A 144,179-nucleotide genomic window follows, 5' to 3' on the forward strand; every position below is an offset into this window, starting at 1 on the left:
GATGTTAGAGAGTGTGACATCTTCTGCCTGCACTAAAGGTACGGCTTGACTGTGGTTAGTTTCTTCAGCCTGCATTTAAAAACACTCCCTTCCCTGCCCTCATGCTCTCAAGAATCATGTGACCTTATTGCTGGAACACCCCCCAACACCCCACCCCCACCCCCCACCCCCCCCCCCCCACCCCCCCACCCCCCGTCTATTGTCCCTGCACACACAGGAGCTTTGTCCAAATCCACTTCCCAGCCCCCATCCAGGGGTCAGGAGTGGAGGGGGGTGCATTCTGAAATACAAGGATATTCTTGCCAAGCTGCCCTGGGGAGAGTCCCTGAAAGGGAGTCCTGAGGCCAGGCAAAGGGGTCAGGTTACTAGAGAGATAATCTGATTATATCCTGTCAGTGGTGGGAGAAGGAAAGGAACCAGAGCCTTGAGCCTGGAAAAATGGAGAAATAAACCAACCAGGATGCTGAAGCCCAAAGTGGAGACAGAAGACAGAAGAGGCCAAAAAAGTCCTGGGTCCCCCTTCCCTCTCCACCACTTACCAGAACCTCCAAGCTAGGGGGCGGGGCCCTACAGAGACTACCATACCTCTCAGAAGGCCAGTGTCTGTTCTAAGCCAGAACATCCCCTGTCCTCAATCCTCCAGTCCTCCAAGGGATCCTATGCGCAGCTCAAGGGGAGGTGCTCCCTGAGCTCCGTGATCCCTCTAAATGTGCCTTCTCTTCATCCCCTCTCCATGCATCAAGCATGGCAAAGTGGCCCCACTGCTCTCTGGGGGGCTGGTGAGCACCCCCCAGCCAGGCAACCAGCAGCTGGCCTGTCAACCTGAGAGGCAATCTGCCCCCAGGGAGGCTCCTAATTTAATCAGCTTCACAAATCAGCTCGATGGGCTTAATTGATCTTTTTCACTCCTAATATTGTCGATGTCACCGGCTGACTTGTGTCTTCCCCAGCCACCCTTGAGCATCATGCTCAGCTCAGCCAGCTGGAGGGGGACAGAGGGGGCGGAGGGTGAGGGGAGATGCCCTCCAGGAGCCTGTGGTCCAGACACTCCTTCAAGGGAAGGATAGGAATGGGAAACTGAGAAGGGCAAACAAAGCCAGACCCCACCCGCCATGAGTCACCTGCCTGGACACTAAAGGGCCCCTTGGAGCCTCGGTTTTCTTATCTATGAAGACTACAGTACTCTGCCCTTCAGGATTTGCGTTTTCCATGTGTTCGTTCAGTGCCTAGTGTGTTCTAGGCATGGTGGTAGGTAGACATAAGGAGTGATAGCAAGTCCTGACACTCATGGGACTCTCTAAGTAGATGTTGTCCCTCTATGGAGCGTATGGTCCACTCAGGACCTCTGTGTGCTGTGTCCTGGTGCTGGGGGTGCAGTCGGGGCAGGAGGAGAGGTAGAGCTTCCTGCAGGAGTGGTGCTCGACTGGAGATGGGAAAGAGAAAGTGAAAGCACTTCCTAGGGAAAAGCCAGGTGCCTCTCACTGAAGGCTGGCAGGCTCCAAGCTGACCAGGATAGATAGAGGCTGATAAGAGTCCAGCATACTGGCCAGACAAGGTCAGACCATGAACTCCTAAGCTCTGGACTCCTCCATTGTCAAAGATAGCCTACAGTAAGAGTGGTGTTGCTTTTTCCCATGAAACACACAGACTTTTTTTTACCTACATGTAACTAATTTAAAAGATTGATGAGACAAAGTCTACTTCCTAAGTCAAATATGACCACACACACACACACAAACACACACACACACATACACACACACACACACAGAGAGACAGAGAGAGAGAGAGAGAGAGAGAGAGAGAGAGGGAGTTCAACCTGTTCTCTTTCTTTGATTTAAGAAAATGCAGGTCATGAGCCACGGCATTGATTTCCAGTCCCTAATGAGTTAGCGTGGTGGATTAAGGGATGGTATGGTCTTCTGGTTTTGCAGATGGCATTTGGGAGGCCAGATTGAACCCCAGGAGCCATTGGAAGCCCTAGGTTCTGTTTTCTTGGGTGATCTAATGACATTTTCAGTAGGCAGTGACACCTGACTGCTGTATGGAAGTCATTTGGAGACCAGGAGTAGAGGTAAAGGGCCAATGAGAAGGCTCCATGCACAAGGCTGGAGACAAGGTTGTTTGAATTGACAGTTCTATAGAGTAAATAGGCTACAAGCTGAGATCCCATATCCTAAAATCTGAAGTCTAAAATGGCCCACAACCAAAATCTTTGGAGCACCCATATGATGCCAAATGGAAAATCAACACCTGACCTCTCCACAGGCTTCAGTACAAACATAGGCAGACTAACAGACCCATGAAACTGCCCTCGTGCTACGTATAGAGGCAATGCAAAACAGTGACTTTTATGTTTACATTTGATTCCAACCCCCAAGATTCTCATTATATGTATGCAAATATTCCAGAATCTGGCCAGAATGAGGGGCAGGGCAGGATCTGAATTCCAAAACATTTCTGGTCCTAAGCATTTTAGATAAAGGATACTGAGCCTGGAAGGTGAATAGAAAATATCATGCCAATTAAAAACATGTTTCAGCCAGGTGTAGTGGCTCATAACTATAATCCTAGAACAGGGAAGGCTGAAATAGGAGAATTACTGTGAGCTCAAGGCCAGTTTGGGTTACAAAGTAAGTTTCAGATCAGCTGATGTCAGCCTGCAGCCACAAAACAGTAGCAGCAGCCACAAAAACCAGCTCCCTTTCTAAATCTTCATGGGGGCAGCCTGAGTTTAGGTGCCAACCAACTGTGTAGCCATCCAGTTGTAATCTTGAGATCTTTCTGCTCGATTTCCCAACTGCAAAATGGATCCTAGGAGTCCCTCCCACCTAGACTCCTAGAGTCATAGAAACAACAGCCCATATGTTCACCCAAGTGTTCGGCCCACAGCAAGTACTCAACACGTCAAAGTTATCAACACAAAGAGACACATCAGGACTCATCCACTCCTGGATGTATTCAGTGTTTGTCCCCTGTGAGGTCCTGGGGAACTGATAGCCCATGACTCCTGGCCCAGTAGGAGTTTCTAGGATCAGACTGGATTTCTTTCCATTTAAACCGATTTTGAACTTGGCGAAGCTCCCAGGCTCAGCTTACCATACTCTCTCATTGACAGATGATCAAGCTGAGACCCAGACTAGTGGAGGTCACATGCAAAGAGGTGACAGCTACATATAAGTGTCCACCTATACCTGTCACTTGAGCTGAGTTCATTTCTGGATGGTGGCATGTGGCTGCTGATTTATCTGGTATTCTGTGGTTCTGTGTTGTCCTTTTAAATACAGACAGGTCTAGACTTGTGCAGTATACTCCTAAACAGACATCACTCTCTTCTTCCTCACCTTGTCCCCAGAAGCCTCTGTGCGAGAGGAACAGCAGACTATACAGGAAATGGTACCACAGAGCAGGCTGTGTTTTCACTAGAAGCCTAGTTCTAGAAGGCAGGAGAAGATAGGGCCAGCCCCTGCTACCTCCCAACAGCAAGGATATATACCTTGAGACTCAGTGAGGTACAGAGAAGCCGCAGGGAGATGCAGAGTCTGCACTGCCCATTCTAGGTCATCAAGCATGGGTGCAGAGAGCAGGTGTGGCCCTCACTCCAGCACCCTCCAACTGTTACAGCCTCACTGGCAGTAGAGCCATGGATGTTCTCAGGCATCTTCTGGGCCAAAGGCTTCATTGAGGCCAAAGACAGACATGCCCTGGGCTCTGGTTGTGACAGGAAGCTATATAACATGGTCTCATTTAGGCATGTATTCCCTGAGGTATCATCTAATGATGTGGGTTCTGAGATAAGCCAGTCAACAGACAGGAGGTTTAGGCGCAACAGAAATCTGGAGGCACTCAAGGCAGAGCCTACCAGTCTCCTCCCAAGTCTAGGTTCAGAACTTTTGTGTGATATTCAGAGTGTAAGTGTGCAAGCAATTTCCTCTGTACCTGCTCACTAGCAAAACTTCTCAGATACCAAGAGAGCTACCCCATCCTCATCGCCAGTCTTCAATTCTCCTAATTGTGGTTTTAAAATATGTCAGTTAGGCTGGGGACATAGCTCTGTAAGTAAAGTATTTGGCACACACATGTAAAAAACCTGAGTTTGAGCTCCAAATTCCACATAAAAAGCCAGGCATGGTGACATATGCTGTAATTCCAGGGGGTGGGGATGGAGGTTGGGGTGGGGGAGGCAAGGGAGGGAGCTAAGGCTTGCTGGCCAACCAGCCTTTCTGAGCCAGCAAGTTCTAGGACAGTGAGAGACTCTGTCTCGAAAACAAGGTGGACAGTTCCTCAGGAACCACATCTGAGGTTGACCTGTGGTGCCCACATACATGCACCCACATATACACAAGCATATACACAACAAAAGCATATGTCAATGATGATGTAAGCCAGTTCTTCATTGCCAATCCCCATTTATAAATGTTTTAATGCCGGGCAGTGATGGCGCACACCTTTAATCCCAGCACCCGGGAGGCAGAGGCAGGCAGATCTCTGTGGGTCTGAGGCCAGTCTGGGCTACAGAGTGAGTTCCAGGAAGGTTCAGTGATACACAGAGGAACCCTGTCTCAAAAAAAAAAAAAAAAGAAAAAGAAAAGAAAAAAAGAAAAAAAAAGTTTTAATGGCAAATCAAGGTCACAGTGGATAGATAGTTCCCAATTGCTTACATTTCACAAAGTGTGTGCTTTTGGTCCTAGAAATACCTTGCAATAAACCTCACTTTCTTTACAAAATGGCTGTGAATTCATAGGACCTAGAATAACACCACCAAAGGAGAGAGGAAATCATCGGCTGTTGCTCACTCCTCTTTGCTCCTATTCTGAAGCTGTAAGTCTACCCTCTTTAGGGGATGAAGACTAGATATATCAAAAATCTCCTCTGGGAGGACTCAGTCCAGTGTTGTGGCTTTTGATGACCAAAGAAGGTAACCATAGGCTGGACTTGGAATCTTCAGGTTTGTACAATGGTAGCCAGAAAACTGTCTAACCTAGCAACCCTGGGGAGCCTCCAGATTTTGTGAAGCCCTCTTGTCATAGTTTTGTTAATGTGACACAAACCTAGACACACCTGGGAAGATGGAATCTCAACTGAGGAACTGCCTCCACCAGATTGGCCTCTGGTGGGGGGTGGAGGGGGGAAGGGGCATATATTTGGCTAGTGATTGGCTAAGAGAGCCCAGTTCTCTGTGGGCAGAACCATTCCTGGACAGTCGGTCCCAAGTTGCTTAAAAAAGACCTCCGAGCAAGCTGGGAGGCAGAGGCAGATGGATCTCTGTGAGTTTGAGGTCAGCCTGGTCTACAGAGCAAGATCCAGGACAGGCACCAAAACTACACAGAGAAACCCTGTCTCAAAACAAAACAAACAAAAAAGACCTTTGAGCCATGGGAGAAGGCAATAAGCAGCATTTCTCCCTGATTTACTGCTCCAAGATTCTGTCTCCTAGCTTCCCTCAATGAGGGATTGTAAGCTAAATAACTCCCTAATTTGCTTATCACAGAGACACCCCCTGCCCCCCCCCACCGTGCCCCATTTCACCTTGCCAGAAGACACCATGCACTTACAAAGAGCAGAGTTGTTCCAGAGGAAGGTGTGTTCAATTCTTTCCAGAGTAGGGTTTGGAACTCAACCAAGGATGGCTTCACCGAGGTGATGACCACTCCACTGGGGTTCTGTAGGGTCTATTAGGAGTTCATCAGACAGATAAACAAAAAGAAAACTGCAGATGAAGAAGCTTGTTCGGAATTCATATGATAGTCTACGTACCAACAAGACCGGAGAGCCGTGGAAACAGAGGTGAAAAGAAAGGGTAGGGAGAGCGCAGATCACCCAGGGCCACAGGAAAAAGACAGAAAAGAGAAGGTGGAAAGACCTAGAGTTCACCTCATTTGTGGGAGTTTGTAGTACCCTGAAAATACTCAGCTTGAAGGTGGACGGCTTCGGGGAAGACAAGAGCACAGTGATATCCACAAAATGCCTTTCCTATGCTGTGAAGTATTTTTTACCTCCACTCCAGTGTTCAGGGCTTGGAGCATGTGGAGAGCTAGTGAGTGCAGTGCAGAGGTGAGGACAGAAGATCACCGAGGCCTAAGAGTGGAACAGACCATCTGGAGAGGGCTTGAGCTCCCTACCCTCAGAAGTATGTTTAGCAGAGTGGCTGCCAGAGATTCCAACAGCAGGTGAATTTCTTCCAGCCCTGGAAGTCTCCCTTGCTATTTTGTCTTGCATTAGAATGGATTTGAGAAGTTGCCTCTGGGGTGGGGGGTGGGGGGATAGTAATCAAAATGTAAATACCATGGGAATAATAGGTTTGGCCTAATTATCAGCGATTACTCAGTTTGTCATTATTTCTGTACAATATATCCCAAAGTTCCGGAAAACAAATCAAAGAAACTACCACTGCCGATGCCATTAATAGAAGCAAAACACTTCAAGACGAGAATTTAATTTACTGGGTGAGTTCTTGAGGCACGTTTTTGTTGATGAATATTTATAAAAGTGGGTTAGGCTGGACCTGTAATGATTGCGAAATATTTTAATGCTGTCCCCCTCATTAATTTACCTTTAATGAATGACTTGATAAAGCGTCATTGTTTGTACGTAATGATTTCATTAATAGCTATGGCATATGCAAGCATTTTGCACATGTTTGAATGGCACCTGAATAAAATGATACCTTAAATTATATAGTGGAATAAGGTATATCTGTTGAAATGTGCCAAGCCCCTGCCTCTTTGTAGCCAGGCTCTGGGAATTTGCTGCATCCCGAACAGAAATGATAGCAAGAGGCTTGAGTGACCAGGTTCTTCCGTTTCTTAGTTTCCCCTCAAAACTGGCCTCTGTCAAAAGCCTGTACACAAAACTTGTAGGCAGGGAATTGCAAGGAGATAGTGCCCCCCTCCCCCCCCTCCCCCCCCCCAGTGGATGTACCCACCCCACTCTTTTCCATCTTTAAGAACTGCTTCGACCTTCCCTGGGGAGCAGAGGCCCAGCCAGAGTGTGTCCTATAATGAAGGCAAGTGTGTGCAGGACTAGGCCAAGGGAAGGGGAGGGGAGGAAAGGGTGGCTATGTTGGGGGAGGAGTCAGAGAGGGGAGGGGCCCTTACTAGTGAGGAACAGGTGCCAGTGAAGATTCCTCCCTCTGATTACGTTCTGCTGGCCCCACTCCTTGACCCTCACTTGCTTCATATAAGGGCCAGACTTGACTGTCTTTAGGATGTCGTGCCAACTTAAGCTTTGTTTAAACTGGTTTGAAAGAACAAGGTTGCTTCCTTCTACTTAAAATGGGTTCCCTTTGGCTGGTTTTGGGCCCTTGAGATGACCCGGAAGCATAAAGCCATTTGCCATGCAAGTCTGGTGACCTGAGTTCAATCCCCAGAACCCACATAAAGGTGGAAGGAAAGAACTGACTCCACAAAGCTGTCCCTTGACCTGTACATGTGCAAACCCCACACAGAAAATATTAAAAGATTTTTAAAAATTTAAAAGGATCCCTTTGACTCTCCCTCAGCTGCATCAGCTTCCCCCTGGATGCCTCTGTGTGTGTGTCTGTCTCATGAGTTTGCTTGTTAATTGTTGAGTGCAAGAACCATGCTGCTTATATTCAAGGCAACTGGCAGAGAGACAGGAGGGAGAGGGGGAGGGAGGGAAGGGGAGGGGAGGCGGAGGAAGACTGATTAAATGAGAATTGAAGCATAGAGCCAAGCAGGCCACTTGTTGGGAACAATGTCATGGGTCCTGTGAGTAGCTATGTTACCTGCCGTCACCCTGTTCAGGCCCTCATGTCTCCTCTGACTCAGGTCTCCTCTCTGCCTCCCCTTGTTATTCATTCCCACCTGTCGCCACGTGGGCGGGCCTGGAGTAAGCAAGGTGCTTCTGTAACAATGCTACAGTGTCCCTCAGTGGTTGCGCTATGACACATGGCCTCCTATGATCTTTGGGATCCTCCTCCCCATCTTGTCTACCTCAAAGGACTGTTTCATTAGATGCATTTGTCTAAGCATAGAAACAGACTCCATAGAACCGAAGGCTAACTGCAATTTTCAGAGCTAGGAAACAGCTGAGCTAAGTCTTCAGCACAAGGGCTCTTGGGTACAGCTGAGTGACTCAGCCACTCAACAGGCTACCTCTCGCAGAGATATTTCCACTGTAATGCATAATCAAAAAGAATGAATTATGCATGGTAAAATGTTTGACTCAAGGGCATGTAAACAGGTGATGAATCACCTGGCTCCAAGATTCAACACAGAGGGCCAAGTAGATCTGGGTTCAAACTCCTCCTATTCCACTTAGGAACCAGGTAGCCTTGAGCTAGCCCTTTCCATGTCTTGGCGCTCTTTCCTAATGTGTGAAATAGGCATGACCATCCCACCCAACAAGGTTGAGAGGGGGACCAGCATGTGTAGGATGATGTCACTGAAAGGAACACCTGAACAGCAGGACCCAGCCACAATTGGCCTCAGCAAGACAGGGTGCAAGGAGAGGCCTGGTCCTGGGCTCAGCCAGGCAGAGGAGGAGGAGGTAGAATAGAGATGGTGATAGCACCCCCAGGCCTGCTGCTCCAACCCCACCTCTGTGCCCAGCAGTGCCTGGATGGGAAGGGCTGGGTACCTGTGTTTACCCTGCCATCCTCCTCTCTCAATTGTCCCCCACCTCCGCGGGAAGATTTATGGAAAGATTAAGGGTCCTTTTTTTCAATATCTATTAATATTCATGGCGGTCTTCACAGCCATCTGCTTTTAACGATTTTGTTTGCAAAGACCTGAGATTAAAATATGGCCTGCTAGTACTCTGAAGCGTCTGAACTGAGGGCTATAAAACAAAGGCCCTTTCAAGAGCTGCGAGCCATGCTGTCACTCCACCTGCAGGCTGGAGACTAATGACTACAGGAAAGGAGGGGCAGCCCGGAAGGCTCCCGACCTGGCTGAGATCAGCCCAGAGCCAGCTCCCATGCTCCCCTCAGGCTCAACAGGGTTAATTGAGGAGGGAGAGAAGCAGCCCCTGCTCCCTCCCTGACACCTTGCCCAGGGTCTCTGGAGTAAGCGGGGCTCAGCCAGGGCTGGGAGAAGATGCTTGTGGCCGCCCTGGGAACACAAGCTTCATGGGCTCTGAAATTCTGGAATCAGCACCCTGGAGAGAGGCCTGTCGACAAAGCAGTTGCCCAGAGAGAGGCTCAGAAAAGGTTGGGGTGCTTGGATCCACACCCCTTCAGCATAGTAAGCCCTTCTCCGTCTAAGAGGCCTGTAAGATGCCGCCTGAAACTGGGCTTCCTTGTCTTGACTTCTGCAAGCAGTTACTTCTATTCTGCTCTGCCTGGGACAGAAGCTCTACTTGTCACCAATATCCTGAGGGTGCCTTGGATCACAATCGCACCCCATTGATGAACTTCCTTTGAGTGGGTACAAGGGAGGGGCAAGCTAGGAGATCATATCAGCCTATGGCTGTGGCTGTGTTGACCATTCCTTCCACAACCACAGGGGTCAGCACTCCTGGGCTCTGTGGTGGTTTCAGAAGAACTTGGGTTTTTCTGTTTCTGTGTAGAGGGTCCTAAGAGGTTCTGAGCAGCATTGCTGAAGATGCCTGCTCTGGGAATGGTGATAAACTTCTAAGGGGACCCCCTGTGTTGGGGTTGGGGATTTAGCTCAGTGGTAGAGCGCTTGCCTAGCAAGCACAAGGCCCTGGGTTCCATCCTCAGCTCAAAAAAAAAAAAAAAAAAAAAAAAAAAAAGCCAACATCTCACACCTTCAATACTAATCATTTGCCACCTCTGACATATCACACTAGAGCCTGCTACTCTTGGGAATATACCCCCCTGTCCACCTCCCATGCCTCCAAGCTTTTGCAAGTATTATCCTCTCTTCCTACTGCCTTATTTACCCATTAAGGACCCCAAATCAAGGACCTCCATGAAGTCTTCCAGAGAGTGCCAGGCCAATACCACCAGCAGAATTTGCCACTATGGATGCTTCTCAGTAACAGCAGCACCAGAGGGATGCTTAGACACATGCAGCACACAGAGTGAGTGGTTTCAAGACTGCACAGTTGCCGTGTGATAGCACCACATCCTAACCTGACAAGTCTGACCCCCAAGTCTCCTGAATGCCTTCTCTGTTCCGCCTCGCTCCCTTCCCCACCTGTGCTACCCATGGGCACACACCATACACATCACTGCCGTGTCACAGTTGATAATGCAAAACAGACTACTGTCTAACTGCATTTCTTCCTCAATGTCCTGGAAGGAGCCCACTGTGTGTCTGTGTCCCCAGCACACAGCTAGCATCAAAAGGACCTGGGAGGGGTTCCTAAGGATGCAGAGAAGGAAGGAAGAATGTGTGATCGTGTGAGCGGCTTATGTAAGTGTCTGTGACTACAGTCTGTGAGGAGTATGTGTAAGTGGGGAGTGTGTGTGTGTGTGTGTGTGTGTGTGTGTGTGTGTGTGTGTGTTCATGGATGCATGTATGTGTGCATGTGTGTACACACATCCTCCTTCTCCTGAACTTGAGCCAGCTTTCAGCTGCATGAATAGTTAAAGCCCTTAAACTGGCGCCGCTTCGTCACCGATATTTTTACAAAGTTGTCACAGAGAAATATCATTTTTCTTCCTCCTTTATTTCATTTTCTTTGGGATATAGTAATTAACAAAAGCCGTTGGATGCCAGCAAAACTGTTTCTTTTGAAGTTTCTACATGGCTGTCATCTGGGAGATAAAGGCAGATTATTCAATCTTGACATTCTAATTGTGGATGCCAGATAAAAGCCTGGATTAGACACTTCACAGCCCTCTTCGGGGAGGGGGAGATGGGCAGGAGAGAGCCACACTGAGCCATGTGGGCTGGGACAGGAGGGGCTCCACCCAGAGGGTTACGGACCCTGGCCACACAGCTTGGCTTCTCTTATTTGGAGCCAGACATCTCCAAATTACGCAGTATTAGAGGGGAAGGAGGCGTGTTTCTACTGGAGGGGGACATTCTGGGCTCCAAGCCTGGGTTCACTCCTCTAAGCAGCCTCCCCTACTGCAGCTCATTGGTAGATGCTCCCTCCCTGTGGCCTGGGCTTGGAAAAGGAAGGACCAGCGGAAAGGATGGATCCTTGCCTGCTAAGAGTCTGCCAGAGCCATCCAGCAGTAGTGTTGCCTTGCAGGCAGCAGGAGCTGCCTGCCAGAGAGGGTGGGGACTGAGGAAGATCCAGCCAGGCCAAGAATGAAGGCAGCCTCTCAGGAGAGGCTGAGAGGCCAGCATTCAGACACCCAGAAGAATACATTCACTCCTAAGACTAGACACTTCTACAGTGCAGAGGTAGTGTTGCTGATTTCCCAGACCAATCCTGGATAAGAATATCTATGACCTTGAAATTCAGCTTGTCCTGTGAGCAGCTATGAACCAACACATGTTCTCTGTCCTTCATGAAACCCACTTACAGACCAGTATTTGTCCTTCACTGAACCAAACGATAGCACTGTTATTACATGGGGGACTGTAACAGTCAGGTTTCAATCAGGACCCCTAATCCACTCTGGGTATTTTAAGCAGGGAATTTAACACAAGGATTGATGGAGCAGGGACTGGAAGACCACAAAGGCAAGCCCCGGCTCAGCACCAGCCCAGGCCCCAGGGGAGGCAGGAAGGAGCATTAACAGGGTCCAGAACCAAGAGATGCAGCCCCACATGTTTCAGTGTGTCTCAGGAGCTGTAAACACTGCCAGAGGTAGGAAAAGACAGAGACAGGGTGATGCCCTGAGTCGTCCTGATTCCTAGGTCCTCTCTTTTCCATTTTGCTTCAGGGGATCTCACAAGCTTAACTGAACCATACCTTGGAAGCAGAGCCCTCGGGCCATTCCCTGAGCCACAAAGCAGAGTTGGGATGGGGTGAGGAGAGGTTCTGAGGTCTGGGGATGAACTGACCAAGCACCTTTGCCAGCCTTGCAACCTCGTCAGCTGAGCTGCAAGGTTCTGCAGATGACTCCCTTAGGCCTGCCTTCCCTCCCTGCAGCAGTCTACTTCTTGCAGACCCAGCACACTCGGCTCCCTCAGTTCCCATCACATCCATCCTGGATACAGAAGATACTGGATTTGCACCCCATGCTCTAAACCAGTGTGCCTGGTTTACGGAGAGAGGAACTGAGCCCAAGTCAAGAAGAAAGTGTAAGCCCCAAGTTACAGAGGAAGCCAGAGCCCAAATGCTGGACTGATTAATGAAGAGGAAGCAAGATTGTTCATTGGACCATTGAGAAAATACTCCTGTGTCCATCTCCATGGAGCCTTGTCAGGGGAAGACAGTGGCAATAATGACAGAGACAAGAAAAACAAGCCCTGAGCTGCTCGGGGGCTGGCACTGCCACTCCATTATTGTGTGACCATAACCAAGTCCCTCTCTATGCTCTGTGGCAGGCTGGGAGGTTCAACTGGACAACACCTGGTGCCTTCCCCATAGTACCGAGCTGAGGTTCTGTTTCCTGGGCAGAGGTAGAAGAAATCCATCCCTCCAGAAGGTGGCTGAGTGCAAGGAGGGTCCTCAGAAAGGCAAGTCAAGGGGGAGACACTGGGAGACATAAATCTGCTGGCGAGGCTCTCTCAGAAAGGGTTTTAATTAATTGTTTTTATACGACATAAGAGCGGCTCATTACCAAACAGCTTTGATTTGTGACACCTGCATTATAGATGATTTTTAAATTAACATTTCCCCAATAAAAGGTGTCAGTAGAGAGCTGAAGGCGCCCAGAGAAATATAAAAGGGTAATAGTATGAAAATACAAACAAACACCAGCCCAGCCTGACAAAGGGGCCTGCTTAATCAATTTTACAATTAATTAAGGCTGACTGGGAGAGCTGGGACCCTAGAGGCAGTTCAAGGGACCAGGTTGAGTCTCAGGCATCAAATGCTACAACCAGGAGAACGTTTGGGCTTGAGAGACAGACATGGTATGGATGCAGGGTATGCTGCCTGGCTTCCCCTTCAGGGACCCAGAAACAGATCTGCCTGAGGGAGTATGCTTTCTCTCCTTACTGTGCTGAATTCATTGTGCATTAGTTTAGTAAGTCTTTATACAGTGGCAATGTGTCCCGACAGCAAGAGGGATCTGCCCAAAGGAGAAGTCAAGGGCCGGCGTGTCTGGTCCAGGAGGAATGAAGGGCAGAATGATGGAAGAATCTAGACAACAGACAGACTTTAGAGGTATTATTAAGAGGTGTAATTACAATTGTAATTAAGTGGTTGGAGATGTTTTTTTCAAGGCCTCCAGTGAAGAGCAATAGTCAAGAAAACCACGTGATAAGGTCTGCGGCTTAGGTAGCTGTGGAGTAGGCTGCCCATCGGAGAAATGGAAGGGAGGAAGGGAAGTTGCCTAAATGAAGCAAGTATATGCCCAAAAGTTCAGAGAGATGGCCGCAGCAGAGCAGGGGGCACTGGAGAGATCTAAAAGGCAGATCTAGCCCACAGGCTTTGTCTTGCCCTCAGAAACCAGTTCATTAAGGAATTAGTGACAGGGCCTCCAGAGAGGACTGGAGAATTTCAAGCCAGGATTGAGGGTGCTGCTGCAGGTAATGTGGTTTGGGTAGAGCTACCTTTCCTAGAAGGTAGCATTGGGAAATCCAAAGTTCCTAGAGACCAACACTCAGGGGCTGGTTGCCTGGGAACCTCCTAAGCCATTGCAAGAATCAAAGGCTGGAAAGACCAAAGGAAGGGTAGAGCTGCCTGCCTCCCTGCTACTCCAATTTTGTCTTTGCTTTTCCTCTTTGTCTAGAAGGGGTCACTTCTGTCACAGAAGCCATGGAAGGTGGAACAAGTTTCCCAGAATCTATGGCAAATTTCCAGGCTCTTTCCACTCCAGGGCATATAGCCATGGCAGGGACCTTGTCTCCATTTGATCCTGACACTAACCCACCTTTATCCCTACCTAAGACCTCACTCTAAACCTCAGGTGAACTCAAGATCCACCAGACAATCAGATGTACCCCTCCCAAAGTTTGTTCTTCCCTGTTCTCAACCTCAAAGAAAGGGGTCCCCATCTACCTAACTGCTCCAAAGAGAACTGGGAATGACCCGATGCTGTCTGTCTCCCTTACTTTTTCCACCTTACAGCTCCCTGCCCACCATATCCATCCCATCTTCACATCTTTATGAAGGGACACTGGTCCTTCCTCCATCACCTTCTACCCATCCATACACCCTGGACACAGTGGCTGGAGGGATGCTTCTAAACTGACCCCTTACACACACACACACACACACACACACACACACACACACACACACACACCTTGTACAGCTGCCAGGACTAGGCTTGGAGGCTTCCTTTATCCCCAAGCCAAAGCCAAACTCTGTCACCATCCTGGAGTCCAGCCCCTGCCTCACTCTGCAGACACCTGGGCTCGATCCACTGTACCCCTCTCAACCATCTTCTTTTATATCTGTATTCCTTTGACAGGGAACATTTTTTAAGATTTATTTTTTAATTATATGAGTGTGTTTGTGTCTATGTGTGGATACACACACGTGAGTACAAGTACCCATGGAGGCCAAAGGCATTTGATCTCCCTGGAGCTGGAATATAAACCTCCCAATATAAGTGCTGGGAACTGAACTCAGGTCTTTTGCAAGAGTAGTATGTGCTCTTAATCTCTTTATTGTCTCTTCATTCCTGCTGGGAACATTCTAAATGCTCTGTCCTGCATTCCTCCCACACCCTACTGTTGTTTGAACACTTTCCAGTTCACACTTCCAGCCTCAGGTTCAGCAAACCTCACACTTTTGAGATTATTTGCTTCCCCTGAGTTTGCAAGCCCTGGTGATTTGGGAATCTTCTGTTTTGATCACCTTGTGTCTCTAGGGCCTGGTAAGCAGACCTTGTAGGCTGAATGAATAGAACATAGATGAATGAATGGATGTATCCAGTGATGTCACATAACACAGCACATCTCTCACTTTCTAGGAGTTAATGAAGCCAACAGGACATTTTAGCTCACATCACACATTTTACCACAAGTACCATGATAAAGCCACTTCCTCAGGAAAGACATTGGTACATCATTGAAACAGTAATGGGAGCATTTCTGTATCACATAGCTAGTGGGGATGAGGGAGGGGGTCTCCAAAGAATATTTGCACAGGCTTGAACTAGTTTGATAAAGTCTACCCCATGTCATCCCAGGGCCCAAGAAGACATATTGACTGAGACTTCTGGCTGGAATATCTGAACGCTTTGGATCCCTTTGCCAAACAGGTTGGTTTCACCAGCTGGATTTGCAACAGAGAATGGCAGACATACTTTGGGGATAGGGGAGAAGTAGAGGAATAGACTCTTGCATCTGGGGCAAAGTCGAACAAGTGATATGTCCTCAGGTCAGTGATGAGACCTGGGATTCAGGGAATGTCAAATGAAGCCAGTAGTGACCATTGGGCAGTGAGTGGGGGTGTGTTTGTGTCTGTATGCATATGTGTGAGGCCCCATTCACAGGGCTCAGGGTAGCATCCAGGTGAGGGTGAGCATCAAGGTTTCCAGAATAGCTACAGGAAGTCTACATTCAGCAACCAGCAAGTAAAGAGGCTAGGGCTGAGGCCAAGTATAATCATAGGTTCCCCCAAAAGGGGAGAGATGGTGTCTGCCTAGAGAAACCTCGGAAGGCACCAGAGAGGAGGTGGGCTTGTCTGGAAGGGTCAGAATGTTCAAAGAGTAGGAACTTCCCAGTAAGGCTATTGCTTCATTCCTTTTAGCCTTCCTTGAAGAAAGCACCTCAGAAGACCAGCTTCTTCTTAGAAGTTTAGAAAGTATGTTACTCAGGACCTGACACAGCATCAAATCTATTCATATCTCACATAAGGAGGCCAAAGTCAAGAGGGAAGAAGATGTCCTCCTGTGCCCCTTGAACAATGCTGCAAAGTGAGTGTCTCTCTATAAGCATGAACAGCGGGATTCTAAATTCACCATGTAACAGATGAGGGGATAGAGGCCCAGAAGAGTCAAAGGTCTTCCAGACACCCCAGAGGACCAGACAGAAGCAGAACTCAAAGTAACATGGTCCTGACTCTGAGTCTACACACGTAGGTGCATTTGCTATCTTTGGTTCTGATTATTCTGAAGCACAGATGAATAACATGCTAAAAATACATGTTGTGGGGTTGATTGACAGCACAAGCTTGGTGATGTACAAACACAGAATGATTCTATTTCTCTCAATAACTGATACTGGCTTGGCTCTGTGAGTGCTTACCCCACAGGCTGCCAGTCAGTGGGAAGAGAGCACACTTGCTAATAGTGGCATCTTCATCCACTCTGGAGATTCCCTCATCCCCTTTCTCTTTGCTGAAGTCACCTTCAAATTATTAAAAAGTGTCAACTGTTCAGTCTAAAGGTACCTCCTGTGTAGCTTCTACCAGAATCAGCATCAGGAACTGGGGCATTCTGCTCAAGTGACTAGATGCCCTACTGTGAAGGACTAGACATGACTCCGCAGGCTGCCACCAACTGTCTGCTGACATTGCTCACCAGTGTCCTAACCTGACTGGTCCCCAGTGCTGGGACCACCTGCCAGCTTCTTATGTGACTTTGTAGAAGACTTTCGAGTCCTGAGCAGACACCTTCTCCTTGACCTTCTGAAATCTGAGCCCAGCGAGGTGTGACTCCTTTCCCCTTACTGGTGGTAAGTTTGGGGACAGAGCATGGCAGTTACCACTCAGTGACTCTGCTTTTCTTGCAGAAGGATGCAGGAAGTACCCTGCTTCTATTAAAACATCTCTACAACCCCTACAGTGAGTACTAAAGAGATAAATATGGCCAGACGTATTAATACACATAGGGCACTGAACACACAGGGAGTCTTCGGAGGTCAGTGATGAATTATTATACGATTATGTATGCCTTTGCTGTGAAGCCACGGTATGTGTCCATGACGTGATTCAGGCCCACCTGAGGAAGGATGATAACGCTTCACAGATGGGCTTCCTAAGGTGTCACAGGGTACAAGGGCCACCCTCTGCTGGAAACTCCACTCAGTCCATTCAAGACACATACGTTCTACACCTGTGGGACCTCCACATTCAGTGGCCCACCAGATCTCTTTGGATATCTGTGCAATGGGAGCTCCAAGAGAGTCAGCAGGTTGCCTTGACACTCTCATTTTAGGACTAGCCTCACCAGCGTGAGGAACCTGGAGAGTCTATTGGTAAATCCTTCCCCTTTAAAGGCAGACATGCTGCAGACAGAGGCTGGGATCTCAAGGGCAAGGTGGCTTGGGCTGTCCTTGAGAGAGAGTAGATGATGCACACAAAGATGGAAGAGACTTTGAAAGGGAAATGGACAGTCCCCACCTCAGCATCGCATCCAGTGGGTAGAGGACACTGCCTCCTTGGTCAAACATGTCCTGCTGTGTTATTCATATATATGCGGCCGTCTCCATTTAGCAAGCAGAACACTGGCCCACAGCACCCGCAGGTACTCCTCCTAGTTCAGCCTCCCTACCTCTGTGACCTTGACAATGAGCCCTGCCCCAACCACAGCACCTACGTATGGTAGCCCAGAAGCCTTCAGGGCTGTCTCTCTAGTTCCACCCTTAGTCCCTTGCTTCTATTATGTTCCTGGGGGCAGACCCCCAAGTGCTAGGCACCCCGTGCCTTCTGTGCCAACCTGGGACCAAGACATTTCACTCACCAATTTATTGTATGCTTTAGAATCGTGGAAAAAAAATAAAACTATTATTCTCAAAACCCCAGTCAGTCTCTTAATGACTACCGCACTAATTAGTAGCAGCTGTTAATGAAGTGTGCAGGTACAAGCCTAGCCTCATCAATTAATCCATACATGCTTCTGGGCTGCAGTAATATTTAAAGGGGAAATCAATAGCTGGTGGCCAGGACTGGGGAGGTCAGTCTAGATGGGTGGGGAAGATGGGACGTTTTGAGGTATTTACATCTAAAATAGCCTACACATGAGTCCAGCACTTCAAGTGAGCAGAGACAAGGATAGCCCTGGACAGGCATAAGGATGCTTGCTGCATACCTACAGTGGTCCAGGAGAAGCTGGTGTCCACAGGACAGGCATCTGTGGCCCTCCCCCAGTCTCAGCCAACAGAGCCCCAGGCCAGGCCAGGGGACATCTGGAATCACCATTCATCTCCAGCTCTTTGCCAAGATATCCTAGCCCAAACTCTACCCATTCTTTCAGAGTTCCAGGGATGGGGGTTGCTTGTGCCACCTCTTGGCAGATGTGGGGGTCAAGGCTGTAAATAAAACGTGGACCTGTCAAAAGGGTGAGAGAAACAACCATTTTCCTGGCCTGTGTGGCTGTCATCCAGATACCTCTCACTGCGGCCTGGCACTAACCAATGGGGTAAGAGTGATCATCCCTAGATCACAAGAAGCTTGAAGCACTGGAGCTCCAAGAAATTACAATTGCTGGTCCTTGGCTAGACTGGTGTGCCAGGCCATGCAGGCCAAAGCCCATGCGCTCAGCACACCCAGACTCCAGAGACGCCATGAACCCCAAGACTCCATGTGACTTCCCAAGACTCTGTGTGACTTCCAGGGTCACGAGGTGCTACCCTTGTGTTCATCTCCAATTGGCGCTCTAACAAAGTACCTCAGGTTTAGAGACAGAACACAATGTAAGCTGTTATCAGTTGCAGAGATCAGAAGTCAGGCATTCACCTCACTGAGCTAAAATCAAGATACTGTGGGGCTCCCTTCCTTCTGGAAGCTCCAGGGAGAGTCTGTCCTGTGGTGCTCTGAAAGCAGTTTCTGCAGACCTCCTGCATCCCTTGGCTTCTGGGCCCTTCCCTCCATCTTTAAGCCAGTAAGTGCATCATCACTCAGACCTCTGCTTCCACTGCGGCCTCTCCCTCCCTGACTCTGCTGCTGCCTCTCTGTTTCAAAGTCTTTTGTGACTACATGGGGCCTGCAGAGATAATCTAGGACCAGCTACCATCACAAGATTCCTTACCACAACTGCAAGGTCCTATTTGTGACATGGCAGAAATTAAGTTCCAGAAATTAAAAACATAACCATCTTTGGGAGGGGGGCATATCTCTGCCTATTGTTATCTCCTTCACCTTCTATTTCTTCCCCTGAAGCCATGAGTATCCTCTTTCCTCACCACCAAGTACCTATCTCAGTCAGCCAGGAGAATGAAGAAGCCAAGCAGGAAATCAGCAGTAACAAAAGGCACCCTTTCTGACTTCCCCTTCACTCACATAAACACAGGCACTGAAGCTCAAAACTCCTCTGTTGAGCTCCAGTGACCCTGTAAATAGCTGGTGCCCTGAGCCTGCCTGACCCATGGCATGTCCCCAGCTCTTGGGCCAGAGTCCTGTACAGAACAGGTGCTTTGAAAAAGGTCACTTGATTTACGGCTCCTCCTTCCACCACAGGCAAGGTCACTGCCCTCACCCAGGGCTCCCAGCGCAGGTCATGGTGCAGGCAAGGCAGATGGAGCTGGCAGTTGCTCCTGAATGTGGGTGGCCATGTGTATGTGTGCTCGGCTGCCCCTGGGGTCTTACCTGACCAGAAGAAAAAACAGACCCAGCCCCTCACAGAAAGGTCATGTGTATGTGCTGCACGACTCAGAGGGCCTGGCAGAAATTTGAGGTACAGCAGCTGCCAGGAAAGGGACTGGGAGCTTTGAGTAGGACTGACTGATCTGGAAGAGGCACAGGGGAACACTAATTAGAACTGCAAATTCATAACCTTTCCCTGATTGGTCATTATTCCAAGATATGCACCACACACCTTCTAAGGGTGTGACAGCCTAGAATGAGCTGGTATCAGGTGTAAAGGGCCAGTCCTCCGCTCCCATTGGGTAGGAGGGAATTTTATCTCCAAAGCACAGGAAGCAGATGTCTCAGCCCAGTCCAGGCCTCAGCTCCAAGCTCTCTGTTCTTTGAGCCAGTCATGAACATTTTATGCTTCTCAATGCACACATAACCAGCTATGGAGATGTAATGTGGAACTTCCTCTGGACCCTTGGAGCTACGCTGAACTGTGAGCGCTGGCTATGGATCACAGAGAAGGTGTGGCCGTTAGACTGTTCATTTGTCAGCTAATTCGAGGACGCTCTCATCACGCCGCCTAGGACAGGGTGGTAGGAATGCTCTCTGAGCATAATCAAACCAGGGCTGCCATTTCACAAGAAATGGGGTCACAATTATGCTAATGGGAGGCATACAAATTTCTCACCTCTCTGAAGGGGAGCTTGAGGAGGAATTAATTCTCACAGTGGTGATGCGGATTTGATTGCTGATGGTTGAGAAGAAATCAGCCCAGCCGGGAGCGTGAAGCCCTGAATTCCCTCTCCCTGCCTCTGCAGAGCAGGCTCAGCCCTCTCCCTCTGCAGAAGCAGCAGAAAAAAAGTCACCAACAGTTGGCACATGACAGCAGTTTTCAAGATGCAGGACTAGGGAAAGTTCATCCCTACAGGGAAGGGGTTAGCCCTCCCCAGACAGTGTGCACCCACACAGCCCATGTGCAGGCAATTCAAAAAGACAAAGTGCCCAAGACAACCACAGGGCCTGGTTCCACACTCTGCACCCTTTCCTAACACCCTTCTACACACAACCAGCAAAACAGTCATCCTGAGCTGAAATGACAGCCCAGTGGGCAGAATGCTTGCTGTGCTAATGTGAGGACTTGAGTTGGCTCTCCAGAAGCTATCTAAGAAAGTTGAATGCTGAAACACACATTTAGCACCCCAGCATTCCTGCTGTGAGAGGAAAGACAGAGATGTGAGAATCCCCGGAAGCTCACAGGCCAACTACACAGTACCCGTTGGCAAACAAGAGACCTTGTCTTAAGGTAAAAGGATCAACTTCTGAAGTTGATGTCCTCTAAGGTCTATGACATGTGCTATGCCATACACACACACACACACACACACACACACACACACACACACACACCGGGGAGGGGGGAAGAGGGTGTTAAAAAATCAGCATGGTCCCAAGTCCTGCTTTATCAGAGATGATGACAGAAGTCAGATTTGAAACAGGAAGGTACAATGATGTGCACACGTTCTGGCCCTACCAAAACTCATGCTGGAGTTTAATGGCTAACATAATGGTGACTGTCAGATGGTGGGAACTTTAAGAGATATTTGGCCGTGAGAGCTCAAAGGATGCTGGTCACCACAAGAGGGGATTTGTTGTCACAAGAGGGGTTTTGCAGAGTATCCAGCTTTTCCTTGCATGCTCTCTAATGCCCTTCTGCTCTCTGAAATGAATTAAAGTGGCAAAGAGTCCTCACCAGATGCATCTGCTCCGCTTTGACCTCCCTGGCTTCCAACGCAGCAAGCTCACAAGTTCACCATGCTTCTTTTTGTATGAACTGCCCTGTCTCAAGTATTCTACAGGAAAGTGACTGAGCCAGCAAAGGAACTGTCCATACCCAGACCATACCCTCCTTGGTAGTTAAAACCTCTTCCCTGCGAACTGCTGGGGGTAGCAAGAAGTTCACTGCAGACAGCAGAGAAGAATGACCCACCCTCGAATCTCCACAGGAGAGGCTGGGGGAGACAAGCTATGAGAAACAGGCCAGACCTAAACAGCAGTCACAGGTGTGGCATCAGCTCCTTACAGCATTAGTGAATCAAGGTGGGATCTCTGTTTCTTACAGGGTACAAGGCAAGGCTGGAAGGGAAAAATTCTGAAAACCCCTCCAACTTCTGCAGAGGCCAAGAGTGTGCTGCGTCCCATGCCTGCAGAGAGCTCGGTGGCTGAAGAGAGAGGTAGGGAAGACATTTCATCTTGCCAAGTCGCAGATCTGTTTCTACTACCAACTCATCAGCTCTCCCAGTCCAAAGAACTCCTGAATACAATAATCTCAGCCCACCAAGTCCTCTAGTGTGGTCCATCTCCATTCCAACCATACCCCACAGCAGCCATTCCTGGCTCCAGGAGCCTCTCCCTCTCATTCCCCACTTCCTCTCACCCTTCAATCTCTCTGTTCACTAGATATTAAGACCTGCCTTCTGCTGGTCGTTATGTTGGCTGCTTCTGGCTCTCATGGAAAGTCTCAATGAGAGACCTAGCAGAGCTGCACAGCCTGAGGAAACTTTGATGGAGAGTGTGGTGTGGTATCAAGCACAACAAATGCTCAGAAGGTGGGAAAGAGGGAGGATCTGGCCAGCAGTTGGGGAAGGCATCTGCCAAACCTGGATAGACAGACATGACAAGGATGATATGCTCAATAATCATCAGCTAAGGCTCCCAGGGACAGGAAGATGCCTCATCACTTCCAGCCTCCTAAGCCCCCTTTGTAGAGTCTGGGATGGCTCCTGAGAACTTTGTCGATTGTTCGGAAACAAGTGACATCATCAGCTGGATAAAGGCAGGACTTTGCCTCTGGCCACAGAGAGAGCCATAGGCAAGGGGGCAGGAGGCCAGCTCCAAGGGTATTGTCATGGGTGATGTTGGAGGATGGGGGTGGTGAAAAGGTAGATCCTAGAACAGGGTAATGAGTGACAGGGGAATGACAGAGAAGAGGGATCTGAGCACTTCCTGTGTGCAGCACCTGGAATAGACATTCCTCTGCACTGTCTCATTAACCCTTTGGCTCTGTGTGTCAGACACTGGTGTTACAATCATGTCACACATGTGGAAGCTGAGGTTCTGATGAGGCTCCCTACTTTACTCTAGTGTCCTGGTTTGCTTTTCTGTTGCTGTGGCAAATATCATGACCAAAAACAACTTACAAAGGAAAAGGTTTCTTTGACTTACATGTTCCAATCACAATCCATTAGTCAAGCAAGACTGGGCAGGAACTTAAGCAGAAGCAGAGGCAGCAATCGTGGAAGAAAGCTGCTTATTTGCTTGCTTTTCTCTGGCTCATTTAGCAAATTTTCTTATTCAATCCAGGCCCATCTGCCTAGGGATAGTACGGCCCACAGTGGGCTCTATGTCCTGCATCAGTGACAACCAAATAGAGGACCCAAAGACATGCCCACAGGCCAATCTGATGTAGACAGTTCTTCAACTGTGGTTTCCTCTTCACAGGTAACTCCAGGTTGTGTCAAGTTGACAGCATTAACATCACACCTAGGGCAAAGCTGTCCAAGGGGTAGAATCAGGGTTTAAGGTTTCTGGGGCCATGTGAGTATGGGTCCTCTTGCCCTGAGAAGTCAAAGAAGATATGAATCCAGAAAAGCAGCAAGGTCAGTGATGGGTGTATCTCAAGACCAGGAATGCATCAAGGCAGTAATGAATAAGGAAAGACATGGAGCCAAAGTTCAAGGGTTAAAAAAAAAAAAAAAAGAACTCGGAGGCAGTCTAAATAAAGGAAACCTCAGAAATGGAAAAGAATCTTGTGTGTGGTTGTGTGTAGCTGTATCTCAGTGTGTGTGTCTGTGTCCCAGTGTCTGTGTGTGTCTATGTGTGTCTCTGTGTGCCTATGTCTATGTGTGCCTGTCTCTGTGTGTGTCTGTGTCTCAATGTGTATATCTGTGTCCATGTGCATCTGTGTCTCTGTGTAGAATAAGAAGAGAGGAAACCAAGGTCAGAGCTCGGTCTAGAAAACAGCTCTATGGAGAAAGAAGACTGAGAAGGGCAGAAAGGAAAGGGTTAATAGCCAGTCTGCAAAGCATTCTCTACCTTCACCCAAGGATACCCTAGGCAAGACAGGAAAATGACCTGGTCCAATTTCCTCATAATTCTGCTAGTGACAGAGCCCCTGGCAAACACCCTAATGATACTGGCAAGCATTGAGCTTCTTATCTGTGGAATGCTTTTAGCAAGATGTGCCCTATCTGCCCAGGACTGCCTGCAGTAAACAAATGTGGAACCTCTGCATTTATGGGGTAGTGCCCTGGGAAAGGTTATCCAAACTATAAAACAAGCAGAGAATTGGGTAAAGATTTGCGTTACCAAAATAGCTCCCTCTGGAGAGGGATGCCCCTCATGTATCATGTGGAGACCCCCTGTGACATATCTGGGCTGCGCCTCAACCTTGTGTGTATAGTGTCATGGAGAACTTCAGTAAGGTCCACACTCCACATTCCATATACCTCTCTACTTGTATTTTTGCAACTATTAATAAGGCTTTATACTCTTCACACTGGGTCTGAGCTTCAGTTTATGAATCTGATTTGACCATCGGACCCTTTGTGTTTTATCTCAAAGACACACACTTACTAAACTGCTGCATGATTTTCAGAATCTTCTGCCCAGCTCTGAGTTGAGCCAGGCTATAGGAATAGCAACTTGACTTTGCCAAGGGACAAGTCTCTGGTCTGGGAAGATCTGCAGTGGCATCATCCTAGACATCATGACACCATGAAATAATGTCATGAGTGTGAGAGAAATACGAGGTCAGCTCTGGAGAGGACCCTTAGTCACTTAACAGAAAATAGTAGCAGAGAGTAAGTGTAGGGACAGAAAGCCAGAATACAGGCTCATCCTGGAGAAAAATGGCAGGGCCCTGGGTAGGGCAGGCAGTGGGAAGGAAGAGAGGCTGGTAAATATAGATCTATATTGGATGTTCAGGACTTGATTGAATCTATGGGAGTAGGTGACAATCTGTGGGTGAGAAGTAGGATAGAATGATTTGAGGTTGCTCACCTTTAGATAACTGGGTGGGTACTAGTCCTGGTTAAAGGGAAGGGATGGGTGAGCTTGGGGAAGATAAGAGATCAACTTTGGATGTTTCAGGCTCTTGAGAGCATCCTCACTTGCAGTCATGTCTCGTGAGCGGTTGAATATCAGCTTCTGAAGCTCCAGAGAAGTCACTGGCCTGGGGAGAGAAAGCGTACTCCAGCTGCTACCTGGTGGCTTGGGACATACAAGGTGGCAAAGGAAATGAGAATCAGGAAGATGAACAGTTCAAGGCCAAGGACCATCACCAATTATGACAAGATTTCTCAAAATGTAGCCCAAAGGTAACCACGGATGTTTATAAAAGGCAGATTCTTGGCCATGCATCAAAATTACAGAATCAGAATATGAGGTGTGTGGAGCCTGAGATTCTCGTCTGCATGCTAATGAGCAGCCTGGGTGGTGTTGAAGCACTTCAGCCTTTGAGAAGCACCGAGGCAAAGAACAAGCAAATGGGAATTTGCTCCAAGGAGACAGGAGAGAAGGAGGAAAGAAATGGAAAACAAAAACAAAAACAAAAACTTTAAAAAAACCCAAAACACCACCACCAAAAAAACAGCCTAGCTCCTGCCATGAAAATAGGCATTGAAGATGTGGAGGTCAGAGCTGTTGGTTGTGGCCATCGTTTCTGCAAACTGAAGCAAGCAAGAATAGAGGGTTTCTCTTGGAGTTGGCAGCATGATGGTCACGATGCTGATTTGGTCAGAGCAACCTGAGAAGAGGGCAAGAGTGAGGTGGAAGTCCCATTGAACTGGGTTGAAGGGCAGGTGGTGAGTGGAGGAGGGGCACTTAGACTCTTCCTCTAACCAGCTTGGCTATGAATGGGGAGAGAAGTGATACAACAGAAGCAGGTTGGTATAGGGAGCATGAGGACCTGGAAAAATGTCGTTGTGGTTGTGAAGATGAATGTGTCTGATTACTGATGGGATTGAAGACAGAATAGTCAGAGCAGGATCTGAACAATGAGGTCCATAAGCAGGAGCAAGTGATGGACTGAGAAGTAATGGTGGCATTAGTCTAGGAGTGGAAGAGGTCTGTGAGACAAGCACGCTGACAATGTCTTTACAGGTCAAGTTGTGGTAGCAAACAGTTAGTGTCCCCACTGGATGTTCACTATCTTCTCTCAAAGCAAGAAGAGGGATGAACAAGTTGGAAGCGACAACAGAGACGAGCAGACCATAAAGCCCATGGAAGCAAGCTCATGTTAACGATGGCTACTATTTCAGGACTGCGGTTACTCTGACTCAGAGGTTGCCATGGGTTAGAAGCTATTATGACTAGATCATCAGAGCCTAGGCAGGAAGGTGTTCTTATTTCTACAATCTTCATGTTTGCGTCTTTCTCAGTCACATACAGGCTCTAAACCTATAGTCTACAGACCTTAGCTTTTCCATTTCTCCCTCAGAGGGGCTTGATGAGTGAAAAATATCTCCACAAGTCTCGGGAAAAAACAGAAGGAAGGGGAGCATTGCTTCTGCACTGGTGTGCCTAGAAAGCCATCTTCCAGCCTCCCAGTAGCAGAAAGCCAAGGAACTTCAATGTGTTGCTGTGACCAAAACACTGAGAGAACAACTTAATGAAGAAAGGATTTCTTCTGGGTCAGTTTCAAAGGATTAAGTCCATGATTGGTTAGTTCCATACTTTTAGGCAGAACATCATGGGGGCAAGAGCATTGTTATAGGTAACTTTGGTTGTGAACTTGACACATCTGGAAATAGGGAACCTCAGCTGAAGAACTGTCCCCTTCAGACTGGGGCCTGTCTGTAGATCATGTTCTTGACTGCTAAATGACGTAGGAGGGCTCAGCCCACTGTGGGCACTGCCATCCCTACCGAAGTGGGCTAAGTAAGAAAGGTAGCTGACTAGCATAATCATCACCAGAGAGACCAGAAAGACTTCATCCAGCAACTGATGGGAGCAGATACAGAGTCCCCCAAACATTAGGCAGAGCTCAGGGAGTTCAGAGGAACCAGTGGGGTCAGGAATGCCACAAGGACACGGCCCACAGAATCAATTGACTAATTGGGGGGCTCACAGAGATCAAGGAGCCTGTATGGGTCTGACCTAGGTCCTCTGCATCTATGTTATGGATAAATCGTGTGGTGCTCTTGTGGGATTTCTAACAGTGGGAGTGGGGCTGTATCCAACTCTTTGTTTGCTTGTGGGACCCTATTCCTGCTACTGGGTTGCCTCATCCAACCTTGATATGATGGTACGTGCTTGATCATATTGTAGTATGTTATGATATGTTTGGTTAATGTCCCCTAGAGGCCTGCTCTTGTCTGAGGGGAGGCAGAGAGGAGTGAATCGGGGGGGGGGGGGGGGGAGAGGGGAGGTGGAGGAATAGAGACCAGGGAGCGGAAACTCCAGTTGGGATATAATGTATGAGAGAAGAATAAAAGTAAAAAATAAAAAATAAAGGTAGCTGAATGTGAGCCTGGAAGCAAGCCAGTAAGTGTTTCTACTTCAGAGTCCTGTCATTGATTCCTGCCTTGGCTTCCCCTAGGACTGGAACCTAGAAGGTAAAATAAGCTCTTTTTTGCCCAGGCTGCTTTGGATCATGGTGTTTATCTATCTCAACAGCAGAAAGTAACCAGAACAAGTATGTAGAAGAAGTTATTGACCTCATGGCTATCAGGAAGCAGAGAAAGAGAGAGGGACAAGGAACCAGGCTTGTTCTTCAGAGTCATAATCCCCTATGACCTACTTTCTCCACACAGGCCAAACTCTAACGCCCTAGAGTTTCTAGAACCTCCCATAATCAAACTCTAACAGGGTATCATTCTAGGAAACTTCTTTATGACAATTACTTCTACTTGAAATCACATCAGTCCTGAGCACAGGGACTAACTACAAGACCCAGCAATGGTCTGGGTGGGAGACATGAAGACAGAATGGCAGTCGTCAGGGTTCTTCCCTCTTTGTCCACAGCTCAACAGAGGCCTCATCACTTTCCCTGGTGTCTGCTGCTGAGTGTTTAAGTTCATCAAGCCCTGCAGGGGCTCTCTGGAGAATTTCAACAAGTTCTGTGTAAATGACTCAAGTTATTTGAGAGATGTCTCAAGTCAATCAGCAGACCCAGCGTGGAGGCTCACAGGAGACTTGGCAGCCAGCGGAGGGCTGCAAGGATGTGGTCTCAAGTCCAGCGGCATGTCTGGGCTTGTTTGTACACTGGATTCCTGTGCAGAGTCAGCTAGCAGAAGGTCCATTCTTAATGCAACTTCACAAGTGAGAGTTGCGAAGGCTGCCTGGATACACTGCCAACCTTGGGAAGCCTCGGTCAAGGCTGAGAAAGCTCTGCAAACTAGACATGTAGAGTCATCAGTGTCCAGCTCTGACAGCTCCTGAATGCTTACTCAGAGCTCACAAGGAGGATCAACAAACCCGAGGCCACCTCACTCATCCGCAGGTCTTTCTGTCATGCCGTTAGAACCTTCTTTCCCTGTGACTGTCAGCAAACAGGAAATCAGCTTCAGAGTGTTACTTAGAGGAACCAAGGGCATTGGGCTCTTGTATGTCCTTCTGAAGCACACAAAAGTAGATGAGATTCTGTGCAGCCATCAAGGACTCTGGGCCACACTCTGTTCTCCTGGCTGACAATGTGCCAGTGACACATTGATGGACCTTAAGCAGCTTCTCAGTCTCTTGGTCATTGTCTCCTGAAGACAACTTTGTGCCTTTGATTTTCTTCTTCTCATGAGTTAGTGTCTTGGTGGACTATTCACAGTCTCCTCCCCGGCCCCCGACATCTAAACCCTTGAGGATATTTTTATATGTGAGAGCACACCTCACCACCATCTTACAGGCAAGGGAATCAAGAGCAGCTCAGAGCTAAGGTAAGGCTGAAATCTACACTGAGCAGGTCTGAGTGGGGCTGGAAATACAGAGTCACACTGAAGAGAGTGAGGAAGAAAGTTCCCAGCTTCAAAACTGGATAGGTGGAGTGAGACTCAACCCTAGGATGGAAGGAGAGTATTCAGGTGACCGGTAATGAGGGAGGAGGCTAAACTAAGTCTAAGATGTCCCTAGATCAACTCATAATCAGCAGGATTACTGAGGACTATGCTATGTGCTTGCTTTTTTTGTGAAACACAAATAAAAATAAAAGCCAGGGCTAGTGTTATAGCTCAGTGGCAGACTGTCTTTCTCCTACAGGCAAGGCCCTGGACTAGACATCCAGTATCACAAAAATGAAACAAAACAAATTTGCATATGATTTTGTGATAGTTTGTTTTAACTGTTAACTTGACCTAGAGTCACCTGGGAAGAACGTCTTAATAAGGCTTTATCTAGATCTGGTTGGCCCGTGGGCATACCTTGTTGGCCTATTGGGGATTGTCTTGACTGTTAACTGGCCCAGTCCACTGAGGGTGGCACCATTCAAGGCCATGAATTATGTAAGAGTGAAGAAAGATAGCTGATAGCAAGCAAGTAGACAGTATGGCTGCATTTGTTTCTCTCTGTTCTTGACCGGATGTGGTGCAGTTGCATGAGTTCCTGTCTTGACTTCTCTCCATGATGGACTGTAACCTGGAATTGTAAGACAAACAAACCTTTACTCCTATAAAGTTCCTTTTTAGTCAGGGTGTTTTCTCACAGCAACAGAAATGAGACTAGAGTGGATTTCAATGTGGTCTAAACAGCTGAGACTCAGGGTACAGTCAGCACCTGTTCTGGCCAAGCTTTATGACCCCCTCAAGCCTGGGATTCACCCTGCTGATATTTACTATGTTGTGCCGCTTCTGGGTGTGAATAAATCTAGACTGGTTGATGAAGGCTTCTGATTCATCTGCTTAAAATGCTACAGAAGAAAGACTGAGAGACAGTCCACAAGTTGATCTGGCTTCAAGTCCCTCTGAATCCCACTGGGCCTGATTTCTCTCTCTCTCTCTCTCTCTCTCTCTCTCTCTCTCTCTCTCTCTCTCTCTCTCTCTCTCTCTGTCTCTGAGTCTTACCCTCCTATTCTCTGTACTGGTGGGTTCCAGCAGGCCCAAACTGACAGCATCCCAACCCCATGTATGAAGAGTTCTGTCCTCCAAGAAATCCCAGACCAGCATTGAACTAACTTTGCCTACCCATCCCTGAATCAGTCAGTATGGTTGGAAAAGATGTGCTGATTTGCCAGGCAGGGGTCACATGTCTACCTTGAAGCTACCCTGCCTGGTCCATATGGACTCAGAGTGGGGAGGGAGTGGATTCCCATGACTAAAGGCATACTGTTGCCTTTTGGAAAGTTGAATACTGGTTAGTATAGCCTCCTAGTATATATAGCAAGTGCCTGGGCCCAAAGTGGGCAGCAGAGAGGGTCAGAGTTCTGGGCCAGAGTCACATGCTATGAGCACATTCTGTGTATGGCATCTTTGTTCATAGCAACAGGCTGTATCACTCAGGAGAAGACACCTTACAGGTTTTAGGAGTGTTTGTAAGAAAAGAAAACTCAGAAAGAGAGGAGAAATGGGAGAGAGGGATCCCAGGATCATGATCCTATTAAGAATCATCGCAAAAGGCACTAGGCTTGTCAGAGTCTAGATGTCACCAGGAAGTGAGAGGAAGGGTCTGTGATAAGCAGATCTGAAGGAGAACGGGCTTTCAGAGAGAAGGAGGGACTTGGAGGACAGTGGAGAAAAGAAACCAGGTCATAGGTATTACTCTTGCAGAATGGCAGCACAGAAAACCGTCAGAGGCCTGATTGCCTCCTACCGGAGAAGTGAGTGGCTCAGATTTCACACCTGATTTTTAATCAACTCCCCTCCTGGCTGGTTGATAGCAGGACCCAGGATAGGGAAAGAGAAGAATATCAAGGAAAATCCAGGGTGGCTGAAACAAGCAACCAGACTTCATGTCCAGAGCCACTGTGGGCTCCTCCAGGACAGCTGCCCGGCAAACACTGTTCCATCCCTAGCCCCACATGGCTCCCGAAATTACTACTCTTCATCAACTTTAACTGCATCCCATGTAATATCATTTTGTCTCCAAAGCTGATTCTTTTTATTTTCTCACTGATTTTTCTATAACATAATTCTTTATTGATTCTTTGGGAATTTCATATCATGCACCCCAATCCTGCTCTCCTCCCAGTCCCTTCATATCCTCCCCTAGCCCCTGAGCATCCTCCCAAAAGAAACCTCCCCCCAAATCAACTAAAAACAAAACAAACAAACAAAAAACACCTTGCTCCTCCATCTTTCCAACACCTCTTTGTCCATCCTAGTGACAATGGGAGCAGCAGTGTGTCACACAGTACACCCTTTTGTCCAATGAGCCCCACCCACAAAATGTTCATTGCAAAGAGTCAGTGGTCTGGTTCAAGGCCTCTGGCACACCATCACTACTCTACCATCTCAGATATCCAGCTATTGCCATGAGTCATGGGGATCCTGGGGTTTTCATTCTGTAGGACCAGTCCCTTCACATACTCCAGCAGGTCCTAGATGGGTAGATGTTAGGGTGGGCCAACCCAAGGCCCAGGATGTGAGACCGGGTGGTAGCTGAGCTGGTTGGTCCAGGCTTCTGGTACCACCCCCCTCAGGCAACTTCTCCTAGGCCCATGAGGGTCAGCTCTCCCATACCCATAGTGAGGAGCAGGGCCAGCTTTCCTGTTGTAGTGTCCAGTGAGGGACAGGGCTGGCTCAGCACAATCCTTGGATTTCAACATGCATTGTGGCAACATGGGCTATGGACATTATCACAGATCCCAGCTGCAGCAGGAAAACAGACCCAGACATGGCTCTTAGCAGTAGTTTTAGGCCGGATGACACCATGGGCCTGTGTGGCAGTACAGGCCACCCAAATCAGCATGATCCCAGAGGCAGCAAAGCCCCCAGACACCAACATGGCCACAGGTTGTGGCTTAGACACTGGGCATTTGTGTGGCCTTTGGTGTTACCATGGACCACTGACATCAACACAGACTCTGCTGTGGTAGGACCCTGGTCCTTGACATGATTCTCAGTAGCAGGCCAGATTTGGATGTCACCACGACCCAGGTGGCAGCATAAGCCACTCAAATCAACATGGCCCCAGTGGCAGCATGGCCCTTGGACAACAACATGGTTCCAGGTAGCAGCCCAGACCCCTGGCATTGACATGACCTTCAATGGTATCAGGAGCCATGGACATCAACATAGCCCCTGGCTGTGGTCGGGCCATGGACCTAGACATGACCCTCAACAGTAGTCCATGGCTGATTCTTAAAGACCACCTCATAATACTGTGTAGTTTAGAACCCAGAAGGCAATTGTTAAAAATATGTAAGCCCAAGCCTACTTGTAAACATTAACTCAAGTTCACAGTGGGTTCTGGGCATCTGTATCCTCCACTGATCCTGGGAAGAGTCTGGCACAGTTGCCAAGCAGGGCAACCACTATCTCAGGGGCCCATAGATAGATAAATTTGGAAGGGACCAGAGCTAGCACACCATGACTACAGGTCCAATCTAGCCTGCTGATCCTTTTGTTGTAAATAAAGCTTTGTTGGAATATAGCCACACCTACTCTCTTAGATTCTCTCCATGAATGCTTTCATAGTATTGTGATTAATATGGCTCACAAAGCCCCAAACATTTATGCTATAGTATTTTCCAGAAAGAGTTTGGTTTCCCCTGCAGGGAGTAGGCAACTTCAGAGGCCCATACTTATGCCTGCTGGGGAAAGATTAAGAACCCAAAGGCTTTACTTTTTCCTCTTGTCCTTTGTCTGGGGTATCACAGACTCCCATTGTCTGAAAAGTACAGAAGGCACCAAATGGTTCACCTACTAAGAAATTTATTCCTAGAAATAGCCTTACTTTGAAGAACCCCCTTCTCTCACTGGAGGCAATTGTAGTATAACTGTCAATCAAAACACTCAGCTTTCTCCTTGGGCATGTGACCCAAACTAAACACATATCTTGAGCTAGTTAAAGGAGACCCACCTCTCCCTGGGGCACTAGGAAACTGTTGATCACTGTTAAATCATTGTTGAAATCCTTTTTAAAAAGAACAATTAAGGCCTGGGAAGATGCCTCAGGTGGTAAAGTGTCTGAGGCACACAAGCCTGAGAAATAGAGGTCAGATGCCCAGCACCCATGTGAAATCCAGGCATAAGGTGTGTATGTGTAACCCCAGAACTGGGACGATGGGGACTGATTCCTGGAGCTCACTATATGAATCAGTGAGCTCTGTAGGTTCAGTGAACGACACTGTCTCAAAAAAAAAAAAAAAAAAGTGGAGAAAAAGGAAGATACCAAGATATCTGGAGTTGACTTCCTTTTTTTCTTTTATAGTTTTTTACAACATAGTATTTTTGTTGATCATTTGAGAGTTTCACATAATGCACCCTGATCACATTCACTTCCCAGTCTCCCCAAGTCCACCCCTCCACCCTTGTGACCTCGCCCAAAGAAAAATAAGAACAGAAAAACCAAAAACACACAACAACAACAGCGGAAGTCCAATTTGTGTTGCCCATATACTCACTGGAGCATGGTCAAACTCCCAGGGGCCATCCCTTAAAGTAAATAGAGTCCTTCCCCCACCCTTACCCCCAACCAGAAGCCATCAATTGTGAAGAGCTATACTTCAGGGTCCCTACCACAATTTCTCAGAGTTCTCTTCAATGGCTTCCCATCTAGACTGTTTCTTTTTGTGTGTGGTAGGGGGACAATTAAAGGGGAAAGAGGTTGTCACAGTAGCCTTCTGTGTTTCTCCTTCTCAAATCTGAGTCTGCAGTCATCCATAGCACTGCAAAAGAAGCTTCCTTGCCCTCTACAGTCAGCAGCAGCACAGATCATGGGCTTTCATATGGTTTCTGGCATTAGCACGGACCATGGATTTCAGCATGGTCTCCTGTGGCACTGCAGACCGCAGATATCAACATGGCCTCCTGCAGGAGCACAGACCACAAGCATCCACACCACCTCTGGCAACAGAAAGTACCATGGACCTCAATATGGCCTCCAATGGCAGTACAGATCACAGATATCAACATTGCTTAGATGGCCGCACAGCCCACAGACATCAGCATGGTCTTCTACAGTAACATGGACCATGGACATCCACATAGCCCAGACAGCAGCAGGACCACAGATACCAACATGGCCCTTGGCAACAACACAGACTACAGGACCTCAACATAGCCTCCGGAGGCAGCTCAGGCCACACATATCAACATGGCCCACAGTGGAGACACTGACCACTGACATCAATCAACATGACTTCCAACAGTAGCACAGACCACGGACATTCGTCCTGCCTCCAGTGGTAGTACGGGCCATGGACATTGGCATGGCCTCCAGTGGCAGCACAGAGCACAGACAGCCACATGGACCTTGAGCATCAGCACAGCCAGGGGTGGCAGCATGGACCATGAACAGACACCAGCATGTTCCCCAGCTATATCATGGATCATTGATATCAAGATGGTCTCTGGGGTGGCATGGACCCTGGAGGTCTTTTGAAGAGGCCCAATCCAGAAAATGAACCATTCTCCATCTCAGACATCCTCTCGTTGCTCAGAGCCAGGGTGATCATGCAGCTGGGTAACATGTTTGGGGACAGAGCCTGTACAAGCTTCTAGGCTGCTGCACACCACCCTGCTGGCCCTACTTAGCAACAACATTCTCCCTGTATACCCCAAAGCCTTCTCTCACACCTGTCACCATCATGGTGTCTCCAGTTCCACCTCTTCCCACTGTGCATGAGCTGCTACATTCCTCCATTTTCCCTATCTCTCCATCACATATTTTTTCATCGATGCAGCATTGCAAACCGCAGCAGTGTGTCCCACAGTATATTTTTTGCAACATAACAACTGTATGTACAAATACCTCATTGCCATGAGACATTGGTCTGGCTCAAGGTCCTTGGTTCCTGAGACATCATAAATGCTGGACCATCACCAAGACTCATCATGGATATCTGCTGTTGCCCAGAGTCAAGATGAGGGCATGCAGGGGCAGGATCTGTGAGAGCTCCATGTGGCTGTACATCTTCTGGCCCTCAGTGGCGGCTGCATCCAGGCTCACGGGGTTTGGCCATTGTGTTTGCGACTTCTAGGTAGTGATGCTACTCCAAGATCTCCTTCTCCCAGCAGGGCAAGCAGTGTGGGCTGCAGCCATTGGGGCTCTGTACTGCAGGCCAGCTTATGGGCCGAGGGCCAGCCCTATTCGATAACGTCACATTCTTTGTACCCTGCATCTGTGTTCTCCCATATTGCTCCATACCTTTCACTGCCACAGCTCCTCCATGATGGCTTCCCTGCATGTCTGCTGCAGGACGTAAATCCTCTAAGTACATCCATGCACAAATGAACACACACACACACACACACACACACACACACACACGCATGCACGCATGCACGCACGCACACATTTTTTAAAATCACAATTAGTGTTAATGGCAAGGTCTTAGTTATATTTATAAGCACTCCTGTTGTTCATTATCCTGCAAATAAGCAGACTTTGGGAGATGGGCCAGTTTGACTCTCTAGTTAGCAGCTGCTAGAGTCTCCCTTGTTGCCTTGTTCACCTGGCTGTTCTGAGAAGAAGAAGAAAATCCTGTCAGTCAAACAGCTAACTGGACCACTTCTAAGCCAGCACCAGCCAACTTAAACACTCCATGGATGCGCTGAGATAACTAAGCAAAGATTGTAATTGATTATTGCTGCTCTTGAAGGTACAGCCTCAGCCAGGACTGTTTGAGAGAGCTTGTACCAAACTTGGGCATGGCAAGCCTCCATGAACTCTGGATGATCCTGCAATCATTTCTGGAGAGGCCAGAGAGGAAGCCTGTGCCTTGGTCACCTAGCAGAGGGGCTACTATGATTGGTGGTAAGAGGCGAGGCTGTAATTGGTATAAAATATAAGCCTCAATAACTGAATGGTGCAAAAAAGACAAACAAATGGCTGTGATTAGTCTGGAACCATATAAGCATGCTGCACAGGCTCACTGGGATGGTATGGGCCAGTTTGCCTCCCTAGTTAGCAGCTGTTGGACTCTTTCCTGGGCTGCTGGTATCACAGCATTGGGCTTTTCCAGAGTGGTCTTTCCTTGCCTGTTTTCAGTAGTGAGTGCTGGCTGGTAACACAGAGAAGGCAGCAGTAGAGGGGCAGTGGCATTGATAGGTGAGCCATGGGCAACCCAGGCTGCAAAGACAGCCAGAGAGGAGAAGCAGTTGAATGGTTCTCATGAGGCCAGGGCAGGAAGAAGAAGGGCAATGGAAAGCAGGGAGATGCTGCGAGAAGGCAGAGAACTAAGGCTGAGGGATAAACAACAGTGTGGAGCAGAGGAAGAATCCCTGAGTACCAGGAGCCTTCCAGAGAGCCGTCAGGTCTTCAGAGCCCCAGGTCTCAGATTTGGGGCTGAGAGCTGTAACTTGGTTAAGGAAAGGGCTAGTGATGCCAACATCTGGGATGCACACCTGAGTACTAGCACTGGCTGAGGAATTCTGGTATCTAGGCCTGCCTAGATGTTAACCACAACAAAAGGCTGGAAAATCACAGCTTCCTCGGCCCACAGCAGAGCTGTAACAGTTGTGGGGCCATGGGGCCCAATATCAAAGGTCTGTGGTAATAAAGGACATCACCTGCTGATGCTTTCCCATCTGCTGAAGACCAGCCTTTCTCCTTGCCCACCCATGACTTCAATCTAAGTGGTGATTTTAAAAAGACTCCTGATTGGCAGCAGTCTGTCCCTGGCATGTGGATCTGGAAGTGAGAAGAGAAGGACTGACAGCCATTCTGACATCTTTCCATTTGCAGAAGGCTAAAGAGAGCCTGCTCTCAGGATGCCTAGGGCTTCCACCCTGCCCTAAGAACATCCCTCTCTGTCGCTGGCTTATCTCCTCCCCAACATCCCTCTTGAGGAGTTATATTAGAGTTTAAAGCAGTTGCTCACATCGCTCTCCCCACCAAAACCCAAGTAATATAGAATACAAGGACTTACCAGGCCACGGGTGTGGAGCTGGCCATTTTACAGATGCACACCTGGGCCAGAAGTGATAAGTGGCTGTTGGAACATGAACCCAGAACTTAGTCATACCTCCTCCTGTTGCAGTGTCACATAATTCTCTAATTCCCTCAATGACTTTCAGTCAGTAGCAGCCAGAATCAATCCAAAATATAAGAATCATTTTATAAATTAATAAATAGGTGACAAGGAGTCTCCTCATACTGCCAGGAGTAAAGACACCCCCACCATGTGTGTGTGTGTGTGTGTGTGTGTGTGTGTGTGTGTGTGTGTGTGTGTGTGTGTGTGTGTGCGCGCGCACGCGCGCGCAGAATGTCATATTAGGCATTTAAAAGCGTCAAAAGATCAAGCGGAGGGAATGTTAAATATGAATAAGATGAATGACATTTCTGTGCAAGGAATAATGACTTTAATGACTTTACTCACCCAGGTCCCCACATTATAAGGTACAAAAGCAGAGGAGGGGAATGGAGTGTATGGGGGGGGGAGACTAGCCGGTGGGTAAGGGAAGGAAAGGATAAGATGGGACTATCAGTGTGAGCCCTGGGTCCTGGCATGTGTCACTGACTCCCAGGGTGTCTCCCAGGCATAAAGCTGCAGGGTCTCTGAGTCCAAGGCAGTGGAGGGCCCAGAGTCCCTACAACAGATAGCCAGGCCATCCACAGCCTATCTGGACAGAAACTATAGGTGTCTTATAGCTGGCAGAGCACCTCTGCTGACCCTAATCACCCAAGATAACCAAACAGGGAGGCCACGGTGGCAGTGCTTGATGCAGAGTTCATGCAGTGGGTCACACATAACAACACGTATATTATGGAGGTGATGCTGACAGCCTTCTCAAAACCATGCACTGGGATTCTAATCTGCAAGCAATGCTACTGGGTGGTAGGGCCTCTGGGTAAGGGATGAATGTGCTAAAAGGGTAGAGCCATCTCAAACAGCATTAGTGTCCTATGAAAAAGATGCCAAGGAGACCCCTCGGCTCTTCATATGAGGTCATGGCAAGCCGGTACCATCTTCAAAGTAGCAAGTGGGCCTGCATCAGACACCAACTCTGTCAACATCTTGGTATTGGACTTTAAGCCTCTAGAACAGTAAGAAATAAGTACCTGTCCTACACTGGCCACCAAGCCCAGGGCAATTTGTTATAGCAGCCCAGGAAGACAAAATACAAGATCACAGTGTGAGCTGTAAAGGTGGACAGACCACACCTACCAACGGACTGTCATATTTTAGCTGGGACACTATGAGCAGGGTACTCAGTGGCTCTCAAACTAGAGAGTTAGCTTTCTCACCCATGAGATGGCCCCTGCACCTCTCCCACAGTATGATTGGAGGGTAACATGAAGTAATACAAACCAGCCTCTTAGCTTGCTGTGATGGCCATTACTGTCAAATTGACAGAATCCAGACTCATCTAGGGGGAAATCTTGTGGCCATGCCTGTGAGGGATAATCTAGATTAATTTAACTGAGCTGGGATCACTGCGGCAGCGCCGTGACCTGAGCTGGGATCCTGGATAGAATAGAGATCAAGCTCAACATCAGCATTTATTCATTACTCTCTGATTCTGGACTCTGGATGCAATGACACTGGCCATTGGCTCATACTGCTCTACCCTTCCCCACTCAGATAGACTACATTCCCTAGACCTGGGGGCCAAAGCAAACCCTTCCTCCCTTAAGTTGCCTTTCTCAGGTGTCCAGTCACGACAATCAGAGAAGTAACTAATGCACTTGTTCACACAAAGCGACTTCCCTTCCCCATACCTGTCTGCTTCCGTACACACCAATATCATTCTGAGCCCAGAATCTCACCCAGGGCTTGTTCACAGTGGCCCGGGAACCAGGGCCAAGGCCCAGTTCCCTCCACAGTGGCAGGATGGCAGGAAGGGCAGATGTCTACCTTATCCAGACCTCTCGATGAAGGTCAGGTGATGCAGGACACTGACATGCAAAGATAGCTGTGAGTCCAGGCGGCAGTAACCTGTAACAGGTGTACTTCCATCTCACAGCCTGCATCCATAGTCTTGTGCTCTTCCTTCTACCTGTGAAAACTTTCAATGTGCCATACAACACCAGTGGCTTCTTGGTGAAAAGGTTCATGTCACTTTTGGCATGGCTGAGTTCCACCGAGGCAAACAGATGGCCTGTGAGAGACAGAGAGGGGCTGAAGATTCTGCTTTGTGTGTATCTACTGGGCCAACAGGAAATGATAACAGAAATAATGACAGCATACCTTACAGGGAACTTAGTGTGAACCGAGAACTCCACATGAAACAGCACCTTCAATCGCACAAAACTGTGCAAGATAGGTAATATTATTATTAGGCCCATTTTATAGACAAAGAATTTGAAGCTCAGAAAAGTGAAGCAACTTGGCCAAGGTCACACAGTAAATACATGCTGGTTTAAATATCTGGTTTAAAAGTCTAAATCCTGAACAACTTCATGGAGATATGCTATCAGAGAAGCGGCTGGAAACAGGAATCTGGGAGATGAGGGTTGGTTAGGCCCATCTATAAAGCGATCACGTCATGATAGTGCTGTCCCAGAATCCCCCTAGAAGAGGCAAGGTGGTAGTTGGAGACTTGGAAAATGACAGAGTCCTGGTCTCCATCCCATCTCAGATGTTTTTTTGTTGTCCCAGCATACTTGCTACTGCAGTAAAGCTTACACTAAGAGAGTCTGCAGCTTATGCAGCAGGGAGGCCATGGGGGAACCACAGCAAGTCCTGCAGCCAGATTTAGATGGGTGGCTATAAAAAGCCCTCACTCTACCCGGGAAGCAGAATGAGTCACAGTGAGTGCTAGGAGAACCTCAGAACTGGGCCAGCAGGTCCAAACCAGATGACTGTCCCAGCCCTAATCATGGCCTCTAATGATATAATGGAAATACTTCATTCATCTTGTTTAGTATATGTCTCTGGACCTGGGCTTACAGGCCAATGCATAGTAATTAGACAATAAATATTTATTCAAAAGGAGTGGGCATATAAAAAGAAATGGGGCTAGGGGAAAGGATGAGCCATTGAGAGCACTTACTGCCAGGTTCGGGTCCCAGCCCAGACATCAGTGGCTCACAACCTCCTATAATTCCAGTTCCAGAGGTAAAACACCCTCTTCTGATCTCTGCAGACACTTGCATATACATGGTACATATCTATGCAACCAGGCCCACACACATACAGGTAAAATAAAATAAATCTTCTTTTTTTTTTTTAAATGAGTGAACAAAGTAGATGGGGAGGAGCCAGCATCTGTCCATCTTGGCCCTGCTGGGCTTGGGGGTGACTAATTATTAGCTGTAGGGGTGTCCTGAGTAGCAGCATCTGGGTCTCTTAGGCCTATTAGATGTGAGTGTCCTTCTTCTATGATACCAAAACAAAAATTTTCCTCATGGAAGACCCTATAACATGTAAAACACAATCCTCAGCTTATACCACTAATTGAAAGAGAGATCCCAATATTTATCTGGATATCCAATGGACAGGGTATACCCCAGCACCAGAAGCCTGGAAGGGCTGAAAGAAAGCAGAGCAACTTGAGAGTTCTGTGATATGAAGTAAGAATGGTGCTGGGTTGGTCTGGACGTGTGTGTATGTGTGTGTGTGACATTAACATCCAGCCACAGGGCAGGCAGGAATGAGAAGGGGGACTCAGACCAGACACCAGCTAGGAACAAAAAAGCCTAAGGCTCAGCAGATTGGACAACAGAAATCCCCATGCAATTCCTGGACCTTTGACAGGCCTTGCAACAGCGACCTTCCCTTGTCTCAGCTTTGAGGCTTGCTCCATGAAGTGTGGCCTCCCACGAAGGAGGGCTGTGGATCAAGGTAGTCTTGGCAGATCCACTCACAGGAATTAGCCAGTGACATTGGAGCTACAGGATGGCCTCCTTATTATTACACACACACACACACACTCGCCTGTCTGCACTTCCCAACACTGATTTGTTTATTTCTGCAAAACCCTTTCTGCCCAGACACTGAGCTGGGCTACAAGAGATAGGACTGACTCAGCCATTTGCCTGTCTTCAGCATAAAAGGGTCTAAAAAGAATAATTTAAGCTTCTCTGGAGTGAGGTCATTTAATGAATCTTCTCGATGTTAAGAGGTTTTATATTCCTTTTTAAAAACCCTCCCCCCCAAGCACAGGGCTATGATATTACCTTGGAGAGCCAAGAGATGGAGTGATACACGTATGCACAGTACACTGGGAAGAAGGAGGTGGTTTCCTTGGCAACAACATCCATGTTCTGGCTTCCCTCAGCTAAATTGGAATATATTGAAATATCTGCTTTGGGCACCTCTCTCTCGGAGTGAAATGAGTAGTTTTCCTATTCCACAAGCCTGCAGCTGGGGAGAGATGTTCTGTGAGTTTGATGCATCTGAATGGGGGAAAGGCAGCCTGCAGGCTGTCAAAAGTCCTCTGCCTGTCTTTGCAAAACCCAAGCTGTCCTTCCTTGAGCCAAGGGGAAAAGAGAGAAACAAGCAAATAATGCTCACCCACGCAGTCCAGCAGATACCAGAAGACTCCATCTTAGGCTGCCTGCATCCTCGCCTCTCCGATGTGTTTCCAAGCACTCCCAACTCCATAGATAAGCCTCCAAAATCTATGCACATTGTGTCCACAGTGGAGAGAGGCTGGGAGGAAAGAGGGGTCTTTAGATCAGATCTGCTCACACCCCAGCCAATGGGTAGGAACACAACTATGCACCCAGAGCACGGTGCCCGGCACACAGAAGATACTGGTATCGTGTCTGTGGACCTGAGTGTTTGTCTGGCTGCACCATTAACCTTCTGCATGATTCAGCATAAGTTCTGTAAACTCAGAAACCTTGGTTTCCTTTTCTGTAAGATGGATATAAGAATCCTTCCTCCAAGGCTCTGGTGAAGGTCAGATAAGGTGAGCTGTGCAATCCTTGGCACCATGGAGACATTTGGTTCTTTTTTCTTCTTCATGCCAAGAAACAAACTACCATCTCTGTCTTTCCAATAATGAAGATTTACCAGAAGGAAGAGTGTCTTGGAGAAGTTGCAGGGGGGAGTCTTACCCCCAAAACCCAGGTCTTTCCATTTGAATAGCTCTGTTCTCAGGGTGCTTTTACAGAGTTCTGATGGCCCAGCCTGGGAAGGATGTGAATAGAACAGAGGATAGATTCAGCTATAACTTGAGACCCAGCCACTAGCCTCAGAGGGAGGGGTCGAGCCAGGCCAGGGGCAAGCATGAAAATGTATGGGAACACCAGCCACCAGCAGGTCCAAGGAGGGTTAACAATGAGAAGGCAGGGTTTTGATAGGAAATCACAACATGTCCACACGGTTGGGTTTTCCCAGTGGACCGCCTAGTTATTTCTGTTTCAAAATAGCCATTTCCAGGTCAGAACATCTCGAGTGACTAGGACTCTGTGGCTTTACATGGTTGCATAAACTACGCGCATGCGTGGAGTAGCCACATGCGGTCCTGTACGCATGCGCGGCTCACTCTTTAAAAAGCCGACACCATGTTGCACAGGTCTCTCTCTCCTCTGGTCCTCCTCTCTCCTCTCCTCACTCACATGTGTGCTTCACACAGGCCTGTCACGTCTCTTCTATCCTATATTAATAAACAGCTCTTCTGTGGATTTGTCTTGTTCGGGACGTGTTCCTCGCGGGGTAAGAGCGCCATAAATAACTAACAGATTTGGCAGAGAGGGCCAGCTGTATGTCTCAGGGATATGGCCTGGAGTATGATTAGTCCCCTCCAAAACTCGGGTTGGATATTTTAAAAAGTTTTTATTATTATCCATTTTGTGTGGCATGTGGTGGTGTGGGTGTGGGTACACATGCCAGAATATGTATGTGGAGGTCAGAGGACAACACCAGGTAATTGGTTCTCTTCTTCCACCATGTGGGTCCCAGGAATTGAACTCAGGTCATCAGGCTTGGTGGCAAGCACCTTTACCCACAGAGCCATCTTGCTTGCCCCATTAGATGGGAATTTGATTGCTATCATGGCAGCAGTTAATGGTGGGGCTTTTAAGAAGTAGTTAGATTGTCAATGTGAAATGTCCCCAACAGGCTGTTGTAAAGGATGACAACATGGAACCTTTGGGAGGCGGGGCCTAGTTGGAGGAAGTGGTTTATGGTTGGTCCTTGGTTCAGATGCATTCTCTGCTTCCTGGTGAACCACAATGCGAGCTGCTGTATTCCACCACAGGCTCCTGCCACTGTCAACCAGGTTGCCTTGCTTTCCCTAGCATGATGAATTGAAAGCCCTGAATGGGCGAGTCCAGATAAGCCTTCCCCTTTCAGCCATCTCTGTGGGGCATTTAGGTGCAACAATGTGAAGGTAGCTGATGTGGGAAGATTAGTTCCTTTCACATGGAAATGCGCTCATGCTCCCAAGGACAGGCAGTGGGGAAGTGATGCTGGCCCTTGTGTCTTCTCTCTTCTGTGTGTGCCACCTTGCCCTCCCACCACATGTTTGTACCTTGTTATAATGACTGAGGCCCTCACCAGACTCTTCTGCCTGACCTTTGACTGCCAGCTTCTGGAATAGTGACCTCAATAAACTCTTTTCCTTCATAAACTTCCCAGTCTCAAGTGTTCTGTTATAGCAACTGAAAATGAACTCAGACACTAGGTTATTTAAAGACTCTCACAGGAGACTCCTTATTGGATTTTGTATAGGGATACTCCCCTACTTTTCTCTCATAGAAAAGTCTTCCTCGAGCCTCTATTAAAATTGTTTTAAACATATCAGGACCCAGGATTCCTATCTGAAATTCAGATTCCAGAGTTGGTTCTAAAGAACTATGGATACAAAATGATGTTTCAATCCTTTTCCCAATACTAGTGTGTAAAGGCTTGGAAGGAAAGCTCTCTAAGCTTTGCTTGTGGTCTGCAGAATAACCATGCTTCCCTCCTGTCAGAGGCAGCTGTGGTGGGTTGTAAAGGATGACAGCAGCAAGTGGAGTCTACCACCTGTGCCTTGGTGCCTTCTAATTCTGTCTTATGGCCATCCATTAAAGAGAAATTTGCTACTTAGCAGAAGAAAGTCCAAGCACTGGACCTTTTCCCTAGATCAGTGGTTTTCAACACATGGGTCGAAACCCCTTGGGGTCAAAGGACCCTTTCACAAGGATCAACTAAGGCCATTTGAAAACATAGATATTTACATTATGATTCATAACAGTAGCAAAATTACAGTTATGATGTAGCAACAAAAAATAACTTTATGGTTGGGAATTACCACAACATGAGGAACTGTCATTAGGGTCACATCATTAGGAAAGTTGAGAACACTGCTCTGATAAAGTTAAAAGAGAACAACACACAGTCATATCCCTCAGTTCCTCTACAAAAATAAGCTACTTGTAAATCTCCAGGAAGAGGGATGATGGCTGGAGGAATATTTGCTCTGTATATGCAAATGCACTCTAAAGCTAAAATATCAAAATAGTAAGATCCATAAAGAAAATAACAGGAAAAAGGTAAAACAAACTCAGCATATTTGAAATGTTAATATACTTTTAAGATGAGTTATCAAAAAATAAAACCCATGAAGTTGGGAGGGATATGTATTGGGGTCAGGTGTCTGTAAGTTGGTGGATGGATATAATTAAGATACATTGTATACATGTATGAAATTTTCTAAGAGGAAAATAAAAGAACTTCATGTCCTTCTGGAACAATGTGGGTACAATGGAACAACCCTTCTACCAAGGAACAAATTTAAATTCTATTCCCTACCTCATACCAGAATAAATTCTGCATAGGTTAAACATTAAAATTAAAAACAGGCTGTGTTAGATTAGAAAAGACAGAATGAGATGTCCCTTTTCTTTGAGGTGACATCAGGCATCTTGTATAGTCCATCCTGTCTTAGGCCATGGTTATTTATTGTGAAAACCTGTATACAAGGGCTTATCTGCCAACATCTCAGCTGCGCGATATCCCCCTACTCCTTTCCACCCTGGCTCTCCTTCCCTCCTTCCTCCTTCCCTCTCAGCATTTCTCACCTCTAACACAGCTCTGAAGGAACCTTGCAGCAGTCCCTTCACCCACCCCACAAGCACACAAACCCAGAAGTGTAGAGGATCCCACACCCAAGACAACCTCTGAGATGGACCCAAGAGAGTATCCCCTGTTCTGGCTGCCAGAAATACACCTTCAGATACTGCCTTTGCAGATTCTGAGAGGACTCCAGTCTTCTCCTGTCCTGGCTTTCCCTTCCTTTCCATTTCGCTGTTTTCAGCCCTCCTGTTCCATACCCCACAATTTGTTAACACCCAAGTCTCGGTCTAAGCAAATATGAGTGGTTAAGATCAAAATACGGAATCAAATTGAACAAACATCAAGGAAGGGGTTGACAGATGTACCTTCCTTTAAATGTAAAGTTTCCAGACACCAAAATATTCTTTATTTAGTGTCCCCACTCCTTCTCAAACAATTTGGTCTAGAGGAGTCCAAACCTCCACACAAGATAGCACAGGAGCCAGGTAGAAGCTCTGAACCGAGAAAGGAAGGAAGCCCATAGAAAGAGGGAGGTGGTCCAAGATGGCGTCAGTCAGCTTTCCACTACTGTGACAAAATACCTGAGGAAATCAGCTGAAGAGCACGAAAGGTCTACTTTGTCTCCTGGTTTCAGAGACCCTACCACTCTAGGCCTACAGCAAGACTGAGCATTATGGTAAGAAGCAGGTAACAGAGAAAAGCTGATTATTTCACACCAGCCACAAAAGGGATTGGGGAAGCAGGTGAGGGCCCAATATTCCCTGCAGAGACATGCTTCTAATGACTTGACTTCCTTCCTCCAGGCCCCACCTCCTAAAGTATCTACCACCTTCCAATGGGGTGACCAGCTGGTGAGTAAACCTATAACCCAAAAGCCTTTGGGAACATTTCAGATCCAAATTATAATAGTGTCAGAGTCCAAAAGAGTGAGGGAGGTAGGAGGGGTGTGGGACAGTCCAGCATGTGGTGCTGCAGTCTGCATAGACTGAAGAACCATACATGAAGGGTGCTGGAGTCTGTTGGGATGGGGTGAAGGCTGTCTTCCGAGCAAAGACAGTGGTAGGAAGATTTTGATCAAGTAGCTCAGAGTACTAAAGGTGATGGGAAGACAGCCAGGTTTCACACTGGCATAGAACACACAGCAAGGGAGAAAGCAGCCTTGCAGTGTATTTGAATGTGCTTTGTCCCTCCAGAACTCATACTGGAATTCTGCTGCTGGGGAGGTGAAGGATATCCTGGGAGGACAGAAGTTCATCGTGCATTAATGCAGTTCATTAATGCAATGGTTAAGATCACTGCTGCTCTTCCAGAGGACCTAGGTTCAATTTCCAGAACGTACATGGCAGCTTACAACTGTCTGTAACTCCATTTCCAGGGGATCCAACACCCTCACACAGACACACAAGCAAGCAAGACACCAACAAATATAAAATAAAAATAAATGATGTATTTTTAAAATGCCTCCAGAAGATCAGGTTGTAGGCAAGCCTGTAGGACATTTCCTTAATTAGTGATTGATGGGGGAGGGTCCAGCCCATTGTGGTTGGGGCCATCCCTAGGATGGTAGTCCTGGGTTCTATAAGAAAATAGGCTGAGCAAGACATGGGAAGCAAGCAAGTAAGTATCACCCCTCCTTTGCCTCTGCAATCAGATCTTGCCTCCAGAGTCCTACCCTGTTTGAGCTCCTGTCCTGACTTCCTTTGATGATGAACCACCAGTGATAGGGAAGTGAAAGCCAAATAACCCCTTCCTTTCCAGGATGCTTTGGTCATAGTGTTTCATCACAGCAATAGAAATCCTAACTAAGGCAATTACCACGGAAGTTAAGGAAGGAAATCAAGGCAGGAACTGAAGTAGAAGCTCTGGAGGAATAGTTTCCTGCCTTGCTTAAGTGTGCTTTTTCATAGCATCTGGGATCACTTGCCCAGATGTGGTGGTGCCAGTAAGCAGCATTCCTTCCCACAGCCCCGTGTCAGCTCCTGGCTCCAGGTTCCTGCCCTGTTTGAGTTCCTTTCCTGACTTCCTTTAATAATAAACAGGGCTATGGAAATATAAGCCAAATAAACCCTCTCCTCCGCAAGTTGCTTTTGGTCTTGGTGTTTCATCATAGCAATAGAAATCCTGACTAAGAGACAGCCTCCTTTTTCTATGGATACATGAAGATGGCAGCCATTACTAATTAATCAAATATGATTTATTATATGCAATATAGAAGATGAATGTAAATATAAATGTGTATGTGCCCACTGACAGAACCAGAGACCCATGACTCTGCAGTAGAAATGAGCACACCTAGGACCCAGATACTGGCTCTTGTATTACTTACTTTTTTTTTTTGATGTATAAAACATCATGACCGTGCAACGTATAGAAGGAAGAGGGGTTTTTTTGGCTTACAGTTCCAGAGGGAGAACCCATCATAGTAGGAAGGCATGGTGACAAGCAGAAGGCATGGTGGAAGGAACAGCCTGGATCTTCGAACCACAAATGGGAAGCAGAGAGAGTAAACTGACATAAGCCAAGACCATAAACACGCAAATCCTGCCCCTAGTGACACACTTTCTCCAGCAAGGCCTCTCCCAGTCAACTTCCCCAAGCAATGCTACTAACCAGGAACCAAGTATTCAGATGCCTGAACCTATGGGAGACATTTTAATTCAAGTAGAAACTGCTTCTAAGTGCCATTCTCTCCTCAAAAGAGTCAAGACTTCTTAGAAATGAATGCTGCTCCCAGGGCTCAAGAGGAGAACCCTGGTTTGCCAAAACTGAAGAGAATGTTCAGGGAATTATGGAGAACAGATCAAAAAGGATACAGAGGCCCACAGGGAAGGACTTCTCCCGGCTCAATCCAGAGAAGCTGAAACACAAAAGTACGTAAAAATGTTAATATTTTATAATCAACTGCAGCAAATAGAAATCCATGGTTGCATAGATTAAAAATTGTACACATAAATAAATTGAATAGAATTGAAATACATAGTCTCAAAATTTCTCCATAAAGTATTAGTTACAAAAGAAAGCAAATAACTTTACAGTGGAGAAACTCCTTTATCAAGCAATTAGTTTCACCCTCCAATTCTGAGAAAAATTCAAAATGACCTGTGGCCTGACAGGATGCCGTGGGAAGAAACAGGCACCATTTCTGATGGCCCAGCCAGATTCAGAAAAGCTGAAGCAGCTTGTGGGAAACATCTGGGGGAAAAACAACAACAACAACAACAACAACAACAACAACAACAAAAAGAGTGGATAAACAAGAGTAACCAACCTGGATCCTCCAAAACCATTAAGATTATCAAAGCCAAAGAAAGACCTGAATCGTATATGTGATGGAGACAAAGAGCAAAGGCAACCCACCCCACTGACCTGGTTCTCTCCTCTAGCTGGGACATTCTTGAGATGGTTAGCAAAGGCTTGTTTGGCCAAAGCCCAGTGACATCTGAGAAAGGCTGAGACCTATATGCAAGGTTATTTTTCTGTACTTGAAGTTGACATTGTGGTTAGGATAGAGAATGCCCTTGCTTGTAGACAGCACACACTGCAGCATTTAGGGATGGCAAAGCACCAGGTCAGCTGCTTGCTCTCAAGTGAGTCAGGGAGAGGGAGAGAGAGAGAGAGAGAGAGAGAGAGAGAGAGAGAGAGAGAGAGAGAGAGAGAGAGAGAGAGAGAGAGAGAGAGAGAGAGAGAGAGAGAGAGAGAGAGAGAGAGAGAGAGAGAGAGACAGAGAGAGAGAGAGACAGAGACAGAGAGAGACAGAGAGAGAGAGAGAGACAGAGAGAGGAGGTCTTTGTACTGTGTTTGCAACTCTTCTATAAGATTATTTCAAAATAAAAGGGTATCTTAGTCAGAGTTTTCTGTCTCTGTGAAAAGACACCATGGCCATGGCAACTTTTATAAGGAAAACATTTAGTTGGTGTGGCTCGCTTACAGTTTCAGAGGTTCAGTCCATTATCATTATGACAGGGACCATGGTGGCATGAAGGCAGAGGTGGTGCTGGAGCTGAGAGTACTACATCTTGCAGACAACAGGAAGTCAAATGACAATCATACAGAAGGAAACTTGAGCAAAAGAGACCTCAAAGCCTGCCCCTACAGTGACACACTTCCTCCAACAAGGCCACACCTCCTAATAGTGCCACTCCCATTGGGGGCCATTTTCTTTCAAACCACCACCAAAGGGAAAATACAAAGTGTGCCAAATCTTAAAAATACAAATTGAAGAGAAAATATCAAATGTATGGTTTTTTAAAAAGGGGTGGGGTGGCCCCCTCAACATATAAATACCACTGTTAATTGTCAGAAAAATATCAATACTCAGACAAAAATGGCCAAAGGGCTCCATAGACAATGTAAAAATAATTATATGTTCAAGAAACATACAAAAAAAAGTTGACCTCACAAAGTACACACACACACACACACACACACACACACACACACACACACACACACCCTTATGTGTACCTGCATATACACATATGCACATACATGCATCCCCCATACACACACATTCAAACAATGAAATCTGCATATTCAACACTCTCAACGTATATTCACAAACACCTATTACAGTATGGCTTGTAGAGAGGAACCACTTAAGGCATCAGATAAATTAACCCCAATACATTTTTTAAAAAAAGAGAATACTATGGCAACCATTAAAAATCATTTAATCAGATGTTAGTTAATAACAGCTGTGCATTTAAACATTGTTCTATTAGCACCAATACTCAAATCCTGGGGCTGTAAGCTCCCACCTGCCAAATAGTGTTACTGCTCTCCAAAAGTCTCCCCTAGTTGTTGTTGGGAAATGTGGCAGGTGTCTTGTGCCCTTCTCAAAGCAAAGCCAGTAATGTGCTTGTGGGGACCAGGAGCTATTCTTAGAGGCAACTTGAGGAACAGGCCATTGGTCTGGTGTGGTGGGTCCTGTCCCCTTCCAAGCTTGCTTCTTGGCTCTCATTCCACAGTTCCACATGGGCCTTGGGGCTAGTGCTGACTTGAGCCTGTTTGGAGATGGACCCTGACATGGACCTTCCTGAGCTCAGAGTCTCACTGTGTCCTTTGCTGACTGCAAGCAGTCACTCTCTGTACCATCTTGCTTTCATTGGGACCCAAATCTAGTTCTTCAGACCAGATGAAAATCTGTCCTCTTGCCTTCTCTATGTATCCCAGAAAAACAAAAACAGAAAAAGTATGAAAAAGAAAAATTTCCCCGGATGTAGATACCTGCTCAGGGTAGAGAAGGAGAAGGAAAAAAGAAGAAAGTCTCCCCCTTAAAACATAACCCAGTTCCAGCCCTATCTGTCCTGTACACATGGGGGGAGACAGACACAAACAAAACGACATAAATGACTACACAAAGCCCAGAAGGGCATACACTCTGGCTCAGCTCTAAGGGGTAGAATAGCAAATGACCCATTTTCATCAGTATTGTATTAAAATGCTTTGCTTTTAAACTTCTATATCATTATTAGAAGGCAAAATGCCCACCATAAAATATTTATAATATAAAATAAGAACACTCACAGCCTACTCATACATCCACGTGCCCTAGATTGAACTTGGCCATTCTTCTAGGTCCCTGAAAGCATTCTCCCACAATTCCCAGCTTCTTTCCTTCCTGAGAACTACATCTATAAACCCTACCATTCCGAACTTTGATTTTCCATAAGTTAAGGCTGTGCTCTGTGCATACTGAGACTAACTCTTCCCCTCGGCATGATGGCCCTGGGGCAATTCACTTGCTCTCTGAGGCATGATGTGAACAGTTTGCTCATCCATTCTGCTGTGATAAACATGTGCATTGAAGCCTACTACTTCCCTTCCACCAGAAATACTGCAGGAACATTCTTGTTCAGGTGCCCTGGAGCACCTCCAGTAACTTTCTTATGTTTCCAGAAGGATCTGCTGGATTACACACTGTGGGAGCACCCCTAGATTTTCTAGACAAGATGAAGGCCCATTCAGTGCACCTTGTGCAGTGTTTAAGGCTGAAGATGTGGGTCCATCTGGAAGGTTCCACATGAAGGTGGTACCTACCTTCAAAAGCCACCCAGGACACATCTGCCTAGGCTCCTGGAGTTGCTATGAGGTGTGTGACATGGTAGGAAGGCATGGCTTTCCTAAAGCCCAATAGCATTTGGGAGCAGCCTCCTCTAGCCACAGCAGCTGCTGTGGCTCATGGGCACTGGAATCTCTGAGAATTGTCTTCTAGTCTTAGGCCCTCTGGGCCCAGAGGTCCCAGAGGTCCCAGAGAAGCTGCCCAAAAGGCTGGGAGGAGCCCTGTGGACACAGGAGAGTTACATCAAGGCTCAGTCCCTTTCTTACTCACTGTGTGACACACCTCCCCCCCCACCACCACCACCCTGGGGTGGGCACTCTGGGGTGAATAAAGACAGAGAACACTTTATTAACCTCCAGGGTTCCTTCTGTCTTTGAGCTGCATGGCCTGAGGATCATTCTGACCACTTACTGGCTCCTCATCACAATTCCATCCCCAACACCAGGTAAACATCTGTAGATTGATATGGGATCACATCTCTGTCAGCTCCTGCAGCCTGTCACCACCTGAATCCTATGAGCTGCTTAGGCACTCAGTGATCAGGGCTCCCAGTGAGAACCTCTGGGGCCCCTTCTATTCTTGTTTACCTTCCTTATCATGGAGAAGAATGAAATCATCAAGCCTGGATCCAAATCTTGACTTATCAGTCTTTTCAGACTGTGGGACTGAATTCCTCACTTAACCTCTTCGAGGTTCCATTTGCACAAGAGAAAAACGACCACCACTCTGACCTGTTGTGAAGGCTCAGAGATCACACCAATGCCAGCCCACAGCCCATGCCCAGAAAGTAGCAGCTGCTGTGAAATCAGTCTCCTTTATGGAGCAGGGACCCCCAGCTTGTCTCTAGGTTAACCTAAGCTTGGAGAACTAAGCTCCTTCCATTTTTCAACTTCTCTTAGAGGGTGGATTTTCTGAAAGCAGCTGTGGCAGTGAAGGGAGGTGGAGACCCAGACAGGAAGTACACACACACACACACACACACACACACACACACACACACACACTGTACCATGGGCAGGCTGTGATAGTGCATACCTTTAATTCCAGCACTTGGGAGGCAGAGGCAGGCAGATTTCTATGAGCTCAAGGCCAGCCTGGTTTACAGAGTGAGTTCTAGGACAGCCAGAGCTACACAGAGAAACCTTGTCTCAAAAACAAGCAAATAAACACAAAGGAAGAAAGAAAGGAAGGAAAGAAGGAAGGAAGGAAGGAAGGAAGGAAGGAAGGAAGGAAGGGAAAAGGACAGTATCCCAACCCCCTCTTACAATGCCTCTTGATGTGCAGTTCAAGCAGACTAGATGGGCCTAGCCCTAACCGTGTCTGTCCCCCTTTTAATGTACTAATCACAGCCAACTGTGTACTGAGTTGGTACATGTGTTGAGAAATACATGATTATAGATACACCGGGCAGACCCTTGTCCATATCATCTGAGTACAGGGGTTGAGTTAGGTTCATGTCTCAGTCTGCCAGGAAACTCATCCATAGGTTTACATATGATCACACTCAACAAACACAAGGCATTCACATCTATCATCAATGTTGATTAAATACTTCTTTCCTACAAGACAGGAACTTGGCAGGGCCTTGAGTTACCCAAAGATGCTGCCCTTGGGGACTTCATAAGTCAAGAGGGAAGGCAAAGCCAAAGTCAGCCATGAAGACAGCCAGACTGTGGATTCTAGAAAAACACACCAGTCTGAGCAAAACAGAGAGGCAGAGGTTACACCCTAGGACCACTGGGGTGAATGGGCTGGGATGGCTGCCCACTGGCTCCATGGAGAGGCTTCCTGTGATAAGAGCACAGAAGTGTGCTGAGACCCACACTCAAAGCATGGCCTTTACCAAGCAATGGGAGCCACAGAGGAGTCTGTGTTTGAGGAGAATCACTCTAGAGGGTTAAAAGATAAAGTTAGAAGATTAGATAGTCAAACTAGGAAATCTAATAATGTATGAGTTACAGGATTTCTCCAAAGAGCAAAGTAAAAGACATAATTTAAGAATATTTCCCTAAATCACAGGGCACAAGTTCCTAAAGTTAAATTTCCCCCAAATAGCCAGTGTAGCCCATGTAAGCAGGTCCTCACCACAGCACAGCAAGGTTGGTGCTTAGAGCACTAAGAAAATGAGTAATATACAAAGAATCCAGAAGCACAATGGCATTGACTTCTTTACTAATTAGTGCTTCTGAGGGGAGAAAAAAGATAACAGTGAAACCCTTCATATTATTAATTTTAAAAAACCACCCTGATTTCTATACTCAAGCAAATAACTAAAAATCTTGTGTAAAAAGCAGCCTCACCCCATGCATCCTTTTTGAGAAGGCATGGCAGGATGTACCCTATCAAAACAAAGCCGTAAACTAAAAATAAAAGGAGACAGAAGAGAGTTTATCTCAGTTACTTTTTTATTGTTATGAAGACACAATTATAGCCATAGCAACTTATAGAAGAAAGTCAATAGGGCTAGGGGGCTTTGGATGCATGACCATCTTGGTGGGGAACATGGTAGCAGGAAGGCAGGCATGGCACTGGAGCAGGAGCTGAGAACTTACATCTGATCTGTGGCAGGAAGCAGAAAAAGCTAAGTGGGAATGGCACAGGCTTTTGAAACCTCAAAGTCTACACCCAGTGACATACCTCCTTCAAGGAGGATACACCTCTTAATCTTCCCAAACAGTTCCAACTGGGGACCAAATGTTCAAATGTATGAGTGCTGTGGAATATCATTCTGTTGCTGTGAATGTGTGTTGCTCTGATTGGTTGATAAATAAAATGTTGATTGGCCAGTATCCAGGCAGGAAGTATAGGTGGAACAAGCAGACAAGGAGAATTCTGGGGAGAGGAAGGCTGAGGAGTGGACACCAGCCCACCGTCCAGGAAGCAGCATGTAATGGCACACAGGTAAAGCCACAGAAAACATGATGAATATATAGATTAACAAAAAGGTTTAAGTGTAAGAGCTAGTCAGTAGTAAGCCTGAGTTAATGGCCAAGCAGTTTTAATTAATATAAGCCTCTGTGTGTTTACTTGGGTCTGAGCAGCTGTGGACCAGGCGGGACACAGGAAAACCTTCAGCTACATGTGAGCCTATGGAAGCCACTCTTATTCAAACTACCACAGGTTTGTGGGGGAATTCCAGAATGAGACTGTCCCTGGGAGTACAGTGTGGGAAGGTCCTGGGGAGGCTCTTCAGATAACATAGATAATATCAGTGTCACAAGCCACCAGTGAAGACGCTGGTGTTCAACTGGTAACATCAAATTAATGGGCAAGCAAACAAAGAATGGAGGTAGTTGTTAGCCCTAGAGAAGACAAAAAGAAAGGAAAAATAACTCAGTGCTGTTTGTCTCTCAAACACTACATGCGTAACTTTGAGATACAAACAGCAGAATTTATTTCTGTAAATACACTAGAACCCTCCTCACCCTGACACTACAATTTCAAAGTGCCCAGAGGAGGAACCTAAGCCTGAGACCCATCCCAGACATCCTGTCCACTCCAACCAGAGGGGCCAGAGAAGGGGCTGGGAAAGAAAATAAATTTGCAAAGAGACTTTTGAAACTGAAAGAGAGAAACATGGTAATTAGTGCTTTGGACAGAGAAAAAATTCAGTATCTCTCCCACGCAGCCTTAGGAATGGAGTGTGTGGAGTGGATATGGTAGCCTGGAGAGTCTATCAGCTCACCTTACCCTTGCTTTTTGTCTTGTGTGATTTAAATTATTCAGTACCTTTGAAAGCCAGCTGCACTGACTTTGTAGGATCAGACAGCCCACCACATGGGGTGCCAATTTAGACTCTTCTCTGTGGGCTTGGGCAAGAGCCTCTGGGTTCCTGTGCCTTAAAGTCTGGAGATTTGTATCACTCATATTCCTGGGCTTCAGCTCCAGCCCACTCCTGCTTCTCCTCATTCTGCTGCCTGAGAATCCCCCTCCCCCAGCATGGCTGAGAAACAACAATATGCTGAGCTCACAGTACAGGGAAAACAGAGTTGGAGTGAGGTAGGGGAAAGTCAGAAATCAGCAAGGGCAGGTACTGATTTAACCAGGTTCCAGAAACTTCTTGCTGCAGCCCAGGTGCCAATGTTTGTACTCTGCATTCATAAGGCCTCAGACAGTAGGGACTAACATTACACCCATTTCACAGATAAAACAATAGAAGCACAAAGGCACAAGGATGCCCAAGGCCCTTCAGCTTACAGGCAGGAGATCTGGAAACCGAATTCAAGTCTCCTTGACTGCACAGGTCACTTTACTCTGCTGCTTTTGGGAACCCCCTCTGAGTGGACTTAGGGCTGAGTCAAAAGATTTGAGCAGGTGAAGCAGAGGATACTCCCTTCAAAGGGATCTGGAGGACAGTGAAGCCCATGAGACAGTGTTCCACCACACCCAAGGGAGCTCCTCAAAGAGGATTTGTTAGCACAGGATTTGGCATGGTGAACCTGTGCCAGGAGCTGCTTCTTCCCTCTATGTTGGGACCAATTGGGTGGGACCAACAAATGTAAGGGTGCTGGAAGCCACGATCAATTTCCAGTCAGGCATATCCATTCAGAGTAGTCCTGGGGAACAGAGATCACAAAAGGGTAGTGGGCTGTGTGGGAATCATGTGCCATGTGTGCCAGAAGGCACTTCTATACAAAAGTGTGTGATACTTGACATGGAAAACTGATAAAAAGAAATCTTGCCAGCAATGCTGCTCAGAGAAGGATCTGGGGTTAGCACTGAGGCCCTTCCTCAAGCATCCATTACCATCTCAGGCTACCCATAGGCTTAGACATTTGAACACTTGGTCCCCAGTTGGTAGTTCTGTTTGAGAACATTGTGGAACCTTTAGGAAGTGGAGCCTTAGTGGAGAAGTGAATCACAGGGTGAAGACCTTGAGGATTTTTTTTAGCCCAACCCTACTTTCTGGTCCTGACTATTTGTTTCCTGACTATGTTTGCAATTCACCAATGGCTATCTGCTCCTGCTGCAATGCCTTCCCACCATGATAAACTGTGTTCCTTATAACTGAAGGCCAAAATGACTGCTTTCCCCCTAAATTATTTCTTATCAAATAATGAATTGGGAAGCCATGTGCTCCTCCTATATTCATTATTTGATGGGAAGATCAATAATTTGCCCAAGGTCATCTAGTCAGCCACATGAGACCATGTTGATGTCTGAGGGCCATGCTGCCACTGGAACCATGCTGCTCTGGGTAGCCTATGCTGCTACCAGGGCCATGGAAATGTCTGGCCCCAAGCCACTGCTAAGGGCCATGTCTGGGTCCATGGTCCTGCTGCAGCTGGGGTCTGTATCGATGTCCATGGCCTGTGTTAGGAACCATGAATGTTGAAATCCAAGGGCCATGCTGAGCTGGTTCTGCCCCTCACTGGACACTACAGCAGAAGAGCTGACCCTGCCCCTCATGGGAGAGCTGGCCCGTGTACTCAAGAGAGATGGCCCCACTTCTCCCTACAGCATGGGTCTAGGAGAACTGGCTCCACACCTCACCTGAGGGGGGTGGGCCCAGCATCCTAGACTGACCAGCCCAGCTACCACCTAGACCCACAGCCTGGGCCTTGGGTTGGCCTACCCTAACATCTACCCCATTTATGACCTGCTGGACTGCATGACGAGACTAGTGCTGCAGAATGACAGCCACAGGATCTCCAGGACTCAGGGCAACAGCAGGATATCCAAGAGGAGTTTTGGGGAGGGTCCAGTGACAATGGTGTGCCAGAGCCCTTGAACCAGACCAATGGCTCACTGCAATGAATATTTTGTGGGTGGGGCTGTGGGCAAAACGGTATACTGTGTGACATACCGCAGCTCCTGATGCCACCAGGACAAAAGAAGAGATGTTGGGAGAAAGACAGAGGAGAGAGGTTTTGTTGTTGTTGTTGCTTGCTTTGTTTTGTTTTTTAATTAATTTGGGGGTTTCCTTTTGGGGGAGGGAAGCTGTGGTGTTGAGGAGCGGATATGGAGGAATGAGAAGGTGAGCAGGATTGGGGTGAATGATGTGAAACTCCCGAAGAGTCAATAAAGAATTATGTTATACATAAAAAAGAATTTGCCCAAGCTCACAGAACCTGCAGAGCACGGTTTCTTCCTCTGTACTGTCTTCCTTTTCAGCCAGTTGGCTATTCCTTCTCCCACAGTGTACCATCATGGTCAGCAACTATGTTTGCCTTCCTGGTGAGGGAGAGGAAACGGGTACTCCAGGTGACAAAGGAAGAATGGAGTCTAAACTTTGGGCCCAACAACTGATCTTAAACCCTTGACAACAAAGAACATCCAACCTATGGCCTTAAGGAACATGAGATCATAGATAGCTGTGAATGTGGCTCATTATAAAGCAGTCAACTTACCTAAACATGATCAGGTATTATTTGCTTTTTGTTTGTTCTTGTCAACTGAAATTCAGGGTTCTCAGCCAGGAGCTTTGTAAATAGTAGCATCATTTTTTCAGCTCAAAAGGATGGACACACCTGAATGCTCGCCCAAGCTTGAGCCAGCCCTGAATTCTGAGGATGCTGTAGGCTGATGCAGCAGCAAGGGAGCTGATCTTCAACTCAGATGTTGTGCTGCCCTCCCTCCCTTTACTGTGACCTTGCACACACGCCTCAGCAAAAAGAGATCAATTGCACCCACTCTAAGAGGTTTAGCCTCTCAGGAATAAAGGCAAAAGCCCTCTATTAGCTAGTAGACTTGATCGAAAAACACACACACAAAGAAGTGACCACCCTGTCACATGCACATTCTGAGATAAAGACTTATTGTCACCAGTGTTATGAAATCACTCCTGGGAAAAGCTGAAGAGAATAGGGAAAGCATGCCAGGGCCTGTAACCTCCAGGCCAGTTTCAGACTGTGAAGGGAGCTCTAGTCTGTGATTGTGCCATTGAGTTTGCCTGGCTCTCTTCCTAGTGCACTTACTGGCTGGAGCCACCTGGGAGCACTTCCATCACTCACAGATCTGGGCAGAGCAGCTGCTAGAGCCTGAAAGATGTCCTGGGTGGGGGAACTGGGGGACACTTGTGCTCTGCAAGAGGAGAAACACGCAGAAGCTGGGACTCATAGAAGAGCCAAGGGGATGTGAGCAGGGAACAGGCACCCAGTGCAAATGTTGTCCCTTGAATTAATATTTGGCCCAGTGTAGAGGGAACCGCTAGTTCACTCACAATAGTACTATCAGTAGTGTGTAGTGTCACTAGTACCATTCCTTCCACTGTTATAACCAACTTCTCACAGGAGGCTCATGCCATGGACCCTGACAACCATGGAGGTTTCTGGCACTGGCATCCAGACAGAATGACAAGACACAATGCACAGTGCTGGTGTAGTGTATTGTGCACACTGAGGAGGAAGAAATGGAGAGTGGTGTTGGTAGTGGAGATGGGAGATGTAGCAATGGTGATAGAACTATTTATAGTGGTCATTAGGCAGGGAGATAGAGATGGTGGTGGTGAATGCTGGTCATGGGATAAGAGTGGTGGGAGGGTTGGGGGAGAGCAGTGGGGAGATGGTGGTGGAGAAGACATTGGTGTTGGTTCAGTATAGCTGGCCGTGGTGGAGGCAGAGGTAGCAGAGGTAATAATGACAGTGGTAATGGCGGCTATGGAGAGGGGCAACAGTCATGATGGGAATAATTGAGGAGAGAACAGCCATGGAGAAGATGATGATGGAAATGGCTGTGGTCTGGGTACTGTTGGCATGGCAGAGGTGGTAGAGGTGATAGTGGTAATGGTTATGGTGGCAGTAGTAATGAAACTGATGATAATGGTGGTCTAGTGGAGACAATCAGTGGTGATGGCTGAGCTACTGATGAAGGTGATACTGTGATGATGACAATCATGGTTGTATCCATGGTAGTACCAGTTTGGTAGATATAATACAGGTGACGATGGTGATAGAAGTGATGAAACATGGAAGTGATGGTGATAGCTGAGGTGGAGGTCATGTCATGGTGATGGGGTGGTGGTAATGGAGATGATGGTTGTGGTAGGATACAGTGAAGAAGGTAGGACTAGAAATGGTGTTGGCCATGGTGTTGGTGGTGGTAGTATGTATGGTGATGGTTGTACCACTAGAGAAAGTGTTGCCCATGGTGATAGTGGTGGTCATATAGTGGAAGTGGAAGTAGTTGGTCTGGTAGGGGTGATAATGGTGGTAGTGGTGAGCGTGGTAGTAGTGGGAAGGTGGCATGTAATGCTGGAAATGCTGTTTAGTACTGATAACACTGTTGTCATCAGTGATGAATGACAGTGACTTGCCCAGAAGACAGCAGTCATCATCCTGTCTCCTAGAAACATCACAAAGCCAAACCCTCTGAGGAACTAATCTGGAGTGAGAACACAGCCTGCCATGTCAGGTCCAGCTCTGCACCGGCGCCCATCCATGTTGGGGATGAGGACAGCAGAGTGAGCAGATAGGGAGCGAGTCAGTCACACCATATTTTAGAAACAGCGTGGAACTGCTTGTTAGCAGAGATCTGCTTTCCAATGGCAAATAATAAAATTATGCTTTTTGTGTAGCTAATGAAATGCAAATTGAAGCTGGATGCACATTAATGCAAAGAGTTGAATATCCATTTAATCAGCTCCTCCCTGCAGGGGCCAATGATAAAAATGACAGAGGAATTGCATTGCTAATTCCGGGCCTGTCACTTCTTATACGTCCTTACCTTGTAAACCCACCACTCCCGTGGCTGACACCTGCCTGAAGGGTCCAAGGTTTATGTTGTGCAGGGAGTCTGGGAACTCCTTTGGGAGAGAGGCAGGGGGGCTGGCATGAGGGAGGGAGGCCTGGAGGGAGAAAAAAGAATAGATAGAACCTTTCCTATAGTACCAAAATAAATTGTCCCTGTCCCTCCCCTCCCCTCACCAGGCAGCCTGTGTCCTCTGAGACTGATGGTGTAAGAGCTGGACCCCTCTATTCCTGGACCCCTCATTCCTCATTGTAGAAATCAAGTCAATGGCAAGACGCTAACAATCCACATATTCCAACTCTGTCCTTTGCCAGGTGCTAAACTAGGTGAAGCCTCTGCATTCATCATTCATTCAGCATCCCTGGAATGACATACCTGGGTTCAGCATCCATGAGCTAGATATCATTACTCCCAGACAAGGAAACAGGTTCAGACAGAATGGCCTCACCCAAGGACACACAACCAAGAAACAACTTGAACTGAGAGAATGTGACTGACAATCATATTCTTAACTATGTTAACATGCTGTTTCCATGGATGGAAGAGAGGAAGACAAAGTTAATCCACAACTGGACAATCACTGCCCTGTATCCAGCAGAGGGGAGGAGCTGGAAGAAGGAAGAGGTGATGAGGAGCCCAGGAGAAAGTGAGGCCAGCCTGGAAGATAGGAAGGTTCTGGTTGGAAAGAGAGGTTAGCAGTCTACTCTTAGTGGTTCCTAGTCCAACCAAAGCAAAGACTGTAGGGCAGATTCTGGGGGAGTAGAGGGTACTCCAGACAGGGACTGAAGTCTTCAGATTGGAACAGGAGATTTTGAATGCCAGGCTCAGATGGAAGGACTTCATGGTGCAAGGTGGCCAGCGGCACATTGGGTCAGTCAAGGAGAAAAGACAATCTGGATTTGTGAGTCCTGGATATCAAGGACAGCAAGGAGGACAGGTTAAGCTATATGAGCATCGGTGCAGAGAAAGCCTGCCAGCCTGCTGCATAGCAGTGGGGGATGAGAAGAACTTTGGGGAGTCCATATGGGCACCTTGTCTGAGCCACTGTCACATAGGCAGGAGCACCAGGGCACAGCACAAAAGCACTCAGGCCACTAGAGTCCTCTCCTCCTCCACCTTCCAACTGCAAGAGCAGCCTTGGAGGGCTCTGATGGGTTCCAGCGTCCTTGTGTAATCACACTCAAGTGACAGTGGTGATGAGGAAGTCTTGAGTCACAGCCAAGTGACATTGGTGATAAGCAGGTCTTGAACCTTCCTTAGTGTGGATATGTGAGGGACAGGCATCCTAATGAGCAGCATGTGCCATCTTTCCAAAGCCTTTGTGTGACAGCCTATCTCAGGATGGTGATATCACCGGACAGATTCCTTCCAACATCCCTATGACTCTGTTTGGACAACATTGACTTCTTTTCCTGCTATCTCAGATGGAACACAACTGAGGATGTACCGGCTCCAAGCTCTGCTGTAAACAGCTCCCAGCACCTATGTAAAAGACTTGAGAGCCCACATCTATAATCACTAGGGAGGCAGAGACAGGAGGATTCCCTGAGGCAGGCTGGCCAGCCAGTCTAGCTGAATCAGTGAACTCCAGGTTCAGTGAGAGACCCTGACTCAAAAAAATGAGATGGAGAATAATTATACTGGCTAGTTTTTGTGTCAACTTGACACAACCATATCATCTGAGAGGTTGGAACATCAACTGAGAAAATGCCTCTGTAAAATCAGGCTGTAGACAAGCCTGTGGAGCATTTTCTTAAACCGTGGGTAGTGCCATTCCTGGGCTGGTGGTCTTGGGTACTAAAAAAAAAAAAAAAGCCAGACTGAGCTAGACATGGAGAAAGAAAGCCAGTAAGCAGCACTCCTCTATGGCCTCTGTATCAGCTCCTGCCTCCAGTTGCCTGCCCTGTTTGAGTTTTTGCCCTGACTGCCTTCAGTGATGAACTATGGTTTAAATAAGCATGGCCCCAAAGGCACATATTTTTGAATACTTGGTCCTCAATTGTTAAAAGTGTTTGGGGAGGATTAGGAGGTGTAGCCTCATTGGAGATGTGTCACTGGGGATAGGCTTTGAGGTTTCAAAAGACCATGGCATTCCCAATTAGCATTCTTTCTCTTCCCTCTGCTTATGGATCAGATATAAACTCTCAGCTAACTGCTACAGTGCTATGCCTGCCTGTCTGCCTCCATGTTCCCCGACAAGACAGTCATGGACTCACTCTCTGAAACTGTAAGCTGCAATAAACTCTTTCTTCTATAAGTGGTCTTGGTCATGATGTCTCTTCACAGCAACAGAAAAGTAACTAAGACAGACTGTGATATGGAAGTGTAAGTAAAATAAATCTTTTCTTCCCCAAGTTGCTTTTGGTCATGGTGTTTCATCATAGCAATGGCAAACCTAAGACAGTGATTGAAGCAGACACTCTATTTCATTACATGTATCTACACATGCATATATGTACATGTTTAACTGTACACACACACACACACACACACACTATAAAAATACAAAGGAAAAATAAATTCCAGTATTTACCTAAGGATTCCTTTGGTAAAGAAGGTTGGGGCAGGCAAATGGATGTGGTTACCTGGAGCTTTCCCTTTGAAGAAGAGCGGACCTATTTCACTTCCCACTGTCACCTAGATCCCACATGCCCTTTAGGATGCCAATCCCCACACTAGCAATTTCATCTCCCCCTGGAATACTTAAAACCAACTCTATCTTTTTACAAACTCTACTGTGGGACAGGGGAAACTGAGACCAAAAAATCTCTATGCAGAGGTTTCAGCCCACATCTGAGGGCACCTTGGCAACACCCAGGTTCCTACCCACTGTCCTCACCTCCAAGAACACCCATGTGGAGGCACCAACTTCACATTCAAATCTGCCTCTGGACATAATGACCTTCAGGGTCTAGCCTTAGGACACACTGATTTGGGGATTCCAAAACAGAATTCCTGGTCCTGACTTTCAGGGAAATGCTGGACATGAACCCATACCTCACAGCCTATTCCCCTATCAGTGAGCCTTACCCTCAAAGGTCTCTCTGTTCATCATTGCTTAGTTCCAGAAAGGGCCAGTACCAGTTTATGAGAATCAGTGCTGGGAAATATGAAGCCAGTCACTTCCTCCCAGAAGACCTTGCATTTAATGTTGTCCTTTATGTGGTTGAACAGTAGGATCGAAATGGTATCAACAATGGTAGATGAGAAATGAAGAAAATTTCACTAATACTTTGAACTTTGATGTTTGTCAACTTTCCATCACAATGAAGAAATGTGGGATAAGTAACTGGTAGAGAGAAAAGAGTTTCATTGGCTCACAATTGTGCATGCTCCAATCTGTGGTCAGTTGGTGGATGGAGTAGCTTTGGGGCTGTGGCTGAAGCAGCATACCACATCAGGAACACACAGTGGAATCAAATCACTTATCTCATCAGCCAGGAACCAAAAGAAGAAGGGGGCAGTGTCCCCTAACCACCTTTGAAAGCATACTCCCAGTGAGTCCCCAGGTCTGGAAGGTTTACATCCCCCCTTCTCAAGAGAGCCCTGCTGGGCACCAATCTTTTATTGCGTGGGCCTTTGAGACACCTTCAACACCCAGGGTTTCTCTCTCTCTCCCAGTATATTTTATTCTAGAGCCTGACCTAGGATGGGTACTCATGAAGATAAGACAGCCTGGAGGAGCTGAAGTCAGAACACTTACATCTAAAAAAAGGGAAAGGTGGGGGACTCAACCAGGTAAGCTAATGGGAAGAAGTTTCCTGTTGAGGACAGGTCTATACCACAAAAGCAGCATCCTGTGGACCTGATCAGCAGATTTACAGCCATGTTTGCACTCCAATCTTCTCCCATGATGCAAAGCCACACACATATGACTGCAAAGTAAACAGAGCTCACTGTAGCATGTGACCACAGGGCACCTGACATACAGCTGGTGTCACTGAGATGTCACTGGAGTGTTTTACATGCAAGGTTTTGTTCATTGAACTGCTGATCTGTCTCAAGTGGCTACCTCAGTGGAAGTTTCTGGAAGGATGAAGGTGAGCAGAGCTGTTGGCACACAGAAGTCACTTGGTTTTGTCTCAGATCTCTGAAGATTGGGGTTGTTATGGATCTTGGGGGACTTGCGAACAGTTTGGAACTTCCAGGTCAAGCTAATCTCACCCACCCAGGTTGAACCTCAACAGTCTAGTTTCTCCAAAACTAAGGATACTGGATCCCCAATAATCCTTGAGCTGAGTTTGGGGTGGCCTTGATTGTCTTTGTTTGGGCTGTTTGTTTAGAGTGTATCATTATTTTATTTTTAAATTACCTATAATGCACCCTTTAAAAATTCCCTAATTATGGATAGGATAAATACATAATTGCAGACTTTTTAAAAAGCACATATTATCTACTCAATACTCCATAATTATGGTCTTTTCCATGAAATGTATTATTTCCTGAATGGTCCACAATCACTCCTTTGAAGCCAGCTGGGGAAGGCCAAGTTTCTTCTCCAATTTAGTTCACAGGTCACTGGGCACAACCAGTAAGGCAGCTTAGAGTTCTCACTAAGGGCTGTTGGAGCCCAGCAGGCCTCCACCCACAAGAAACACAGGGCTCAATTGCTGAGCAGTCAGATCAATGCCCCTTGGACACTGGTATAACTGAAGATAGGTGGAGTTTGGGATGGAGGCTGGGATCTCCAATTTGCCTTCAGTACTCCCAATAGCTGGTTCAATGGTCCAGAGATCATGGATTCAGGCTTAGGCCTAGATCACCTGCACCCTACACTTGGACAAGTATCTGACTTTGGATTCTATCAAAATCAGTTGCTGAATCTAGGAGCAGAGGTAGGTGATCTCAAAAAATGCAGAGTAGGGTATGGAAAATCAAGATGGGGAGGAGGGAACAGCTGTGAGAGTGTGCTTGTATGGGCAGGACTGGAGAGGGGAGCACACACCTAGGGATCATCCCTGGCAGGCAAGCAGTGGAACAAGTAGTCTGAAACTCCTGTGCTTGCTGCTGTGGGGACCATGCTCTCAGGCTGCACTGTGCGCAGGCCACTTAATGCAGCAATCTACTAGGACCTTATCCACCAGCAGCAAAGAAGACCTCTAAGAAAGACCAACGGGCCATAAGGGGCACTCATAGCATCTGCTCATGACTATTGCCCTCTCTGTGGCTTCAACTTTCTTGTGCAAAGAGGAAGATGAAAATGAACTCATGGGTGAAAGAACAGAGTTTGGTAGGTGGATCTTCCCATCAAATCAGCAGAGCTGTTGTTACTATGGTGACAGTGGACAGGGATATAGCTCTGTCCTGGACTCTTCTCTTCCAGGCATTCATCAAAGCATCCCTTGGAGATGGGATGACAGCTGCACCAACACACGGAGGTTTCCAGATGAGCAAATTGTTCTCTAAGCACCACAGAGCCTGACTTGACATGGTAACTGATCGTTTACCACGTGGCTATGACCTCCCACCATCCCCTCAAGTCAGGCCCATTGTTGAACCGATGTCTCTTGTGCCACACATTGTGCCCCAGCATTGGTCCATGTATGCATGGCTTCAGGAAGAGCGAGGTGGGTTAGGCTCAGGTGACTGCAGCAATCCCACCCCCTCACCAAAAGTAAGTTTGAGATTTCTAGTCAATCAAATTACAAGAATGTCATTTCAGAATAATGTTCTCTCTACAGTCAGATGCATACTTAGCATGCAAGAGGCTCTTGATTCAATTCCTATCACGACCAAAAATAAATAAATAAATAAATAACAAAGAAAAGAAAATTTTCCTCTTAAAAAAAAGAGTGGTTCTGTCTTCTGAATTTGGGCAGTGCTGCATGAGGAGTGATGCTTGGTGAAGCAGCAGCCTTCATACATTGTGAGGCCACGAGTCTAAGGATGAAGTCAATACATTGACAGTAACAGGGCAGGCCATGGGGAAGGGATATCAATGTTTTTCTTACCTCACAGAGCCACTAAATTAATGATTTCCAGAAACATCAGAGCCTGGGAATAAATAACAGTTAATGCTAATGTAGCATTCTCCCTCAGACAGTCTGGTTTCAGCTCTGAACTCTTTAACCATTAGTCTCAGTGACCACCTTCCTGTATTTAGCCCTTGCGAAAGTGAAACTATCTTAGGAGCCCTTGCAAAAATAAAATAGTCTTAGGGCTTGAATCCATGGGACTTGTTCCTTGGGTTGCATGCAACTGGGAATATTTCAGTCAATGCATGCAATTGGAATGAGCAAAAGGAAAGTTTAACTATAAGCCAAAACCTGAGTTCAGCACTTCTGTAAGGCATGCTACTTAATCCAGGAGCCTATTCTCCAGGGCAAATACAGGCTCACCCATTAGGATACCATAATAATTCTATGTGACATGTGTTAAGCTCTGCCCTATGCTACCTCCAAGCTGTAAGCAAGCCCCATGCCACTTTTACTTAATCTTCACCACAAGGTCACTGTCATAGCACAAATGAAAACCACTAAGGTTTAGAGTCTTAATGATGGCCAAGTATCAAACTCAAGGCCACAAGATCATAGGAGAAATCAAACTTCAAATTTGATGTTGTGACTCCCAGCAGGGGTGGGAGTCTGTAAGCAGAACCACAGGACCATCCCAGAGAATCAGCCGCAATTGACCAAGAGGTGGTCAGGGACCCTAGGACCCTGAGTGCAAGCTGATGGCCTTTTCAATAGGAAGGAAAGATGAGCTGGGCTTCCACCAGGAGCAGCTACCTGCTGGAGGGCTGGCCTCGTTAGGAGAATGAGCAACAGAGACAGAAGTGGGACAGGTGAAATTGTAGGTAGGTAGGTAGGTAGGTAGGTAGGTAGGTAGGTAGGTAGGTCAGTCTCGAATCTCAATTCCAAAAAGGAGCTGAAGTTTCAAGGGCTCTTGAATCCCATGGCAATTGTCTAACTACTCCTTCAAGCCACGTGTTTCCTGTTCATTCAAGAAGCAGCTCTGGGCCAAGAGTTCAGAAGCCTGGGATTTATCATTCTGCCATTAGCCAGGCTCAGGGACTCTAGACCACTCTGTGTTGCCTTGGCAAGTGCCAGTCCAGAGCACTGTTTCTACCAATACAAGGTAAGAGTGTGTGTACAATGTAAAGGGGGTCACAATTTAAACACCAACTACTTGATAGGACTTTTCAGAGTGGTGGCCTGCTGGCTAGCAAGGAGGTCTTTCCCACCTTATCTGGGCCTTCCAGCTCCCACAGTATGCCTACAGTATAGCAACCATCTTAGGCTTGGTAATTCTTCAGGAACTATCCAAGCAGTTCTCTTTTCCAGCCCCAATCCTGCCTTCTATAAAATGGGGGTATAAATAAGAAGCTCCTGGAATCACTTCAGGTCTGCCACAGCCTTCTGTCTCATCCACAGCCCTGCCTCCACCCAGGGGTAGATATCCAGCTGCTGGTATCTAGACTTCCCCCAGGATGGAACCTTGGCCATAATCCTGTCTAACTAAGGTTTCCAGCCCTTGGGGAAGGTGAATTCTAAGATCTTGCAGTAGGAAAGTAGGGAATGTGTGGCATCCTCCCCCCCCCCCACCCCTTCACCTCACCCTTCTTCTCCATCCTTTGTGCCCACATATGATCTTCAAGATCCACCCAGAAAAAGCTTTAGGATGGTCTGGCTTGCCCTTCATCTACCACTAGGGACTCTCATGGACACAAAACGGCCTAGAGGGAGGTTCTCAGATCAGCCCCTTGCTGGCTGTGTGACCATGTCCAAGCCTTCCTTCCTTTTTGCTTTTCTGAAAGGGGAGTGTGTTATTCTATGAACACGCCACTGTGAGGCTGAAATGAAATAAGCTAATACAGGTTCCAGCAGAGCACACAAAGTAGACAGCTGGTACTCAATAAGTGCCCAGTATTTTTCCACAGACAAGGCTGCAGCCCCACCTGTTTCTGTGGGGGAAATCAACTGCAAAGACTGCTTTACCACTGACCAGGACAGTAGTAACTTTCCTATCCCACGACATGATTCCTGCAGCCACAGTAAGCCAACTGGGCTGTGGACATGCTCTCAGGCCAGATAAAGGACAAAGGAGGGTCTGAAGAGGAGCTGTGTCAGCAGTTAGGAAGGGCAGCACTGACAGTGACACAGGACCCAGCCCACTCTTCTGATTTGATGCCCCAGAAGTCACGGTTGGCCCAGAGGATCGTGCGCTGCCTGACAATCAATACACGGCCTGTCCCTATCCATCTCCCACCTTGCTTCCCTGCTGCCTCGAGCTCCACCTGAAGATATCAGCTCCCCATTTCAGGACATCCACCCCTGTCCCAGCCTGCAGGGGACACCTTGCAATCTGAGCTCCAAATGAGGAACGGGCTTGCTGCAGTATGTGTGAACTTGGGGGATGCAGTCTGCCTCAAATCAATGCTTAGAGAGAAAAAGGAAAATGAGCCACGTGTACTCCACTTCCATACTCTTGTCATGGAGGAGCTGCCTGTAGAGAGTTACTACCAGCACCCAAGAGTCGCACAGAATCGAGCCCTGTCCTTATGCCTCCTGCATCTCCTGACCAGTCATCAGTTCTAGAAGCTCTGCACAAGACCAACTAACCAGAGAGCCTCAAAAAGACCATTTCTCTTTGCAAAGAGAAATGTCCAATGTCCCTCAGGGGTCAGAAGGTGCTGAGTTCCTCAGTTGCATGGTTGGGGTGAGTCTGGGGACTCTCTAAGACCCTTCCTAAAGTAACTATATGCAGGTCTATGAGCCCTTACCTCACCCAATCAGCCCTAAGTCCTGTTTCTTATTTCCAAATACACTTTGTTATTCAAGGCCCTTGGCTGAGGTTGGGTTTCTGCAGAGAGGCCCAACAAGGGGGTGGCCTGGGGTGAGAGGTAGCAGGGACATGTCTGTTCTGACTATCCTGTGAAACCTGCACAAACACCTGTCCCCAAGACCCTCACATGCATAGGGAAGTCTTGGTTGAATGTAACAGACTAGTTAATAAGGCCCCCATCCCACATCTCTCTATCACCTTTGCCCATTCCCAAGATTCCCTGAGGCATTTTTTCTGCAGCGCAGAGATGAGTCAAATGCTTAGCATGTGGTAGGCAGTCACCCCACCACTAACCCCATCCTTAGTCCTTACCTTCTGGTAGGGACTGGGGGTGAGAGGTCTTGCTATATAATTCAGAGAGCCCTTGGATTCTCTATGTAGACCATGCTGACTTGGAACTCATAATCCTCTTCTGTCTCCCAAACAGTAGGATTAGAAGCATGAGCCACCACAGGAGGGTCTCCCTGAGACACCTTCATCTTCTACATGTAGGGGTAACCTGACCTGAATACACATCAGGTCAGGCTACCAAGGAAATAACACCCCTAGAAACAGCATCCACCTATCAGCTAGGGAAGCCCCTGGGCTCTGCCCCACAGTGGGCAATGGAGAATGTGTTTTCTACAACCTGTCAGGTACCCAGAGAGGGGCTGAGCCCACAAGCATATGCATACACATCCCCAGTGGCTCTAGCATCTGTGGTGACCTGGATCAGCTGGTCAGGGGCAACTGCTGGGGATTTTTAATCAGAGACATGCAAAAATAATAAAAAGCAAAGCAGAGGGCTGGAGACAGGGCTCAGTGGGTAAGAGCACTAGCTACCCATGCATGATGAATGGCGTTTGAATCCTTAGCACCCATATAAAAAGCTGGGCTGGTCACATAGGCTTATAAGTATGGGGAGTAGAGGAGACAGAAGAATTGCTGGGACTTGCTACTTGCCAGCCTAGCCAGCTCCAGGTTCAGTGAGAAACACTGTCACTAGAGAGTAAGCCAGACAATGATAGGACAGGACTCCTATGGGAACAAATCCATACACACGTATGTGCATAAAACACACACACACACACACACACACACACACACACACACACACACACACACACACACAAACACACACACACACACACACACACACACACATACACACACACACACACACCAGTACAGGTTCCTCATTAGTGACACTGCACCCAGTGCACAAACACGTTTCCTACAGACACTGTGCCTCAAAGCTGCAGAGCTGCCCAATGCCCAGCCCGCCAGTGTCCTCCCTAGAGGTGGGTGGTGTGATTGAGGTCTTAGTTCTAGCTGCCGTTGGAGCCTCTGGTTTACCTGCACTTAGTTCTCCAGGCTTCCTGCTACCAAACATGGATCTATTCTCCATCCTTTACATATCACTTCCTCTCTCTCCAGCCAACATCAGTGTCCTTGACTCAGAACCAAGACCTCAATTGCTCCACACCTGTCACAGGAAGGAGGTGCTAACTCTAAAGAGATGCTGGGAGTGCAGAATGGGTGGCAAAGCTGCTGCCCCACACTGAAGCAGAGTCAGATGCAGGAAGCCCAAGCCTGCATGCCAGGAACTTTGGGTCCAGGGCAGATGGATGTGAAAGCAGATGCGAGCTTTGAAGACACAGTACATTGCTGTCTTGCAAATTGAAGCTTGTGGCAATTAACACAAACCAGTTCTTGGTGCTGTCTCCAGCAGCTCAGATGATCATTAGCATATTTTTAGCAATAAGCTACTTTTTAATTAAGGAATATACATCTTTTAACACAGCACTACAAGGACACACCCAATAGGATATAGTATAGTGTGGAGATAACTTTATATTCACTGAGAGAACAAAAATTCAGATAACTTGTTTTATTGTGACATTTGCTTTATCAACCAGAGAGGGGAGGGAATTCTCCTAAAATGATCAGACTTGATGGCTTGCCTCCAAAAACAGCACCCTCCTCCACTTCAACCCTGTCATCTCTCCCTTTGAGAGCAGCAACAAGGGGAAGGCACCTGCTTCTAAGAGAGAAGGCCATCGAGGTCTGCAAGACAGCCAGCCCAAGGGTGAGGGTAAAGAATGGGGCTCAGGCTAGGAGACCAGTGAGAATATTCTGAGCATAGCCAACTGAAAAATAAAAAAAAGAAAATCAGGCAGTAAAGAGCAAGATGTCTCAAGACAGCCCTGAGAGGCTGGCCCAAAGCCCAGCTCTAGGTAAATCACAGTATCATGCCCAGCTCTGTAAATCTGGGAGATTGGTGAGTCGTTCCCTGGAGGGACTGCAGCTCTCAGGGGAGGTCCTCAACTTTGTCACTAGATAATTGGAAGTAAAAGCACATCTGTTTGTGTGTAGGGATGTATGCCTCTGCAGACACACACCCCTGTGAGGGTACACACACACACACACACACACACACACACACACACACACACACATCTGCATGCACACATCCTCTAGGAAGGATACAGAGCAGAAATAGCCATGTGTAGCAGACAGGTCTTTACAATGTCAGTGATTGATCATGACAAGATTCTCCCTGTCTTCAAAGAAGAGACTTGCCAGCCTGGCCCTGGCTTCCCCTCTTAGAAGCTTCTCCTTGTTGCTGCTCTCAAAAGGAGAGATGACAGCGTGGAAGTGAAGGAGAGTGCTGGTTTGGGAGGCAAGCTATTGGGGCTGATCATTTTAGAAGAATTCTTACTCTCTGGGCCTCACTTTCCCTACCCATGGGCCTTTGAGGAAATTAGTCTAGATCAACTAATGGGAAAGAGTTGGCATATTACAACTCACTTTAATCAATCCATAATATCTTCCAATAATAACACTTTATGAGAGGAATCCTCAACTTAACAAAAATACAAAAACAAAAACAAAAAATAAAAAACAAACAAAAAAACCATAATTGATTAGTAATGCCTGCCATAGGTGCAAGTAGGAGTGGACTCTCAAGTCCACACTGAGCTCCAGCCCGTGTGGTGCTGGGGTTGACACTCAATTGCAAGAGCTGCCCATGCTTATCGCCATCCTTGTCCACATTCAGTGGCATCATACTGGCATCTTGGAATTGTCCATGGTGGGAATGTTTACATCATGAAAATTGGTATAAAGCTACAAATGAGCATTTTCCAAGGTAACTTTTCAACATTTAGCAGCCTACTACTCACATAGCAGGCAGTGGCTGTGGAGGATGGGCACTCCAAGAAGTCACTTCAGTCTGAGCTCTGAGGCAACCCTTGTCCTCTGGAAACCATCAGTGCCTACAGATACCATAGTCCACACTCAAAGACCTAACACCTTTCTTAGACAGTCTTTTGCTCATCCACCTGGGCACTGCTCAATCCCTCCTCCTCCAGGAAGCTTCCCCAGCCTGCTTTCACTTGCAAAGGTGCCCCTGAACTCTCTTTCCACTGTCTGTGCCTGTTGCCTTGGAGAGGAAAACTGTCTCCCCATAAGGACTATGTCTCCTCTTTCTTCAGCCCCCATGGTCAAGGCCTAACACAAGTCTGGCCACGTCCTCTGCCAAAAATGACCATTTTCATCACCCAACTTCCTGGATGGGAAACTGAAGCTAGGCAACATGCTCACTCTAGAGCCAAGGTGTCTAGACTCCTACAACAGACTCAGAAGCAGAACCCATGTCTCAGAGGGCAAGAGCTTTAGTCAGTGAAGGTCACAGAGCTCCTAGCAGCCCTGACAGAGCAGAACTTGGGGTGCCAGCATCCAAGGGCTACACCACCTCCAGTAGAACTCCCTGTGTGTCCTTCCTTTCAGTTCACCACTGGCCAGCTCAACGAGGGCAGGCTTTGGGACCAGCCTCCTGCCTCTATCTCTGTCCGCAGGATTGGCCAAGACCAAGCGTTGGTCGGCTCCTCCCAGCTCTCTCTGCTCCTGCCACTGCTTAACATGCACAGAGAGCTGGAAGCAGTGCGTATAGATTTCTCTTTGTCTTTGGTGGTAATTATTAGCTGTCTCGGCGGGTGAATGCAGGCAGAAACAAAGGCAGCCAGGGTTGTAAAACCTTTTATCTCGATCAAGCCGCATTATTTGATAAGGTGCTAAGCTAATAGCAACGCATGTCAAATTGTGTTTAGACAGATCGAGGGGCTGGTACGGAGGGTATATTTGTCTCCAGAAACCTGCACCTGGAAGGATGAAAGGAAAGGCACCAAGATATCCACATCCCTGTGCAGAATGCAAACAGCCCAGCCTCTGGGTTGATAGAGTAGCTCCCTGCAAAGCTGCCAGAGTGGAGCTGAGCGGGGAGACAGGTGGACCTTGAGGTACTCATCCCCATTCATGCCCACCTCAGGGCTTTGCCCTGAGCCCCATGGAACCCCATAGGGGTCATCTGCAGAGGTGGAGCTCGGGTCCAAGCTCTCCTAGCCTATTAATTAATTAATTAATTTGTTTATTAAGCCCTGTGTGTGTCACTTGTCCTATGGGTAACATTGACTTTTATAGGCAATCACTTCCCACAGGAGGCAGCATAGATCAGACAAAATTAGTGCTGAATCTGACACTGCCTTGAGATGGGGCCCAGAAGGGTAGAAGGTAAGGAAGGCTGTGAGGAGAAGGTGGGCTTCCACCAGGCCTTGTAGGATAAAAACCTGGAAAGAAGAGCCCCCCTCTCTCTCAACACACACACACACACACACACACACACACACACACACCAAGCTGCTGAACCCCCACTGTGAGCTTGCAGATAGGTGTCCATCTGTCACTCTGGGTTCTGCTCAGTGCCTCCTCCAGGTTGCTTTTCTGGGTGACTTCCAAGTCCCCAGTACATACTCATAGCTGGTCCTTCTGTGTGCTTTGTAGGCTGCACAGTGGCATTAGGCCCAGATAAGAAGGGCAGATCTGGATACCAAGAATGTCCATGAAAGCTTTAGGAAAAAAAACAAAAACAAAAACAAAAACAAAAACAAAAACAAAAACAAAACTTCTGGACCAGTGGCTCTGGGTATAGGGATGGTCCCCAAGGCAATGAGAAAAAATACACAGGGCCAGGGAGATAGCTCATTTTGGAAAGTGCTTGCTGCACAAACATCAGGAGCTGAGTTTGATACCCTGAATCCAAGCTAAAGAGCCAGGTGGAATGGCACACACTTGTAATCTCAGCATTGCAGGAACAGGCTGGTCCTTAGGGTTCCCTGGCCAGCCTAGTCCAGTCACCGACCTGGCAAGCTCCAGGTCTGTGAGAAACCCCATCTCTACAAATAAGGCGATGGATGGGGCCTGAGGAACAACACTGAAATTGACCCCTGGCTTCCATGTGAGCAGGAGAAAACCAACTCCTGCTCACTGTCCTCCACATGTAGTCAAGAGCATGTGCACTCAAGAACACACACACACACACACACACACACACACACACACACACTAAGTGTTTAATAAAACATAGTTTTCAAACAAAGTGACCATTGATTGGTTCTGAGTTGTTCAGCAGATCCAGAATTGGTTCTGAGTTGTTCACGTTCAGTAAATCCAGAATTCAAATGCAGGATGGCCTTAATGGAGGATGGTAAGTGGAGGCGTGGATGGGTGAGATTAGGAAGGAAGGTGCCCATACCAGGTGTATTTGCAAGTGAATACTTCAGTGAGAAAGGAGACCTTCCTCTGGGAACTCATAATGGGAAAACATTAGCTTCAAAGTCACTCCACTGGAAGGGTCTGGGAAGCTGCGATGCTTACACCAAACCTTTCATTTAGTACTTGAAGGCTGTTGGGGACTGTGGACAGGGCACAGCTTCCACACTCTGACCTGTCCTGCCCCCCCCCCCCCCCCCCCCCACCCCGCAATAAGAGGAAGCCCTTGGGCAACACCCTGAAGAAGCAGCAAGTAGAACCGGGCTGGCAGGGCCGGGGAAAGGGAAAAACAGAAAGCGGCAGGCACTGTCTGTACTCTAAATCCTGTGCTTCCCACGCTGCATCTCTCTTATGGGTAACCTGGGCCTAATGAAGACAAACGCATTCCTTTCTCCAGGACACCTCCAGACACACCATGGGGGCACTAGTGACTTGCAAGAATATACCCTGAATGCACTCCCCTATCTGACCCTTTGATGTCTTTTCCGTCAGACACCTGTCAAGGTTTCACTGCATACAGCACTGGTGGCCACAGTCTGGCTAGTGCTGTTATGGCTGCCTTATTAGTGTGGATGCCTGGAGAAAGCATGTTCTCACAACAGCAGTCCAAGGTGCTCCCATTTTTGCTAATGTGTGAAAGGAAAGTAGACAGTAGTGATTTCTTGTTCCCATTGACCTAGAGAAGCTGGGTAACAAGGAGGCCTTTGACCTAGAACATGGGGAACAGAAAAGCAATAAAACACAGTGGAAGCAATCAGAATGTCCATCAAAAGAGGATGGCTAAATAAACTCTGGCCTGTGCATGCTGGGGAGATCCATCCAGTGGCTTTGACAAATGGGTGAGTGTTCTGAACACCAGCACCCACTGAGAGAACCTGGAAACTCGCAGTCAAGAGCCAAGATCCAGGCAAAAAAACAATGCACACAACATGATACCACTCAAGTTGGAAAAAAAATCCAAACACACCAAAGTTAAAGCCAGCATTTCAGGCTGAGGATGACATCGTCAGTGCCTTGCCTAGCCCGTGAGAAGTCTGCTCCCCAGCACCACAGGCACTAAGCATGGTGGCTGTGCCTGTAATCCTAGCACTTGGGCTGTGGAGGCAGGAGGATCAGAAGTTCAACACCAACTTCAGCTATACCGTGAGTTCAAGGCCAGCCTGGGCTACATGCGTTCCGATGTGAGCATACCCAAAGGTGTGTGAACTTTATTTTTTATACCTTTTCCTTATCTTTTGACAATTTCATACATGCATACAATGTATCTTGATGCTATGCACTTTTGCATCCCCCCTCCAACACTTTTCTCCCTCACTTTCACAAGTGGCCCTCCTCTCTGTAACCTCATTGGAATGACTGTTCTTGCTGGGTTAATCCCATGCACCTAACCACAGCTGCAGTGGGTTCAGGAGCACAATGGCCATATCATGTCCTGAAGACAGCATTTCACATTTCACTGGGAGAACCCCTTCCTGGTTCTCCCCAGCAAACATTCTTTCCAACTCCTCTTCTGTGATGTTCCCTGAGCCTTGGGTGGTTGATATAGAAGTCCCATTTAAGGCTGAGCACTTGACAGACTCTCCACCTTTGACCAGTCCAGGGTCTCTGCATTAACTGCTGCCCACTGCAGATGACCAATTCCTTGACCAAAGTGGAGGCACCACTGAGCTGGGGATAGAAATACACAGAAAGCAATTTGACAATGTGTCCCTATGTTAGGGTCCCCCCTGGGACCTCTTGATGCATGGGCTTTTGACCAGGTATACATACAGTACTCAGCAGTGTGTATGAACTTTAAAGGTGAGGACTGGTACATATCAAGATTTCCTTCAGCCAGGAAAAGCCAAGGCTGTGAAGGGGAAAGGAGATTCCAGCATGACCCGAATTGTTGGGATTTTTTTCTAACAAGAATGTATTCCAATATTCTATGTGTAATTAAAAATAAAATGTTTTTATTTTTATTTATGTTGGTTTTTCAAGAAGGGGTTTATCTATGTAGCCTTGGCTGTCCTGGAGCTCACTCTGTAGACTAGGCTGGCCCTGAACTCACAGAGATCCCCCTGCCTCTGCCTCCTGAGTGCTGGGAGTAAAGATGTGTGCCACCACTGCCCAGCATCTTTTTATTTTTAAAGGAAAAGATAAAACCTGGTGGTGTGCCCACACAGCAATGATGTCTCTGTGAGTCAGAATTCTGAGTGTCTAATTTTCTTCTGTTATCTGTGTTTTTGTGTTTTCTACAAAGAGTTCATACTGTTTCTGTAAAAAGATGGAGGGAACCATGAAGTAATTTTTAAGTCAATGTCACCCTTGCCCTAGGCCAAGCCAGAAGTCATCTTCCTTCCAGGGCTCCTCCAGGCTTCTTAGAGCAGCCTCAAGGACAGAAGAACTGACCCTCAATCCCTCCTGAGCACCAGTTCTCTGATTCTCTTCCTGTATGTCCTCATGGCCTCTCAATACCTTCTCTGGGTCCCTCTTTCTCCACAACAATCCTAGGATCGACCTTTCCTCTTCCCATTGCAACTGAGTAGCCAGGGTAGGTTATGGGTTTTGCTGTGTGGAACCCTGAAATTACATTCAGGCCACAGCTCCAATGATCTGTGGGAGCAAAGCAAGCCCAACCAAGAGCCATTGCTACCACTGGTATAACATCACTCTAGGGTGCTTGCTCCAGGAAAAGCCGGAGAGCAAATGCAGAGTTACCTAGGGTTTTAGCAAAGCCAGGAGTATTGTGAGGCCAGGGTTTCAAGATCTGTGTTCAGAAGCTTGTTCTAGTCTCAAGAAGAAGCCTGGCCTGCTAGAGGTGGTATCAGCAGTGTGGGCATAAGGAGAGGGTGAGCCCCCTAACTCAACGATGGTAACCAAGAGCGAATGTAACTTTCATGAGAGCACTTACCACACAAAATCCTGGTGCTTGGGACTTTACACAAGCACTGCTGTCTGAACACCCACTCATGTCATGCCAGTGCATAGACACAGTCTTGGACTTGGCAAGAGCTCTGTCAGCGTACACACACACACACACACACACACACACACACACACACACACACTCCAGCCTCACAGATCCCCATGCAGATACAGGCATTCACAACTCACATATCCTCAGCACACACATCACACACACAGACGTTGTACCTTGTTTAATGATGCCAGGAAAATAATAGTCATGATTTTTATTTAAAACAAAAACAAAAATAGAAAACAAAACAAAAGAAAAATATCAAATGCCCATAGATTCTAGTGTGGTTTTGGCTGTTTTTTTATTTTTTTTTATTTCCCCAGTGTTAAAAGCAAAAATCACCCAACAGTGCCACCTGCTGAAGGCTGGCTTTTCATGGTCTCCTCCTCAGCAGGCTGAGACTCTTCCTTAATTTCCCCAAAGTGCCCAGGGCCTGGGTCTTGATGAAGTAGGTGAGGAGCTGGGCAAAGAGAAAGGTGGGGAAATCAGTTTCCAGACCCAGATGGTCAATAGTTGAGATCAGGTGTGACTTGGAGACTGGGAGAAAGGGGATAGAGACTGAGAGATACCAGTGAAGCCAACAGGAAGTAGGGTCTGAGGAGAGCCAGGTCTGCCTCCCACTCCCGCTGCCCACCGCCTGCGCCTGCCGTCCACCAGGAAGCAGACACTAGGAAGAACAGAGAGCAAGGTGGGGGCCAGAGGGGCAACAGAACAATAAGAAGCCCCTTTCTGCTGCCCCCACACAATATATGGAGCAAGCCTGGCCAGCCATCCATGTCCATTCTCCCTCCAGGAGCCACTCTGTGCAGAGACCTGAGAACTTGGTGCTGGCTTGGGCATGGAATGTCCCTGTGACACTTCAGCCCTTCAAACTGCTTGTTGTTCAGCTTCTGTGCCTTGAGATCTCTGTCTTGCTATCTCTCTGTCTGCCCCTCTCTCTCTTTCTCATGTCCACTTGTGCACGCATGCACACACACACACACACACACACACACACACACACACACACACACACGGAGGGGGGTGGCGTCAAGTATGTGTGGGGAGTAGATGAAGTCCTGAGTGAATGTGTACTGTTGTCATGAGTATAGTCCTGTCAAGGATGCCAATATATCTCAGATGACTACAGCCTGAGACTGCTCCTATACAGACACACACACACACACACACACACACACACACCACCACCACCACCACCACCACCACCACCACCACCACCACCACTCTGTCTTCTCATCTGTGTTGTATGCCACAAAGACACTAAGCTTCAGGGCAGCAGGTCCTGTCTCCATCCAAGTGCATGGCCCACCTGGTGTCTGCCATTTCTTCATCCCCTGTGACCTGGTCAGGTCAAGCCCAAAGCCATGCAGGTCACAGCAAGTCTACAAATGCCTGTCAACTGGGTGAGAGGAGCTCCTGTGAACTGTCTGGTCAACTGCTGAGGCACAGTGATTGCCAGAGAGGGAACTTGTGTGAGGCCACACAGCCAAGTAGGCAGAGTCAGCCCTGGAAACCTCTTGAAGCCAGAGGCATGGTGTCCCAAAGTCAGCCTAGGGAAGGGTCCTCACTTCCTGTTTTGGGGGCGGAGGAAGGGATGTGCTATACATACTCAGGAGCATGCATTGCTGGAGGCTTTCCCTTGTCCTCCAGAAGCTTGCTATCTCTGCTAAACTGGCTGGCCAGACAGTCCCCAGGGTCCTGCTGTCTCAGCTCCCAGCCCTGAGATTACAAGCATATGTCACATGCCTGTCCTGCTACATCTGGGCTGGGGATTTGAACTTGGGCCCTCATGCTTGTGCAGCAAGCACTTTAGTCACTGAAATATCTCAGCACGCTGCCTTCTTGATTCTTGATAGAAATCCTATGGAGAGGGGATCTGGGTAGAAAACTCCCTTTCTCCTGGGCCTTGGGTTTGCTTTTCTATTCTCTGGAGTCCAGGGAGCCTCAGTCCACAGCTGCTGGGCACATCTTCAAGGTGGGCAGGACAAGCAGTGATGAAAGGGTCCCCTGGGAAGAGCCCAGGCTGTTATGTCACCATGTCAGGAAGCAGCAGCTGAGGCACAGAGGAAGACTGACCTGGACAGACATCAGGTCAAGTGGAAACACAGCCCCCTTGTACTCCCAGCATTAGTTCTGGGAGACCCTTTGAAGGACAGCACAGAGGACTGGTGTCTGGGCAGAGGCAGGAGCATGCTGAGCCTCTCACTCAGCTCCCTTAAGAATAGCCACCTTGGGTGCTGGGCGGTGGTGGCTCACGCAGAGCCAGGCAGATCTTTGTGAGTTGGAGGCCAGCCTGGGGGCTACAAAGTGAGTTCCAGGAAAGGCACAAAGCTACCTGTCTGGGGGAGGGGGGGATGAACAAACAAACAAACAAAAAGAATAGCCACCTTGAGGCCACGCAGTAGTGGCTCACAGAGGCAGGCAAATCTCTGAGTTCAAGGCCAGCCTGAGCAAGTTCCAGGATGGCCAGGACTACACAGAGATACCCTGTCTGGAAATAAAAATAAAGATAAAAATAAAAAGGGATGCCCACCTTGGGCTTCATCCCTCCCTCCCAGAGCCCTCACTCTTGTCCTTCTCTCTCTCCCAGAAGAGTCTTGGTGGACTTTTCTTTCTCCCACAGCCTTATGATAGCTGGTGCATCAAGTGGGAGCTCTGAAGACTGACTGGCCAGCTTACCTCCCTGCTGCAGAGTGTGGGAGTACACAATGCGCACAGCAGGTGCTGGCTTGCATTTCATTTGCATGTGGTTTGCATATGCTTTCTGACTTCTCACAATACCCAGGGACCATCCTCCAGTCTACAACTTAGAACGTCCTGGCATTTACACTCTCTGCCAACTGGCACCCCGCACCTCCATGCTCTGGTCTTTTATTTTCTTAGCTAGACAATGTTTTCAATAGTACATTAGCCCAAATTGCAGCTTCTCAAAAGAGGCATTCTGACTTCAGGGATCTCCTGGGTTTCTGCTGGACCAGAGCAGCAGCCTCTTGCTGAAAATCCCCTGTTGACAAGAGTTTGCCAGTGTTGGTTCCTAAGAGACCCTTTCCTCTCCTTCCCTATATGAGAGACTCCTTCCTATTCAGCCTTCAAGACTCCACTCAACGGAATTTCTACAAAGCCTCTCTACATTAACCACTCCTCCCAGCATTCTGAACATAATCATCATCGCCTCTCTGACATGTCAGTGGGTAAAGTGCTTGTTGTGGGAGCATGTGGACCTGAGTTTGGGTCCCCAGAAGCCACATAAAAAGCTAGGTGCAGTAGCAAACATCCATGATCACGGTGCTGGGAGGGGAGACAGGAGGGTCCCTGGAGCTTCATGGCCAGCTTGTCGGTTCTGTAGGGACTGTTGAAAAAATAAGGTGGAGAGTGACTGAGAAAGACACCTGACTTCAGCCTTTGGCCTCCAAACACACATATCCAGGTATATGCACCCCCTCAGGCCCAACAGAGGGGCGGGGGGGGGGGGGGGAAGAAGAAGAGGAAGAGGGTGAGTTATCAAACAATAAATGGCATTGTCTGACACTTGCTTTTCCCCTCAGTGAGTTCACTGAAGGACAGTGAGGTAGACTCAATCATGGTGAGTTTCTGATCCTCATTCTGGAGAAATGGCTGCAGAAGCAATGTTTGATGAATGAATTCATGATCTTCACTGTTTTTCTGTCCAAACATTCAGAGTCTCCCTCTCTAACAGCTAGCTCTGACTGAGTTAAATACTACTGATATTCCACTTAGGTTTCTACAGTTCAAAATAATAGCCTAGAACAGAGGATCCCCCAGCACCCAGCTCCAGATGGGCAGTCATTTGCTTTGGAATGCCTCCCTCTTCTAAAGGAAAGCCCCAGCCCTGGGCCCACAGGTGATGGAGGCACTTGGGCAGAGCTGCTGTCTGGGAAGCAGATCAACATAAGGAGAAATTTACCGCCATCTAATTGGCAGCTCTGGGTACAGTCAAGGACAGTAGATTAAGTGTTTTCCTGTAAATCACATTTATGATTTGCACTGGAGATGTAATTGTTAAAACTGTTCGTTTTACCCGCAAATAGCAGTTGAAAGAAACCAATTTAGGAGTGACAGATTGGTTTTGATTCTAAATGTAGTGCTAAAACAGTTAATTTTAATAACATCCATTGGGCAGGGGTCTGCCCGTTACTTAACAACAATTTGAAAACTACACATTCAGCTAACACTGCTTCCACCAAAAATTAATCCCAACCCCCACCCCTCCTCACTGGGGCATCTGTCAGCAGGATGCTGCAGATCTCTGCAGAAGGGTTTGTCTCCTTTCCAACTTTACCAACCTTGCTGGGGCAGGCGGCCACTGCAGCAGAATGCCAGTTATAAGCAAAAACAGACAGGACCTAGAATGTTGGGACCACAGGGGCCCTTTGCCAGTATAGGAACAGCATCCATGGCAAATGGGATCATGGTGGGACAGCTTCTGCCTGCACTGCCTCTCATGTGTATCTCTTTAGTGGACAGTTGCCCAGGACTACACTCCAGGATAATATAGATGTCTGCTCTAACACCTATGACTCCAGGATAATATAGATGTCTGCTCTAACACCTATTGTCAGCCCTTGTGACTGGAAGAACTTCTAGGTCTCTGTCTCTCCAGAGGTGTGCTTTTATACAAGGCTGGTATGTGCATGTCTTCACCTAATACACACTCTCCAGAGTGCACAGGGCTCTCCAACATAAGTGATACCCATTAGGTCAGTCTTGTGTTCCTCTGTCACCCTCCTCCTCCTCACCATCTCAGGACACACACCCAGGTTTTCAACATTTAGCCCAAGTCTAGTTGTCAGGACTGGACCCGCTGATTAGTCACTGGCCAGATTGAAACCTAAGCACTTGATGGGTGGGTCTCTAGCTCCCAAGACCAGAAGCCAGTGGGTGAAGGCATTCTGTGAACTCTGAACATCTCTCTGTCCTTGACTTGCTCCGGCTTGTGTACATCATATCCCTCCTCGTGGCTTAAAACACCGAGCATCCTTCCCCTGGCACCTGATTTCACAGCCTGGGCATCTCGAGTGAGCTCTAGGTCTCCCGACTCTGAGCAGAACTGAGGCAGACCTGTTACCATGGCCACTTCAGCTGTTACTGCAGATGGAGCAGCTGAGCTGGAGAGGCAGGAGAGACAGACAGCCCTGAATGTCCTCAAAGTGCCGGCCTGGCACTCCAAGGCCCTCACTGCCTGGAGACCACTCTTTTCTGACACTCCTGAAGGGCAGGGAATCCAGACTCCCTTCATAAAAGAGTCACAGTGCAGCCCATCCCCTTAGCTAACACTAAATTAACTTCGGGAAAGAGTAAAAAGAGAAACTTCCAGCTTTGTCCTGGGCTGCAAACCTGAATCCCATTTCCTCGGGAGACTGAGGCAGGAGGTTACAAGCACAAGGCCCCTATGGACTATAGAACCAGCTCAAGGTCACCATGAGGAATTCAAAGCAAGCCTCAAAAGAAAGGTCCAAGAAAGGACTAGGGCTATGTAGCTCAGCAGTAGAGGGCCTGCATGAATCCCTGGTATTGCAAAAAAGAAAAAGGGAGGGAAGGAGAAGGGGAGGGGGGAGGGAGGGAGGAAGGGAGAAAAGGAGGGAGAAAGAGAGGAGGGAGAAAGAGAGGAGTCTTATAGAAAGGAAGGAAGGAGAAAGGGAGATAAGGGAGGGAGGAGAGCAGGGAGGGAGGGAGGAAGTGAAGGAGGAAGGGAGGGAGGGGGAAGGAGGGAGAGAGGGGACAGGAGGGAGGCAGGGCAGACTCCTGTCAGAGAGTAAGTTGCTCCCATTCATGTCCCCCCTACCCCCCCCCCCCCCCCCGCAGGAAGGCTTCTGGAGCCTGTGCGATTCTGTAGAGTCTGTTATAAAAAGAAGTCTAAATCACATTTATGGCTCATACTGCACAGCAAATGTAGGTATTAAAATTGTTCCTTTTAAATGATAAACATCCCCTGAAATGGCCCAATAGAGCCCCATCAGAGGCTGTTTCCACCCAAAACAAACTGACTGGGGAAAAGCAGTAAATAGGGAATCTGCCTTGGGTTCTCATAACTGCTGTTCTGCATCAGGGTGGGGTGGGAGGGTCGAGGCAGCAGCATTAACCCAGGACACTGACAGTGTCTTTCAGCAGTCTCCATCTTACTTCTGTCTCCCTCAGGTAGGAGTGTCTGTGCTCTCCCCGGCTGCTTGGACTGAAGCCTCCATTTTTGTGGAGCCTATCACAGTCACCATGGGTTTGCTTCTGAGAGAGAAGTAATGGGAAAAACAGCTAATCACCCATTCATAATCTCTTAAACATTATTTTTAAGCTGATAGTCGCAAAACAAAAGGCAATCTCTCTAACTCCATCAAGCACTTACTCACCATTTTTCTGGGGTTCATCATAAAAGGAAATGAGGTTGCCAGTGGAGAAGAGGGAACGACTCCTGACTGAGTCTGGAGAAGATAAAGGACAAACAAAAAGGAACACTTGCTTGTTTTGTTATGGCAAAAGGAAGCCAAACCAGCACAAATGCTGGGAGGGGGAGGGGCTTCTCCTGGCCCCACCTACATCACTTCAAGGATAAGGAGAGCTGGAGTCAAATCACCTGAGCCTCACTGAGCACACCTGCTTCTGCCCATCCCATAAAGGAGTCTAAGGATCAGGCTTTTCCTCTTCCCCATATGTCTTAATAGATGAGTCATAGATGCTAACTTTAGCCCTCTGAGCATAGGGCTAGCATGTGATGGATGGATAAATAAAAGACTACATGAATTGATGGATAGATGGATGGGTGAATGGATAGATACATGATAGGTAGATAGGTAGGTAGATAGATAGATAGATAGATAGATGGATGATAGATAAATGGGTTGATAAATGGATAGATGGATGAATGGGTAAAAGGCTAGATAAATTGTTGATGGATAGATGGATGAATGGGTGGTAAGTGAGTGGATAATGAATAAGAGATAGATGGAGCTAACCACTGTTTGGTATATCATCCATGCTGAGACAAGATTTCTTACACTCTCAAAGTGGAGGGAAGACTGAGATGCCAAGTTCCAATGTCAATGCCCACAGAGCTAAGTATTCATCCCAGATCTCCTGGGCTCCAAACCTATACATTTCCTGACCCCGACTTCTAGAGGTAGACTTAAAGGATATAGAGTGAAGAGACTGATGCCTTCTGTATTAGTCCATTTTCTATCACAATAATAAAGAACCTGGGGCTAGCTGCTTTACAAAGAAAAGGGGTTTATTTATTCCATAGTTTTGAGAAGTTTAGGTGCATGGTTCTACACCATGCTGGGGGTTAATACTGTTGTACATTGGTTTAATAAAATGCTGATTGGCTAGTAGCCAGGCAGGAGGTATAGGTGGGGGTGAGCAGACTAAAAGAATTCTGGAAAGAGGAAGGACAGAGTCAGGAGACACCAGCTACCACCAGGAGAAGCAAGATGTGAAAGTACCAGTAAGCCGTGACCATGTAGCAACTTATAGATGAATAGAAATGGGTTGAGTTATAGGAGCTAGCTAGTGAGAAGACTGAGCCATTAGGCCATACAGTTCACAATTAGTATAAGCCTCTGTGTGTATATTTGGGACTGGGTGGGACACAGAAAAACTTCTGACTACAATACCATGCTTGGCTCTCGTGAGGTTCTCTTTGGCTGCATCACAGAGCAAATGGCATGAGGGTCTAGAAAAAAATGCAAGGAGAGACTGAGTAGGAAGACAGGAAGCAGACAGCAGATGAGGAGGGCTAGTCTTGAGAGAACTGACCAGGGAGCCATGAAAATTGTCCTAATTCCTTCTTCGGACAGTAACCTAACCACGTTTCACTCGGCCTGCCTCCTTCAGATCCCATGACCACTCACCATCTTCTCACTGGCAAGCAGGCTTCCAAACCCCTTTTGGGGACATGATTAAAACCTTATCCAAACCTTGGTACTCCCTCCCTAGTTAGAACACTAGAGAGATCTTCTCTAAGGACTCAGGCCAAAAGTTGGGAGGCAAGGATACTCTCTGTGGAGTGTGGGAGCCATGAAGAACCAGGCTGGCTAGGGACAAGATGGAGGGCCTGACTGACAGGACTGGCCTGGTGGTTGCTCTTCCTGAAAGCTGGCCAGGCAAGGACCCTGGGACCAGAGTGGAACAATGGTAGGACTGAGCCCTGGAAATCTCTCTTGTGCCTCACTCAATGCTTGCCTTGATCCTGGATTTCCCAGGTTGGCATTAAAAATGCATATGGGGACCTGGGGGTGTAGCTTTGTTGTGAGAGTACCTACCTAGCATGAACAAAGCTTTAGGTTCAACCCCTACTGTCACGTAAACTGGGAGTGGTGGTATATGCCTGTAATCCCTACACTGGAGAGGCAGAGGCAGGAGGATCAGAAGTTGAGTGTCATTCTCAGTTATTTTAGAAAGTTCAAGGCCAGCCTGGGATACATGAAAGCTGGCAAAAAAAAAAGAAAAAAAGAAAGAAAGAAATTGAGCAAAAACACTCCCACTGGGGTATTTGCTCTTGAAAAGTATTAGAGAGATCAGCGGGATCCAGAGGCTCTAGGTTCCTCTCCTCAGAGCATCAAGACCAACGCTAGATGATCAGAGACCAAATGAATGAGAAAATCAGAGGTCTGCCAGTGGCCCTACACTCCAGGGCAAAGTGAGGCCCATTTTATCCAGAAGCCTCTTGCTAGACCCAGACCTTAGAGTAAGCTCTCCATGCAGCTTCTGGGGACTGGTTTAGCTCACCGTTCAGACTCTTTAGGAAGGGGGAACTGGCTGTCACTTCCTAGGAGCTCTCTCTCACCTAATGGCCTGGCAATCATCTAGTTGACCCCACATGATGAAGGGAGTTTCCACAGAGTTTCAGGCTCTGTGCTAAGGTGAGGAGATGATGTCTAGGTAGAAGGAAATTCCAGGTCATGAGGACCAAGAAGGAGCCTCCTGAGCCAGAGAAGACAGCCTGGAGGAGAAGACCCACCTGAAGTGAGCCAGGTGGAAGGGTAGACAGGAGGAAGATTGAGCTGCAGGTGCACACATATACATTACTACAAGTGCATGTGTACACACATACACACACACACACACACACACACACACACACACACACACACACACCATTTCCACATGGATAATAGTGCCCTAGTCTTTTACTTCCCAGATAAGGGAACCAAGACTCAGAGAGGTAAAGTATTGTACCTAAGTGCACACAAGTCAGTGTGGGAACTGGAAGTTCGTCCAGTTCCCAGCCAAGCTCCCCTCTGCTACTCAGTGCTAGGACTCAGCTGTGCACTCACAGGTATGTCCTCAGAGAGGAAAGAAAAGCTCCCAAGGGAGCTGCCAGGCCTGTGGAATCCCCAGCAAGACACAGCTAGAAGACAGTCTCCATATGGTGGTCCCTCACAGGAAACAGGAGACTGAGGTCCTACCACTACTGAGTGCTTATCTCTCGAGCTCCTGCATGGTGGCACTGAGCTCTCCTGGCCTCTGGGGATATCCACACAGGTGAACCTTCACCACAAAACAACTTCTGGCTGGTACACCCACTCTCTGGCTGATCCTGAGGCACTGACCTCTGCAACAGCAACAGCCCTAGAGGAGTCTGCATCCTAACTCCCTGAAGATGGTGACCCCAGTGGCTTCCTCTACCATCCTGTGGAGCAGAGGCTATGAGCATCCTCACTACACATGGCAAGATGCTTGGGCTCAGGGAGCTGAAGCCAACTTTTCCCCAAGCCATAGTGCTGGGGAATGGCAGAGCTGGGAATCAGATCCCAATAGTTCTCCTCTGCAGCTCCAGTGTTTGCCCCACAAGGAATGGGTCTGTAATCTGTGGGTATATAAAGCAGGGCTCCATCACCGGGACTGAAGCAAGAGAGCCTTCACAGCTATGTCAGGGACAGAGAAATGATGATCTGAGTCTCCTAGAGTGGGGAGTGAGTGGGCAGATAATGGACTGGAGAGGTGACTCAGTCAGTAAAGTGGTTGTTGTACAAATATAAAGATGTGAGTTTGCATCCCCATCACCTGGATAAAAATACAGACATGGTGGTACATACCTGTAACCCCAGCACAGGAGCTCTAGCCAACCAGTCTAGCTAAATCAGGGGCTTCTAAGTTTAGTAAGAGACCCTGTCAATAGATGGATGGATGGATGGATGGATGGATGGATGGATGGATGGATGGATGGATGATGGATAGATCTGGGAAAGACACCAGATATCAATTTCTGGCCTATTCACACACAAATGCACACACATGTACATGCATGGACACACACACACACACACACACACACACACACACACACACACACGATTAGGAAGATGAGAATCCCTGTACCATGCACATGATTCTGGGGAAGCTGGAGTCTATAGCACCTAGTGCAAAGGAATTCTGAGGACAGTCCTGGGGTGGGTAGCGATTCTTCCATGAAGAGTGCTGGGTTGGGAGGGGCTTTTCAGAAAGGGGTAGCAAACATTTCAGCAGGGTGTTCAACCCCACAAACCCTTCATCAGTGAAGCTTCTGGGGCAGACTGTGGACAATGATAGGGAAAGGTGGGAAGAACCACAGCCATTCATTCTTAGAGGGTATGTGAAGGGCAGCCCCTAGACAGTGCCAGATGTCTGCCTGATGATGTCAGTTTTCACTGCAGACCCAGCTGCTTCTCACCCATCTCTCTCCTCAAGCAGAAGCCAAAACCCAGAGAGACTGGGATTCTCCCCACGGCAGTCACACAACTGCTCAATGTACTGCAGGAACTGGCCTCCAACAGTGAGATTTGAACCCTGCCCTGTACTCCTACATTGGCCTTAACCCCACAAAATCGACATAGACCATTGGGTGGTAGATAGTAGAGGATATATGGGTAGCTTTCCCAATACCCATATGAGAACGCTTAGATCTAGAGAAAAGAGATTTTTTCCAAGATACAGAGAATCTCAATTCCCACTGTCCTCTTGTTCTAAATAACCATAGTGCACTCTGCAGCCATAAAAACCGAGAATATACCACTTCCAAATCCAGGTATCTATAGATGATAGATGGATAGATAGATAGATAGATAGATAGATAGATAGATAGATAGATAGATAGACAGGTGTCAGTGAAGGGGCTCAGTAGGTAAAGTCATCTGCTACTAAGCCTAATAACCTGAGCTTGATTCTGGGGCCCGGATGGTTGAAGGAGAGAACCTACTCCCACAGGTTGTCTTCTGACCTCCAGGTACACCATGACACATGCATGTGTGCACACACGCGCATACATTCACACTCCAAATAAATAAATAAATAAATAAATAAATAAATAAATAAATAAACAATCTATTTTTAGATAGATTGATAGATGATAGACAGACAGACAGGTAGACAGATGAGGGATAAATGCTACAGCAAGTTGCATCTCTTTCTCTCACACACTCTCCTGTCCCACCTGCTGCCATGGAATGTTGCCACTTGAAGTTCTTGCCACATGTCTAGCCTTCATCTTGGATGACTTTGCCCCCAAACCTACAAGACTGAGGATATGACTTTCCTCTTTCCGTGATTCAGTTGCTGTTGTTCTGATACAACAACACAGGACAGAATGACAGCATTGGGCTAGAGATTCTTCACCCAAATCCTCTCAGTTTGGTGAGTCCTTCACGAGTCCCGTCTCCAGCCCCATCACCTCACCTGCCAGCAGCTGTGAGTGAGGTCAGAGCACAGTTCCCCGTGAAGAGGAATCCAGACCTTCCTCAAATTCCATACAGATACTCAAAGTCAATTAGCAGCATAAGTAGGTGTGATGAGTGTTCTGTGTTGCGGGGAGGGGGGGTATGACTGGTTTAGGATGGATGGGGAGGCTGTGATCAGACCATGGGTCTGTGGGTCCTTCCTCATGTCCCATCAATCCCAGGAAGCCAGGACAGAATATGGGAAGCCCTCAGAATTTACCTTCCAGGTATGACAAGAAGGCTGTGGAGCTGGGGACAGATGGGGGTGGGAGGGGAGAGAGCAGAGGTGGAGAGATGAGCAGACAAGAAGGAAGCAGAAGATGAAAGAGAGAAGGAGTAGCAGGGATGGCCTGGGGCTCATATCTTGTGGAGCTCAGTGTTTCCAGACCATGCTCCTGGGCTCAAAGAGCTCAGTTTCCCTGCGTGTAAAACCATCTAGTGTATCATACAAATCAGGAAACTTCACCTTTCTATTAAACTATACAAAACTGAGATTTGGTCCATGAGACGTATTTGAAATCTTGGCAGTGCCGATTGATCCGACCTCAGAATAATCACCCAGGACACTGATCAATGGTTGGGACTGTTATACAAACCAAGATGGGCCGTCACCTTGTGGCTCACAACCATGCCTCCTGCCCCTCCCTTTGACTTCCCATCTGAAGCCCCAGCCCATCATCCCACAGCCCCTCTGTCATTAAGCTGAGGTATAAAGATTAAGTTAATGGCGGGCGAAGAAAATCAGCTTTGTTGGCAAATTGTCTCTGATATTTATTTTGAACATTAAAACAAATCATTCCAACTAAAGAGGGCCGTAGTGCGTGGCCCATTAAAACACATGCATTATGTATAAACCTCCTAGCTTCACCTCCCAAGTATTATCACCCTAAAAAGCAAACATGGTTTTTAAAGTCCCTTGTTTACAACATCCCCTGACAGTTGATGAATGGCCACAGTTCCAAGATCTGAAAGCTTAGTAACCCAAGCTAGAAAATTCAATCTTATTCTAATATAGATGGGAGATGGAGGGGTGGGCACAACAGGATGGGCACAGAGTCAAGCTTTGCAAAGGGGACCAGGGCAGAGTGTGGGCTTCAGCAGGGTAAGGCTAGTTGGGCTCTCCGGGTGAGTATCTCATTCGATTCTTGGAGTCTGCCACAGAACATTACTACAGATGGGTGGTTACAAGCAACAGGAATGTATTTTCACAATTCCAGAAGCTTCCGGACATCTGAAGTTTAGGTGTCCACAGAGCTACATGCTTTCTAAGGGTGTCAGGGGAGACCCTGGTCTCTTCTAAGTTCTGATGTTCCCTGGGTCTGGCTTGACTTATGGACACATCACTCAGTCTCTGCTGCTATCTTCTCCATACCTGCCTCCCTGGGTCTCAGGTCTTCTCTGTCTCCTATGCTGTTGGGTTTAGAACACAGCATTATCTCATCTTTGATTCTTACATTAATTGCATTGACAATGACCTTTGGAGCAAGTAAGGTCACAATGGGACTCAGCTGATAGAGACACTGTTCAATCTCCCTGGAAACAACTCCTTCCTTTCCTGCCAAACCTGTAGATCCGACCTTGTCATGTCTGGACACCTCTATCTCTTTGATGCACTTTCCTGGCTCTGGACTCTAGCCAGGCTCCTGGTTCTCTGCCCACTCTAACACCCACCTCTGCAGGATGTTCCCTCTAAGGAAGCCAGGGGACCCCGCCTCTCTCTCTCTCTCTCTGACCCTCACATCACAACCCACACTGTCGTTCCTCTTCGGGGCTTCCATCATGCTTGTAACATACAACCTGAGAGCTTCCTTAACTGTTGACACTTTGGAATTAGGATCTGTGGCTGGCCTGTCCCAAAGCTCCTGTTACATACACAAAAGTGCCAAACACCTGGTCCTCACCAAGCACAGTCCTGTGTCACAGGCCTCACCTCTCCCAGCTCAGCCTTCTCTTCTCCATCACACACTGGGCTCCAGCCACAGGGCAAAATCCACACCTACTGCAGGGCCTTTGAACATCAGTTTGTTCTGTTTGAAATGAGCTGCTTCTGAACAGTCCCAATTTGTACCAAGCAAGACACAGTCCTAGTGTACGTCCTAAGCACAGTGTTCCCAAACCAGCACTTGCCCCATCCTATGCCTTCTAGAAATTATTTCCATAAAGTCATTGGTGACTGCTTTTGTGTTTTATTCCTGGTCTGGCTTTGCTTTTGGGACTACCTTCTGTGCTCTTTGACTAGGGAGGAAGTTTCCTAGGAGAAACGTAACTGTCTTAGTCACAGCTTTGTCCCACAGGCCTGGGATTCACCACCCCCACAGTTTGTTGGATGAGCAGGCTTTGATCTTTTACATGTTCTGTGAGTTCCCAGGACAGAGAGCCTGAAACAAATTCTCTCCTGTGGTTCTGTGCTTTATAGGAAAGAAAGTGACCTTCTCGGGACACCAGCAGGCTGCAAGTTTATATTTACAGTCAGCACTGCCAGCTTGACACACACAATCACAAGCATGCACAACCATGCACAAACACACACATACTCACAAATGCACACACACACAAGCACACACTCATGAATATACACAAAGACACACTCACATACATTTATAAACCCACACATGCTCACACATTCCTATATACTCATGCACATTCCCACATAAACACAGATACATACATGTCTATACTCTCATGCACAAACACATACAAGCACACACAGACTTACAGATGCACATACACACAGATGCAGGTACACTGGCTCACGTGTTGTGAATCCCACATCTAGCCTGGTGCACACCCTGTTGTGTGGTCTCACATGCTACCTGGCCATGGCTGGAGAAGCTAGGTGGTAGTCTCTAGCCTTGGCTAGCCTGGAGTCCCACGGGGATGCCACTCAGGGCTCTGGCACTTTCCAACCCAAGCTTGGCTTTTTAGCAACAGTCAAGGCCTCCCTGGCCCCCTTGCTCAGAAAGCTTCTCTAGCCAAGTCTCTAGCCAAATTCCAACCTGAGAATGTTCCTCCTACAGGAAACCATCTCTGATTTCCCCCAGCCACCATCAGGCCTCACCCCTCGCACTCACCACAGACATAAGCTGCATGTGTCTTCTCTTGTTCTCATTAGTCTTCGGGTATGTGGGACCACCATCTGCTTACCTGGACTGTGAGCTCTCAGGAGCAAGGACTCTGTCTTATGCATCTCTCGATCCCCAGGGGGTAGCATATTGCCAGTCACAAAGTGGTACTCAACACACAGTTGTTGTTTGCCTCTAATTGGGCAGTCAGACCTTGCCAGTTTAGACTCAAGGGAAGAAGGCTGTTTGAATAAGTGCCATGACTGAATTCAGGGATATCCAAAAGAAATACAAGATTGTGCACATGACAATCTGCAAGCAGGAACCTTACCCCATGCCTCCTGCACCTAGATACTCCTGATATGTCCCCAAATCCCAGGGTAAATGTCACCCTCTCTAGGAAGTTTTAAACAGGCTGCAGATAAACCACTACTTCCAGCCTTGGTCCCTTTTAGGTGCCTCATACCCTGCCTTGGTCCCACATTAGGAGACTGGAAAGCACCCAGCTCTACCCCTCAAGGTTGCTATGGGAGACATAGGATCCCATGACAGACAGTGTATGCTACCTTCCACTCCAGTTGGGACACATCTGGAGCTGGGACTCTCTTCCTTCATATTCCTGCTGCCCAAGGGCCTTCCTATGTCCCCCCTCTTTCTCCCCCACAAGCGTCACTGTCACTAGCGTGGCATTAGATGGACACTCAGAGCAGGAATTGTCCTGGGAACTCCCCCAGTTGGCCACAGCTACCCTGAGGCTAGAGATCTGGGATCTGCAGTCTGAGCTGAAGAGTGATAATATACAAGATGACAGAGCCTCAACCTCAAAGGTTCTGTCTCACAATGGCATCAGGAGATGGCAGGGCAGGGCAAGGATGCAGCTCGGCTGGCAGAGTGCTTACTTAGTATGCACAAAACCCTGGGTACAATACCCACCTTTGCATAAAGTGAATATGGTGGTGCACATCTGCGATCTCAGAACTTGGGACACTGAGGCAGGAGGAATAGAATCTCAAGTCTATCCTAAACTACAAAACTTCAAGGCAAATCTTGTCTGTACAGAATGCTGCTCCAAATGGATGGATGGATGGATGGATGGATGGATGGATGGATGGACGGACGGACAAAGCACAAAGGAACAAATGAATGAACATATAGAAGAGGTGTGAGGCTAGGTGGCACCCATGCCATCCTGCCAGGACATCTCCTATAAAAGGCCAGTTACACTCACTCCTTGTTGAGTATCAGGATCTGGACTGAGCTTGACCCCCCCTGCACTAAGGATGTCAGTGAGAGGTTGAAGCTGCTATGTTTTGGGTGGAGAATTCTTTTGTCACATCACACAGACAAATCTTAATTGGACAAAGGGGTCACTAGTAACTTTATAATAAACCCCAACATCTTGTAAGTGATCAATTCCTCTTGTAATTGCTGCTCTTCTTTCTGTTTTAATATGCTCCACTCAGCAGAAGCAATGGCTTTTTTTTTTGTTTGTTTTCATTCCTGACCACTCCACAGGACTCTTCCAGAGAAACTCAAAAGTCATAAAATCAAGAGTCTCCTGGGCTCAGGGAGATTCTAACTGTCCCTGCAGGCAAGAGACACAGCAGACTCAGGGGTGTTCATCTCTCCAAAGAGCATGGTCTCCACTCAGCACCCTCAAGACAGGAGCTTCAGCCACAGCTTGTAAGACTTTCAATTTGTCTAAAGAAGGGAACAATCTGGACTTTGAATGTTCAGACTTCTGGCTTTTAAATTATTGCTAGACATATCAAATCTCTTTAGACTCAGTGAGCTGGGCACTATACAGCTGGAGGTGGAGGCTGACCCAATTTTCCTTGATAGCTGCTTCTTCTTCTTCTTCTTCTTCTTCTTCTTCTTCTTCTTCTTCTTCTTCTTCTTCTTCTTCTTCTTCTTCTTCTTCTTCTTCTTTGTTTTTTCGTTTTTTTGAGACAGGGTTTCTCTGTGTAGCTTTGGAGCCTATCCTGGTTCTTGCTCTGTAGACCAGGCTGGCCCTGAACTCACAGAGATCCTCCCGCCTCTGCCTCCTGAGTGCTGGGATTAAAGGACTGGTGCCTAGATAGCTTCTAATGACACTTGGAACCACACTGCACAGGTGAGCATCAAAGACCTGGACCAGGGTCTTGGGTGATGCTGTGCATGTGTGTGGATATGTGCAGGAATGTTGGAGGAATGGTGAGTATAAGAACACATGAGAGTGGGGAAGAATTCTCTGAGGTGCTGAGCCAAGGCTAGCTCCCCTGGAAGTGTCCCTGGAGCCCCACCTCACGTTCAGGCAGAGGCACGCCCTGCTCTGTGCTACCTGTCTGCCAGTGTCACATGGATGTGTGTGAAGATAAACATGACCCAGGGACAAAGATGGTGACACACAATCATTTCTTACCACAGGTTAGTGAGCCCACTGGGGGTTGTAAGAATAAATGAATGAATGAATGAATGATGAGTGAATTCCTTCCATATGAAGGCAAAAGTCTTGCTTGTCATTCTACATTGCTGCTATGATTCAGGTATGTTCTCTGTAGGTTCATGTGTTGGAAGCATGCTGGTGTTTGGGGTTGGATGACTTTATGAGAGTGTGGCCTCCATTGCACTTTGGTAGGAAAAGACACTCAGGTCAGCAAGCTTACTCTGTCTTGTCACATGTGTTGGTTCCCTGAGGCATCTTGGAATTCTACAGAGCTCCCACTAACAAGAAGGCCACCATCAAACAAAACTTTTTACCTTAGAACAACAACAGATGTACATCTTTTCTTTATAAAGTAACCCATATGTACATTCAGTTATAGCAGCAGAACACAGATTAACTCTATTAGGCAAGCATACATACACCAGCGCCAGGAGTCCTGTGTACATCAATAAGCCAGAGGTTCCAGGCTGGGTCACCTTCTCATTTACCACACAGATGTTGTCCTATGTCACTGAGCAAGTAACACCCTACATGGTTTGTCAAATCAAAAGGACATACAACCAAACCCCATGCAGTGAGTGGCTCTTCTTGCAGTCCTGGCTGACTGTGCCTGTGAGGTGTTGATGGGAGGGGAGGCTATGCCAGAACAAGAAAGTGCCCAGTGTCTGACGTAGCAGGACCATCCATGTCCCCTTGCCTCTACCCAGCCCAGTCAGCTGCTGCTTAGAGGTCACCATGTAAGTATGCCCAAAGAGCCCCATGATAGCTTTCTCATCTGTCAGTCAGGTATAATCTCGATTCTATATCAAAGGGCTGCTGTGAAGATGAAATCACATGAGGCCTGCCACAGCACTCGGCCACCAACCAGTCACTGATCCACTAGTCCAGAGGGGCTATGAAGCATTGCTCTCACCACAGTAGAGATGCCTGGGTTGAGGTCATCTCTTGAGGCATTGGCTCTTCCCTCCACTCTGCATACCCTACATTTGCCAGCTTGCAACTGACATTCTGAAGTGAGTTCTCTGGTGTAGATTCTGACTCCCTGGGCTCTCTCACCACACCCCTGCAAAACTTCTCAACACACATCTAGCCTCCATTCACAACTTCCCGGTCATTCTCTCCACATGGCTGCAAGGGGTTGCAACTCAGATGGATTCTCTTTGGTATCCACAGGCCCAAGAGACAAAAGACATACAGATTCTACCCTCAGATAGAATGTGTGTGTGGTACTGGGAATCAAACCTAGAGCCTTGGACATGTGAAGCTAGGATTCTATCGCTAAGCCACATTCCCATCTTGCTCTTTACTCTTTGTTTGGGAACAGAGTTTCACTTGGTGTCCCAGAACTTGCAAACCTCCTGCCTCTATTTGCTAGGTGGCTGGGAGCACTGGCCTGTGCTAGCTCAAATAACTTGATTCTACAATGTATGAGAGTCATTTGGAGGGCTTTTGAAGCTCCCATTGATGGGCCCCACTGTACATTCTCTGTTTCAGTGGACCTGGAGTGGAACTAGGTAATTTGTACTTCTAACAAGGTCCTTGCTGACACTGATGTTGACACTGAAGCTGAGGCTGAAGCAGATGCTGAAGCTGAGTCTGAAGCAGATGCAGATCTGGAGGCTGAAGAACTGCTTAGTCATCAAAGATGCAAATGCAGGTTGCATCAATGACAGAGAAACATGCTGGTGGCAGAGGCAGAATAGCAGGGAGAGCTCTGATAGCTGTGCGAGCTAGGAGTAGTGTGAAGACAAGAGAGAACACGGCATTCAGGCAGAAGGAGCATCTGCAAAGGCTGAGATAGGAAGAACACAAGCCTTTGGATGGATGGGAGAAAATCAGCAGCTGGAACGGTAATCATAGGCAAAAAGGTAGCAGGGCTCAGGCTGTCCAGCTGTATCCATTCCCAACCTGCTTTGCATATGACCAAGTTCTAGAATGCGGGGAGGAGGGAAGTCTACTACTCCCAGTTGGACACTTCTGGAGCATTAAGAACATCCTGGTATGTTTTACCCAGTCTCAACCAGATAGACAAGAACGTGTCCTGTGAGACAAGGGAGACTATGATGCAGAGAGATCCTGTTCATGGCATTAAAAGTCTTCTTTGCCAGAGACAAGGCTCCTGAAGGGACAGAGCTCTCTGGAATATCCTGTTCCTCTCACACTTGGAACTCCTACTCTTTGTCCTTGCAGCTAAGGATTTGGAGTAACTTTGTTCCACTGCCGAAGCCAGGATCACATCTTGGGATTCCTGCTCCTTCTTGGATCAGACCCACTGCAGCTTCTGTGGTTCACACCACCTGTCTGGCCTGGGATGTACAAAGATGTCTACAGATCACAGACCAAACTTCAGAGAGCAGGCCTCAGAACTTCCTGGAGACCTGTTAAAGCACAGACACTATACCAGGCAGTTGGTGGTGCATGTAGTTGGAGAGCTTCTCTCCAGGTGCCACCAAGCCCCCCCTCCCCCGGTCCCACAACCCACATATAAAATAATCACTCAGACACTTATATTACTTATAAACTGTATGGCCATGGCAGGCTTCTTGGTATCTAGTTCTTATATCTTAAATTAACCCATTTCTGTTAGTCTATAAGTTGCCACATGGCTCATGGCTTACCGGTATCTTACATCTTTCTTGTCATGGCAGCAGCTGGCAGTGTCTCTCTGCCCCAGCCTTCCACCTCCCAGAATTCTCTTCTCTCTTGTCCCGCCTATACTTCCTGCCTGGCCACTGGCCAAACAGCATTTTATTTATACAGAACAATATCCACAGCAGGTGCACGTCTCCCACCTCACAGAAAGCTGAGGCAGAAGAATTCAGGGGGTTGATAATAAAACTTACCTCAAGAAAAAAACAACAACTAAAAATTTAGTGGTAGTAATAATAACCAGCACACCACACACACACACATATATAATATGTATGTATGTATATATATATGTGTGTGTGTGTGTGTGTGTGTGTGTGTGTGTGTGTGTGTGTGTTTATACAGAGAGAGAGATTAAGCCACACTCTCAGAACTTCTGATTTTCATGGGTCTGAGAGGACCTCAGGCCAGATCTGCATTTCTGGTTTCCCAAAAGGATGCTGATGCCACTAGTCCAGCAATTGGGAGCCATATCTTAGACTATATATACCTGATGTAGCCTAAACTTGGAGGTCAAACATTTGCCTTAAAGACTTCAATACTCAAGCCAGAACTGGGGTAAAAGCAGCTTATGTGAGAAAGTGGGTAGCCATTCATGACTTCTCTAGAGATAGAATATGTTTGAGAGGATAGCAAGGCATGAATTCCAGCAACTCTAGACATAGATGCAAAATCCTATTCCTCCTTTGCATCACCTGCAAAGTAGGCCAAAAGAAGACCTGCACTGTATTCATTACAGGATGTCACAGGAGCAAAGGGAAGATTCGATGTTCATCCATAAGTGGGTCATCCATGTCAACACTTCCAAGACTCATGGGACACTGTGAGAGAAGAGGTGAGAAGAATGTAAGAGCCAGAGGAAGGGTTGGATTCATGTGGAACACTGACTTCATGGCATGGCATGGCTGTTGGCATTCTTGAACTCACAGCATCTGTGATGACCTGACCTAGATCTGTACAAGATTGGATCTATCAACATCTTGTCATGGAGAGGAGAGAAGCTCACAGTGCCCAATCCATATCTGAGGATTTATAAGTAGCTAATGGTTGGTGAGGGAAGTACACTGGGAAGGTACCCAAGTTCCTATAAATAACCCTAATGGAACTCATTGGGTCATCAGGTGGAAGAAAGGAAGGAAGGAGAGGGACTACTTTGGAAGAGGAAGTAGATGACAGGAGTAGAAGAGCACTAAGAGATTAACATGATAAAAAAATACATTGTATACATGTCCAAAAATGCTATACACTTACAAAAGTCTAAGCCTTACAAAAAATTTTAGAAAAGGAGACATGAGAGAACTTTTACCAGGCTGACTCTGTCTCAGACCCCAACATTCATCACAGACCACAGTGACAGTGTGGATAGAGAAGAGCAACAAGTTGGAAGGAGCCTGGGCCCCTGTCATGTGGACAGTCCTCCCACCCCTGGCTTCTGCCAACAGGCATCTCTGCAGAAGGCAATGAGATTTTACTGTGGATGTTCAGAATACACAAATGAAGCATAGCCATCCTGTCTAGAGGTTGCTGTGTCTTATGTCCCACCTTCACCTCATCCTTACCATCATCCTCAACTCCACCCACCCCCACCTTAACACCTATTCTCACCCCTACTTTAATCTTCAATCTCCACCCCCTCACCCCAGTCACTCTGGAGCAATTTGCCTTTATCATATATAAATACATAAGATTATTGTGCCTCTGAACTGCCCTTGGACGTGGCAAGAAACCTGAGTGGCCTCCATGTACAGAGCAACTCACAGCAACAGGAACCATCAGAGCCCTGGGAATGGGACTCATTCCAAGAAGACAAGATGATGCCAGCAGAGACTGCCCCTGTCCCCACCCACACACCCTTCATCCAGGGCCAGAATCTCAATCTCACACACCATAGGCATTTGGACAGGACCCTCCTGTGGGTGTAGCTCACCCTGCAAGGAATAAAGAGCATGGTGATGGGCACCCAGACCTCTCTGGGCCAGGTGTCAGTAGCACCTCCTTGAGTGTAACAGTTGGTAGCATCCCCAGGCATTGCCATGTATCCCTTCAGAGTCAGAAAAGCTGCTCTGAAGAAGCCTTCTTCTCCCTGGAGCTGCACAGCAAAATCATTGGGAAGTTGGAAAAAAAAAAATATCCATGAATACCTGGGACCACACTAAGCCATTCACGTGATTGTTCAGGGTATGGCCAGCACATAGGGGTGTGTTTTAAGGTTCCCTAGGGGATTCTAATAGTCTGCAAGGCCATGACCATGGCAACACCTACTCTTGGACTCCCTTGGCATGGCAACAGGAGAGGCAGGGACCTGGAACTGTGATGTGCCACACCCAGAAAGGGGTGACTTTCTAACTATCTCAGGTCTGAACATTCGGCATAGATGGAGCCAGGACAAGGACAGGCTGTGGCTGTTTCCAGGATTCTGGTGACATTGTAATACATGCTCTCTTTTGGATGGCTGATTAGGCTGTGCCTTCTGTGAGCAGTCCAGGCCCTGGGTAACCAACAATGACACAATAGGACATAGGGTCTGATGAAAGTTACCACCCAGCTTGGTCTTTCAAAGACCATGTTCGACCCCTGAAACTGCAGCCAGAGTCAGATGATATTCTGAGACCTCCCTGTTAAGTGCAGCATGTGACAAGTCACACAAGTAAGTTCAACGAGGCCAATGGTGCAAATCCCAAAGCTCAGCCATCCCAGTTCATCTCCAAGAGGTCTGAGAGGCAGTGATACGGCAAGAAGTCAGGGAGAGGCTGGTCTGGAAGACAGATCCCCAGATATATCTGTCCCAAAGTCAGAGCTCGGCCACCACTTGAATTCTAAATGGTTTTATAATAACAAAAAACAAACAGAAAACACAGATATTGGGGTAAATGCTGAAAGATCAGAGAGACAAAAGAACAAGCCACTGCCTTGTCTCACCTCACCAATTCCACAAATCCTCTGACTGAAATCCTCTGAGTCCTCACCCGAAAGTGTAGTGGATAGCCATCCCAGCATTGGCCTGGAAGTTCCAACCCCCATTGAGGCTTCAGTAATGGTCACGCCCACAAGGCAGGGTGGAGGAGGAAGCAGAAGACCAAGGATCGGGAGGAGGTCGCTCTCTTGGTTCGGGGACCCTGGATGCTGGAGGTAGATTGAGCAGAGTTCTCCAGAGAACACCGCCGGACTGCGCTATACCTTTGCCAGACCCTGCAACCTACCCCTGCATTGTAAGTTACCCCACAAGATAAACCTCCCTTTTAACTATGTGGAGTGGCCTAAATAATTTCACCAATACGAAAGGCTCCAGCTGAAAAAGCCTCTAGCTGAAAGAGACTCTTCTGCCAAAAAGCCTTTACTTCTTGTCTCCTTGACCCTTATGTACCTGTCTCCATCCAGCCATCACTTCCTGGGATTAAAGGTGTGTGCCACCACAGCCTGGCTCTGTTTCTCTCCTAGACTGAGTCAATCTCATGTAGTCCAGGGTGGCTTTGAACTCACAGATATCCAGACAGATCTCTGCCTCTCAAGTGCTAGGATTAAAGGTATGTGCCATCATTGCCTGGCTTCTATGTTTAATCTAGTGGCTTGTTCTGTCCTCTGATCTTCAGGCAAATTTTATCCACAGCTCATGGACAAGACTTCTTCTGGCCTAGAAACCCACAGAGAAATAGTACACACCTGATATGTGCCCTGACTGTCCCCAAGGACAAGGCAGACAGGATCCCACTCCACAGATCCATCCCTTGGGAGTTTGTCGAAGAAGGTCCCAGGCCTGTGCCAACAACTTGACTCTAGGCCTGGAGTAGTGCTGGTAATCTGATTTTCAAATTCCAGATGGTTCTGGGCCAAAAATCTACTCAAACCCTAGCGCATCTTCCAAACAGATGAGTCCCTGGCACTGTCACTTCAGGGGTCAGCATCCTGTGCTTGGTTACATCAAGTCTTGGTCACACAGCATCTTACTTTTCCTGTTCATAAAAGCCTTCATCACTAGTAGGAACCATATTGTCTTTCTTGGCTCAGAGAAAGCAAGTGACTAGCCACCAATTGCCCAGCAAAGGGATACAGTGTAGGAAGAGGAAGCTGGACCTCCTGCCAGGCACATGGTCACAGTTGACCAGCAGGCTTGGAGCTTCTGCACTCTATCAAAACCTGCAAGGCACACAGGGAGCTGTTTACACAGGAGGCCAGTTTCTGATCCACAAAGACTCCGACTTTAATGACAGCTCTGCCTCAGAATTCTTCCACCCTGGTGGGAATGGAATATTTAGACATATCAAAGACTCTCTCCCCTTCTTTCATGGGGCCCACAGTGGCATAAAAAGAATGCAAAGAAAAGGCAGGTCTCCGGTGACAAGCTTCCGAGATCAGCCAATTCCCCAACAGCCTTCAAGACTCCAATTGACTCTGCCTCTCTGATGGAAGTCTGGGTGCTTTCCCAGTCAACACCTGCCAGTTCTTTGGCTTTCACTGGACCAAGCAGCTGCTTCATTGTACCCACAAAGCATTGGAGAGAAGGAGAGATAGGCAGGGTAAAGGTCCTTCATCCTATTTTACAAATGAGAGAATCTGGCATGGAGAGGTTAAGTGACTTGCCTAAGGGCACACAGCAATTACTAGTCACTACACACAGAGTCCGCTAGGAAGTGGGAGTCTCTAAACAGCCTTCTCTGCAAGATGCACAAGGGTGGAGCCTCACCAGTGGACCCCACTTGTGCCCACAGCCTTTCTCTCCTCCTGTTCCTTCCTTTACTGTTCTCTTGACATGTAGAATTCTGTCCAGTGCCCCCAAGCATACCCTTCCTTAACACCTCTTTGCATAGACCATTCCTTCTACACTCTTTCCACTTCCTAGCCAGACCCTCATTCTTTGGCCCCTTGCCCATGCTACCACCTTCCCCAAGCCGTCCTGCCCTGATGCCTATTTGCCTGAGATTAAGATGACTGGGGGTGTGTGGGGGTTAGATTTTAAGGAGACCTTCCAGCTTGTGGACAATTGCCTTCTTGCTGTGTTCTCACAGTTCTTGACAGTTCTGCTCTCTCCTCTCCTTGCAAGGGTACCACTAATCCCATCCTTATGACCTCACTTGACCTCAGGGACCAAGTACAGATGTGATACACTATGGGTGGGGGTTTTAGTATGTGCCCTGGGTGGGGGGGGTGCACATTTATCTCACAGCATCTCTGAATAGCTACATCTGCCCAAGGAGGGACTGACTGGCCCACAATGGGGCCGAGTTATGTCCCATGTAGAAGTCCCTTCACACAGGGTCCTGACACACCTGTCACCCAACATCTGTTCAGCATCCCAATGATGGGAAGGCCACCACCCCATGGCTGGCTTACTCTACTGTGACTGCTGACACACAAAGGAAAGAATGGGTAAGAAAGCACAGACAGAAAGCACCATCACCATGCAGTCTCCATCCACAGAACCCAGTTCTCCCAGTGAGCCCTAGGGAAAAGGCATTCTAGTAATAACCTCCTTATTCTGAGTCTCATCTTGTCCCAGTTTATCATCAGCCTGGGGGCCACTAAGCTGCCTAGCAAGTATCTACCATGGGCATTCTTACACCTGTGCACCTGTGAGTATAAGCCTGCCACAGATCTGCATGCCAGGCTTTGACAGCCTTGGTGGAAACAACGCAGTCCTGAGCATCTTCTCATGCCCTACATGGCATCATCTGCAGGCCCCTCCCCTTGGTTCTTGAAGGCCAGAGTAAAGCCAGACCTTGGAGATGAGCTGTACTCCAGGGAGTACCCCGATTCCCTCTTTCCAGGCCCCTGCACTCCCTTCTCATGTGTATCCCATGTCCAGCAGCACTGTATACTTTTCTGGTCACCTTCCCCACCACTGGGATCCTTTGAGGGCAGAGTTGATATGAATGACCCCTACTGAGCCTTAACACTCAGCCCAGGTGGATCCATGGTTCCCACTACAGGGGGATGCCCTTCTTGTCAAGAGCATGGGAATGAATGTTGGTACTACCAGCAGGCCTCAGTGAGACTAGCCCCAAGAGACCTCACACAGGGTCCCCACCCAACCTCCCAAATGTGCATACCACCCACAAGACCCGCCACTTACCCACTGCTGAATTTAACAAACACTCCAAGAGATAATAGTTAATTTCACAGAGCCCTGAGTGGAAGCTGTTAAAATGTTAATATTATTTAAATTGTTTCCCATTTTCAACAGTTCAAGCCGCAAATCTAAATGTTTCCCCATGCTTTCCGCGGAGCCCAGCTCACAAAAATGATTGATGAGGTTCCAAATACAGAATTTCCCATTTTAAATTAAGAAACGCAACATGAGAGCCATAAGAGAAAAAGATGCCTGCTGTATGCGGCCTGCCGGTGGGCAGTTTCTCCATCCCACGAAGCCCTGGAGTAGCTCATTCATTGCTTGTCCCTGGTAACGGGGTAGCCCTGGGTTCTCCACCTGGATCTTCCCCAGCCTTACATCTTCACCTGGAAATGAAGTAACAGCATCTACCAGAGTCCACTGAGGCTCCATTTAGCAGCCGGCACTGAACACCAGGTGATTTTCCTGTACATGGTCACACTCTCTCTATGGGGGCCAAGGGAGATATAACTTACAGTCACACAATGGCTCGCCACACCAAGGCTGGTACTCGTGGACTCAAGGAAGGTGAGTGCTTCTGCCCCACCACAGCAGGTCTTCAATGAAAGAGGTGGGCTTCCTCCACCTCACTTCAGCCTCCCACCCACAGTCCAACCCTGCCTGGGCCTCAGTGTCTCCACACTGTAAAGTGCCAATGTTAGCTCTGACTTTGACTGGGAACAAAGATGGACAAAAGGCTAGCCTCTGCATGCCTGGCCTCAGTCTGTGGCTTCAAGCACAGGAGAGCATCCTGAATTATCTCCCTGTGGTTCCTCACATCACAGCCCTGTGATTCAGTATCCAGTTCCAACCCCACCTCCTGATCTCAGAGAAGCTTCCAGTCAAGCTTCATATGGCCCTTGGTACCTAGCCTGGACCAGGTGCTGTACCAGCTTCATCGACATCACCTCCAAGCCCCTCCCACAAGGTTACCATAAAGGTATTACTATCATCCTGTATTGTATGTGAGCAAGCTCAGGCCAGGAGGCTGAACCTAATGATAGAGGACACATGGCTTATAAGTATGAAGGTCTACTTTAAGCCCAGATATTCAGGCCTCCACATATGCGCACACACACACACACACACACACACACACACACACACACACACACCATACATGAATATATGCAGTGTGTATGTCTGTGTGTCTGTGCATGTGTGTGTGATCAAAGCTATAGATAACAGGTGGAATCCTGAGTGAGTATGTATTGTTGACTTGAGTACTGCCCTGTCAAGGACTCCCAGGGCTTCAGACCAATGGGAATGGCAAAGCCTTCCTCTGCCTGAGGTTCAGAGGGATGGCAGAGCCTTCCTCTGGCCCAAGTGAGAGTATTTATGATCAAGCTTCCTCCTCTCAGATGACTACAACCTGCAACTGCTCCCCTACTAAGACCCACCAAGACTAGCTAACCCCTGCTTCTCCTGCTGGACATAATAAACATGCTGAGGTTCCAGGTTGTTTCACAGTCGGTGCTGGTCTATCAGAGGAAGCACGGCTCCTTTCTGTACATGTGTCTGTGTGTCTGTCCTTTCTTCATTTCCTTGTCAACCCAGTCCGGTTGCCAGGAGCAAGCTATACAGGCCACCATGCCCAAGGGCGACCTACATAAGCTGAATCTGCACAAGGGGCCAGCAGTTACCTGGTAACAAGACCAAGGTGGCATTGCTTCTCAGTGAGGTAAGATTGTGGTGTGAGAATGGGAGTCCAGAGGAATATCAACTGTGACCTAAGGGAGATGTGGCCATGATCCCTGCAGAGAGGCCAGCAGCAGACTTGGACTTCTCTGGTAAGATCTCTGGTCCCTGGAGAGCAGAAGCCTGTAGGATGAGGCCAGACACAAGCAGGAGACAGGTCTCCCAGAAGAAGGACAGGAACATGGGAAGAAGACTTGGATTCCAGATTCAAGAACCACTCACAGGATGAAGTAGAGAAACAGCCATGGATAGTGTGGGTGGGGTGAGAGGGGACAGTGTCCCCAGCAGTTTGTACCAGCTCATATACCAGCTGGTGGGAGGCCCTGAGTCCTGCCATCTGGGGACGGCTGTCCAGCTGCTCACCTTAGGCTGAGGTCCTCAGATAGCTTTGGCCAGCCTTGTCCTCCTCTGAGCAAAGGCGACAGATATACTCTAACACTGCAAGCCCCTGCTCACTACCAAGTACCTGCCCTGTGCTCCCACAGCCTGAACAAGGAAAGGCCGGAAGAAGGCTGCAGCCGTAGCACCTTCAAAGTGCCTGTAAACTGTGAGTGAGTGGACAAACGTCCTCGGGTGTCAGGTTCCATGTCTACCAATAGTAAAGATAGCTGACTGTGGGCCGTTATGGAGGTTTGGCAAGACGAAGTCATAAAGTATGCAGTTATCACCCCTGAGGACACAGCTAAGTATTGTTCTCTGTGGCTCCCTCCGGTTCTTGTAGCTGAAGGACACAGTACCTGGAGCCCTGCTCTGTGAGCAGGCTGCGGAGGGGGTGGCCTTGATGGATGGCTCACAGAAGTATGATGGCAGTCAGCCAAATGGGCCTCAACTTTGTGGCACAGCAGGACACAGGTATGAGTGAGACCTTCCCCTCCCACCTCCTGATGCTCTAGGATACAGCACACAGGCCCACTTAGGCTCAAGGTGTGAGACGGGTACAGATGAGGACGGGGGGGGGGGGGGGGGGGGGGGGGGGGGGGGGTGAGGGGGGTGTGTGTGTCACACTCTCCTGAGGATGAAGACAAATAAAAACACAAGAATCCTCCACCCTGCCTTGCCTTGAGCAGAAGACTCCAGCCACATTTACAGCACAGCTGATTTCACCCTCTCCATCTGTGGAATGGGTACAAGGAGAAGCTTGTGGTATGGGTAGTGTGGAATACAGGCCAAGAGTGACAACAGTGACTGGCATGGGAAGAGCTCCCCGTTACCTAGGAGACTGGGAAAGAAGCAGGGTACCTGCCACCTGCCTTGCACTCTTCTTTGGACTAAAGAGTCTTTACCATGCCTCTGGGGTTTTGTGGTTCCAGGTACCTGCTTCAACCTTGCCTTTTCCTCCAAAGATCATTGACACTTGGGTGACCCAAAGCCACCAAGAAGACCCATATGTTCATCCCCCAGCACCCTGCTCTGGCAGCCTAGCAGCATGCCTCCAAACCTCCTCTCTACTCTTTTCAACTTGTTCCTCACCTCTCTCTCCCCTCTTCACAGCTTTCCCATCCCTCAGACACCTCCTCCAGGCAGCCTTCCAGCACACACTGACACCCTATTTCCTACCCATCACAGGATAGATAGACATCAACACCCTGGATTTTGAAGCAAATGTGATGACAAGGTTAAGCAGAACAGGGTGGAGCAAGATAAGACAGAGCTGGTGACCAGAAAGGACAGCCAGAACTAGGGCAACAGGTCAGGAGTGAGACAGTCATACCTTCTCCATGATAGAAACATCCCTTAAGGGGCAGAGACTTCCTGCTTGGCATAGTCAGTCCTTCATTCCTGCTAGCTTTTTCCAGATGGGGAAACTGAGGTTGTGAATGAGTCTCTGCATATGGAGGAAAATAGCGAGAGTACTTTCCTCAGGATTCCTACTGTGGCTGTCAGCTCCTGGCTTACTCCATTAATCCCAAGGGCATACCCATAACCACAGGCACTTGTGTCTCCCTCTCCAGACAAAGCTGTAGCCAGAATTCCCCCCAAGGTAGACAATACAAGACCTGGAGGAGACTACTGAACCCAGATAGAAGAGGTTCAGTCCAGTCCAGCACACAACCATCTACTTGCAGGCCGGGTCTCATTAGGGAAACTTGGTCCTCTTAGTCTTTCTAGTCACTTGGCCTCAAAAACAAAAACAAACAAACAAAAAAGGCTATAAAAGAATATAACAGCTATGCAGGATGATGTCTCCCCAAGGGTGAGAGACAAAACTTTGAGGCCCTCCAGTCCACAGTCACAGTGACTTACTTCTCAGAGCATCTCTTAGCCTGAGATCTCACCCTCCTCCTTCTTACGGAAGGCAAGCACCTCCTCCCTTCTGCTGCCTGCAGCCTGGATCCTAACAGCCACTTCAGCATTCCATCCTCCCCAGCATCTCTCTTGCAGGGAAACAGTCCAAAGCTGACTGTTCTGATAAACTGGAGGCTTGGGGACTTTCTTCAAGTGCCTTGTAAATGGAAGCGTCTCCGAGCGACAGCGACAGCTCTTGGTGTTCAATGAGATTATATTTCTTATTTAAATCACTGATTGGAGGCTTGGTTTCAAAGTTAGATGCTGTGTACCCCTGGCCTGCTCTGGGCTCCTGGGGAGAGGCAATATAGTGCTGCATTGTGTAGCATCCTGCCAAGCCCTCACTCCCATTCAGATGCCTCCAGGATGGAGAGCCTTGTAGCACGGGGGATGAAAGCCGCCTCCCCTCCTGGTTTGGGGAAGGAGAGATTACGCTTTTCATTCCAGAGTGCCTTCTCTATGGCTCCCCACCACGCTCTGCACCAGCCGGCTCCCCTCTCAAAGCAAAGGGGAGATAAAAGGCAATGTGTGCTTCATCCCACCTCCGGGGAGAGCTCTGTCATCGTTAGTCTTTTGTTGGCAGAGGATAAGCGCCACCATTTTTTGAAGGGTTGTTGTTCGGAGTGCTCTGCTTGGAGGTTTTGTGATACCCACCCCCCAACCCCATGCAAACATGCCGTGGTCCTACTGGTCCTGAGCTGAACCCTGCCTAGGTAGATGTATCCTCTCAATAGGTGGCATCCACAAGCACCAAGCACCTTGGCATCATGGTGGAGAACCCAGTATCCCTAGATGTTCAGGAAGGGCAAGGTTTGCACAGGACTGAACTCTGCTGGAGCCATGCAGACCCTCCAAAGGCCCTGGCTCTTCCTTTCAAGGAAATTTTTGCAGTTCATTGTGTGTCAGAATAATATATTAGTAACAGCAACCTCTAGATTGTGTGCAATTTACCCTCTTTCAAGTCTTTGTCTGCAGGGAAATGGAGGGGCTTGTCAGGGCATCTTTGAGACAGACTAGGGCCCCATCAAAAGCAGTCCCAGGATTTTGGGACTGTCCCAGAGACTCAGACAAGATAAAGGCCAATGCTGGCCTTGAAGGATGCCCTGTTCTACCTGGAGCTGCAGCACCAGGATTGCGGTTTAATATGCCAGGCACATCCTGTGCCTCACACATCCAGGGACCGCAATCAGGTAGCTGATAGGAATGCAAGTCACATCGCCTAGACCATTGCCGCAGTGAACTGATTCATGCTGCTACTTTGAGGTGGGAGAAGGGACAGCGTGGCCCAGAGACAAACCAGCCTGGTTCTATTGTACAGCTGATGTTTTCAAGCTGAAATATTCCATCCTCTCCCTCTCCATGTCTTGCTGCCTAGCTGGCTCCGGCTGCTACCTGCAAAGACTGACGATTCTGGCCCAGGGTTCTGGCTGAACAATAGTATTATGTGATGCATAAAGAGTACCCTGGCAACGGAGACAGGCATGGCTTAATTTGCTCAGTGCCCAGTGGCTTTTGAACGCCCCTGCATTCAGCCTTTATCCTGAGCAGCCCTGGCCTCTCCCCTCCCCTTTCTTTCCCAGTCCTCCTCATCACAACCTCCCCCCTCCCTCCACCCCAGGTCTGCAAGGGAGCTGATAGCCGCAAAGGAGATATACAAAAGGAAGCAGGGGTAGGGAAGAGAAACTTCATAGCAGAAAGATTCCTGGTTGTGGGTGACCAGATCTGGGGTTTGATCTCTGGTGCCACCAACTCATAAGGTATCATGAGGGTGTCTTGGGCACATATTTATTCATCTCCAGGTTCCCAATCTAAGTCTTCTGGTAAGAGAGATGGAAAGAAAACCCAAGAGGAACTTTGCCAACTCTGACCTGCTACTACATGAACATACACAGCTGCTCCACATCATTCTGGCCTCACTTCTTAGTCATAAAGGTTCTCCACTAGAGCAGGGCATTTTCCTTGGCTGTGACCTAAAGCCAGGCCACAGGTCAGGACAGAAGATGAGTGACAAATCCAGATGATTCCCATGACCCAGTGATGCCAACCACTCTGTCCACACAGCAGCAGTCACTGTTGACCCCAGCTCCTTGTTTGTTTGTGGTCTTGCAAGAACAAGAAGCCCAGATCCTCCTCCTCCTCCCCCCACTCCTCCTCCCCCCCCCCTCTGCCTCCTACTTCTCTTTAAAAGAAAGCAGACGTGTGAAGTTGCCTGCAAAGTGATCGTTTTGAAATATTAGCTTCGCTTCTTAAAATATTGGCAGACCAAACAAAATTGAGCAGAAGGCACATCTGACATGGAGCCTTTATCTGAAGCCCAGAACTGATATAGTCCCAAGAACCTCAATTCCAGGAGCTCTGTCCTATGTAATCCTGGCATTAGGCTAGTCAGGGTTCCTAACCCTGAACAAATAAAGATAGCTCATATTGTGGTTTCCTTGAGAGAGAGAGAAGAAGAAGAAACAACCCAACGTGGACCTAGTACTACCAGCTGTCCTGCTACCTAACATCTGGCTAGTACCACAGTGGCCCCCTTCCCATAGGTGAAGGATGTGCTCCTCCAGAGCCTACTGTACCTATCCTCCTCACTGCCCTTACCACCCAACCCAGCAGAGCATTAGATCCTCATTTCTCAAAGCTCCAAATAGCCAAGAAAATGTCCCCTGTCTGAATTCCTCTTTATCCAAATGGAACCTCAGTCCCCACATCCTCCCTTCCTAGCCAAGCTTTCTCAGGGTGACAGCTCCAGAACAGACTGCCACCTGAAGAGCCAGGGATGGGGAGGGACTTGGGGGAATGTCAAGTGGACATTGATTCCACAGAATCCCACACAGGCTATAACCTCCTATGAACCTAGCTTAAAAATCACAGCCCATCCTCACAGATGGCATGCATAGCCATCTCAGACATCATGAGCTTATGTTACTTTAGCAAGTATTGAACAACTAATATTTGCTGACACTGGGTGAAAGACCCCCCGGCACCCCTATAGTAATGCTATGTTTGCAAGGCTTATAAGGGAACAAAAGACAGTTCCAGGAAATAGAATGGCCCCACCGCAGCCCAGATAGCCGATAGATAAGCAGGATGTCAGGGGCAGACTGCCTGGCGTCAGTGCGGGAGGGCCAGAGCAGCTGGAATTCTAGATAGGGGTTGAGTCAACACACATATCTGGTTACCAAGGGAAAAACCCACAAACCGCCCTGAGCCTGAGTTCACGCCCCATTTGATTTATGCTCATATATTCGCGCCTCACTTTGACAGAGCTTTGTCCAATTAGAACCCTTTGACTATTCGCGCCTCACTTTGAATTGTCCAATCAGAGCTTTGTCCAATTAGAACCCTTTGACTATTCGCGCCTCACTTTGACAGAGCTTTGTCCAATTAGAACCCTTTGACTATTCGCGCCTCACTTGAATTGTCCAATCAGAGCTTTGTAACCATTCGCGCCTTGTTTAAATTATCCAATCAGAACCCTTTGACTAATGCTTTCCCGCGCTTCTTGCTATAAAAACCCATCTTACCAACCCAGAGGCGCGCAAGTTTTCCGAGAGACTTGGTTGCCCCAGGTACCTGTGTTTAAATAAACCTCGTGCTGTTGCATCTGATCCGTGGTCACTGCGTGCTCCTTGAGCCGGGGGTCTCTCCTGAGGGGAGACCTCTCCGGGGGTCTTTCATGGGTAGGGGGCGGAATATTAGGGGCAAGGAGCTCTGTGAAGGATATGAGCAAAGACAAGCTCTATTGCCATTCTCAGTTACATTCACAGCAGGCAACCTGGGAGCCTTATAGGAGCCTCTCTGACGCTGCTGTGGGAAAGCTATGTTACAGCCCCACTCAGCTGTTAGAGGTATCTCTTCTCTACCATAGATAGCACCAATACGAGAGGCAGGAGACCAGCTCCTTGTTCATCACCAACACCAAATCTCTTGCACAACAAGGACCATATTGCTATGGAGAGCCAAACAAGAACTTATCTGTTTTGTAAACATAGATGTGGAGGTAGGAAGTGTGAAATAAAGAGTGGACTAGTCTAGTGGGCTGGGCTGACCCACTAGGGCAAGGGTCTTGAATGTGGAGTTAGTGTAAGCTGCTGAAGCATTGGGAGCATAGAAGGGGAGGTGGAAATAAGATGAAAGAGGTCAGTTAGGACCGAGTCATGATGAGTTTGGGGAAGACAAAGAGTTTGGGTTCTATTCTGTAAGCCACAGGCAGCTGATAGGATGGATGGATATTTGTGGGCTTCCACAGGCTGTGTGAGGAGCACGTTGGAGGCTGGGAGAGTGGTCCAGGGGAATGAAAGCAATAGATCAGAGAGTGCAGTGATCAGCAGCCTGGGCCAGGGCAGCAGCAATGGGATGGGAAAGAGGAGGACATGGACATTAGAATGAATACAGCTTGGGAGGGAGTTAGTCACCACCAGGTGGTGTCTTGGTCAGTTGTCTATCGACTGGACATGCTCCAGAGTCATTTGGGAATAGAGACTCTAAACTGAGAAATTTTCCACTGTGCATTAGGCAACCCTGTCAGACTTATTTTTCAATTAATGCTTGATGTGGGTGGAGCCATCCCTGGACATTTGGGTCTGAGTGGGATAAGAAAGGCCAAGAAAATCATGAGGAGCAAGACCGTCAGCAGAGTTCTCCACGGCTGTGGCTTCAGTTCCTGCCTCCAGGTTTCTGCCTTGAGTTCCTGCCCTGACTTCCCTCATAGGTCAAATGCAGCCTAAGAGTTGTGAAGACAAAATTAACCCTTTCTTCTCTAAGTGGCTTTTGGACATGGAGTTTTACCACAGAAACAAAAACCTCAACTAAGGCAGACGATGAGTGAAGACACTGAATGCCAGTGAGGATTGCAATGTCAGCCCAATAGAAGAAGATGGTTGGGGCTCGGGGACACAACTCCAGACCCCTTGCAAGAGCCGTCATCCCAAACTGCTCCCCAAGCTAAGGTCTGCTGCAGCTGGGAGGGAGCTGTGAGCAAACCTCTGGAAGGTGTGCGGCCCTCAGTGCCTAATGTGGACTGTAAATATTTGCCTGGTTGAGAGCCCCAACTGGAGAAGCAGCAGCCGCTCCTCTGAACATGGTAATCGACGAATCTCTCATGGAGGGCTTAAAGAGGGGAAACCATCTTAATGATGGTACTTCACACTCGATACTTGACATTCCTAGGCACTCCACAGGCATTAGCTAATTAATCCTTGAGTCTGTTTAGCCCCCAAAAGAACTCCCAGAGGCTCCACTTCTACCATGGGCAGGGAGTTCCACTCCCTTCTGAGGCTCAGGTTCCACCCAGAGAGGGAGACCACCCTGCAAGTAGTCCCTTGCCTACTCCACATATGAACAGAACACCAATAGCTCCTGGGAAATCGGGAAGGGGACTTGAAAGAAGATGCTTTCACTGTGTTTGATCCTTCTTGAGAAGGTCGCAGAAAGATAGAGATGGGACAGAGCCCAATACCCACTCAAGTTCCCACTAGGTGTGGCTCTCTGCACACCATTTTCCCCTAAATGGATTATGTGCCTTCTCATTTGATTCTCAAACTTCCAAGACACATGTACTTCCTTACATCAGATTCTATCAGGAGATGCTGAGGCAAGGAGCTAAGTTAAGTGGACAGTTAATTTATAGTGTGGATCCAAAAGACACCAGCTGGGGTGAGGAAAAACAAGGAATGCAGGAAAGTACTTCATGAAAGGGGTGTTGGAGGGGACCCCCTTACTGTAGACATGTGAGACTCCATCTGCTGAGGCTCTCTGGGGTCTATGAGCATGCCTCAGCCATCACACTAAGGGCTGGGGGTAGGGAGGATTTATTCTCCACAGGAACAGCAATTCCTAATGTCAACTGACCTGTGACTTGCACCCAAACCACAGGTGGTTGTCTCCAGGGCCATAAAGGAAGGGAGAGAGATAACCAACAGGGACAAAGCGCCAGTCATCCACTGTGACTCTCCTGGATGTGACATTCTGAGATGGTAGCTAATAGGACCAAAGTCCTACAGGTCAGGTCAGACAAGCTGGAAGTGTGAAAATTTTACATTTGCATATTGTCAGTTTGCTCTAAAGTCTCTGTTTGTTGCTGCTGCTGTTGTTTGTTTTGTTGTTTTGTTTTGTTGAAACAGACTTTCATGTAACCCATGCTAGTCTCAAATTCATTACATAGTCAAGAACGACCTTGCATGTCTGATTCTCCTGTCTCCATTTCCTGGTGGTGATATATTGTGTACTCACATAAACTTTGCCTGAAGATCAGAGGACAGAACAAGCCAGTAGATTAAACATAGAAGCCAGGCAGTAGTGGCACACACCTTTAATCCCAGTACTTGGGAGGCAGAGATCTGCCTGGATCTCTGAGTTCAAAGCCACCCTGGACTACATGAGATTGCCTCAATCTAGGAAAGAAACAGAGCCAGGCAGTGGTGACACACATCTTTAGTCCCAGGAAGTGATGGCTGGATTGAGAAAGGTATATAAGGTATGAGTAGACAGGAACTAGAGGCTTTTTAGGCTGAGGAGCTCTAGAGGTTAAGACATGGCAGTGGCTTGTTCCTTTGTCTCTCTGATCTTTCAGCATTTACCCCAATATCTGGGTCTGGGTTTTTATTATTATTATTATTATTATTATTATTATTATTATTATAATTTATTATAAGACCATTTGAGATTCAAACAACAATTTCCCAAGTGCTGGGATTACAGGCCTGCACCACCACACTGTTTGTATGGTGCTGTGGAACACACAGGGTTCCGTGCCTCCCTGCTGTGCGAACACTACAGCCAGCCGCAGCCAAAAGTCTGTTCTTTGAACCATTTACTGTCTTCCAATTCTAGCTTTCCTCTTCCCCCTCCTTCTCATTCTGGACCCCCCAAAATAAGGTCATTCCTGTCTTCAAATTATGTCCCCTCTGACCCCTTAAATGGGCCTCTTTAGCGGATGTCCGTGCAATAAGGCTTGATAGTAGGCCTGCAGCTTGAGAGTCTGGATGGGGCACTCTGTGCTCAGCTTGCATGTGCACATGTGGAGGCCAGAGAACTTCAGATGTCATCCTTAGGAACAAGGTCCACCTCTTTTGACACAGCATCTCATATTGGTCTGGAGGCCATCAATTGGGCTATGCTAGCTGGCCGGGCAGACCATGGCCCTCCTCTGTCTCTACCTCCCCGGCACTGGGATTACTTACAAACATACCCCCACACCCAGAAGTTTTACATCAAAGTCAGGTCCTTGTAAAGTTTACTGGCTGTCTCCACAGCCCGCTTTGGCCCTTTGATACATTTGGTAACTTTGTGGTAAAACGGACCTGCAGGATTTCAAGGGACTGTGAATCCATCCCCCCCCCCCCCCCACACACACACACTGCTGTTCCATGCTTTGGTTTTGGTTGCACCAGGAAGCAGGGAACATTCATCTCTGATTGGAGGACTAGATTTGGCAGGAGAGATTTCTGTGCATTTGGGGGTTGGAGGGGTGGGGATGGGATTCATTTGGCAAGCATCTTTACCAGCTGAAACTCTTGAGGACAACAGCCAAGAGTTGGGGGGAACCAGCAACCTGCCAAGAAGAACCAAACCTTCCTCTATAGCCGAGTCTCTGCCTGAGGAGAGATGCAACATTTCTCTCTTCCACACCCCAGAGCATGCTCTCTCTTTACCCACACTCTCTTTCACCAGACTCCAGCCCAGGAGCAAAGCTAATCAATGGGGTTAATAAACTGTACAGATGAAAAGGTATAAGAACCTGAGTTCCAGGCATGTGTCCTTGGATGGGGACTGCCTACCTGCATTAGAGACTCCACAAAGAGGAAGTGGGGGAGGGGGAGCCAGCTATCAGGAGGAAGTAAATGCAGGATGAGAATTCCCAAGTCTGCAACCAGGCGAAGGCACCACTAGTGTGTAAAGTCTCTGATCACAGGTAGCCTGGAGACAGCTCTCAAGAGGTAATCGTTAAACTTCCACAAATTTGGCAAGCGGGTTGTTAAAGACACTATTGAAAATTAGATTATGTAAACTTACAATAAACTTACATTAAAGGGGGCTAGAGAGATGGCTCAGAGGTTAAGAGCACTGACTGCTCTTCCAAAGGTCCTGAGTTCAATTCCCAGCAACCACATGGTGGCTCACAGCCATCTATAATGAAATCTGGTGCTCTCTTCTGGCCTGCAGGCATACATGCTGTATACATAATAAATAAATAAATAAATAAATAAATAAATAAATAAATAAATAAATAAATAAATCTTTAAAAAAAAAACTTACATTAAAAAGTGAAAGGGGCTGGGGAGATGAATCAGTCAGCACACTGCTTTCCGTACAAGCATGAAGACCCAAGTTAGGATACCCAGCACCTGTGTAAAAAGTTGGCCATGGTGGGATGTGTTTGGGTGGAGACAGGTAGATTCCTGGAACTCATCAGCCAGGCAGCCTAGCCAAGTCATCCAGCTCCAGGTTCAGTGATAGACCATGTCCCAAAAGAGAAGGTGGAGATTAATCAAGGAAAACACCTGGTTTTGATGCCCGGCCCCACCCAGAGACAGGGAAAAAGAAAGTAAAAACACTTGTGTTATCTTGCTAGCTTTTTCTCTGATTGTATATCTGAGTTTGTTTAGAGACACTGCAGCTGATGGATGGAACTTCTACGTGATGGGGCCTCAACATATCTCTTTTAACACAGCAGTTAAAGAGGACACATTGGCTGCTTGGAATTGACTCTGGTGGTGGATGGTATTCACACACACACACACACACACACACACACACACACACACACACACGGTAAATACTAAATTTTAGAGCTTGTTACAAGTGCAAGCCTGTGCTAACTAGCAGGTAGCAGCACACACAGGCCCTGCCCCTGAGTCAAGCACTGACTGGTCTTCCTGACACATCTCCATGCTAGACACCACACGGCATGCACATCTGTGATGGTCCAGTTGTTAAAATGATGACCTTGCTTGCTCGCTACCAGCATATCCTCTTTCTCTCCTCCGGCCCATTCCTCCCCCAACAGCAGCAAAGGTTTGCCCCTGGCCCTACTGTGCCCTGATTAGCCAGGGTTAGCAATTCACTCCTTTCCCTTTAGACTTTGCTTTTAATTATCCAACAAGCTGGGTTCATCATTCTCTCTCTAAAGATGTGGAAACTATGCCAAGAGAAGAGAGAGAAGCCAAGTCACACGAGCCACACCAGTAACAAAACATGAAACTACAATGAAGAAGCCCACATTGGCCTGGCCTGACAGGGCCAGAGTTGCAGACTATGGGGAACCCCATGCCATTCATGCTTTAGCACAGAGGTCCAGAAGCTGGTGGTGGGGGCTGGGCATCAAAACCCCTGGTTCCAGTGAACTTCCGAATGCAGTGAGCTGAAGAATCTGCTCAGGTGAGTCCATGGGTCCAGGATGAAGTAGGATGGGGTGAGGAGGAATGTGGAGAACTCATTCACTGGATAAGATGAAGTCCTGGTTGCTGGAATCAGACTGCACACCAGAGAAGGTCCTGTATCCTTGAGGATGCTCAGGGATACCCAGTGGAATCCAGGGTTGGGAGGCCCAGTCTGGAAGTTAGGGGCATCAGAGCACAATTGGCCCTTGAGGTTAGGGTTATACCACAGCTGTGCTATCAGATGTTTTGAGGGCATGCCTGGGGAGGGCCAGGAATCAAACACTCCTCTCGTCTGGACCTTCTCCCCTTCTTTCCTGTGCTCAACCCAAGTCCTTGGAGTTTAATGTGAAACATCACATCAGTCCCTAGGAAGCTCGGAGTCTGAGTTAAGGAGAAACCACACTAAAGAGATGAGAAAAAGCCGGGCTACAGTGGCACACGCCTTTAATCCCAGCAGAGCCAGGGGGATCTCTGTGAGTTTGAGGTCAGACGTTTCAGTCATTTATTAGACAACACAAAGATGTGACCTTTACTTCCATTTCCACATAACATGTGTCATCGCAAGAATGAATTTCTAAGGGGGCAGCTTTCTGAAGCAAAAGATACTGCCACTCTAAACACACGGAGTGGTAAGAGCCAGCCTGACTTAGGAAATGTGCACTGTACAATAGAATGCCAGGTCAAAGGACAAAGGACACGGCAAAAGGCTAGTCCCTCAAATCTCCCTTGAGATTCATTCATTCATTCATTATTTCTCAAGAGCCCAGTGCTGGAAACTGACAGCCCATTGCTTCAGTAAACTAAACAAAGAGAAAGGGAGGGAGGAGGGAGGGGGGAGGGGCCCAGGCAAGGGACAAGTCTGTGCCACAGGCCTGAGATGGGAAAGTCAGAGCCCACCTGACACAGATAAGGCTAGATCAATAAAGGTGGCCAGCACCAGGTCAGGCACCTCAGCGTGGCACTTAGCCAGAGGATTTAGTTTAATCTCAACACCATCGAAAGAACATGGAGGACATAGAGAAAAGGTTTGGGCAGGGATGTAGCATCTGCCTGTGGAACTCTGGGAGGTATCGTTTTGGCACTAGGTTAAGAAAAGGCTGTAGAGGTCAAGAGACCCTGGGAAGCCAGCAACAGGGCTTTGCAGTGATGTTAGCTGGGGAATGAGTTATTACAGTAGAGGCCAGAGTACACTGATTTATGATTTGAAGAGAACCCAGAGCACTTTGTGAGGGTTTGGGTAAGGGCAAAGAAAAGCCTGTGTGATTTCATGGTAGGTAGAATTCTGTTTGCTGCAGAGACGCTATGTGCATGCCCCCTGCCCCTCTGAAGGGAGGTGGGAAAACAGCTAGGCCTGGGAGGGACTGTGAGCTGGCTCAGTGGGTGAAGTGCTGGCCTTGCCAGCATGAGGACCTGACTTCAACCCGGGCAAACAAGCACAAGCCAGGTGTGGATGCCCTTACTCATAACCCCAGTGCTGGGGGCAGGAGCAGGCAGGAGAACCCCAGGGGACTTGGTTCAGTGAGAGACTATGTCTCAGAAATAAGGTGAAAGGTAAGTGAAGAAGACATCTGACAGGGACCTCCTGTCTCCGCACGCGCGTGCGCACACATACACACCTACACACCTGTGAATTCACCACGTGCACAAATAAATAAGTATGTAAAAGGAATAAGTTACTTTAAGTCTGTACCAGTGGAAGCTTCCAGAGAGCCATGACAACAGTTCCTAATGCTGACTGAATGTCTCATATTTCTGTCTTCTATTGAGCAAGACTCATCGTGGATGATCTTGGGAGAAAGGTACCAAAGAAATGCTGTCCCCATGCCTGAAGTGAACACAATGCTGGTAGGTGTGTGTTCTTTAAGGCTTCATTGGGGTTGAAACACTCCATTAGATCAAGGACAAGCAGAATCTCAAGAGGACTGCCTGGGCATATGGGAAGAGCCTGCTCTGACAATGACAGGGCAATGAAGAGAGATGGGCATGGGCACAATGCAAGGACATTGTGGGACCAAGTAGTGCAGGGCCTGTTCCTGTTCTTCCAGACAGGCCAGTCTCTATATTGGGCTACCTTTTCTGATCCAGGTGCTGGGATAGCCAGATCCCGCCCTCCTCTTTCCTAAGCAGCATTATTAATCAATAAACTGACACGCAACAAACTATACATAATTGAAGTGTGTATGTTAATAAGCTTTGACATATACAGACAGCCAGGAAGCCGTCATCACAATTAAGATAATTGGCTTATCCATCATGTTCCCAAATTCACCCCTCCCACTCTACCAGCCCCTTGCCTTCACCCCCAGCAACCCTCAGGTCTGCTTTCTTTTCCTGTAGACCAGTCTACCTTTTAGAATTTTATGACAAACACCTCAATTCCCCATATCCTCTGCAAGACCTGATAAGATCAGTCTTTCTAACATTAGTCAATCTGTGAGGATGGATAGCAGTATCTCACTTAGGCTTTTAGGAAAAGGTAGATTTTATTTTTGATTATGTGTATTATTTTGATTATGTGTGTCTGTCTGGGAGTATGTGCATGTCTGGTGCCTGCAGAAGCCGGAAAAACATGCCAGATCCCCGGGAGCTGGAGCTACAGGTGGTTGTGAGCCATCTGATATGGGTGCTGGGCACTGAATTCAGGTCCTCTGGAAGAATAGGAAGCGGTCTGAACGCTGGGCTATCCCTACCCCTTTAGCCCCTCACTGTGCCTTCAATGTGCATTTCCCCCATTAATACTTATTTAGCATCTTATGGTGCTCTTATTATCTATCTTTGTGCCTTCCTCCTCTAGAAAAATGTCCATTCAACTCTTCATCTTATTTTAATGGAGCTATTTTATTATTGTTAAAAGCTTTGTAACATGCATATGAGTCCTTTATCAAACATAATTTATACACATTGCCATCCAGACTGTGGCTCGTCTTTTTATTCTCTTGACAGGATCACTCAATGACTAAAAGGTGATTTTTAAGTTGAATAAAGTCCAATTAGTTGTTATTTCCATTTGGTGGATTGTATTCCTGGCATTGTATTTAAGGACTTTGCCTCCAACTACATTTTCTTCTAGAACTTTTACCTTTGGGGTTTTACATTTAGATTTAGCATCCACTTTGACCTGATTTTTGCCTAATTATTCAAGTTAGAGGTCAAATTTTATTTTTTGTATATGGGCACTCTGTTACTCCACCATCACATGTTTTTAAAAGACCACCTGCTCCTTCACTGATTGGCTTCATACCTTGCTTTAAAAAAAATTCAGCTTTCACTACTAGAAATGACAGCGGCAGAAGCATACAGGGCTGTTTGACTCCAAAGCCCACCTGGGGTGGTTCTGTCTTCAGTGATGGGAAGCAGAGAAAGCCTGGAAATGTGTGCCACGGGATCATTAGCATGATCTAATGAGCTGCTCCCTTGAGCCAGGATTGTGGACAGCTCCATCTGACATGGCCATATGGGCCACCACATCAGGAGAAGAGGTTAGGTATCCTCCAGCCATGTGAGAAGCCCCCTCTGGCCGGGAAGGGGACGTAAGTGACGTATTAAAAACAGAAAGAAAGAAAAACAGGCAAGAAGAACTACTAGCTCTTGGGAAAGAGAATCATCTGGCTGAATCTTGAGCCTGGAAGTTTCTCTCAGCAACCTAAGTACAAAAGAAAGGCTGTTGGTTTAGGGTCAAAAGGGCAGAGATGGTGTCACTTGAACACTGTTGGGTCCAAATGGTGATGTTCTCAACATCTTTGTCCCAGGTGACCCCTGGGCCTGCAGGGGTCCAGAACTCACATCCCCTGCTTGAAAGGAAGCCCTATGTATAAAGAGAACACAGCAAAAGATCCCAATCAGCCCCTTGTCGCCCCAAGTAGACCCATTCCATGTAGATCAATCATCCCATCCCCTGGAGCAGAGGAAGAAAACCAGGTCAAAATGTTCCCTATCCCTAAAAGCAGGACAGCACGGAACCCCCAAGGGAAAGACCTCTGGCTTGGTGGTTGGTGCAGCAGGCACAATGACAGCTGTCCTTTTGACCTCCCAGAGCTGGGTGCTGGAACAGACCTGCCCAGTCCTAAGACCCTGTGATCAAATGGCATTTGCCTGGCTGGATGCTCCTTCAGCTGTGGGTTGTCATGGACTCAAAGTGCTAGCTTCAGACTGCCTGACGCCTCTTCTCTGTCCTCTTCAAGACAATGAAATTCAAAGTTTGGCACTGACCACATGCCAAAGGGACATGCTTCTGTTTCAACTTTGCTTCTAGTTTGTTCTTTTCTTCTAGAAACAAAAACAACAACAACAAAGCTACTGTCTCTCCAAGAATCTAGTCTGTTGTTGATATGTACCCCTTGGTACACTAGGGTGAATGAAAAGGAGTATTTTGAATCAGGAAAGACTCTGAGCTTCCAGGCTATGATGGTCACAAGTGTCCTATAGTGAGACAGCATGCAGACAAGGCCAGGAAGCAATGCACCAATCAATAAGCTCTCGAGCCTGTCACCAGTGTTCCAACAGTCCTGAGAGGCCTTGCCAGGATCTGTGATTTGACCCAGTCAGCTGGATGGTTTTATACAGGACATGTGAGGCTGAGTAGAACAGTGTAACCCCACATAGAGGAAGGCAGGCTTGTCCCCCTCTGGTGGAAACAAAATGTGAGACATTTTGCATGCAACAGCAGCAGCAGCAGCCACTGCAGCAAAAAAAGGCAAGTTCAAAGGTAATTGGACGAGGAGTTTTAAGCCCGGCTGTTCCCATGGCAAACTGCTTCATGAATACCCATCGGGATCTCTCCATATGGACAGCAGAAGGGACCCTGCTGTTCTTTTGCTAATAAAAACTGTTGTGATTACATTTTCAATCCTCTTGGAACCCAGGCCTCTGTGGGGCCACAGCATGGCACGCTGAGACTATGTCTTCCTGGCTGACAGGCAGCACCCCTCTTGGGTGCAGAGGCCCAAGCCCACCATGTGCAGAAGGGGAGTCCTCAGGGCAGTATGGAGCTGGAGAAAGGAGTGGGTGTTTCTGCCTCACACACCAGGCACAAACAAAAGCATCCTCATCAGTGGAGCACCTTTCATAAATGGTCCCAGGGACTGGCACGTGCCGGGTAATGGGCCTGAGCTGTGCCTGAAATTGTCTTTCTGTTTCAACCTCCTGGTGGAATTGCATTTGGTAATTTCACCCCTTCCCTCCAGCCCATTGTGTATCTTAGGAGGAGTCTCCCAAAATCTACACAGCCTTACCAACCTAAGTAGGTCCCAATGCTTCATCCTGTCCAATGCCTGCCTGACCCAAATCCCTCTCCTGAATGGTCCCAGGCTTCTGGAGAATCCTCTTATGGTATGTTTGTCATGTGTTTCTATACCACAGAAGTGTGTTTTTTCTGTCTTCATCACCCCAGGAAGCTCCAGGCTCCTTGAGGTCATTGGTGTCTTGCCTCTGAGACCCTGGGACACAGTAGACACACAATACATGCATTCTGAGAATAAACTGATGCAATATTAAGGCATAGAAGACTAAGATTCATCAAAATTCAAGAAATCTAGAAGATTAAAACATTCATGGTTCTATGAAATCTATTCATGCTTTTCTTTATTCTCTTCATTCCCATAAAAGAATTAAAGGTCATTAAAAACTTAGCTAATAAGTTATATGTTGATCAAAGTAACATGTTGTGGTGGGTTTGAATGAAAATAGCCCCTATACGTTCGTAGGAAGTGGCACTATTAGGAGGTATGGTCTTGTTGGAGGAAGTTTGTCACTGGGGTTGGACTTTGAGGTTTCAGATGTTCAAGTCAGGCCCAATGTTACTGTCTCTTCCTGCTACCTGCGGATCTAGAGGCAGAATTCTCAGCTCCTTCTCCAACATCGTGTCTGCCTGCATGCCGCCATGCTTCGTGCCACAATGATAATAGACTAAACCTCTGAACTGTAAACCAGCCCCAATTAAATGTTTTCCTTTATAAGAGTTTCTGTGGTCATGGTGTCTCTTCACAGCAACTAAGACACATATATAAATACAGACAGTACATACATGTCCAAAGGTACATCAAAAACATATGCACACCAAAGAACACATGTGCCCACAAATACCCGACATCAATATTTGTTTAACCTCCAACATAAGAAACTTCCAGTTTGCAAAACAGCAAAGAGCAAGCCTCCTTCTGCCGTCATTGGTCCTCCTTACAAAGTTCTGGTTGCAGATCTGGAGAGCCGACTCGGCTCTGTAGTGAAGAGCACTTGCTGCTCTTGCAGGGGCCCCAGGTTCAGCTCCCAGATCCCACATCAGGGGGTTCACATCCTTCTGTAATTCCAGTTTCAGAGGACCCGATACCCTCTTCTGGCTTCCGCAGGCACTACACACATGTAATACAAATACATTTGAGCAGGCAAAGCACTCCTGCACACAAAATAAGTCAATAAACACATTCTGAAAATACAAGTTCTTGCTTCACCCGAGGATCCAACACCTTTCTTACTTCAGAGAAGGCTATTCCACCATTTCTGAATGTTTGTTGACTGACACTGAATGCTTGACTACAAGGGCAAAGAGGCTTCCATTCACTGAGATTACCAGATTACTGAGAAGTAGAGCAAAGTCAGTAGACAAATGGGATCCTCTGTGTTAAAATAATAATAATAATAATTCATTTATACACAACTTGTTAAAACAAAGGTTATCAGGTATGGCTGTACCCATGAACAAAATGTCCTTATGTGTGTTACTTAGCCACACTGGGCATCTATACCTTATTTGTTGGGGCTCTATTTCTAGAATGTGACATAAATGGAGTTGAATGACATCTGTGTCTTCCAACAGCATCATCACCAGCTTTCCAAGGCTTCCTTGTGGAAATAATCCTCAAATCCCCAGATTAAACCACAAAGGCCATACCTTGCTCCACTGCCTTGATGCTGAGGAGGGTTCTGCTCCACACTGTTGGCACCCAGGGACACAGGCACCCAGACAGAGAAGCCTGCACCTGGAGCCTAAGGGCTGTTCTGTCACTGCAGCAGACAAGAGAAGCTACAGGGTCACACACCAGCTATTGCCTGCTGCAGCTCAGAAGGGACCCACCTTCCTGCCAGTCACAGCTGGGCAAAGTGGCCACCATTCTGGAGGAGTCAGTGCTGTCTCTGTGCACCCTGGGACACTGAAGCATCCAGAGATGTCCCCCACTCCCATACTACCTTCCACAGAGCCAGCTAGGACACTTCCCCAAAGATTAGACCAAAGCCAAACTGCCTCTCTTAAGACTGACCGGAAGAAGACAGCCAGCCTAAACATTACTACCTCCAATCCACAATCCTCCACCACAAGGCCAGTGAAGTCCTCACAGACAGCAAACAGAGTCTAGTTGATTCTTTGCAACTGAGAAATGCAGGAACTTATTGAGAGAGCCCACCACCACCACCACCACCAGGAGCAACTTGTAGGAAGTGAATTAGGATAGGGTAGAGGAAGGAACTCAGTAAGTTAGTCTAGGTTTCCCTTAATCCCACAGCAGAATCATCTGCTGGACCTTCCTATCTCAAAGCAGTGGCCTATGGCCCTTGAGTAGAGAGATGGAACCTCCTTGGCAGGTGAGTAGTAGCTGGCCAAGAGCCAGACTTTAGAGATGGGATATCTGTGAATTATTGTAGCATGAAACTTAAAAGGTCTTATTAATAAAAACAGACCCAGAGCCATGTATTGGGGTGAATGCTGAATGATCAGAGAAACAGAACAAGTCACATCCAACCTCACCTTGCCAACTCCTCAGCTGATCTCGTTTCCTCAGACTGGAAGCCTCTGAATCCTCATCCAAATGGATCTCAGCTGAACTGCTGCTTAAAGCTAAAAGCTTAAAAAACTCTCTAGTTCCTGGTCCTCGTGCCTTATATACCTTTCTGCTTCCTGCCATCACTTCCTGGGATTAAAGGCATGTGTCACCATGCCTGGCTGTTTCCAGTGTGGCTTTGAACTCACAGAGATCCAGATGGATCTCTGCCTCCAGAGAGATAGGATTAAAGGTGTGTGTGCCACCATTTTCTGGCCTCTATGTCTGTCTAGTGACTGTTCTGTTCTTTGACCCCAGATAAGTTTATTAGGGTGCACAATATATTGGGGGACACAAAATCACCACAAATTACTATCAGTCAATGAACAAAACTCCTGATATGTGGGCAGGGCAACAGGAGAGTCACAGCATCTACTGCACAGAGGACGACATGTTCTGGTGACAGTGGCATTTCAGCAGGGCTGGGGTAAGTAGGATGAGGCAATCAGATGGTGGAGGACCTTGGGCCAGGATGGATAACAGCAGAAGTTGTGAGAAATGGTAGAGCTTGAGATATGTTTTAGAAGACAATTTTGTTGAAGTCTAATCAACATAAAGAAGCCATACCAAAAATGCACATTTGATGAGCTTAACGTATGCATTTATCTGTAACATCACCCCAATTCCCAAGGTAATGAGCATTTCCACTATTCCTTGCTCCTTGGTACCCTCCTCCCTCTTGCTCATCCACACCAACCCTTGCCTTCCATCCCCTCTGTGGCCCAGGCAATCACTGGCAATACTCATTTTGAGAAACCCCCAGAGACTACCAAGGAGCCGGTTTCCAAAGCAAGCACACAAGGGTCCTTTTATTCAGATTCAACCTGGGCCAAATGGAAGGAAATGTGGTGGCGGCCACGAGCCCAGGTGTAGAGAGTTTTTATAGGGAAAAACCACAAGCCAGGAATTGGCAATTTGGGATTGGGTAGAAGGCATAAAGGGCAAGGTGATTTTTTGAAACTATTGGTCTAGACTTTGGGCAGGAAACCACATTTGAAATCATTGGGCTAGACTTTTGGCGGGGAACCACAACCCACTGAACAGGATTATCTGGACTGCTCAGCAGGATTATCTAGATATCTTCAAGGGCCACAAACCTCAGACAGAGTGTTTGCAGGAAGATACTGTCCTGTATCTATTTGAGTTGTTATGGCACATTCTTGGGGTCCTTCCTGGAAGTGAGTACAGCAGGTGGTCTAAGATGGTGGCCCTACCCTAAGATGGGGTCTGTATTGTCTTCAATTTCTGTTATTATTAGTAATATATAATATATATATTCATATATGTATGAATTTTCTAGAATGTATTTCCCCTATCTCCTATTCAGCATTATCTGTATGAGACTCATGCATCAATTGTGTGTGTCAACGGTCCACTCCTTCATACTCCAGGATGCAGACACATGGGCTGTTTCTGGGTGAGGGTAATTACATCTCAAGTTGCCCTGAACTGTTTTTGTGAGGACATCTGCTTCCTTTTCTCTTGAGTAATGACCAGCTGTATTTGGCTGAGTCTTATGGTAAGGATGGATTTAACACCACAGGCAACTGTCTTACCACTGTTTTCCAGAGTGCCTGACTTTTTTTTAACCATCCCTCAGACATCACATGAGAATTTTCTTCCCCACCTCTTCCCCAACACCTGGCACAGTCAGTCTTTCTATGATAGCCATTCCAGTGAGTGCTCTGGATATACAGTGAGGGCAGAGACTTTGGATTTGTCCTGGGTTGGAGGTCGGAGGAGGAAGAGACAGAGAAAGGAGTTAGGTAGTCAACAAAAACTGAAAAGCTGCCTGGGCATGATTCTAAGAGCTGAGTGGAGAGAGAACAGACACAGATAATCTCTTGCCCCTGGAGTTCCACACCTCTTTCATCAGACTGGGGAAGACTAGGGTGGCATGGGACTCTGGTGTGGTGGGGATAGGGAGGAGAAGGCAGTAAAAAGGAGTGTGCAGGAGATAAAGGTAGTCTCTCTGGTGTAAGAATTGACTGGCCACTGTCAAAATGACTTCTAAGTAATGTGTATCCCCACAGACTAGCGCCACTGTTATCTTTGGTCAGAGAGGCTCCATTTTCCACACCAGGGGCAGCAGTAACTGCAGAGACACATGAACTGCTCTAAGTGCTGCGGTAAGGGGCTGTTCCATGCTGAGCCCGGGATGGCACATTTATGGCAACCCCTCTGAGGCTCCAAGAACATTGCAGAGAGGGAGGTGAGAAGGAGGGAAGAGGGTGGGGCGGACTGTTCGGAACGGCCACGGAAGCTGTGGTCATCTGCACATGACGTACCTGAGATGGGGCCCATCACCATGTTGTCATGGAGGCAGGAGAGACTCACAAGGTCCTACCCCTTTGGAAGAATTGAGAAGCGGTTAGTGTTGCTAAGGGAGGCAGTGCCATTGTCTTCAAGAGAATAGCCATTAGTAAGGTACCACACTCCTGCGTCATCACAAAAAACACAAACCAAATAAAAACCAGATATGAAAGGAGAATAGAAAAGAGGGCATTCGTGGGAAGAGGAAGGTGATCAGCAGAAGTGGGAGGGGCCAAGAAAGCATACTGGGGCGGGGCTAGCAGATTGGATCAAATACATCATGTATTATGAAAATGTCATAACAAAACTCATAATCATGTCAATAATGTTAGTAAACATTTGAAAATTAATCGGCTGAACTGGTCTAGAAAGGTTCAGTAATGTTTGACTCTACTGTTTCTTGTTCCTCTGACACTGGCCAAATAATGTCATGGCACCAAGCAGCCTCCATGTCTTCCTCAACAAAAAGGGAAGGATGGCTCCTCCAGGTGAGCAGAGGTGTCTGATAACACATGACCAAATCCAGATGCTTCCTGACCTGACTAATGTCAAGACATGGAATCCACTTGCTCACTCACTGACTTCTGTAGAGAGGATCAGGTGTCTTCAGAAGGCAGCCCATGGTCCAGCACCTCACTCCCCCTCTCAGCCCCCAGGTGCAGACTCAGCCTGTAGGCCCTGAGGAGGTGAGGAGAATGAGAGGCCTGCTGGCAGCTTTATTTTTAGAGCCTCCCCTGGAAGCCAGCTCAGACTCCCCAACTCCATGGGGAGCGGAAGTCAGGCTATATTTAGGAGGCACAGCTGCGACCCACTATGCCTCCTGCACCACTGGGTTTCAGTCCTCATGGTGCTTGGAGTAATCACATCACTTTTGTCTATGCTGTATTTTCCCCACTCTGGGTCCTACCCAGGAGCTGTGGGCTCTCTTGCTTCCAGAGTTCCATCTCATGTGCTCTGAGATGCAAAGCAGGAGGGGCACAACCCACCTGCTTTGCTGAAGCCATGGTTTCTGCCTTATGGGCTCTCACAGCTGGGAGTATGGGTGCTCACAGCTGGGAGTGTGGTTCCCGTTGGTGCCCTGTGTAGCCATAGCAACCACAATGAGCCACATTTGCTGTGTGTTTCTCATTTACCCAGTGTTTTTCCAATCAGTCTCTATCCCAACCTCCTGATGGGTCTGGAATGTGGTAACCCCATCATGATATCCATAGTCTCCATGAGTAAATGGGTGCCAAGAAGTGCAGGGATTCGTCCAAGGGCACCCAGGATGTAGATGCTGAAGTCAGGGTTCTTCCTGTGAAGATGTGGCTGTTATGCCGAATGTGCAATTGCGTAGCCCTTCATCTAGCTTACCCCATCTGCCTGCAGGAACTCAACTTCTCACGTGAGACTGCAGTTGGCTTAAGTGTGGTCTTCTCTGGAAAGCCCTCTTGGGTTCTTCCAATCATTGGTATTTCACAATGAAGTATATAGAACACGACAAGAATGGAGAGTGTGAGACCAAAGCTCTAACAGCCAAATGGCAGCTCCTGTTGTGACCCAGGCTCCTTCCTCCAGGGCAGGAATCAGCACCCATCACCACCAGATACCCCACCTAGTATATTAATTTTTTTCTTGTTGTAATAAAACCTGGATCTCATTGATCCACTAAACTTGCCAATGAGCTCCAGGCATCCACTTGTCTCCATCCCTCTCCCAGTATTGAAGTCACACACACACACACACACACACACACACACACACACACACACACCTGCATGCACGCACGCAACCAAGTTTTAGGTGGGTGCTGGGCATCCTAACTTGGGTCCTTATCCCTGCACGGAGACACTTTCCTCACTGAGCCATCCCCTAGGCCAGCTGCTATGACTTTCACCTGTAGAGCTGGGCTGGGTGCTGGGTGCAGACAGGCACAGCCTTGTGCTGCAGCCCCAGAGGTTGGAGAGGGATGAGAGAAGCATAAACACAAGGGCTCTCAAAGGGGTGACTGTTGTTGAACCACTTTGTACTTTGAAGAGAGAAAATGACAGGCTTGAGACAAACCAATCAGCAATGTGAAGCAAGTGTGAGAGGCAGAGAACGCCTTGAAGGGCATTTAAAGAGATTCTCATTTCCTGAGGTTGGACAGCCTGAGGTCAGGCACAGGACATAACTGCAAGAGCGGCCGGCTTTTAGACAACCTGCCTCCTTAGTCCTGCAACTCTTTCCTGCCAAGTAAAGATCCTGACAGGAAGACACAAGATCCTGAAATGTAAGTTAGAAGCATCCAAATGAATACACTTGAACCCTTAGTGTTTCAACCTGCCTGCAGCCCCAGCACCTGCTACAAGTGTCCACTCCTTCGGGGGGGGGGGGGGGCTGACAGATGTCCTCCTCGCCATCATGGCTGTGATGGAAGTCAACTGCACACCCAGAAAGTCAAGTACGTTCCTGTTCAGTGCTGACCCTCTTCAGCCACCAGACATGTAACTGGGAGAGCTGGCTAGTACAAACCAGGAGACACTGGGAGAGCAGGTATGGAAGAGGGTGCCAAGGGGCTGACCCTGTGATGACTCATCTCACAGCAAGCACCTCACGAGAAGCGGGTTCTGATGCTGGCATGATTCTTGAAAGTAAATACAACAAATCCTGGTGAGGGGACCACAGACTGTCTTTAAGATTTGATGGTTCTTGAACCCCAATTTATTCACTGGCCCTTTGCAGAACATGTTTGCTGGTATCTAATGCAAGAAAGTAAGAACCTGATGCTCCCAGGAGCCAAAATAGTATTACTTAGGACTTAGGTTCAGAAAAGATGAAGATCAATATCCTGGAAAAGACTGCTTACCTGCAAAAGGAGTACCAAGACCACCCAGTGGAGAAAGAATGGCTTCCTCAACAAACGCTGTTCAACCCACAAGTGGCTATCCACATGCAGCAGGATGAAGATGGGACCTTACTTCATATAATTGTAAGAATGAATTCAACTGGATCAACAACTTAAATCTGAGAGCTAATACAAAATCTTTAACTTGAGCAATGGAATCTCAGACGTAACAACAAAAGCCTGAGCAGCAAACAGGAAAAATAGATAGATGAGGCACCATCAAAATCAAAACCCTATGTGCACCAGCTGATATTATCAAGAAAGGGAAGAGGTAGCCCTAAAACTGAAATAAAATATTTTCAAATAACACATACAGTAAGAGGGTAAGAATATAATATTCAAAGTATATATACAGAACTCTAACAGGTAAGCAGCGAAACCAAACAAACACAAGCGATCTAATCCAAAAGATACGAACAGAGAACATGAACGGCTATTTCTACAGAGAAAGTATAAAAATGGCCAGCATCCATACGGGAAAATGTTTAAAGTCATTAGTCATTTGAGGAATGCAAATCAAGACCACAGTGAGGTACCACTTCACACTTACTAGGAAAATGGTAATTAAAAAACCTTAAAAACCGAAAAGTAATGAGTGTCGTTGCAAGGATGTTGCACATTGTTGGTAAGAATGTAGGGATGCAGAATGCTTTCCATAGCAACAATGAAAAACAGTTTGGCAGTTCCTTGAAAAGTTAAATCTAGACTTCCCTAATGGTCCCATAATTCCCCTCCTTGATGTATTCCCTAAGATGTTTTGTTTTTATTCTCTTTGTTCTCTTTGACACAGGGTCTCCCTGTGCAGCCCAGAAGATGCTGAAAATCACTATGGAGCCAATAGTAGCCTCTATTTCACAATCCTTCTGCCTCAGCCTCCCACGTGCTGGCAGTGTACAAAACAATCAAAAATATACACTCAACAAATGGATATCCATAAATGTTCATGACAGTGCTGTTAACAAGAGCTGGAAGGTGACAACCACTCAAAGGCTGATCACTGGATGAACGGCTGGACAAATCACAACAGACAGGTGCATACATAAACAGACACAGAGAGATGGACATGATAAAATATGTCCACCTGTAAAAAGGAGCGAAGGGCTGACAACATAGCTAAACTTCAGAAACATCACACTAATACTCATGCCATAAAAGGAGTTACATAATTCCATTTGTAAGACACGTCTACAAGAGAGAAATTTAGATAGGCAGAATGTGGCTTGGTGGCTATGGGGCCTGTGGTGGGTCAGGAGAAAGTGCTTAATTGCTTAGTTGGAGGAGTGATGGAAATGTTTTGGAACAAGAAAGGAGTGATGGTTACACAACATCAAAAATGTACTAAAGTGTCACTGAATCGTTCCCTTTAAGATGGTTGATTTCATGTGATATGAATTTTGCTTCAGTAATTTATTTATTAAGTGGTGAAAAGATGAAAATGGGATGAGCAGAAGGCTGAGCTGAGACCTCTGCCACACCAAGACCCTTAGAAGGGAGTAGGGCACTCTGTCTTCCATGGCGTGAGGATTGCACTGTAGGGAAACACTGGCCTTGCTAGGAGATGCTTGTGTTTAACTGGGGTCCCTATAGCAATCAAGACAGAAAAAGATTAGCAGGGACAAGAGGTGGCTCTGACTTCCCAAAGCAAAGTGGCCATAACCATCTTATGTGCATCAAAATTGGGGTGGCAGGAAGGAATCAAGCCACCCACAAAGTGTCAGTAGTTATGATTTGCACACCAAATCTTGCTCACCCCTGATTTTGTAAATAAAATTTTATCAACCAGAGTCATGTCCATTTGCTTAAATACTGTTTACAGCTGGTTTGGGATTGCAATAGCCAAATCCAGGTGGTTGTGAAAGTTATCCAATATTGCAAAGCCTAAGATATTTACCTATCTACCCAGCCTTTTCTAGATAGGTTTGCTGGCATCAAAACTATAGAAATGCCTAATAGAACGCAAAGTTCTAACAAACCAGTGGGGCATTTTTGTAATATGGAGATCAACAGAGATGAAGAATGTGTAGACAGAAGACTAAGAAAACACAATATTTGCCATTTCCAGATCTGTACCAATTCTCAGACCCCAAATCCACCAACTGAAAAAGAAGTTGGGTCCTTAGAAGAAAAGGGAAGCTTGCCATGTCCTGAGAGAAGGGAGGACTTACAAGGAAGAACAGAAAATCCAGGTGTCCAGTGAAATGTTAGACATGGGGCTCAGTTGTTGCTGATACAGTAAGACTCAGAACTGGACCACAGCACCTCATACCAGGGGTGTTAGAGACCAAGTAATTGCAAGGTCTGGCACAAAAGCTGAAAGTTCTCAACTGTTCACCCCAGTTCTAGAACACATGAATGAAACACACACACACACACACACACACACACACACACACACACACACAAAGGAAAACAGCAAGTCAGATGACCCCTGTCATTTCCTACACTACAGTGACCTACTACAGATCAAGTCATCTGGTAACCCATGTATTGCTTCTGAAATGGATATGGTACCTACTGTCATGTTTTGGAATGAAGTATGCCCTACAGGTTCAAGTGCTGCTGTGCCAGCAATATTTGAGGAAAGTGCTTGAAACATTGGAAGACATACATCAGCTGAAAGAATTAGGTCATTGTAGTTCATTGAGGCTGTATCTTACCTTAACCTTGTTCCCCCCCCTCTCCCTCCCCCCTCCCTCCCTCCCCTCCTCTGCCTCCTCCTCCTCCTTCTCTCTCTCTCTCTCTCCCTCCCTCTGTGTATGTGTGTGTGTGTGTGTGTGTGTGTGCTATCTGTCTGTCTGTCTGTCATCTCTATCCCCTTCCACAAGCTCCTGCTGCCTTGTTGCCCTGCCTCACACCTCACTGTGAATGAAAACCAAATGAAACTGTGAGCTAAAACCAGTTCTTCCTCCCATAAGTTGATCATGTCAGGTGTTTTGTCACATCTGGAAAGGCTGGCTAACACAGTCACCTAGAACATATTAACATAATAGCAAGCGAACAGGACAACTCTTACTCTGGAAAGTCCTTTCAGTCTCGCACCCATCAGAAGAAACAGTTCCGGTTCATATCCATTCACATGAGACAGGTATCAGTTTTCCTCCTCAAGTCTGTCTTGGGGTTCTGGTGAGTCTGTCTTATTCAGTCATAACATATACCAAAGGGTCTGAGTTACCTGGACTTTCCAGAGAGCCATACTGACCTACTATGTTAATAATGTTATGTAAATCAGGTTTTAGTGAAGAGGAAGTGATAAGTGTGGTAACAAGATCAAGTACAGGATGAGTACCCCTTCCCCAAATTCTGCGGAGGTGCAATGGTTTAGACTTCAGGGGATTTTCAGATTTTGGAATACATACATATCCCTAATTGATATTTTTGTGATCCTACTCATGTAGAATGGGCAATTGATTTCACTTTTGTATATACTTCATACACATGGTCAGAAGCCAATATTACATGATATTTTTAGCTAGTCTGCCTATTGACTGGGACCCAACACATGAAGTCAAATGTTTCCTGTTCTTACAGAAGACCAGAGTTCAGTTCTCAGCAATCAGGTAAGGTGGCTCACAACTGCCTGTAACTCCACCTCCAGGAGATCCTCAAGCATATAAACACACAACATTCACTTACACAGATACATACATACATTAAAAGAAAAACAAATTTTTCAAAAATAATTAAGAAATACATGCATTACACTTGGGAGAGGGGGCCCTGCACCTCACCCGAGGAGCACAGTAGAGCTAACTCTGTTGGCTGGAGTGTGGGTGAGCTGATCCAAGGGTGTTAGCATGGGAGAGCTGCCCCCACTACTCATCTGTTACATAGTGTCATGGGAAAGAGAGAGATGCTCCCCCCACCCCTGGCCACCTGCAGCAGGTGGGAGAGCTGGCCAGTTGCAGCACTCAGGAGAATGGGTCCCAAAACTTGCCTGGGCAGCACAGTAGAGCTGGTCTTGGTAGTGTGGGTGTGGGTGATCTTACCCAAGAACTGACCCTGCCCTTTGCTGCCTGCAGCACTGGGTGAGCTGGTCTGGGCAATGCTAGAGAGCTTGCTGTGGTGATGAGGATTCAGGAGAGCTGGAGGGCTGACCAACTGAGCTATTACCCAGTTGAAATCCAGAGATATGAGTTGGCCATCCCCAACATCTACCCCATCTATGACCTTCTGGAGCATGTGAAGGGGCCAGTCCTATAGATCCAAAGCTGCAGGATCTCCATGACACAGGGCAACAACAGGATATCCCAGAAGAGTCTCAGTGAGGTTCCAGTATTGATAAAGTAGCAGAAGCCAGAGGCCTCAAACCGAACCAATGACTCATTGCAATGAACATTTGTAAGTAAAGATGTATGGACTAAATGTTTTACTACAACTTCCATGAAGAAATATTTTTTGGGGGAAGGGAGGAGGTTGCAAGGACAGAGGGCAGATATCAAGGGACAGGGAGATGAGTGGGACTGGGGTGCATGAAGTGAAATCCACAAAGAATCAATAAAAAGGTTCTTTTAAATAAAGAAAAGAAATACATACATCATTCTAAAATAGCTCCTAGCATGCTGCAGTAGAGAGAGAGAAGAGAACATTTAAGCATGGGATGTCAACTGACCTGAAACAAGAACTGCCCATCATAAGCCACAGTGAGTGATCTATCAGAAGACGAAAGTGGAAGATCCAAGGTCAGATCTGAACAAGCACTAAGGCAGAAATCATTAACCAAACAGCTCACACATACTCGATGTCACCAAACGTTTTCCCCAATGATCTCCTCAGCTCACACCCATGCCCAGATGTAGCAACTTATGGAGGAACAAAGGCCCCAGTTTGGTCCATAGATGCTGATACAGTGAACATTGCCACGCTATAGACCTCCTCGAGGGGCCCTGAAATCTCCCAAATAGAGCAATGGTTCTCAACCTTCCTAACACTGCAGCCCTTTAATACATTTCCTCATGTTATGGTGACCCCTCAACCATAAAATTATGTTCATTGTTCCTTCATAACTGTAATTTTGGTACTGTTGTGAACTGTAATATAAATATCTGTGTTTTCCAATGGTCTTAGGGGACCCCTGTGAAAGGGTCATTCAACCCCCAAATGGGTTGCAACCCACAGGAGCTGGATAAAAGGAAAAATTCAGAGAGATGAGGTAGGGATAGCCACTGACCAATGGGATTTGGAAAATGGTGTAGCTTTTGAGTGAAGCATTTGAAAGAACACAATTAAGACGAGGGCAAGTCTGGGGCACAGGCATGTGAATGGGCTTTGGGGAGTGACACAAAGTATGAAGAGCTTGGAATCATATATTAACGTACACTTGGGTCACCCACTGTGAAAACCTAGCCAGGTAATACAGTCACTTCAGTATCAGGCACATGTTGGTTTTCCCGGAAGGAGAGAAACCATGATGGCATTAACCACCATCAGTTATACACACCAAAAAATAGACTGTCACCAAGAGAGCTACTGTCATTGCTGTTTGGGTTAGTGAATCAGCAAGCACAGAATGGGTTACCACATGACCAAGAATAATGATCCTTGATCATCTAACAGGAAATGGAGTTTGACGTCACTTGATGGTGGTGTGGAGAAATTGATCTGGAATCTAGATGCTCTCCTGGGGTTTCTAGGGATCCCTGTACCTGGCATAACCTGCAAATAGTCAACATCAGGATCTCAGCATCATTTATAGGTGAGTGGCTGTGTCATACACCAGAAAAGCTACCCAGTCAGCAGACATTCCAACCAAGGACAAGAAAAGCCTGAAGCAAGAAGTAGACAAAAAAGGTAATGAAGAAAAAGGGGGAGGGGGAGAGGAGGAGTTAAAAGTAAAAAGATCAATGTTGCCTTGAGACCAGCTGCTGCAGTGGAGACTGTAACTTACTCTATTGACCCCTCGGAAGCTCACTTAGGACTTGTGGCCACAGAATTATAGAAATGCTCCCACTAGGCAATCTTCACTGCATATGGAGGTAAAGTTTAACAGAAAAGTGTATATGGTGAACCATGGCAGATGCTATGGGTAATTCTCTGAGATCCTCACTTACTAGGCCAGGGCACCTGTCTCAGCTTCATGTCTATTGCTATGAAGTAGCAATATTTAGGGGTGGGGGAACCCTCGTGAAAAGAAACTTAGGGGATAAAGTGGTTTATTGCAGTTTATGGTTCCAAGTTACAGTCCATCAGTGTGGAGAAGTCAAGGCAAAAACTTCAGTTCGTCACATCACATCCACAGTCAATACCAGAAGTAAAGGGATGTCCACATGGTTATTTGCTTGCCTGCTTGTGCTCAGCTCAATTTCTTTACTCTTACATGGTTCAGGACCCCTGCCTAGGGAATGATGCCACTCATTTTCGCACATTAGACTAATGAAGACAACCCTCCAACAGATATGCTTACAGACCAACTTGATCTAGGCAGTTCCTCATTGAGACTCTACTCAAGTGATTCTAGTTGACAAGCAAAACTCACATTACAGCATCCATCTCCCTCCTGCTGCGTTAACTACCCCCCTTCTCCCCAGAGCTCCTCTTGGTTGACTGGAGTTGCTCTGCTCAGATGTTTTACCACGCTTCCTGGAGGATGAAACCCAGAGGAGTGCCTGAGTGGTTCAAGACATGAGTTCCCAGCTACTTCTCCCACTGCCTGCCACCTGCTTCCCCAACTCCACCGTCATAGACCCTAAAGCTCTGAAACCATAAGCCCCCAATAAACCCTTCCTTCCATAAGCTGCCTTGATCATGGTGTTTTATCACATCTGCTTAGAGAAAAGCAACTAAGACAGGAGCTGTATCTTGCCCTGGCATCTTCCTTTCACTGCTCCACTCTGCTTCCTGCCCACCATGAGTGAACGACAGCTCCAGAACTGTGAACAAAATAAGTCTTTCCTGCCCTTGAATTGTTCCTGTAAGCATCTGAACACAGCAGCACAAAGGTCATGAGCACAGTGCTTAAACAAAGGTGTCTTGTAGACAGACCCATTTTGGTTTCCTGTGGTCAGCCAGTGATACAAATGGCACAAACTCCTGAAAGTTGTAAAAGGCAGGTAGAAATTAATACCTTTGTGTATGTGTGTTTGTGTTACAGGTGTGTACATGTTCATGTGTGTGCATGCATATGCGTGAGTGCATATGCACATGTGGGAGCACTGTGTGGAGGGCCAGAGGTTGATGTTGGGGATCTCCCTCAATCTCTCTCCATGTTATTTTTTAAGACAGGGTCTTACTTTTCTATTAATGTGCTGAGACACCATGACCAAAGTGACTCATAAAAGAAAACACTTATTGGGACTTGCTACTTCAGAGGGTTAGTTTAGTCCAGGATCATCATGAGGTGAGAAGCACAGCAGCAGACAGACAGGCTGTGCTGGGGTGCTGTGGCAGAAGCTGAGAGCTCACATCTTGAGACAATAACCATGAAGCAGAGGGGGAAGGGGGGAGAGTGCTAACTGGGAAAAGCTTGAGCTTTTGAAACATCAAAGCCCACTCCCAGTAACACACCTCCTCCAACAAGACCACATCTCATGACTGCTTCCTAATAGTTCCCCCAACTAAGGACCAAGCATTCAAATATACAAGCCTATGGGGAGCAACCACATTTAAACCATCACAAACAGGATCTCTCGCTGACCCTGGAGCTCATTGGTTTGGCTTGACTGGTGAACAATGAACTTCAGGGATGCTCTTGGCCCCTCACTCCATTCCCAGAACTGGGGTTATAGACACAAGCCACTACCACCACCTTTGGTTTTCTGTGTGGGTGCTGGGAACCCAAACTCAGACCCTCACACTTGTGTGAGAAGCACTTTACTGACTGGGCAATCTCTCCAGCCTCCGAGCATATATTTTTAACCCCTGCCACATGCCAGACACTTCACAGGCATGACTGTATGTCATCACAAGGAATGAAGATTTGGGGTAGGTTTTTGTTAGCATCCTTACTTTGTTCATGTGGAAGGGATTACTGGTACATCAGGGATTACAAGTTTGGGTGCCTTTGAGGACCAGACAGATAAGAAATGAGCAAAGGTACCACAGCACCTACCCCCACATTTTTGAGACAGTTTCTTTGTATAGCCCTGGCTGCCCTGGAACTCACTTTGTAGATCAGGCTGGCCTCAAATTTACAGAGATCTGCCTGCCTCTGCCTCCTGAGTGCTAGGATTAAAAGTATGCACCACCACTGCCTGGTACCTGTCCCATTCTAGTGGAGCAGCCCCAGCTCAGCTATCACATGGACCCTTGTGGTTATTCAAAGGACTTCTGTGTGAAATCCTCTCATTTTTAACTGTTAGCCACTAATTCCACAAACTATAAAACACCATGAGTGCCACATCTGACCTGTGGGTCATGAGCTTGCAGCCTCTGTAGCCAATAATTCGGACAATGATAGATATTCACATAAAAGGTCTTAAAGGCTCTTTGTGCTATGTCTTTTTGTGGTTCTGATGCACATGCATTGTTTTGACTCAGGTCTAAGCAGGCAGCCTTTGTCCCCCTTTTACCCTTCCCACCTTCATTTTTTTTTTCCTACAAGGCTGAAGGCATCCCAAAGACTTGCTGCAGGTAATGTGTTCACCCTCCCAGCATCTAGTTTTCCTTCCTCTAGAGAAGGGAAGGAAGCACAGCAGACCAGAGAAAGAAAGATGCAGGACCTCTGGCTTGGCCATCATTTCCATGGTCTGCTGAACTTCTGCTGGCTGAGGATCTTTTGTTCCTGAGCTTGGCAAAGCAGGCACCTACCTACGTGACAGGTGTATAAGGGGGTGCTTAGAAAAGTCTCATGGCTTGTGCACGGTAATGTCACAGTGGCATTACAGCTAAATATGAGATTTTATCCAGGGCTCTTTAGGAAGCCACACATCCCAAGATGATGGTTTTCCCAGGATACATCTAGAGCCGGCAGGTACAGGTCTCTAGCCAAGCAACGCGTCTCATGCCACGTCACAAGGACAGTCCTAAGAGCCCCTACTCCCAGTTCTTTGTGAATTCTCCCCCTCCTAAATTCAGCTCTGGACTGTTGGTCTCAAGCTGTCTCTCCTATCGGTCTTGGTGTAGGTCTCAATTCGCAGCCTGTAAAGAGAGGCTCATCTGAGCACTGCAATGGCTGAGGAGTACTTTGGATCCACGTACTGCTGCTGTTGCTAAGAAACGGGCCCTCTAAATTCAATTTACAAAAAAAAAGATAGAGTGAGCCAGAGAGAGCGAATGAGAGGGATGCTGGAACATCTGGTTATCTTCCCTGGCTGTCTCCAGTGACCGTGAAAATGAGATAAGGACTGTCCAAGATGGATGCGCTGGCGTCAAACCCATTCCTGCCCTTCCTTTGGGCAACTATTTCAGATCTGCAGTGGGCAAATTATGGGCGCAAGGGAGGAAGCATCTCCTTTTGAGAACACTAGTAGATGAAAACATTCCTATCCCCAATCCCCAAGAAGAACGGACTCAGACCTGACACAGTGAGCTCAGGTCCTTATATTTGGCGGCCCCGCCACTTCTACCATTGAGACAAGCCACCCCGCATATTTGTATAATCTTCTCTAGCTTACTTGAGATTTTCATGGTACATTAGCTCTTTGGGTGTTGATATTATTTTCTGCAGTTCACAGGTGAGCAGAGTGGGGAGCCAGTTAAGGTTGCAGAACAGTCATCATCTGTGGAGAAGCGCAAGTCCTAACCCTGCGCTGCCGGGAGAGGGCACTGCTGTTCACTCCCAGCTTGAAACTGTCAACTGTGAGGTGAGTTAGATACTGATTGCCACAAAATGGATCCACTCAAGTTTGTAAAAACCTGTATTAATGACAAACAATTTTCCTTGTGCTCCAGTCTGAATGAATGCACTCCCCGAAAAAACACATATGGTGAAGCCTTGATCCCAGTGAAATGGCATTTGGAGGTGAGGTCTATGGGAAACGATTAGGTCATGAGGGTGGAGCCCTTTTGATAGGATTAGCGTCCTTTCAAGGATAACAGGAGAGGCATTGCTTCCATTCCCTCTGCTCTCTTCCTGTGAGGTCACAGCCAGGAGCTGGCCATCTGCAAGCCAAGAAGAGGAACCTTGCCAGAGCCAACCCAGCAGGCCTTCCAGAGCTCAGCCTTCCAACCTCTTGGAATCATTCTACACAAAAGGCTGGGGTTTCAAGCCTCCCAGTCTTGAGAAATAGGCAACCGGAGGCAACGCTAACAAAGTCCCTCATTTCAAGATCTCTCAAAGCCTTCAACTTCGGTGCATTGCAGGCATCCTCAAGGGCAGAAAGAACTTGATCTCTCTCAAACAAGCCAATGCAAGGGTTGGTGGACCTGAAAGATGGTCCCAGAAGAGCGCTAAGGGATTGAAGATGAAAGATGGGGCAGAAAAAGCTAGCTACAGGAAGTGATCTCTGTGGGCACCTGGAGCTTAATCCTCCACTTCAGGGACTGGTGATAATGGAATGTGTCCCACTGATGACATCCGCAGACATATCCCAACCTCCAAGGAAGAGATCTGTGCTACATAGATACCTCATCTGCAGGTGCTGTGTTGAGACCGCTTGCACAGGATGGTAATAACCCTCTCGCCTTGTTTCCCAGAACTTGGAGTGATCCTGGCAGAATTAATCTAGGTAGACCATGAGCACGGCTGGGCCTGAGAGACCATGAATGACTCTGACAGCAACCTCTAAATGGGAATAGAGCTGCAGTTTCCAAGGCTTATTTGATCATAAAACTTTGGAGAAAGAGTCCCATAGCACTCGAGCTTCACTGAAGTGTCTGTGCAATATTGGAATCAGAGGCTCCCCCAAAACTGGAAAACTCTGGAGATCTGAAACCATGACCTTATAATAACCAAAGGGTCACTTTGCTCAGCACCTCCTAAAGCTGGCCAGATGAGTCCTCCCAGCTCATCTCCAGAATCCTCTTCCTCTCTCTATGACCCCATCTCTAAGCTTGGTCTGATCTGGAGATCTCACAGCCTGACTTCACACCCACCCAGGAAATTCCTGCTTAAAGCAAGTGTGTGGTATTCCTGCCCACCCCCCAGCTCTGCATCTTCAGCAGAGGTCCCCAGCTTAGCTGAGAAATACACCCCAGAGTGCTTCTTCTACTCACTCCTCTCCTTCTAGTACCCACTCAGACCCTCAGCCCTCTTTCTGAAACTCAATACTAATTCCAAGAGAGCAGAGTGGACAAGACACAGATACCGGGGGTCCAATTGTGCCTCTACTATTCCATACCTGTGTGGCCCTGAGGCAGTTATCTGACCTCTCTGAGCCCCAGATGTCTATAAGGTAGAGTTGATGGAGCTTCTTTTCTTGTGGAACTATTACTAGAATGTGTTAATTATTATTAGAATGTGATACTCAGTGCCTGGGGACATTAAGTTCTCAGTGACGCTGTCATTGGTATTAACAACATGATAGCATCCAGTGTTTACTGAGCGCTAACTGTCACATGTGAGGCACCATGCTGAACATTTATAGGCATTAACTCACTGAGTCCCAGCTATATGCAACCTTTGTGTCTATCTTCATTTTTAGGGTATGTAAAGGAGATGCAGAGCAAGGCACACCCAAAGTCACTATGTGGTTATGCAATAGCCTCAGGAAAGGTTGCCTGATTACACCTCAGGCAGGGGGATATAAGACTTAGTGCTGCTCCAAGGCCTTCCACGGCCTGTCATTTTCCTTCCTGCATTGCAGAATCAAGTCCTCTTTGGTTCTCCCATGTCCCCCCAAAATTATTTTTTCAACTCTAGAAATGGAAGTTCCTTCTAGCCTCCCTGCTATCAAAGTCCAGCCCTTACATTAGGCCACTTCTTCTGGGAAATCTCCTGTGTCCTTTTAACCCGCACTCAGCTTCAAAGAGGCCCTCCCTCCTCTTTTGCTAGAGTAGTATCCTCATGTGACACTCTCAGCATGCCGACCTTTGGACACCTTCCAATAGATCTCTTCTCACATTTAATCCTAAGAGCAGGTATTACTACTCGGTGAAGGCAGGACATTTCCTCAGACCCCCAAGCCACAATGCCTAGGCCAGGTGGGGTTCTGCACAGATGCTCATAAAGAGTAGAGCATCCTAATAGCAAGGGGAAATTGTGAGGTCCCCAGCTGCCTCCCCAGGTCCTTCTCCACATTTCACAAAGATGAAATGAGGGCTAGACACAAAGAGAGGCACCTGCTGTTCAAATCACCCAGACAGCAAAACAGGAACCAGACTTAAGCCCAGGATTCCCAGCTCCCAGGCAGTGCTCTAGGGTTGAGGCCCTAGGCGACTGTCTCCAGTGTGGTTCATGACATGACATTAATGCTTAGTAATTCTAGCAAAGGTTTCATGCACTGTTGCCTTCCCACTTCAGAACAGAGGTTGCTCTCTACCACCACCATCACCCAAATCTGCTGACTCTGCCTCTCCTCTTGGGACTTCTCTACTAACCAACCTAATGCCTACAGGCTTCCATCCTGCCAGAGACACTGAGAGGTCTGCTATTCTGTGCTCCCAAAGGAGAGCCTTGGTGACTGAAGATGCCTCAATCCAGAGGCATCTCTGGCTGGGCTTACAGGCCCAGTCATTTAGGTGAATGCATGAATACAGTGTGACCTTTTTTCTCCACAGAGGACTTGGGATTAACCTCCCCGCAAGTCTGGACCTAACCCCAAGTGAAGAGCAGCAACCAAGTGTGACAACCCTCTCAGTTCTGTGTGATTACTCCGTGAAGTAGCTGTGTGAGGGTAAAGTCAGCCAGTAGAACTTTTTTAGGACCCCCCAAAACAAGTGACCCTCCTCCCAAGAGAGGAGGAAGGGATGGTAGGGAGGGTAGGGGAAAAGGGAGGAATTAAGGAAGGAATCTAATCTTATCATATTTTTAAAATATAAATCACTTCTTCACAATCCCTCAGTGAAGATATCTAAGCACACAAGTGCCTTGAGAAAATGGTGTGAGTGTATGTGTTATGTGGGTGGGTGTGAGTATGTGTGCATGTATATAGTAGCTGAGTGAGAGTGTAGGATGGTCTGTGGTATATGGTATACAGTAGCATGTGGTGTCTGTGTGATAGGTGTGTGTGTGTCTGTGTGTTTTGGGGGTGGGTGTAGGGAAAAGGCTGACATCTACATCTGCCCCCCTCTCATATCTGTGGACAGAAAAGACACCTAAGGGACCCTTAGCCACCATTTGTGGTCGTTGGAATGAAAATGCCCACCCTCCCCCACACACAGGCTCATATACTGAGCCAGGTCCCCAGTTGGTGGAACTATTTAAGAAGGATTAGGAAGTGAGGCCTTGTTGGAGGAAGTGTGTTGCTGATGTTCCAAAAGCCCACGGCACTCCTGATTAATCGTCTCTTTCTCTTCCTTCACCTTACAGATCAGGATGTAGCTCTCAGCTACTGCTCCAGCTCCATGCTTGCCTGCTGCCATGCTCCCTGCTATGATCCTCATGGACTCTAACAGACTAGAAATGTAAGCCTCAACATAAATGTTTCCTTCTATAAGTTGCTTTGGTCATGTATCAGAACATGGTCCAAGAATAGAGCTATATGAGGGAAATTTCTGAGTGCTTGAAAGAAAACTCCAACAAAACAAGACAAAAGTCTTATGACCTCAGTTTCTTCAAAAAGATGAACTTGGTTTTGGATTATGCTTTTGTGCCGCTTGCAGGTGTAGAAGACAGTGAGCTGAGGGCTTTCTCACTGACTCTGAAACTCATCAGTTTGGCTAGGCTGGCCAATCACAACACCTCAGGAGCCCTCCTGTCTTCACTTCACCAGTGCTGAGATTTGGCCATGTGCTTCCCTGCCCAGCTTTTCACAAGAATCCTGAAGGTTAGACTCAAGTCCTCACACTTACTCAGCAAGTCCCTTACCAATTAAGTCATCCTCCTAACCCAGTCCATTTTTTTTTTCTGAGACAAGAGTTCTTACTGGCCTGGAACTTACCAATTCAGCTAGGCTGACTAGATAGTGAACACCATAGACCTACCTGTCTTCATTGCCCCTGCTAGGATTACAAGCATGTGCCATCACTCCTACCTTTTTAAAAATGCAGGTTCTAGAGATAAAACTCAGATCCTCATGCTTCCATGGCAAATACTTGAGCAACTGAGCCATTTCCCAGCTCCATTCTCAGACACATTGTTACATGAGGAGATGTAAGCCGCCAACAGCTAAAGAACCTGAACATGTCCATCCCCATCTCACCTACCCAAACATCTCACATAGTCACCAAACCTGTCAACTCCACCTCCTCGCACATCTCCCTTGGAGCATTGCTCTGTGTCTGTGCTCAACACTCTGTGTCTGTGCTCAACCCGGTCCTCCATGCTAATACTAAAGGAGTCTTCCCAAACTGCAGGTCTGTGTAAAGCAGGGGTTCCCATCACTTCACAGGAGGACAACGTTCAAGGTTCTTGATGATGCCAATGTTCAGATGACATAAGCACATCTGCCTTCAAATGTCATCTCCATTATCCCCTCCCCTGCATGTACATGCAGGCACACACACACACACACACACACACACACACACACACACCCAAATACACACACTCACCTCATCACATCATTCCCCATAACCCATACACAAGAGGCTACCCCAGCTCCATGCCTTTGTAAGTTCACTTCAGTTAAAGTCACTCCTCAACTCAAAGCATTGACAACTTCTGAGCTGCACCTTGAAGGATGAATAGGAGTTTCTTGTAGGAATGCTTCACATCCCAGGGCTCCAATTAGCAAGTTGACTGGTCAGTACTGAAGTATTAGCAAAGTTCTCTCCGTGTCTGTTTCCACATCTCTCATTTAGGATGGGAGCTTCCGGCAGGAGACATCTTGCTTCTGCCATCCCTCCAACCTCAGCACCCAGCATGTGCCCAGTTCAGGACCATTGGCTTCTCTGCTGTTCCCAGTAGGACAGAAATGGATTCTACCAGACTAGGATTGTAAAGAGAAAAGGAGGGGGTAACAAAAGGAGCTTTGGCAAGGTCTCACACAAGACAGTAACAAGGAAAGCCATGTTCAAGGTGACTGGTCACAGGAGAATAACCTCTGGGAGTGCATGAAGGCTAAAGACTTCTGACTCCATCTCTCTTGGTTCCTGGTGGATTTGGGCTATGCCCTTTTAACATGCAGGGTCCACACCCACTAGACAGGCCCCCAATGCATACAGGCACACATGCTACAAACACTCACCCTGCCATGACAGTAACAACACAAGTACATCAGTTTGTTTCCAGACTGGGAATCACATCTGTACCAAGGAAGCTGGCACCTGAGCAGACAGGATACCTCCCACACGCCAGGACTAACGTTCTGTGCCAGGATGGACATGAAATCT

This window comes from Onychomys torridus, chromosome 9, assembly GCF_903995425.1.
Source record: "Onychomys torridus chromosome 9, mOncTor1.1, whole genome shotgun sequence".
Taxonomy (NCBI): Eukaryota; Metazoa; Chordata; class Mammalia; order Rodentia; family Cricetidae; genus Onychomys; species Onychomys torridus.